The sequence below is a fragment of the Hyla sarda genome, chromosome 13, assembly GCF_029499605.1.
Source record: "Hyla sarda isolate aHylSar1 chromosome 13, aHylSar1.hap1, whole genome shotgun sequence".
Taxonomy (NCBI): Eukaryota; Metazoa; Chordata; class Amphibia; order Anura; family Hylidae; genus Hyla; species Hyla sarda.
In genome coordinates, this window is record NC_079201.1 from 46537280 (window position 1) to 46681458 (window position 144179).

Below are 144179 nucleotides of genomic sequence, written 5' to 3' on the forward strand. Positions count from 1 at the left end.
GTATTTTTACCTCATGGTTAATGGGGTAAATTTAAAACACAAAAAATACAAAATTTGTCATTATCATCATCCCCGAACCCCCCCCCCCCTTTAAAAAATATTCATTATGAAAGCTGTTGGGACATTAAGGCCCAGATTGGCTTGGTCACTAAGGGCTTAAAGGGGTTATCCAGGAATAGAAAACTGTTCTAATTTCTATCAAAAACCACTCACCGTCTGTCTCCAAGTTGTAATACCACACCCAATCTGGAGACAGACAGGAAGCTGTTTTTCAAAGAAATTAGCTCTATTTTTCAATTCCTGAATAACCCCATTAAATTGCAGCATTTTTTTGGGTATGGAAAAGTTTGGATTCAGAATGTATATCCCTTAGTCTTATCAGCAGCACAACAGATGGAGAATTTGGAGTAATTCATATATTTATTAGCAAACCAACATTATACAAAGGGAGGCTCAATTACATTCTAAATCTAAATCTTATGGCCCTTACAGTAGAAAATATTAAGAAGTAGCAAGTAAATCCCCTAGCGAGGGACCTTCTGCACATATTTCAAAATTGAAGGCCAAGGCAGTCCCTTTCTCACAAAGTCTTATCTTGAGGAATGAAAAATATTGCAGTGGCGGAAAGGTCACACCAGCCACACTGAAACAGGCAGTGCCCTGTAACTCCTATGGACAAGGTTCTAGACATACAGAGCTTTTACTGATCTGTGGTAGCAATGAGTTAATCTTTATTCAAGGTAAGGGTCCTAGAAACTCTATTGAGAAACATCTTCAGAAAAGTTGACAGGCTTATATAGGGTTAGCTTATGGACCAAAAAGGAGGACTGCATCTGTTGATGGTGCACCGCTTTATCATATCCCCTACTGTGCAGAAGTATTTGTGGATCCGGAAACACCTGCTAAATGTGAGCAATAATAGTGCTTATGGTAGGTAGGCAATTTTAAGTAAAGCATGATCTAGAAGCCAGTAGGAAAGAAAAAGAAATATATTAGTCAGTCTGCCTATCCACCTGTCCTATCACATGTAGAACAGAAAAACAAAAAACAAAAGAAGAGGTGGTGTTTTAGGAACCTTTTATAGTATTCAGGTGTCTTATCAGGTCACAGAGTGAAGAAATGTCCCCATATGTTGTGCTGTTGTGAGAGACATAAGGAAAATGCATGTTAAATGTTCAAGTGGCATCTACAAAAATTGTGATGACTAAAGGCAGCAGCTGCCATCTGGGGGGTATCCAGCCGGCATGTTCACAGACATTGTTTGTATGTTAAAATCTGTATGCATGATATAAAAATACAGAAAACTCTACAGAATTAGACCATGCCATCTGTTGTTTTTAACAAAAATGTAAAAATACAATCCAAAATCAAAGCTTGCCACACTGTAAAACACTTAAGTGACTATGTACAATAGTGAAATGTTTGTGCAGGTGCAAAGGAATATGTCGTAAAATAATACATATTGTTGGGTGGTAGAAAATGTATTAGCTATAAGCTGTAATGAAGTAACAGATTTTAACAGGTGTATCATCTGTAGAGCTTTAGATGAACCATAGATACTATGTTAGATAATAGAACATACACCTATTCCTAACATGTTGTCATTTTTTGAATGACTCCCTTTAGGCAGACAGATTTGACTAATAGGGTAAAGCAGGAGCGGTGAAAAAAAAATCTCTGCTTTCCCTGGTCATGTCAACAGAATTTGGCATTTACAAGGGATGCTGATAAATTAGGGGACTGCTAGATAAGCTATTCCCTTATAGGTTCGCTAAAGGTAAACCTTTGGTTGTTTCTGGGGCTCTGTTTATTGTGACACATCTAGAAGTAATATTAAAAAGTAGGTTTACTTGCAGTGTATAATTACTAACATCATAATGCGATAGACAAGTCATATAAACACCAACATGTTTACAAAGACTGTCTGAAAACATCTGTCTTGAAAGGTTCAAAAGAGGGGAAAAAAAAAGTAGAAAAGGAAGGTACAAATCCGGTGTCCTGAGTCTCCGAGTTCCATACCTGAAAAATAAAAGATTCTCTTGAGAAAAACATAATAGAAATAGTATGCTAGTAAAAACGAAATGGCCATAAAGGTGAAATAAAGCCAATGCTATAAATCCAAGTAGGACGGCACAGATGAAATAGGTTAGGACAGAATCCTAGGTAGATGACGACCACATTGTGCCCCTATTTTTAATGCACAAGAGCTTGATATGTTAAAAAAAAAGCCTTCGGAGAGCAAAAGGAAGAGATGTTTGGAGAAGCAGAGACTGCAAGTAGACTGGCTGTGACACCCAGCCAGGGACAGGCAGAGCTCATGTATCTGTGAGTGATATAGAGCTCTGTGGCTCTGTCCTTGATTCTGTCCTTTCTCTCATGCCTCTCTTCGTGGTCTTGATACCTGTCTCTTTTCTCCTCCCTGCTGACTCTTTCCTTGCTCTCTTACCTACCTCCCATATATACTCTCTTTCCTTTTCTCCCCATCACCGTATCCTACTCACTCCCTCTCTCATCCTTATTCTCCCTCCTCCCTCTCTTTCCTCACCCTGTCCCACCTCCTCCCTCTCCCATCCTCTCTCACTCTTTGCATTTTCCTTGTTGCTCTGATCCTTCTTTCTCCATATAGTTTATCAGTTGTCTTCCCTGTAGTTCTGTGTTTGTCTCCTTCCCATTCCCCTTCCCTGTGTGTAGATGTGTCTCCTGTGCTCCGTTATCCTTGCAGTTGGCTCTGCAAGCTCCGCTCTGTATAACATTCTTCTGGCATCATCCAGTGCGGCTCCTGGCTCAGGGCAGGTGAGGGATGAATATTACCTGGTTGGGACAGATGTTACTGATGAATGACCTATTGCTGTCTTCCATTGCTTTTTTACTTCTTCCATTCCTTATCTACCCACCTTTTTATTAACTTACTCATATCAAATTATTTTTTTCTTGCAACCTTTATTCTGTGGGACATGATTGGCAGCAGGTTGTTTAGAGGAAAGAGTTAAAGCAGCTGTGCATCTAAAGACTGGTGAAGATAAATCACTGAATTTGCCAATGTTTCTGTGCATCTGAGAAGCTGAAGGAGCCATATGCCATTTTTCTGTTGTGCCCACCGCATTATGCCATGCCCCCAAGCCAGTGCATGGCACGTTGCCACATTCCTGCAGAATCAACATCGTTTTTACCACATTCCAGTGAAGTCTCCTTGATTATTATGCCAAACTCCAAAGTAGATTTCAAGCACTGTGCTACCTGCAGAAAAGCTGACATTGTGCCATAGCGCTCTGAAGATGTGGGTAGATGCCGTTCTATAATGAACCTTTCATGGATCAGACATAATTAAGTTCATGCATTGTAAGTTCTTCTGTATTGAGAGAGTAGGCCAACTTCATGGTCATGATATTGCTAGGTCCTTTTGAAATGTTTCCTCTGCTACCATTTTATCCATCTTCTGATCTAGATAGAGATTGATCCAACATTTACAGCCAAGGTTGTGCCAGAAGACTTTAGTTCAGATGTAAATTCATGCAGACAAGCCCAGCTGAAATTAAAATTAGATGTGGTACAGCACCCAGGTAGATATTGAGCATTAAGATGTATGTAGCTATCTTTCAGGCTTCTCAACAAAAGTTCTTGCATACAGGGTGTCCAGATCAGGTTTGGCTCAATTCTGGCTGAACGTGAGTTTAAGATCTAGTTCTGGTTTTGTGGCATGATCTCAATATGACGTCTGCTGCTCAGACAGTAGTCACAGGATCAGCTGCCACATCCACCCATGAATAATTCAAGGCATGACTATAAATACATCATGGTTCTTTCTGTGTCCCATTGTCCTTCCTCATCCTAGCTCACATCACATCATGCACCCTCCCTCATTAGACTACATTCTTACAACCCATGTACCTATCTGGCCCACAGAACCTTCTTACTCTTCATGTTACTCCAAACAACTTCTATATAACTGGATTAAATTGGATTATTATTGTTGCTATTTTATAGAGTAAATTTTTCCTATTCTATACTTTTGCCTGTTCTATAAAGCTCCATCGCCCCTCTATACAGGGTTACTCTACTACACTATAAAAATTCTGAACCACATCCCATATGACTATCTTGTTACCTAGCATTCCATTTCAAGACCATTGTGTCCTCAGTATCAACACTATTAAGAACTATTCATTACAAATGTATCATAGAATGTATAAATGACCAAATATATTTCTTCTTATCTATAGGTTCCACCTTTGCCATGTCTGTTGCCCAGTCACTGGGATGGCTTTTTCTTGGTGCTCTTGGTTGTGGTGCTGTAGTAATGGAAACATTGCTTCCGCGAGCTGGAGGACCTGTGGTGAATGTTGCTCTGGTATTTGGTGGGTCATTTCCACAGATGGGTTTTGTAGGACCTCTCATCCCAGATGGATCTTTAACTCTACCTCTTGACATTCATACAGTTACTGTGCTTGTTAACGATAGTGGCCCAGGACCACTCTTGAGCCATTTGTGCCTGGCATTAAAAGAAGCACATTCAGTTGTGTTTCAGGACAATATTGGAACAGAAGCTGTGGCCCAAATTCTAGATTTCATCTCTTCCCAGACGCTTGTACCAATCATTAGCATTAGTGGAGGATCTGCTGTGGTACTGAGTCCAAAGGTAAGCTCAATGATTTACTGCTTTTTTAAACCTTATGAACCAGGTTAAAAAAAGCAAGAACTTTTGTGTAAATCCTGTCTTTATTCTTTCCAGAATACTTGTGCATATAGATTTACAATGTGTCATTCAGTGCAGCATATTGAGATATCCTTGTTTTTGTGTTTTATTATAAGATTGCAAATTAGATCTAAATTCAGAGAGGTATAATAGTGTACTAAAGAATAGTTCAATGACAGATTGACCTCTGCTATACCTGTATGCTATGACTAGATAGATCTACTATCAAGTTCTATAAATAACCAAGCTTATCCTCTGCTCTTTAGTTTATTTTATGCAACAGTTCTGTATGCACGGTTATTCTTTTTTTTTTTTTTATATTCAACTTACATTATAAAAGAGTGGGTCATAGTTTAGCATTTGTACATGTATATTAGGAGCATCATTTCATCCCATCTTTGACATTTGCAGCAAGCTGTGTTGCCCCGCGGATGTCATGTCATGATCACATCACATCCAGTTAATGGATGCATCACAATGCCATTGTTGGAAACTGAAGAGACTTAATTGATCATCTGGGCTGAAGCCATAACCTAGTCTTGGCTTTTAGAACTGGAACTAGTAGAAATGATAATATTTGTATGCTTGTGATGAAGTACCACATGACCTAATTTTCCTGGGTCTTAAACAATTGGAATATCTAAAAACACAAAGAAGATCACTGTATTATTTTTTACATCTATCTGATAAAAGTCACCTTGACAGAAAAAAATGTAAGCACTTTTCAGAAATAATGTGGTATGTGGTAAAAGGTACCTTCAATGATGACAGTTGGTTGTGTAAGCAACAACACCACCCACAATCAGAAACATCACTGAAGAAGAATATTTTACTTCACAAGCCCTATCTGGACCCATAATAATAAATGACTAATATCCCATTGTTATATTGTTTAGAATCTAATTAGATAAGAACATTTGCCCTACAAACAAATGTGCAAGGACATGCCTATTATACAGGTCATTGTGTTTATGATAAAGTCCTTGGAGAGAGGGGCCTTGTCCTGATACGTCTTTATTTCTGCTGTTATGGTTTGGGGCATAACAAGTAACCATGGTGCCCTATAGCATAACCTAATAATCTACCATGCCCACCTTGAGAATCAAGTTCAAAAAATAAAAAAGCTTCTGATTATTTTGGCCTGCCTAATGCTCAAGGCTAATGCACCAAGGGTTTTTACAGCATATGATAATACACAATAAGCATGATGCACAGTGATGGCATAATACAGGGGTAATGCTGACAGTGATGTCACGATAGGGGAACAGTACACACAGTGAATTGAGAACACATAGATAATACACACAGTGATGTCACTGTGCAAGAATGATGTTCACTGTGACATTATAGTACAGTAGAATTGCATACAGTGATGTTACTATAATGGGATAACCCGCTATGGATATCATAGCATAGAAATAAAATGGTGTGTGTGTTTGGGATCATTGTCATACTTAAAGACCCAGCCATGTTTCATCTTCAATGCCCTTGCTGATTCATTCTGGCCTCATTCATTCTTTCCTTTACATGGATCAGTCGTCCTGGTCCCTTAGCAGAAAAACAGCCCCAAGCATGATGTTTCCACCCCCCATGCTTCACAGTAGGTATGGTGTTCTTTGGATGCAACTCAGCATTCTTTCTCCTCCAAACATGACGAGTTGAGTTTTTACCAAAAAGTTCTACTTTGGTTTCATCTGACCATATGACATTCTCCCAATTCTCTTCTGGATCATCCAAATGCTCTCTGGCAAACTTCACATGGGCCCAGACATGTAGCAGGGGGACATGTCTGGCACTGCATGATTTTAGTCCCTGGCGGCATAGTGTGTTACTGATGGTAGCCTTTGTTACTTTGGTCCCAGTTCTCTGCAGGTCATTCACTAGGTCCCCCTGTGTGGTTCTGGGATTTTTGCTCACCGTTCTTGCGATCATTTTGACACCTTGGGGTGAAATCTTTCCTGGAGCCCCAGATCAAGGGGGATTATCAGTGGTTTAGTATGTCATCCATTTTCTAATAATTGCTCACACAGTTTATTTCTTCACACCAAGCTGCTTGCCTATTGCAGATTCAGTCTTCCCAGCCTGGTGCAAGCCTACAATTTTGTTTCTGGTGTCCTTCGACGGCTCTTTGGTTTTGGTCATAGTGGAGGTTGTTGACAGGTGTCTTTTATCCTGATAACAAGTTCAAACAGGTGCCATTAATACAGGTAACGAGTTGAGGACAGAGAAGACTCTTAAAGAAGAACTTACAGGTCTGTGAGAGCCAGAAATCTTGCTTGTTTGTAGGTGATCAAATACTTATTTTCCACCATAATTTGCAAATAAATTCTTAAAAAATCAGACAATGTGATTTTATGGATTCTTCTTCTCATTATGTCTCTCATAATTGAGGTATACCTATGATGAAAATTACAGGCCTCTCTCATCTTTTAAGCGGGAGAACTTGCACAATTGGTGGCTTACTAAATACTTTTTTGCCCCACTGTAGAAACATAGAATGTGTGAGCAAATAAGAACCATTTGGCCTATCTAGTCTGCCCAATATTCTGAATATTATCAATAACCCTTGCCCCTATCTTATATGAAGGATAGCCTTAGGCCTATCCCATGCATACTTGAACTTCTTCACTGTATTTGTAGTGACCACTTTTGCAGAAAGGCTATTCCATGCATCCACTACTCTCTCAGTAAAGTAATACTACCTCATATTACTTTTAACCTTTAACTCTCTAATTTAACCTGTTAAGGACGAAGGGTACGCCCTTGCGTCCTGGTACTTAAGGTACTTCAAAACAGTGAGTGTAGGCTACTATCAGTAGCCGGACACTCACTGCTAATGACAGGCCGCTGCTGGTCATTAATCCTTTAGATGTCATGATGAATGCCGATCACAGCGTCCAAAGTGAAAGTGAAAGATCATCAGTAACTCAGAGGGGCTTACAGAACCCCTGCAACGTGATTGCAGGGGTTCCGTGAGCTAAAATGGGAGAGCAGGGTTCCCTTACCTGTCTCCTGCCGCCCATCATGAACTAACTGATGGAGCCTGGCTTAGCCAGGCTAAATCAGTGGATAGTTGATCACACTGTATAATCCCCTTTGTGGACTTAAAAGTTTAAAAAAATAAAAAAAAAGTTTCTAAAATTATATACCCTCCCCTAATAAAAATGAATTAATTACTCTTATTTTCCCATTGTACAATTAAAAATAAAATAAAAAATCATATCTGATATCACTGCATGCATAAATGTCCAAACTATTAAAATATAATGTTTATAATCCTGCATGGTAAACGGCGTAAACGTAAAAATCATTAAGCACCAAAAATACAGATTTTTAATCATATCATATATCAGAAAAGAATTATAAAAAGCAATTAAAAAGTCCCATCAAAGCAAAAATGGTACTGATAAAAACAACAGATCACGGCGCAAAAAATTAGCCCACATACATCCCGGTATATGGAAAAATAAAAAAGTTATAGGAGTCAGAATAGGACAATTTTATGCATATGAATTTTGTTAAAAAATTTTTTTTTGTAAAATAATAGAAAAACTATATAAATTGGGTATCGTTTTAGATGCATTGACCTACAGAATAAAAATAATGTATAATTTTTACCAAACACCCCACAAGTGTCAAAATTGCATTATTCTTATAAATTTCCCCCCGTAAATATAATTTTTTTTGTTTTATGGTACTTCCTATGATTAAATAAAAAATGTCATTACAAAGTAAAATTGGTCGTGCAAAAAACAAGCCCTCATATAGGTCTGTAAGTGAAAAAAAAAACTAAATGTTGTATGATAATTTGTTTTCCCTTAGTCTCCTCAGCAGCACAATGTGGGGTGTCTCCTCCCCTGTGAGCTAATTATGACCATGTTTTTTTTAAATGAGAAATAAACAAAAAGACTACAGGCACCTCCCCCCTTGGCTATAAAATGCCCTTCACACATCAGTACAGTGAGTAAATTATAAAGTAAAAATAAAGGTAAGTATAAGGGAGGAAAGCTTGTGCTGCTGAGGAGACTAAGGGAAAACAAATTATCATACAAAATTTAGTCTTCACTGTCATCCCTTAGCAGCACAATAATCGGATTTAGCAAGTATAACCCCTAGGGAGGGCTTTCCTGCCTTGCAGAATTCAGAATGTTCTTAGCTAAAATAGTTTCACTAGACAAAAAGGTGTCCACTCTATAGTGTTTCAAGAAGGTTAATGGTGTACTCCAGGTTGCAGACTGGCAAATATATTCCAGAGGGACAGAATTACATTCTGCCCAATAGGCTGAAATAGACCTTGTGGAGTGTGCTCTAGTGAACTCTGGTGCAGTCAAACCTTTAGAAGTGTAACATAGGTTAATACACTCAAAGATCCATCTGGGAATGGATGGTTTTGATGCCTTGTAACACTTCTTTGACCCATGATGTAAAATAAGAAGGTTTTCAGATCTCCAAAAAGGTTTAGTTCTTTCTAAATAAATCCTTAAGCATTTTACCAGGTCTAGGGTAGCAAAGTCCTTCTGGGAAGATCCAGACTCAGGAGAAAACTGTGGAAGAGAAATCACTTGATTAATGTTCGCAAAAGAGGCAACTTTAGGCAGAAAGGATGCAATTAATCTCAGAAGGAAGGCAGGAAAATGGTATAACTTTCAACAGAAGCCAAAGCTTGAAGTTCACTAACCCTCTTGGCAGTAGTAACAACCAACAATAAAACCAGTTTAAGTGTGAGGAACCTAATTTCCACATCCTCTAAGGGTTCAAAGGGTTAAGCACAAAGTTGTTGCAGGACTAACACCAAATCCTATGGAGCAACAGGTTTCACAGATCTTGGACGAATTCTAGTAATGGCCTTAATGAATGATTTGACCACTGGCACCTGAGTGAGGCGTCTATGAAGAGATGCTGGTAAGGCTGCTAACTGTACCTTGATAGAGTTGGGGGAAAGGCACTTGTCAAATCCATCCTGTAAAAACTCCAGAATTGATGTACCATCACCAGAAGGATCTTCTTGACAGTGCACCACCTATGAAAAATTCTTCTAATTAAGTCCTGTTAGTCGCCTCACTCCTAGAGTGAGATAGCCTTTCAAGTATACGGTTTGAAAACCCTCTGGCTTTCAATAAGGACCTATCAACCTCCATGCAGTCAGGTTGAATGTTCTGAGGTTGTAGCAGAGCTGTGTGCCCTGAGACACAAGGTTCTGCTTGGGGTGGGCGGGAGTCTCCAATAAATTCCTCTGCTCATCTGAATGAGCTGGGAGAATCCAGGATCTCTTGGGCCAGAATGGAATGATCGCTATCACTGAGGCCTGTTCCTGTCCGATCTTCATCAATATCCTGGATATCATGGACGTTGGCGGAAAAATGTAAGCCAGGTTGAGTCTCCAAGGAATTGTCATGGCATATATCCAAGAAGGATTGTCTACCGGATAAAGCGAGCAGAATTTGTCTAATTTGCGATTGGCTCTTGTGGCCATCAGATCTATTTCTGGAAGAAACCAGAGATCCACAAGTTGAAAGAATACCTCCTGATTCAGAGTCCATTCCCCAGGTACTGTCAAATCTCTGCTCAAATGGTCTGCAATGACATTCTGAACCCTCTTTATGTGGACAGCAGATAACTTGAGTATCCTTGTCTCTGCCCAACGGAAGATCCTTGCCACTTCTTGAAGTAGCAGAACAGATCTTGTTCCTCTCTTTTTTTTACATAATAAACTGCTGACATGTTGTCTGTTCTCACCTTGACAGCTTCTCCCAGAACAAGAGAGGAGAAATGAAGAAGCACATAGTAGATCACTCTTAGCTCCTTGATATTGGAGGATAGAAGTAGTTCTTCTGGATTCCATTTCCCAGTCGCCTTCCTTCCAAGCAGATGGGCCCCCCAACTGGACTCTGAGGCATCTGTTGTCAAGACTAACCAGTGTGGTTCCAGAAGAGACATCCCATCCTGGGAAACAGCCCACCAACTCAGGGACCTGCGAACTAAGGGAGTAAGTTTGAGAAGAGAGTCTAGGGAGGAAATTTTTCTGTCCCAGGATTGCAGAATCTCTGCTTGTAGAGGTCTCATGTGCCAAAGTGCCCATGGGACAGCCTCTGCTGAGGAAGCTAGGAGACCTAAAAATCTCATAAGAGTCCTCAGAGATACCTTGCGAGGAAATCGGAGAAATTGATATCCCTTGGATATCCTATCCTTTCTGTCCTTGCTGGAGATAGATAAATTCTCATGTTGTGGGAATCTAGACAGAAGCCCAGAAAGATCCTTACTTTGTCTGGAGTTAAATGAGATTTTTCTAGATTTATCACCCATCCTAGCCTGCAAAGTAAATATAGAGTCAGGCTGGTATGAAGATGGAGTTCCTCCTCAGACTTGGCTAGTATAAGCCAGTCTTGAAGTAAGCTATTATTCTGATTTCCTGAATTCTGAGGACTACCATCATGGAAGAGATCACCTTTGTAAAGACAAACGGGGCGGTTGGGATCCCAAAAGGAAGGACACGAAACTGGAGATAGAGAAGAACTCCTTTGATGAAAACTGCAATCTGCAGGAATTTCCTTTGGATCTGGAGAATGGGTATATGGAAGTATGCGTCCTTGAGGTCCAAGGACACCATGTAGTCATCTCTCTGTAGAATTGACTTTACAGATTTTATTGTTTCCATCCGGAATTTTTTTTTTTATAATAAATCTGTTCAGATATCTGAGATCTATTATGAGTCTCCATTTCCCTCCCGGATAGGGCACAAGAAAAACAGGAGAATACACTCCTTTGCTGCCTTTCTTGGCTAGAGGAATGGGTTCTACAGCAGCATTTGCAATGAGATCTAGGATCGACTGCTCCAAAAAGTCCTGCTTTGGGGACTTGAGAATGGAAGATGTCAGAGGAAGAGCATAACCTCTTATTATGATATTTAGAACCCACATGTTCTTTATTAAACTTTGTCAGGCTGGAAAAAAAAATTGGAGACGGCCGCCTACCGGCATGCTGTCTGAGTCAGAATTCTGGCTTTTTGGTATTTTTGGCTCTGGAGGAACCTCTTCTAGTAGATCCAGACAACTTCACTTGTTGGCAGTTTGCATCATAAAGATAGTCTATCCCCAAGTTGATATACTTAAAGGATCTTAGAATCTCCTCTCTACTAACGCCTGAATCAATGTCATCCTGTACTTTATAAAGCCAGGCTTTCATAGATTTAATTACCTCAAAAGAGGCACATCCTACAGCACTTTGACTGGCGGCTGTATTAGAGGACCGTCTCAAGGCCACCTCATAGGCTCTTTTAAGCTTGAACCGTCATCAGATGGAATAATGGTTCTCTTGGAAAGTTTTGCAATCGCAAAGTCTACTTTAGGAGGGTTGATCCACTCTTTAGACTTAGACAGATCCAAAGGATAAAGCATCTTAAAATGCCTGCTCAAAACTGGAGCTTTTTCAGGGTTTACCCATCCAGACTTCATAAGCTCCAGGAGCGTATCATCTACAGAGAAAACTCTAGCTCCTCTGGAGGTGGAGGGAGCTTCCCCCTGACTTTCAGGTGAATTTTCTGTCTGCAAAGCCTTTATAAATTAAGAAAATTTTTCAACAGGAAAATAATTCTTTCCCTGGATCTCTTCCTCTTCTGAAGTGGATGATCTCTTCTCATCCACAACTCTAAACTCCTCGTCAGAATGAATTATAGTGGAAGTCTCGCCCGTCTAGGCCTCTTACTTGCAGGAGGGGGCCACAGCCAGAGAGTCCTTTAATTCTTTAATAGAAGACTTTATTATAGTTATGCCTACATAAAGGGCTTATCAAGGATTAGAAAAACAGAGCTGATTTATAATAAAATAAAAAAAAGAAGAAAAAAAACAGCACCAAGCCCATCTTGTGGTTGTGTATGGTATTGCAGCTGTTCCATTAAAGTGAATTAAGCCAACTTGTAATACCACACACAACCCAGGGACAGGTGTGGTGCTGTTTTTGAAAGAAAATCGCTCTGTTTTTCTATTCTTGGATAACCTCAGATAACCTCTTTAGCTATTCTTTAATATACATTTAGGATCACATATTATATACAAGCTGTAACCATTATTGTTCTTCAAAGAAAATCCTCACTTTCTTTATTTTACATGAAGCACACAGAAAAGCGTATGTATAATCAATGTCCTATTTGAGGATACTTTGATTCCCTTACACAAATGCGATTCTGCTTTCTACACTGGCCCTAGCTACCACCCAAAATATTCTCACCACTACCCATTGCCCAAATAATGAATTTATATATATAGATATACCTGGCCGCCACTGTTTATGATGCTAAATGTAATCTCAGTTTGTGTTGAATTAGTGTTTTTTTCTGCATATGACAGAGAGCAGCAGCTTTGAAGAAATCAAAGGAAACAAGTAGTTTCACAGTTGATGACGCATTTGCTTCTATCGGCATTCTTAATTTTCTCTCCACATCACAGTATATGGAAATAAGGGTTACTTGGTGACAAAACTTATATAATTGTTTCATAGACTTTCTCACCTGCTGTATTTCTTTGTATAACGTAAATGGTTCTATTTTATGAAATTGTACTTAAAGCAACTGGTGTTGTAGTCTGATAACTGTTATTACTATATTATTTGCATTGCTTGCCATCATGTAGAGATATAATATGAAAAAAATGAAATTGTCATCATCTTCCCAGGAACCGAGATCTTCCTTCCTGCAGATGGCAGCCTCAGTGGAACAGCAGCTCACTGTCATCTTCAAGGTGTTGGAGGAATACGACCTTGGTCCATTCTCTGTTATAACCAGTCATTATCCTGGTCACCGGTTATTCCTGAAGACAGTCAGAGCTTTGTGTGAAGCTATTCAACCAGGTTGGGGCCCTCAAGATGAATTGATACTAGAACCAGGAACTGGCCCAAGGGGAACCCAGAGAGTTCTCAGACAAATTTCAGCTCCTGTACTTTTACTATTTTGCTCCAGAGAGGAGGCTGAGGAACTGTTCCCAATTGCAGCTGAAGCTGGACTACTTGGACCAGACTATATTTGGATTGTACCAAGTTTCACAATTGGTTCTCCAGAACACCCTGCAGATTTCTTCCCTGTTGGACTTGTTAGTGTGGTGACTGATGGTTGGCGGAGGAGTGCACGGCAAAAGGTTCAGGATGGAATAGCAATTATTGCCGCAGCAGCAAGGAACTATTTGCAGAAACATGGTGATCTGCCCGATCCTGGAGGAACCTGTTCGACACCAGGACAAATACAAGGAAATGACACTTTGTATAGGTATATGTTATAAAAAAGTAATAGTTAACCAGATAAGTTGAAGTCACTACTGTAGGAGCACATCGTCAAAAAGGTGTAATTTTTCTTACTGTCAAAAACTGTGCTCCCACTGACTTCAATCTGAAGCTCCCATTGAAGTCAAGGGAGCTTCAGGGCTGACCTCTCCCCCCCCATCAATGGATGTAGCTCATGGGTATGTGAACATACCCGTATAACCTTATAAACTGTCACCAATAATTTGCTTATGTAGTTGCACACACAATGCACTAGGGCTCTACAAGCATTATCTTGGCATACCTTAATAAATAAATTAGGCTGTTTTATTTTTTCCAAAGAACAACTTCATAGTTCCTCCAGGAGTCAGGCCCACAGTTGGAGAGGCAGAGCCTGGGGTCCTCTCTGCTCTAGGGCAACATTGCCTCTCTCTACCTATGTCACATAGTTTATTGACACACAGGGCTTGACTCCCTCTGGCGGCCCTGCTGCGTGAACGCCGGCTGTCAATCAAATGCATGATGTATGCAGAATTAGGAGTTGTGGACCACAACAGAGGAGACCTCGGGCTCCACCTCTCCGACTGTTAGCCCGGCTTATGGAGTGATTATAAATGTGCTTTTAAGTATAAAACAGCCTACTTTATTTATAAAGGTATGCCTAGAATATGCTTGTGAAGCCACAGTGCACTGTGTGTGCAGCTTCACAAGCATATTCTTGGTTATTTTTTCAATTTTTTTCATGCCTCGTATTGTTCTTCTCCATTCAATTCTATGTTTATTCTTACTATTCTTATTTTCAAATTATTTCTATTTTGTCCCATGTCTTAGGCATATGCTGAATATAGTGTGGCAGGAGAGAGACCTATCCTTCAATACCAAGGGATTTCTACAAAATCCATCCATGCTGGTCATTATATTAACACCACAACGGATATGGGAAGAGGTAAGCCCTTTTCTATACTTTCTGGTTTGATTATGGTAGTGCTTCCAAGAATAGTGCACAGCCAAAGAAATATGTCCCCCCTTTCCAGGTTGGCAGGTGGGAACGTGGTATAATACGCATGAAGTACCCAGTCTGGCCACGATATGGGAGTGGTCAACAACTTGTGTCAGATACTCGTCACTTAACGGTGGCCACATTAGAGGAGAGACCATTTGTTATTGTTGAGAACACAGATCCAGTAACAGGAGACTGCGTACGGAACACAGTGCCTTGCCGCAAACAAAGCAACCTGACATTGAGGTAAAGGGATCAGTCAAGAGCTTCCCTATACAGGGAAAAATAGTGACCTAATTTATTTGATTTAATGGATGCTTTTCTGTTTGTAAGACTTCCCCACACTCACATAGTTTTTACCTACTATACCCCAGCAGTTCAGGTGAACCTTACTCCAAGCTGTGCTGTAAAGGCTTCTGTATTGACATCTTAAAGAAGTTGGCTCGTACAGTAAAGTTCTCATATGATCTTTACCTTGTGACAAATGGCAAGCATGGAAAAATTGTGCGCGGTGTATGGAATGGAATGATTGGAGAGGTGAGCAGGCTAGCCATTTTACTTATTAAGCTCTCTTTACTTAAAGTAATATGTAGTACACTAAAAATTCCCATACTTTCAATACCACTTTCCTTTCACTCTTTCTATTTTCTTTTCTCCATTGCCTCTCAGGTTTATTACCAGCGTGCTCACCTTGCTATTGGGTCTCTAACCATAAATGAAGAACGCTCGGAGATTGTGGATTTTTCAGTTCCCTTTGTAGAGACTGGAATCAGTGTCCTAGTATCACGTAGCAATGGAACTGTGTCCCCATCAGCTTTTCTAGGTACCACCATTCACTACAAAGCACCTTTCCAGATTCTCATTTAGAGATGTTTGTATTGGAAGCATTTTTGTAATACAGCGGTTGCTTAAAATTTGTAGGCGGATATTCTATTTTAGCTGTGGTTCAAACATATAATCCAATATTCATAATGATTGTACAATGGAGTTATGGAGAAGGGATTTTAAACTCTACAGCTATGACTGCCTTCTGCATTACTTATTTGCCCCTTTTACAATATATTGTTTGTCTTTTTGGTCTCTGTAATAATAGCCTTATATTGGATTTTTGTATACTTAGTTGTTGTTTTTTTTTTTTTTTTTTTTTTTTCTTTAATGAGGATATTGCTTGGTAAACCAGCCATAAATTCCAGTTAATTTTTACATCTGCTTTTCTCTCTAGAACCATACAGCCCTGCGGTCTGGATGATGATGTTCGTCATGTGTCTATCTGTTGTGGCAGTGACCGTATTCATCTTTGAGTATTTCAGCCCAATGGGATATGATCAAGATCTGAACAATGGAAAACGTGAGAGGAAAATTTTCAAAAGCAATCGTTGACTGTAGAGTTTTGTTAGATACAGCAAAAGCAGAATCTTTTGTCATGAATGACAACTGTAAGGCTCTGTTCATAAGGAACCGTTATATTGTATTACAGAAAAGTAGACATTTTCTTTTCTTCTTCTGTAAACTGTCTTGGCACTGCTTTTTATTTCCTAATTTGGTTTTCAAACTAAATGAGGCTCCAGAGAGATTATGTACCACATCATGGAACAAGACCTGATGTTAACTGAGTTAAAGGACTATTTATAGGGGAGTAAGAGGGGCAAGACTGTTATGAAGAATTGAAAGTGTCTTAAACAGCAAAATACATTACATGTGCACGTTCAGTAGAAATTGGGGGGAAGAATGACTAGTACACTTAGTTTTCAGGTTGATATTTTCTACTTGCAAAATATGGCCACATTCAGGCATATGCTTGTTATATATTTAGTATAAATAGCAGCGTAATTATTATGAATTAAACCTAGACTTATCTAAATTTTTAAGAGAAGACAAGAGAACTGCATTCCTCGCTGTCACTCAAGATCACCCTTCTGAAAATAAGAATGTCAGACATGCAGTTTCTCCAGCCTGGATATACAGTAACATTATAATAAACAGATAATTCATATTTTTTTCTTCTACTTCCACTTCCTTCTTTCCTCTTCCTCTTCTTCATTAGTTTGTTAGTTGAAGGCATTGAAGGGAAACATCACTGGTGTGAGTAATGATAGCTACAAAGATCAATTGTTCTGAAGTACAGCAAAGGGCAGGAACTGATTTATGAAACTGTTAAGAGATGGATGGAATGAAAAGGGACAAGAGATAACATTTTCACATGTTTTTCAGGTTTAGGAGGTCCAAGTTTCACCATTGGGAAATCCTTATGGCTCCTGTGGGCATTGGTGTTTAATAACTCAGTTCCCATACAGAATCCTCGTGGGACTACTAGTAAAATCATGGTGCTGGTCTGGGCATTCTTTGCTGTAATATTCTTGGCTAGTTACACAGCCAATCTTGCTGCATTTATGATTCAGGAACAATACATAGACACAGTGTCTGGCTTGAGTGACAGGAAGGTGAGTGGTATCGCAATCTACTTTTTTTTTGCATAGGTTTTTATTACTTTATGCTACTGTGTTTCCTAAAAGGGCTGTCAAGAGAAAGGGATTTTCTGCAAATCTAATCAGGCAGGGGGCTGTGATGTGATGTCACACGCCTGCTCAACTAATCAGGGGCATGTGATGTCTGGTCTCTGAACCCAGAAGTGCCAGAAAGTGCAAGCTCCATTATATCAGCGATTACCAGATTAAAAAATAACCTCTTCTCTGGACAACCCCTCTATCTGTATTTATTTTGTTATCTAAACAGGTGCACTATTTTATGCTGATTTAATGAATCCTATATGCATATAGTTAAAACATACCTAGAAATTTTTAGGCAAAATAAATGATGTCATTACTTGGTAGAACTGATCCTGCATAAAACAAGCATCACATGGTAAATAAAAGAGGCTGGGTTCACACACTACAGAATTTCCAAGCAGAAAATTTAGGTGCAGCAGAGTACCATTTCAATTGAATCTTTGAGAAATACATTGCCATCTAAGTGGATAGCAATGTCCATGGGGTTCTAGTGCTAGCTGATTCAGTCGGCTGTCCTCGGAATCTCCAGACGGAATATTTCCTACCAAGATTCTATAATATCAACATAGGCTTATGGCTATTAGAAGGCAAGCAGGAAAAGACTAAAATGAAAAGTGGGCCAGTCATTAAGGTTAGAGATAAGATATAATTCAGGTTCAATGATGACCTGAGGAAACAGGCTTCTATTTCAGGTGCACAGTCCAGGCTATCTTTTGCATGGGCCATGTCCCCACTTACATTTTCTCACTGCTAGAGATGAAATTCCCCTAACAACAGGCAGTAGACAGCAGTTTGCAGTGAAGTGACACACCTGGTGTTCAAGACTTTAGGCTTTTTTTTTCTTGGGTAGAAATCATTTTTGGTAAATTAGGTGATGTGCAACTATGTTAGAAATCCCCTAGACTACGAATGAAGGGACAGTGAGCATTGTAAGAGATTAATTTCTGGCTATCTAATCCACCATAAGGGGAAGTCTATTGCATAAGGATTCACAATAAGAACAATACAATACATTGTCATTAGGCTCCACTTGGATATACAATAAATGTTTGATTTATCTCTATAGCTGTGTGAAAAAAGCAGTTCTGTATTATTTTTTTTTACAAATAAGTAATTGCCAATATGGATGCTGGTAATGTTGATGTAGTATTTTGCCAAATAATGTGATACTAAAATACTGCATTACAGAAATAACTGTCAGTCTGTTCAGATAAATGGCATATGAAATTTAATGTTGATAAATGTAAAGTTATGCACCCAGGTCACAGTAATACAGTGGTAATACTATGTAATTGAATTCAATAAAGCAAAGCAAAAGATATATAGCTGTAAAAGCTCTTACTCTTTTTCCAACCCCTCCTTGATTGATGTACAGAGTGCTGTCAGTCAGAAAGGGGTTGTGAGGTGTGGGCAAGGAAGGAGGCATGCCACACAGTGGAACTTAAGCAGCTTGGCCCTGTATCCTTGACACTTCACTAAGAAATGTAATATTATATGTTTGTGAACCACTATCAGCTCCAAGAAAAGCTCAGTTTACCTTCATACCCTAACAGCTATCCAACAGTGTCTGGAACTTAAAGCTGCAAATACATTAGACATTTTAAGCTGCTATTTTCAAAAACCAACTTGGGGCCTTTTGGACTCTATTATAAGTCAATTATTATATATTATAAGTCAATTGGGTTCATCAGGCATTGGGAAAATTCAAATATAGCATGAGTAAAGGAAGAAGTTGGATTGATCAGCATCAAATTATAAAAAGGTTTACACCTCTTGATCCCTTCCCGCTATAGAACGTATTCATACGTCCCAGCACCCGACAAGTACGCATGCTGGGACGTATGCATACATCCTGCTGATCTCCTGCTCCGCCACGCGCAGCTCAGGAGATCAGTGGCGGGACTCAGCTTTCAATCTTGATCACGGAATCTATGGTGTAGACAGGGGGAGGGGGCACCTCCTGTTCACCAACGGCGGTGCCGTGATACGGTCTCAGGTCGCCGTTGGTTGCTATGGCGACAGGAGGCCAGCTAATTGCATCCTGTCTGCATGCTACGGAAGCCTGTGAGATCCAGCCGCAGGCTGGAATGCACATGCTGTAGTGTGTGCAGCTTATCAGGTCATACTGTGCTGCAGTAAAAATGTATTGCAGCATAGTATAACCTGTAAAAAGTGAAACATAATATAATAAAAGGTTCTGCAATAAAAGTATGAAGTGTAAAAAAAAAAAAAATAAATGCCCCTTTCCCAATAAAAGTCCTGTATGATCATAAAAAAAACAACACACAAATCATATACATACTAGGTACAAATAGCGGAATAAAAAAGATCAAAAGGTAGCATGTATCGCAAAAATTATGCCAATAAAAAGTACAGCTTGTCCCACCAAAATTAAGCCCTCATGCAATGGTGTCGGACGAAAAATAAAAGATACTGTGAAAGAACAGGCAAAAGTACTCACCGGCTGGTGTTGTACTCAAATACTTTTTTAAGCGTACTGTAGCACATTTTTCTGCCCTCATAAGTGCTCACCACATACCTACATCTAAATAGTGTACTATTTTGTACCTGTTAATCTGTCAAGGGCCTAGATACTGTGGAAGTTCAGGCAAAACTAATCACTGGCTGATGTTTTACTCCACTACTTCTTTAAGCGTACTGTAGTGCATTTTTGTGCCCACATAAGTGCATACCACATACCTACATCTAAGTAGCGTACTATTTTGTACCTGATAATCTGTCAAGGGCCTAGATACTGTGAAAGGACAACCAAAAGTACACACCTGCTGCTGTTCTAGACAAATACTGTTCTGTTTTAAGCGTAGTGAAGCGTATTGTACTCCCCTCATATACGCACTAAGTATGTCAGGCAGTGCCAGGACGTGCACAGAGGAGTGGCAGAGGCCTAAATTAATCACATAGAGGTCGCAGCAGACTAGGGGCGAGAGGCAGCAGGAGTCACAGCAAGAGGCCTGAGCTCTCGGTATTAGCTAGCGGTCGTGTCTCGACCAGCAACCCATCTGCCATCATCGATTGGTTAACAACACAGACATTCACTTCATCACAAGTGACATCTGATACCCCCAACAGTCAACAGTCGGTGGGTTCCTCAGACACAACCCTCAGTTGGCATGGCCCGGGAGCAGTCCCTGCCCTCTCATTTCCTCTGTAGTATGCTGTTCCCTCCCATAAAGAAGTACTTATGCTGTGGGTTCACCTCCACTATTCAGTGAGGACAATCTAATAGAGGATAGTCAGCAGCTACTGCCCAGCCAAGAAGTGGAGGAGACATCCGCCACTTCCTCCACTAGGCAGGCAAGTAGTGATGAGGAGAGTGACGTGGGAGGTGGTGTTGCCAGCGTTCAGGGTCCTGAAGCAGACACTGTTGAGGAACCTGAGGAGGACATCAGTGACGTACAGACACTTGATGATGAAGCTGATCGCAATTGGGAGACAGGTGCAGAAGGGGCTTCATCATCATCAGGAGAAAACGGTTGCAGGTTGCCCGTGAGGCAGCAGCTGAGCCAGCAAGGTGGTAGCATGGTTGGCAGTCAGCATGGTGGCAGAAGTGAAAATTCTGGAGCCAAACGTGCCCAGAGGAGACCATCTGCTTCGTGGCAGCCTACCTTCCGGGCGGTAGTGAAACAGGGATTCCTGTAGATGGCGGCAGTAGCAGTCAATTAGTGCGGACTGTTGGTGGGAAAATCAGCTACTCAGCAGTGTGACAGTTTTTTATCAAGCATCCGGAGGTTAACATAGCCACATGCAAGATGTGTCGGCAGAAGGTGAAGGGAGGCCAGGGTCTCAATGTTGGCACCACGGCCCTGTGTCAACATATGCTGCGCCACCATAAAGCAGCCTGGGAAAACTGTGGCCCCGATGTAGTGTTCCAGCCTGCTGCATCACCCTGTGGCACGACACTCCCTCTTTCAGCCAGCCAAGGCTCCACCACCTCAGCCAAAGGGAGCTGTGTGTCATACCCTCCTTCTGTCGCTCAAGATGCTCCTCCTACTTTCAGTTAGTCATTCCGCCAACAATCCATCGGCAAATCCATGTCCAAGAGACAACAGTATGCTCGCACTCATCCAACGGCACAGATGCTGAATGTGCTCCTGTCCAGGTTGCTGGTGCTGCAGTCCATCCCTTTTCAAGTGGTGTACTGTGCACCTTTCAGAGAACGGATGGCTTGTGCCAAGCCGAGGTGGAGAGTGCCAAGCCATCATTTCTTTGTAAAAAAAGGCAGTGCCAGCCCTGCACAATTTTGTGGAAGAGAAGGTGGGCCAGTCCTTGAGCCTGTCGTTGTGTACCAAAGTGCACGGCAGTGCCAACATCTGGAGCTGTAACTATGGTCAGGGACAATACATGGAAGAATATCGGTCCCGTGGTCCCGAGAAAAAAGAGAAGTGCTTCTGTGGGCGCTCACCTCCGTCACAGATGTAGTCCGTCACAGGTATGTGGAAGTTTCCGAGAACTTGGTAAAATAAAACCGCTTGGACACGGATGTATTTTGGAAAATAAAAAGAAGGTTTATTCCTTCAGCATGCAATACAGCAACGTGTTTCGAGGGGCAGGGACCCCCTCTTCATCAGGCAGAGATAGCCTGATGAAGAGGGGGTCCCTGCCCCTCGAAACACGTTGCTGTATTGCATGCTGAAGGAATAAACCTTCTTTTTATTTTCCAAAATACATCCGTGTCCAAGCGGTTTTATTTTACCAAGTTCTCGGAAACTTCCACATACCTGTGACGGACTACATCTGTGACGGAGGTGAGCGCCCACAGAAGCACTTCTCTTTTTTCTCGGGACCACGGGACCGATATTCTTCCATTCCAGTGACCGTCCTCCGCCGGTGAGAACGGGTCTAGTGCCGGCTGCACTCCTCCAATCTGTGTCCCCCAGAATAGTGGGAAACAAGCGTCTACTGGTGTTGTGCCCACGGTACAACACAGAAAGGTGAGCAAACCTAACATAACAACTGAAAACACGAATCTGGAAACGGCTGCTCCCCCCCTTCCTTGGAGCCGACATCCATTTTTTATTTAATTTAATTACTTTCTTTTACACTCAGATTATCTATATATATATATATATATATATATTTTTTTTTTTTTACTACGCTTAGATGCGCATTGTGTCTCCTCTGTCTTTTTCTATATATTTCAGGGACAATACATGTCCTTTATGGCATACTGGGTGGATGTGGTTCCTGCCCAGCCACAACACCAACTTGGACAGGTCGTGCCTCCTCCACACTCCCAGGGCATTGGTCCTGTGACAGGGTTCAACTCCACCTCCTCATCCTCCACCTCAGCGTCAGTGTCCTCAGCTTCCACTGCACAGACAAGTCTCAGTGCCCCTTACAGCATACCATGTGTGCAGGGCACAGCAGTGTCATGCTGTTCTTCACATGGTTTGCCTTGATGAACGGAGTAACACAGGGGAGGAAATGCTAAAAGTCATTCATAAAGAAATCGGAGTATGGCTTACTCAACGAAAACTGGAAGTGGGAACCATGATGACTGACAACGGGAAGAACATCTTGTCTGCGCTGCGACAAGAAAGGCTGAGCCATGCGCCATGTATGGCACACATGTTCAATCTGGTTGTCAAACGTTTCCTGAAGTGATCCTCGCCATTTGCAAGACATCCTAATTAACAATGGAAGGAAACTTTGCATGCACTTCAGCCACTCGTACACCGCAAAGCACACCCTCCTTGAACTGCGGCATCAAAACAGCTTCCCCCAAGATAGTCTTATTTGTGACCTTGCCACACATTGGAATTCCACCCTCCATATGTTGGACCGTGGACAAACTATACGAACACAGAAAAGCCATCACCGATTTCTTGATGATCCAAGCGGATAGGGGACTCCCATGTGTAACTTGGGTCCCTACATTTATCCACATTGACCCTCATTTGATAAATGGATGCCCAGACACTCAGTGTGTCCAGGTCAGCGTGTAGCTTATGCACGTCTTCCTCAGTCTGTACTGTGCTACAAAGCTTGGTGTAATCTGCAAAGATAGGAACAGAGCTGTTAATATGAACCAAAAATTAGATACGTTCAACAAAAGTGTCCCAGTACTGAACCTTGAGGCACACCAATAATAACTGGCAACCAATCAAAAGAGGAATCACTGACCACCTGTGTACAATCCTTAAGGGTGAGTTCCCACAGGGCGTATATGCAGCGTATTTGACGCTGTGCAAATTTTACGGCAGCAGCAGGAAATACGCTGCGTATCCCTTGCTCACTATACACACAGGGCTTTCCGGCGGCAACCCTATGTGTGTAGTGAGTTTTGGAGGCGGGGCCATGTGTCAGCGTTTTCAAACCAGTTTTCAATGCAGTTACAAACTAAAGTTTCAGTTTTACTTCTGTTAAAGGCTTCAGACTGTGCATCTTGCAGCCCTCCCCTCCTCCTATTCCCTGACTGCCAAGCTGCATATAGCAAGAGGCCAGGTGGGGGAGGGGTCCAGGAGAAAGCAAAGGGGCCCAGGTACATTGGGGGATATTTATCAAAGCCTGTGCAAAGGAAAAGTTGCCCATAGCAACCAATCAGATTGCTTCTTTCATTTAAAAATGGATGAGGCGATTTGATTGGTTGCTATGGGCAACTTTTCCTCTAGACAGGTTTTGATAAATCTCCCCCATCTTCCTGCCTGTGTGGTGGACCACAGGTGTATGGCGAGACCACGGGTTTAGCGGTGTGTGTGGTGGGGTCAGATGGTATTAACCCCGGCTGCAAGATGTTGTTAACCCTAGTGTCCATGACGCCAGTGTGGTTTTAGGGTTCTGGAACACCACACGCCTGGATTCTCTGCTATCCCAGTTGCTAGTAGTGAAATGAGAGTCCACAACCAGTTATGATCAAACGGAGGCTTTACTGAGTATAAGACAGATGGAATTATCTTCACAGCTAAGGTCAGATTTCCCAGAGAGGTGGCCGTGACCCACAAGGACCTCGCAGCTTGCTGGACCAATATACTTGTAATTAACTTGACTTTAGATTGGACTTGACTTGACTATATGCAGGACTTGACTAGTTTTAGTGACAGCAGACATAGACTTGAGACTTACTGAAATGACTGTAGCTTTTGGCATCTTCCAGATGCTGATCACTTGCACTGAGATCTCTGGTGGTTGCTGTCTCAGTAAGGACTGATCTCAAAAAGAGTGAATTGTGATGGCCGCCCCTTTATATAGTGGGGGGCTGGACTAAAGCCCATTGGTCAAGCTGCGGGTCATAGGTTAAGCTGGTGCTCTCTGGAAGAACATGTGACAACAAATCATGTGACTGCATAACATAACATAACATGTGACAGACTTACACAGGTCCTTGAGACCTCCCACAGCAACTCTGCTCTAACTATACATTAGGAGATTGTCTAGGCATTAAAGTGATATGCACAACATTATGGAACCAACAGGGGAGACCTTGCAGAGGAGCCCCCAGGTCACTGAGGGTCTCAACCTGACAGGGCCTAAGGGTAGTACAGGACCATGTCCTGTACTGGGACATCACACCTGTATGTGGAGATGTGTTGATCCCCAGAACTTCTAAGCAGGTAGGCTCTGCAGAGTCTAAGCAGGGCATGGGCGAGGGGAAGGGATAGGCCCCCTTGATTTTAGCTCAGCAAAAAAGAACAAGCCCTGCTGCTTTGCATGGAGCTTGTTCTTTTTACTGACATGCAGTGTGGAGTGCGGGAGGAGGGGGGTGGAAGAGACGGCAGCAGTGGCCCCCTTTACATAAGGCTTCTGATCCAGGCCCCTGACGGCAGTACTGCCTGTACTGCCCTGATAGCGGCCCTGGTTCAACGCTTGTCAAAAATTCTAAAGCTCTCTCTATACATATATATCCAGGCTTCTACTCACCTCTTCATAAAATCAAATAAGAATGCTGGCTATTATAATAGTATTATCCTCTGCATATTCCTGTATGTAGTCCCTTATGAGCCCCTTAAACAATTTTCCCGCAATTACACGATGTGCTACTAGCACTGGCTTACATCTGCTCCTACCTCTTCTTGTGTTGATCCCCAGTGACCACTTCCCCAATATCATTTTTAGATATCAGTATTTGACAACTGCTTCTAGTCTATGTCCTGAAGTGCAGCTCTTAATCAAGGGAAGTTTGCCTTATTTAAATCATATATCTATCCCCCCAAAATTAATTATATTGTGGTAGCTATTATTGAGGTTTTACAGACAGTTACATTCCCAAGCAGCTCTGCATTGTTATAAATGACAAGATCCAAAGAGCACCACATGGGTCAATCACATAGTTAACCATAAAATTTACCTGCTATAAATCCTTGACCCCAATCAATATCTGGTATCTGGACAGTTTAAATCTCCATTTATTACTACTGTACCCAGGGCCAGTGCAAGGATTTTTGTATACACAAGCGAAGGTGCATTTTGGTGCCCCCCACTCCCCCAATCACTGACGCATTGTGGCCTGTGAATGTAAGGGTATGTATAGAGAGAGCTTTTCAATTTTTGACAAGCGTTGAACCAGGGCCGCCATCAGGGCAGTACAGGCAGTACTGCCGTCAGGGGCCTGGATCAGAAGCCTTATGTATAGGGGGCCACTGCTGAGAGTTGTAGTTTGGCAACATCTGGAGGGCTACCGTTTGGGCACCACTGTAACAGTAGTCTCCAAACTGTGACCCTCCAGATGTTGCAAAACTACAACTCCCAGCATGCCCAGACAGCCTTTGGCTGTCTGGGCATGCTGGGAGTTGCAGTTTTGCCTTCCTAGTGGTTGCCACAGTAAAGATCGCTTTACTGCAATTTTCCTTCTCCCCCCACCGTCGCTTCCCTACCTGCGCCGTGATCTCCGCTGATGTCTCTGATGATCGGCGGTCCCCATGGCATCTTCTTTGCAGGTACCCGGCCTCCATCTTCTGCTGAATGATTCCAGTAGGCATCCCGGTCCGGTCCCCAACTGGCTAGCGGCAGGAACTGGAATTCCCACAGGCGTATGCATACGCCCTACGTCCTTAAGAGGTTAAGTAGATCCCTTACCATGGTGTCCTCCATTACAAAGGTGTCCTAAGTAGGTAAGTGCCACCTGTAAGTAGGTCCCTTTGTAGATACCTGTAGTATAAGCCCCCACTTAAAGTAATAGTAGCCCCCATTTAGGTAGTAGTTGCAGCAGCCCCTCAAGGTAGTAGAAGTAGTAGAAGCCCCCTTTAGGTAGTAGTAGTAGCAGCCCTTTTTAGGTAGGTAGTAGTAGCAGCAGTGCCTTTTAGGTTCACACATACACATATCTATCATGCATACACACATCATACAAACATCACACATACATAGATACATAATACAGATACAATCATATGGACACATACACATCATACATATATCTGTCTAGCATATACACATCTATCATACATACACACATCATGCATACACATCATACATACACCCGTCACCACTCCCACCCACATCATACATTTCATACATACACACATCATACATACACACAAATACACATCATACATATACACACATTATACTTGCACACACACCATACACATCATACATACACCCGTCGCCACCCCCACATCATACATTACATACATACAAACATACACACATCCTGCACACATCATACATACATAAATACACACATCATACATACACACAATATACATACACTCACACAATAATACATACACACATGATATATGTACGCACACATCCTACATACATACACACATCATACATACACTGTGCATGTATGATGTGTGTGTATGATACACACATCATACATACACAATATGGCTGCACGATGTGAAAAAAATTTGCGATTGCGACTATGTTGGTAAATATTGCCATTTCGATATGCGATTGCGATATAATAAACAAATGGAGAAATCCCCCACATTTCATGTCTAATACCATTATTTCATATAGACACCCTCCCCCCTTCTACAAATTTCCTGTTCATTGACTGGGAGGGAGCACTGGGAATATGCGACTTCCCTTAAGCTTCGTGAAGGGGGGTTACATAGTTACATAGTTAGTACGGTCGAAAAAAGACATATGTCCATCAAGTTCAACCAGGGAATTAAGGGGTAGGGGTGTGGCGCGATATTGGGGAAGGGATGGGATTTTATATTTCTTCATAAGCATTAATGTTATTTTTTCATTTTTTCAGGTTCATTTTTTCCTCCTCGCTTTCCAATAGCCATAACACTTTCAATTTTGATGAGGCTTGTTTTTTGCATAATCAATTGTAATTTGTAATGACATCATTCATTTTACCCAGATAAAATAAATAAATATATATATATATATATATAAAAGGAAATTTAGCAACTTTTGGGGACGGGGGTTTATTCTACGCAGTGCACTTTTCAGTGAAAATTACATGTTATCTTTATTCTGTAGATCTATACAATTACAACAATACCCAATTTATATAGGTTTTGTTTTAATCTACCACCTAAAATTACATCTTTTTGGGAAGAAAAAAATAAATAAATAAACAAGTATGCTGATATTGTCCTCTTCTGACCCCTATAACTTTATTATTTTTCAGTGTTGTGCAGGGCTTTTTTTTTTCTTGCGCCGTGATTTGTAGTTTTTTTATCTTTGTTTTTTATTTTTGTTTTGATGGGACTTTTTGATTACTTTTTATTAAATCTTTTTTTCTGGCATATGAAGTGACCAGTGGCGTCTCCAGCATTCATATTTAGGGGGGCACATGGGGGACCCAGTGATAAAAGTGTGTGTGGGGGGGGGGGGCAATTTATAAATGTGTGTGTGTGTATATATCAGTGTACATGAGTAACAGAGGGGTGTAGAGGAGTGTACATGGGTGACAGAGGGGTGTAGAGGAGTGTACATGGGTAACAGAGGGGTGTAGAGGAGTGTAAATGGGTAGCAGAGGGGTGTACATGGGTGGCAGAGGGGTGTAGAGGAGTGTACATGGGTAACAGAGGGGTGTAGAGGAGAGTACATGGGTGGCAGAGGGGTGTAGAGGAGTGTACATGGGTGGCAGAGGGGTGTAGAGGAGTGTACATGGGTGGCAGAGGGGTGTAGAGTGTACATCGGTGGCAAAGGGGTGTAGAGGGGTGTCCATGGGTAACAGAGGGGTGTAGAGGAGTGTACAGGGGTGGCAGAGGGGCAGAGGAGTGTACATGGGTGGCAGAGGGGGGTAGAGGAATGTACATGGGTGGCAGAGGGGTGTAGAGGAGTGTACATGGGTAACAGAGGGGTGTAGAGGAGTGTACATGGGTAACAGAGGGGTGTAGAGGAGTGTACATGGGTGGCAGAGGGGTAGAGGAGTGTAGATGGGTGGCAGAGGGGTGTAGAGGAGTGTACATGGGTAACAGAGGGGTGTAGAGGAATGTACATGGGTAACAGAGGGGTGTAGAGGAGTGTACATGGGTGACAGAGGGGTGTACATGGGTGTAGAAGAGTGTACAAGGGTGACAGGGGGCATAGGGGGAGACAGAGGGGTGTAGAGGAGTGTACATGGGTAACAGAGGGGTTTAGAGGAGTGTAAATGGGTAGCAGAGGGGTGTAGAGGGGTGTACATGGGGGCAGAGGGGTGCAGAGGAGTGTACATGGGTAACAGAGGGGTGTAGAGGAGTGTAAATGGGTAGCAGAGGGGTGTAGAGGAGTGTACATGGGTGGCAGAGGGGTGTAGAGGAGTGTACATGGGTAACAGAGGGGTGTAGAGGAGAGTACATGGGTGGCAGAGGGGTGTAGAGGAGTGTACATGGGTGGCAGAGGGGTGTAGAGGAGTATACATGGGTGGCAGAGGGGTGTAGAGGAGTGTACATGGGTGGCAAGGGGTAGAGGAGTGTAGATGGGTGGCAGGGGGTGTAGAGGAGTGTACATGGGTAACAGAGGGGTGTAGAGGAGTGTACATGGGTGACAGAGGGGTGTACATGGGTGTAGAAGAGTGTACATGGGTGACAGGGGGCTTAGGGGGTGGCAGAGGGGTGTAGAGGAGTGTGCATGGGTGGCAGAGGGGTGTAAAAGTACAAATTTTGGTGCATGTAGTTAGTATTTTTTTTTAAGTAGTAAAATAAAATAAAGCCTACATCAATTGGGTATCCTTGTGACTACAGATTAAAGATCAGGTGTCATTTTAACGGAAATTGCACTGTGTAGAAACGGAAGTCCCCAAAATTAAAAAATTGAAGGTTTCTTTCAATTTCACACAACAAATATATAATTTTTTGGTTTTGCGGTAGATTTACATTCGTTTACAGTCATTACAAAGTACAATTGGTGGCACAAAAAACAAGCCCTTATTGTTCTGTAGGTGCAAAGTGTTATGAAAGTGTTATGATTTTTAGAAGGTGTGGTGGAAAAAATTTTATTGCAAAAAACGAAAAACGGCCTGGTCCTTAAGGTGAAAATGGGCTTAGTCCTTAAGGGGTTAAAGTGTAAAAAAAAAAAAAAAAAAGTAAGACAATGTAAAAAAAAAAAAAAAAAAACCCTCCTCCCATAAAAATGTAAATCGTCCCTTTTTCCCATTTTACCCCCAGAAAGTGTAAAAATAAATAAATTAATAAACATATTTGGTATCATCGCGTGCGTAAATGTCCAAACTATCAAAATATAATGTTATTGATACCGTACGGTGAACAGCGTAAACGTAAAAAATTTAAAAAAGCCCACAATTGCTGCTTTTTTTTGTCACATAATACTCCTAAAAAAATAATTTATTAAAAGTTTCATATATGCAAATGTAGTATCAATAAAAATTACAGCTCCCTGCGCAAAAAATTAGCCCTCATACCACCGCCAGAAAAATGGAAAAGTTATAGGTTGTCAAAATAGAGGTATTTTAATCGCACTAATTTGGTTAAAAAGTTTGAGATTTTTTAAAGCTGTACAATAATAGAAGAGTATGTAATCATGGGTATCATTTTAATCGTATTTATCCACAGAATAAAGAAAACATGTCATTTTTACTGTAAATTGTACAGCTTGAAAACGAAACCTTCCAAAATTTGCTAAATTGCGCATTTCTTTTCAATTTCCCCAAACATATTGTATTTATTTTAGTTCGACATACATTTTGTGTTACAATGAGTGATGTCATTACAAAGGGTACCTGGTCGCGACAAAAACAAGCCCTCACACTCGCCTGTGGATGAAAATATAAAGGAGTTATGATTTTTAGAAGGTGAGGAGGAAAAAATGAAAATGCAAAAATAAAATAGTCTGTGTCCCTAAGGGGTTAAAAATGTGGAAAAAGGTGGGGGGTGATTTAGGGTAAGGTCACACGACACGGATCCGCAGCATATTTTACACTGCAGATGCGCCGGTGACCGGATCGTTAGTGTGCCTTCAGCTATTCCCCCTACTCGGTAGGGTCATACGACACGGATCCGCAGCGTATTTTATGCTGCGGATACACCTGTGACCCGACCATTAGTGTGCCTCCAGCTGTTCCCCTTGCTTGTAGTGGCAATCCGCTGCTCCAAGCAGTCACACTGGGTGAATCACTGTGCAAATCACCGCAGTGTGACATTTCAGCAGCTCCGCGATGTCTGAACAGACTGCAAACACGCATGGCAATTAGCAGGTCCCTGTGTGACTGCTTGGAGCTGCGGATTGCCCCTACGAGCAGGGGGGAACAGCCACTAACGGTTGGGTCACAGGCTGATCCTCAGCGTAAAATACGCTGCGGATCCGTGTCGTATGACCCTACCCTTAAACTTTTATTAGGGGAGGGGCTTATGCACATTTATTATCTTTTTTTCAAAAAAAAAATTATTTTACAACTTTTGAGGCAGTGTTTTCCAAACTGTGTATCTCCAGTTGTTGCAATACTGTGACTCCCAGCATGCCCAGACAGCAAAAGGCATGCTGGGAGTTGGTGTTTTGCAACAGCTGGAGACACATTGGGGAATATTACTTGCAATCCTGTGATTGCAGACACTGATAAGTGCTGTGCCATAGGAGCCTATAGCACAGCACTGATCAGTGTTATTGGCGCTCCCTTACCACAGGCTGCTGAGGCCTGCACTATTGGAGCGCCGATCGGACGAGCCAGAGACAGGTAGGGAACCTCTGCATGTCGTCTCAGCTGATCGGGACCCCGCTGGTTTTATCACGGGTGTCCCGATCAGCTCCACTGAGCTACCGGCATGTGCTTTAAACATTTTAGATGCCGCAATCAACTTTGATCGCGGCGTCTAAAGGGTTAATGCCGAACATCATGGGCTGCACGGACTCCAGAAAGTTAAACAGATTTGTGAATGACTTCTATTAAAAAATCTTAATCCTTCCAGTACTTATTAGCTGCTGAATACTACATAGGAAATTCTTTTCTTTTTGGAACACAGTGCTCTCTGCTGACATCATGACCCCAATGCTCTCTGCTGACATCTCTGTCAATTTTAGGAACTGTCCAGAGCAGCATATGTTTGCTATGGGGATTTTCTATGGGGTTTGCTATGGGGAGAGTGCTTTGGTCATGATGTCAGCGGAGAGCTCTGTGTTCCAAAAAGAAAATAATTTCCTCTGTGGTATTCAGCAGCTAATAAGTACTGTAGGGATTAAGATTTTAATAGAGGTAATTTACAAATCTGTTTAACTTTCTGGCACCAGTTGATTTAAAAGAAAAAAGTTTTACACCAGAGTACCCCTTTAATCCACATCCCTAGTTTAACCCCTTAAGTACCAAGACAATTAGGCCTGTATGCCCTTAAAGGCCAAGCCTGTTTTTTCAAACTGGAGATGTCTAACCTTGGCTGTATTCACATGTCGTTTTTGGAATACGGTTCCCGTATCAGGTTTTTTGTAAAAAAACCGTATGTCTCAAAACCGAACCGTATACAACCGTATATATACCTCTGTACGGTTTTAAACCATATACGTTTTGAAAATGGATGTTCGATTGCATACGGTTTAATACGTTTAATTAAAAAAAGGATACGGTTTTATGTTTGTCCTTAAATAAAGTCTCAGAAAGAAATATGTTTTAGCTGGACCAGGGACCATTCTGAACGCTCCTTGGTCGGCTAGCAGTGCCACGCAGCTGTTATGGGAATAATCACCTGCTCATGATGAATATATCCATCACTAGGTGTAAAAAAAAAAAACGGGAAAACAATGATGTTTATTTTGTTGGGGGGGGTCGTATTCCCTATTAATACTGCATTTCTGCAGTGGGTTAGAGGTGTCTGTTGTCATGTAAAAAAAGATGGGAGATGCACAGTGTTCAAACCCTTACAAGGGTTGGTGGGTGCCCGACCTCAGGCTTGACCAAGGCAAAAATTTACCAAATAGAAGAAATGGAAGACGGCATTCCGGTATTGGTGTCCAAATTCAAGAAAGGTGGTTTATTGATCCCAATACATACAAAATGATGCAACGTTTCGAACTAACAATAAGGTCTTTATCAAGCACCTTGATAAAGACCTTATTGTTAGGTCGAAACGTTGCATCATTTTGTATGTATTGGGATCAATAAACCACCTTTCTTGAATTTGGACACCAATACCGGAGTGCCGTCTTCCATTTTTTCTATTATATACTGCCACCATATACTGTAGCTGTCTCATTTGGTAATGAATGGAGTTGCTACAGTATACGTTGGCATCACTTTTTTTGACGTGATGCCGACGGATACATCTAACATACTGAAGAAACGCTGGGGCCTTTGTAAAAAAAATTAATAAGGGTAGGGTCACACAGAGCACATCAGCAGCGTATTTCACACTGCGGATGTCCAGCTGGCAGTCACATGAGTGAGCTCCCTGCTGCGGATGGGTAGCTCAGTGTGTCCGCTTGTGACTGCCGGCAGGAATTCTGCTGTGGTAAGTGGATACACAGTTACCAAACCGCGGCAGGGTGCTCACTATTGTGATTGCTGACGGGGCATCCACAGCATGTAATGCGCTACAGATGCACTCCGTGTGTAATTTATTTTTAGTTATTTTTTTACACTTTCATTTACACTTTATTTTTAACACTTTTAACACTTTTTTATACTTTTTTTTACACTTTATTAATCTTTTTTCACACTTTTTTTAATGCTTTGGAATACTTAGTATCCCAAAACATTGTGGTTATATGCTGTCTGCCAGTTTAACACTGGCAGGCAGCATATCAGGACTTGCCTCTGGCAAGTCTTGACAGGCACTTACTAGAGCAGACCTGGGGGTCTTTGTAAGACCCAAGGCTGCCCAGGTAACATGCTGCACCCCACGATCGATGTGGGGTGCTGCAGGAGAGAGACAGAGGGAGCTCCCTCCCTCTGTCAAACTCCTTAAAGCTCGCGGTCGCTTCCAACCGCAGCTGTAAGGGTTAAACTGCAGTGTGGCAGGCCCCCGCTTGCCAAAGATCGCACGCAGCACCCTGCGATCACGCTGGGGAGTACTGCAGGGGAGACAGAGGGAGCTCCCTCTGTCAAACACTTACAACTCGCGGTCACTTACAACTACGGATGTAAGGGTTAAAACTGCTCGGGCCAAAGTTTTACAGCTGAGTCCCTGCCGCAATCTCATGGGCACACTGGGCAGTACCCGCAAGATAAATGGACGTGTATACTCATCCAGGTGCAGGAACATGCATCCCGCCTGGACGTGTATACACGTCCGTGGTCGTTAAGGGGTTAAATACTCTGCCACCCCTTCTATTATTCTGTCCATTTGCACAACGGATTCCTTTCCATTCAGGCACATATTATCTGCAGAATACAGTTTGTATCTCAACAAAAAGTCAGCCCAGTGCTCTAAAAATCCACACCCTTCTGCCTTACATGAAAACTTAAGCTATGCATTTAACTTCCTTAGCTCTCATTGTCTGTCCTACATTGTGCATGGCACAGGCAATATTATGGAGAATATGACCTTGGAGGTCCTTCCCTTCAGTTTGACACCTAGTTCTTAACCTCTTAAGGACGTAGGGCATATGCATACGCCCTGCATCCCGAGTCCTTAAGGACGTGGGGCGTATGCATACGCCCGTGGGAATTCCGTTCCCCGCTGCCGGTTGGGGACCGGACCGGGATGACTGCTGATATCTATCAGCAGGCATCCCGTTCATATGCCAAGGGGGGTCCTGAGAACCCCCATGCCGGCGAATGCCGGAAATCAACGGTCAATTCAGACCGACGATTTTCAGCGGATCCGGGTCATACCGGTGTCCGGTGACCCGGAAAATCAAGGGGATCGGGGGTGTCCAAGACACCCCCAGTCCCCCTGAAGGAATAGGAGTTAGGTGGCAGGGGTGCCACCCCTCCTATCCCTGCTATTGGTCGTCAAGATGCGACGAGCAATAGCAGATCGGGGGCGGGGGGTTAAAGTTCGGTTCCCCCGTCCTGCCCACCGACGGTACTCCGGGCAGAGCGGGGAAACTGTTGCGTGACCGGTGGCGGCGACGGTGGAGGTCCCTTACCTAATCGGCGGCGGCGGGCAGCGATGACGTGCGGCTCCCTCGTGGCTCCCTGGTGAAGACTAAGGAAGCCGGTGAGTAGTTGCCTAGCAACATCTGGGGGGGGGGGGGGTAAACTTTGGAGACCACATACAGTGCTTTCTAAACTGTAGCCCCCCCCCCCCCCCCCCCCCCCCCCCCCCCCGATGTTGCAAAACTACAACTCCCAGCATGCCCAGTTTGGGCATGCTGGGATTTATAGTTTTGCAAGATTTAGAGGGCTGCAGTTTGGAGATGACTTTGCAGTGATCTATAAACTGTAGTCCTCCTGATCTTGCAAAACTACAACTCCCAGCATTCCCACACAGCAGTTTGCTGTCTGGGCATGCTGTGATTTGTAGTTTTGCAACATCTGGAGGGGCACAGTTTGGCAAACAGCTGTCTCGCCATGCTGGAAGTTGTAGTTGCTCACCTCGAACTGTAGCTTAACTATATCTCCCAGCATGCACTTCGGTGATCAGTACATGCTGGGAGTTGTAGTTTTGCTACAGCTGGAAGCACCCTGGTTGGAAAATACTGAGTGAGGTAACAGAACCTAACTGAAGGTTTTCCAACCAGTGTGCCTCTAGCTGTTGCCAAAGTACAACTCCCAGCATGCATGGTCTGTTAGTACATGCTGGGAGTTGTAGTTTTGCAACAGCTGGAGGTTTGCCCCCCCCCCCCCCCATGTGAACGTACAGGGTACATTCACACAGGTAGGTTTACACAGGTAAGTTTCCTGCTTCAAGTTTGGGCTGCGGCAAATTTTCTGCCGCAGCGCAAACTCCTAGCGGTAAACTCAAAGTAAACCTGCGCCAGTGTGAATGTACCCTAAAAACACTACACTACACTAACACATAATAAAGGGTAAAACACTACATATACACCCCCTTACACTGTCCCCCCCCCCAATAAAAATAAAAAACATTGTACGGCAGTGTTTCCAAAACTTAGCCTCCAGCTGTTGCAAAACAGCAACTCCCAGCATTTCCGGACAGCCACTGACTGTCCAGGCATGCTGGGAGTTTAGCAACAGCTGGAGGCACCCTGTTTGGGAATCACTGGCGTAGAATACCCCTATGTCCACCCCTATGCAATCCCTAATTTAGTCCTCAAATGCACATGGCGCTCTCTCACTTTGGAGCTCTGTCGTATTTCAAGGAAACAGTTTAGGGCAACATATGGGGTATCTCCGTACTCGGGAGAAATTGCACTACAAATTTTGCGGGGCTTTTTCTCCTTTTACCCCTTATGAAAAGGAAAAGTTGGGGTCTACATCAGCCAGTTAGTGTAAACTAACATGCTGGTGTTGGCCCATACTTTTTTTTTTTAAGAAGAGGTAAAAGGAAAAACATTTGTAAAGCAATTTCTCCTGAGTACGGAAATACCCCATATGTGGGTGTAAAATGCTTTGCGGACACATAACAAGGCTCAGGAGTGAGAGCGCACTATGTACATTTGAGGCCTAAATTGGTGATTTGCACAGGGGTGGCTGATTTTACAGCGGTTCTGACATAAATGCAAAAAAATAAATACCCACATGTGACCCCATTTTGGAAACGACACCCCTCACGGAATGTAATAAGGGGTGCAGTGAGCATTTACCCCCCACAGGTGTCTGACAGATTTTTGGAACAGTGGACTGTGAAAATGAAAAATGTAATTTTTCATTTGCACAGCCCACTGTTCCAACGATCTGTCAAATGCCAGTGGGGTGTAAATACTCACTGCACCCCTTATTAAATTCCGTGAGGGGTGTCGTTTCCAAAATGGGGTAACATGTGGGGGGTTCCACTGTTCTGGCACCACAAGGGGCTTTGTAAATGCACAAGGCCCCCGACTTCTATTCCAACCAAATTCTCTCTCCATAATCTCAATGTGACTCCTTCTCTTCTGAGCATTGTAGTTCACCAGCAGAGCACTTGACGTCCACACATAGGGTATTTCCATACTCAGAAGAGATGGGGTTACAAATTTTGGGGGGCATTTTCTCCTATTACCCCTTGTAGAAATAAAAATTTTTGGGGAAACCAGCATTTCAGTGAAAATTTTTTTTTTTTTAATTTACACGTCCAACTTTAACGAAAAGTCGTCAAACACCTGTGGGGTGTTAAGGCTCACTGTACCCCTTGTTACGTTCCCTGAGGGGGGTAGTTTCCAAAATAGTATGCCATGTGGGGGGGTTTCTTGCTGTTCTGGCACGATAAGGGGTTCCTAAATGTGACATGCCCCCCAAAAACCATTTCAGAAAAACTCTCCAAAATCCCATTGTCGCTCCTTCCCTTCTGAGCCCTCTACTGCGCCTGCCGAACACTTGACATACACATGAGGTATTTCCTCACTCAAATTTGTGTTACAAATTAAGGAAGATTTTTCTCCTTTTACCCCTTGTAAAAATTCAAAAACTGGGTTTACAAGAACATGCGAGTGTAAAAAATTAAGATTTTGAATTTTCTCCTTCACTTTGCTGCTATTCCTGTGAAACACCTAAAGGGTTAACACACTTACTGAATGTCATTTTGAATACTTTTAGGGGTGTAGTTTTTATAATGGGGTCATTTGTGGGGTATTTCTAATATGAAGGCCCCTCAAATCCACTTCAAAACTGAACTGGTCCCTGAAAAATTCTGATTCTGAAAATTTTGTGAAAAATTGGAAAATTGCTGCTGAACTTTGAAGCCTTTGATGTCTTCCAAAAGTAAAAACATGTCAACTTTATGATGCAAACATAAAGTAGACATATTGTATATGTGAATCAATATAACATTTATTTGGAATGTCCATTTTCCTTATAAGCAGAGAGTTTCAAAGTTAAAAAAAAATGCAACATTGTAAAATTTTTCATCAAATTTGGGAATTTTTCACCAAGAAATGATGCAAGTATCGACAAAATTTTACCACTACCATAAAGTAGAATATGTCACAAAAAAACTTTCTTGGAATCAGAATGAAAAGTAAAAGCATCCCAGAGTTATTAATGCTTGAAGTGACAGTGGTCAGATTTGCAAAAAAGGCTTGCGTCCTTAAGGTGAAAATGAGCTGCGTCCTTAAGGGGTTAAAGGGGTACTCCGGTGAAAAACTTTTTTTTTTTTTTTTTTAAATCAACTGGTGCCAGAAAGATAAGCAGATTTGGCCAGAGTAAAAGGAAATCCCCATAGCAAACATATGCTGTTCTGGACAGTTCCTAAAATGGACAGTAATGTCAGCAGAGAGCACTGTGCTCATGATGTCAGCAGACAGCTCTGTGTTCCAAAAAGAAAATAATTTCCGCTGTAGTATTCAGCAGCTAATAAGTACAGGAAGGATTAAGATATTTTAATAGAAGTCATTTACAAATCTGTTTAACTTTCTGGCACCAGTTGATTAAAAAAAATAGTTTTTCACCGGAGTACCCCTTTAAGTTATTCTTAAGAGACCTCTACCTACAACATATTCTCTTGTATGGTGCCACTTGTACCACAATAGCTGGATCATCCTCAGCTTCCCCAAGTAGTTTGTCCACCTGGTCCACTACATGATGAACCCTGGGAGACAGCAAACCATTCGGTTGAGGTGGTCTTGGTGACCAGGGACGCCATCAGGAAATTTGGGGCCCCATGAAGTCATAGGGGGAGATTTATCAAAACCTGTGCAAAGAAAAATTTGCCCAGTTGCCCATAGCAACCAATCCAATTGCTTCTTTAGTTTTGCAGAGGCCTTGTTAAAAATTAAAGAAGCGAGCGGATTGGTTGCTTTGGGCAACTTGGCAACTTTTCCTCTGCACAGTTTTTGATAAATCTCCCCCATAGTGTCAAAGGTCCCCCTCTTTAAGCGCTGACTTGTGCTCTAGTGGTGGGCCTGCCGGCTGGATTTATATATTCACAAGAGTTGGTCACGTGAGAGCTCAGTAGGCACGAGCGCTCAGCTGAAAATTTAAATCCAGCCATCACGCTCCGCCTTCTGAGTGCAAGTCAGCGCTGAAAGAGGGGGACCTTTGGAGGATCGGGGTTCCGGACTGCAGGTAGGTATAGCAGTACGAGACCCCCTCATCGATCTCCTGTTCACCCGCACTATAACCCAGTGTAGCAAGTTATAGTGCGGGTGAACGGTTGACCATTTTCCTTTTAACATTCCTCCCAAAACTAGTTGTACTGTTCTCCCAGCTGTTGCGGATACCAGTATTCATTATGGTTGCCAATTCTGATCCTGAGACCCTTGCCTCGTCACCCAACTTGACAAATTTGCTTTGTAGAAATGTCTTTACCTTTCTTTTCACTCTTTCGGGGCCCTCTTACTACACTGCTCAGAAAAATAAAGGGGACACTTAAACAACACAATGTAACTCCAAGTCAATCACACTTCTGTGAAATCACACTGTTCCCTCAGGAAGCAACACTGATTGACAATCAATTTCACATGCTTTTGTGCAAATGGAACAGCAACCGGTGGAAATTATAGGCAATTAGCAAGACACCTCTAATAAAGGAGTGGTTCTGCAGGTGGTGGCCAGAGACCACTTCTCAGTGCTTATGCTTGCTGGCTGATGTTTTGGTCACTTTTGAATGCTGGAGATGCTTTCACTCTAGTGGTAGCATGATACAGAGTCTACAACCCACACAAGTGGCTCAAGTAGTGCAGCTCATCCAGAATGGCACATCAATGCGAGCTGTTGCAAGAAGGTTTGCTGTGTCTGTCAGCATAGTGTCCAGAGCATGGAGGCGCTACCAGGAGACAGGTCAGTACAACAGGAGATGTGGAGGAGGCTGAAGGAGGACAACAACCCAGCACCAGGACTCCTCAGTCTGCCTTTGTGCACTGAGGAGCACTGCCAGAGCCCTCCAAAATGATCTCCAGCAGGCCACAAATGTGCATGTGTCCACATTCAGAAACAGACTCCATGAGGTGGGGTCCACAGGTGGAGGTTGTGCTTACAGCCCAACACCGTGCAGGATGTTTTGCATTTGCCAGAGAACACCAAGATTGGCAAATTCGCCACTGGCGCCCTGTGCTCTTTACAGATAAAAGCAGGTTCACACTGAGCACATGTGACAGAGCCTGGAGACGCCGTGGAGAACGTTCTGCTACCTGCAACATCCTCCAGCATGACTGGTTTGGCGGTGGGTCAGTAATTATGTTGGGTGGCTTTTCTTTTGGGGGCCGCACAGCCCTCCATGTGCTTGCCAGAGGTAGCCTAACTGCCATTAGGTACCGAAATGAGATCCTCAGACCCCTTGTGAGACCGTATGCTGGTGCGGATGGCCCTGGGTTCCTCCTAATGCAAGACAATGCTAGACCTCATGTGGCTGGAGTGTGTCAGCAGTGCCTGCAAGAGGAAGGCATTGATGCTATGGACTGGCCCACCCGTTACCCAGACCTGAATCCAATCGCTCCATCCAGCAATGCCACGGTGCACCACAGACTGTCCAGGAGTTGGCGGATGCTTTAGTCCAGGTCTGGAAGTACATCCCTCAGGAGACCACCTCATCAGGAGCATGCCCAGGCATTGTAGGAAGGTCACACGGGCATGTGGAGGCCACACACACTACTGAGCTTCATTTTGACTTGTTTTCAGGACATTATATCAAAGTTGGATCAGCCTGTGGTGTGGTTTTGCACTTTGATTTGGAGTGTGGCTCCAAAAAATGCCCTACAGTACATTTGGAAAATGTATTTTCATAAAACAACAGCCAGTGATTACTTTTTCCTACTGTATGTAGGCTTGTTACAGATTAACAGGTACAAAAAAGTGCACTACTTAGATATAGGTATGTGGTATGCACGTATGAGGGCCAAAAAATGGGCTACAGTAGACTTGGAAAATGTATTTTCAACAAACAACAGCCAGTGATTACTTTTGCCTGGCCTTTTACTGTATGTAGGCTTGTTACAGATTAACAGGTACAAAAAATTGCACTAATTAGATGTAGTTATGTGGTATGCACCTATGAGGGCAAAAAAATGCGCTACAGTACACTTGGAAAACCTATTTTCATAAAACAACAGCTAGTGATTACTTTTCCTTGGCCTTTCACTGAATGTAGGCTTGTTACAGATTAACAGGTACAAGAAAGTGCACTACTCAGATGTTGGTATGTGATAGGCATGTATGAGGGCAAAAAAATGCGTTACAGTACACTTGGAAAATGTATTTTCGTAAAACACCAGCCAGTGATGACTTTTCCCTGGACTTTCCCAGTATCTAGACTTGTTACAGATTTACAGATACAAAATAGTACACTGCTTTGATGTAGGTATGTGGTATGCACCTATGAGGGCAAAAAAATGCGCTACAGTACACTTGGAAAACGTATTTTCAACAAACAACAGCCAGTGATTACTTTTCCCAGGCCTTTCACTGTATGTAGGCTTGTTACAGATTAACAGGTACAAAAAAGTGCACTACTTAGATGTAGGTATGTGGTAGGCACATATGAGAGCAGAAAAATGCACTACAGTCCGCTGAAAAAACATATTTTTGTACAACAGCAACAACATTGCAGCACCACTAACAAAAATGTGTTTTAAACCCAAAATTGCACTCTGTCAAAGAGTATTAAGAACGGAGTGAACTGCTGGTTATTACACCATCTACAGACTAGTATAAGCAGAAGATGATTTCTTGTGGAAAAAATACACAGAATTGCACTCAAAAATCATTCATGCCTCCTCTGCTAAGGTTGATGAAGTTAAGGCAGCTTGTTGAAATGTATGAGGCAACGAAAAGCTATCTGCCCCTCTCTGCTAAAATGCTGAACAAAGTGACTGGGAGGTTAATGGCTGGTGTAAAAATCCTTTTCCGTGAGAACAAGCAAAGCACTGCACTGCTCTCTGTCTACAACGCTGACGTGACTAGCAGTTGGAAGTGGAATGCTGCGCTATGATCAATTCAGCGCGTCTGTGTAACACACAGAGACACGCAGTTCGTCCTGTCCCTCTGCAGTGTATGGCATGAAATGAGCAGCCACAAAATGGCTGCCAGTTATATAGGGCTGTGACATCACAGGGGTGACTGAATGCTGATAGGCTGCATCCTGCATGTGATTCAGGGTCATCCCTCCTACCTCCCTTCCCGCCTTGCCTTCCCGCCTTCCCAGCATCCTGTTACGCCGAGCGCTCCGAGTCCCTGCTCCTCCCCGGAGCGCTCGCGGCGTTCCTCTCTCTGCAGCGCCCCGGTCAGACCCGCTGACCGGGAGCGCTGCACTGACATTGCCAGCGAGGATGCGATTCGCATAGCGGGACGCGCCCGCTCGCGAATCGCATCCCAAGTCACTCACCTGTCCCGGTCCCCGGCTGTCACGTCCTGGCGCGCGCGCGCCAGCTCTCTAAGATTTAAAGAGCCAGTGCACCAGTGATTGGTGCCTGCCCCAATCAGCCTAATTAGCTTCCACCTGCTCCCTGTCCATATTACCTCACTTCCCCTGCACTCCCTTGCCGGATCTTGTTGCCTTGTGCCAGTGAAAGCGTTTAGTGTTGTCCAAAGCCTGTGTTCCAGATCTCCTGCTATCCTCATTGACTACGAACCTTGCCGCCTGCCCCGACCTTCTGCTACGTCTGACCTTGCCTCTGCCTAGTCCTTCTGTCCCACGCCTTCTCAGCAGTCAGCGAGGTTGAGCCGTTGCCGGTGGATACGACCTGGTTGCTACCGCCGCAGCAAGACCATCCCGCTTTGCGGCGGGCTCTGGTGAAAACCAGTAGCAACCCTAGAACCGGTCCACCGACACGGTCCACGCCAATCCCTCGCTGACACAGAGGATCCACCATTTTTGGTGTCCTGGAGCTGGGAATGCTTTAAAATGGAGTTTAATGAAGCAATTCACGCGATAGAATTGTGGCGGTATTCGCATTAGTTAAGAATCAAATATTTCATGAAATTCGTAATGAATTTGAGTTCGTCTGCTTCGATTCGCTCATCTCTAATCATAATTAATTAAGAACAGCAATGACTGTAGCACAGAGAATGATTCTAAGTAAATTTTCTGAAGGTTACAACAGTCACCAATCAGTAGGAAGCGTACGGGTATTTGCTTTGAATGACTTCAGCACATCTGCGTCCCCCACAGGACATCACTAGTCTCTCACACTGTTCTGGTGTTATTTTGGTCCACTATTCTTCCAGTTTCTTCCACAATTCTGTGACTATGGTGGGTTTCTTGGCCATAACTTTGTCACCAAGGATTTTCCAGAGGTTTTCTATTGGATTTAGATCAGGACTGCTTTACCCGTTTTGCTGTGTGACAGGGGGCATTGTCCTGCATGAAAATTGCTGGCTTATTGAGTGATGAACGCAAGGAAAGAACCATGTGCTGTTGAAGGTTCTCATCAGGGCTAAAGTCCTGCAGGAACATGTGGGAACTGAGTCCCTGTACTTTTTCACAGGATTACCATTCCCATAAGCCAGAGTCCTGCAGGACCAGCCCATCAGCGTGAGTCCCCACACTTTTTTTTAATCAGGACTTGACCCCTGGTTCAGATACACACTTGCATTTACTCTGCCATGTAGTTGTATGAGAGGTCCAACTCCTGCTGCAGAAAACATTCCCCAAACCATGACACTTCCTCCTCCACCATTCACTGACTTCTTTACACACTTTGGGTTCAGTCTTTCCCCAGTTTGTCGACAAACATAATGTTTCCCATCAGACCCAAATAAATTAAACTAAAATGAACTCTAGACCACTTCTCCTCCGTCCACACAACACGTTCCTCAGCATAGGAGAGTCTAGCCTTTTGATTTTTTCTGCCAATGAGAGGTTTGGTCACTGCAGAGTGGGCTTTCAGTCCAAATGCTCTTAACCTTCAGAGCGTGACTCGGGGGTTAATTTTCCCTGCCAGGAGCAGTAACCCTGAGTCACGCTCGGGGTAGCATTGCAGAGTTGCCGGGGTAATAAGGCTGCACGATATATCGCAAAAGCAATCAAATCGCGATTTTTGCTTTTTGCGATATAGCGATACGCCCCCCCGAGAAAACATGGAATTATCTGCTCGGGTCGGCTCCCGTGGCAGAGCAGGTAAAGACAAATCTAAATACTAAAAGTCAGTGTTTCCCAACCAGGGTGCCTCCAGTTGTTGCAAAACTACAACTCTCAGCATGGCCGAACAGCCAAAGGTTGTACGGGCATGCTGGGAGTAGTAGTTTCACAACAGCTGGAGGCACTCTGGTAGAAAAACACTGAGCTAAGTGTAAAAGGCCACCGGGAGGAAAATAAAAAAAAACTTCTGCTCACCTACTCCCGATCCCTGCACATGCCGTTCCCCTCCGTGCGGTCCGGGGTGTCCTCTCTTCATTATTTAACTTGTAGGACCTTTCCCTTTTCAGCCAATCACTGGCCGCAGTGGTGTCACGTGTCAAGCCAGTGATTGGCTGAAGGGGAAAGGACTTGTTCGGCAGCACATACACTGGGTTTGAAATCTGCCTGGCAAACCTAGTGTGTGTTGCTGCCGAACAAGAAAAGGGGGGATGAATGTGACTGGGGGGGGGGGCTGAATGTGACAAAGAGGAGGAAGAATGTGACAAAGGGGGGGAGGGGAATGTGATAAGGGGGGGGGGGAATGTGACATGGAGGGAGGAAGAATGTGACAAAGGGGGGAAGGGAATGTGATAAGGGGGGGGGATGTGATAAGAGGGGGAATGTGACATGGAGGGAGGAAGAATGTGACAAAGGGGGGAGGGGAATGTGATAAGGGGGGGATGTGACATGGAGGAAGAATGTGACAAAGGGGGGAATGTGACAGAGGGGGGAATGTGACAGAGGGGGGAATGTGACAAGGGGGTGATGTGACAGTGGGAGGGGAATGTGATAACGGGTGTATGTGATAAGGGGGGGGAATGTGACATGGAGGGAGTAAGAATGTGACAAAGGGGGGGAAGGGAATGTGATAAGGGGGGAATGTGACATGGAGGGAGGAAGAATGTGACAAAGGGGGGAGGGGAATGTGATAAGGGGGGAATGTGACATGGAGGGAGGAAGAATGTGACAAAGGGGGAGGGAAATGTGATAAGGGGGGATGTGACATGGAGGGAGGAAGAATGTGACAAAGGGGGGAGGGGAATGTGATAAGGGGGGAATGTGACATGGAGGGAGGAAGAATGTGACAAAGGGGGAGGGAAATGTGATAAGGGGGGATGTGACATGGAGGGAGGAAGAATGTGACAAAGGGGTGAATGTGACAGAGGGGGGAAGAATGTGACAGGAGGAATGTGATGAGGAAGGGAATGTGAAATGGAGGGAGGAAGAATGTGACAATGGGGGGATGTGACAGAATGTGACATGAAGGGGGGGGGGGGAATGTGACAAGGGGGAAGAATGTGACAAGGGGGGGAGAATGTGACATGGAGGGGGGGGGGGATATGACAAGGGGGGGATGTGAAATGGGCGGTGGGCATAAAATGGGTAGGTACAATACATAACGCCAAATTTCCATGCAAAAAATTGTACCACTTTTGGTACAAATTTCCTGACACAATCATACTGCCAGGGAGGTTAAATGTTGAGATACTGTATGACGAGACAGATCCTTACCCTGTTTAGTGGTGAACTGGTGAGCAATTCCAGGTGCAGTGTTAAAACGATTACCCATGGAAATTCTCCGCATTATCCTGTCCTCTCTTGCATTTGTTTTTTGACGGCGAATAGCCTTCTTGGGGGACTTGAATGAGTTTGTGATGTTGTAAAGATGCTAGAAATCACAGACTTGGAACGACCAATTTCTCTTGCTATGGCTGATAGGGTCACCCCTTTGGCCTTCATCTGGACAATCTGCTGCCAGAGGGTTTCAGTCACTTTGGAACGGCTCACCATTTTTGAACTCAGTGAAAACTGGAAATAAGCACCAGTTGCCAGATTAAAACCAATAACTTGCAGGTATCTGAAAGTGTTCTCTATTTTTGATCAGTGTTGTTTTTCAATTATCTCATTTACATTTTTATCCTGTGCTTTAGAATAAATAACATTCAAGAAATAAGCTTAAAATACTGCTATTTTACTCAGGTTAGGACATATTCACATGGAACTACAATATGACCTTGACATTTAGGAAATTGTGTGTTGTTCTCTAATTTTGATCTTCAGTGTATACCCCGTGTCATTTAGGGGTTAAACAGATACCATAGTAGCCTATGGGTAAAAGATGCCACTGTAAATAGTCAATACAAGGTCCATGTGAGGACCTACAGTGCACAGATAAATAGTGTTTACAGTTCCCGTTTGTTGTTACCTTACATTGCCCAGTTATCAGAGGTAATGTCAAATACCCTGGAAAATAACCATATGCTCACATTCAGTGACCCTGTATACAGTTATGATTTACATATGTATGCTCCTTTTGCTACAGATATACTAATGAATAAAGATAAGCATTGTTGTCATATATAAACTTAAAATGTGTTTTATCAGGTGCTTTTGAGATCAATAGGATACCAGTGGCAGACCAAAATGTACACATGGCAAATATAGATTAAAACACAACATAAATTGACATAGAAATTGAAAGGAAGCTTAAATGAAGGAGACAAAAAGGAAACATTAGCAGGATGGAAAGAAAAGGCAGGTTGCAACGTTCCTGGGACGGGTGAAAAATCCATAACTCCTCATTATGTTTGTGATTAAGCTCTCATTAACACATTTGTTAATTGTCAGGCCTGTACAGATTGCTATTATCCTGCCTGCTGCTGCTGCAGGATTGTGAACATTGATATAGCAGACTATATGCAGACTATGCATTGAAATGTAATGATGAAATTATAAATGCAACACAGGCCCAGTGTATAGTTACTAAGGAGGTGTTAACAAGTAAATATTCAATGTAAGACTGCAAGCAAGTTTAGCTTTCTGGATTCAACATGATAAAACATAGTAAGATGGAATTGTATCTTAGCGTGCTGCAAAGAAACATTAATTTTATCTCACAGCATACCAGCAATGCAGTGGGAGCACATGCTGGCAGTGGCCCTTTCGGTTGTCTAGATAATAGGGTCAGAAGTCCACGGTTGTTGTGGTCAAGTATGTGGCTGTGGTCTGTCCATTAGATCTCCAACACTTCTTGGGCTGGTACAATGAAGATGGTGTGGGTTTGCTCTTGGATAATAATGGTAATAGTCCACCATAGCACCCCCTGCACAAATACTAGTATAAACAAAATATAGAACAAACGTGATGCAAATACCACAAGTGAACACAGCGTGTATCAGAAACCACTGATGAAGCAAATACAATAGTATGCAGTATGCAAGTATGCACTGATAAATGTCAAAATGTCCATCTATATATTTATGCTACCAACTGAACACATAAATCCTAAAAAGAATACGGTAGACTCAATTAAATAATCACAAAAATTCCGGGCCTATTGGTACCGGCTGGAACATCTGGCCAATCACAGCTCTCTTTGGGAAATATGAATAGGTGTATATATACGTCAGTGCAGGGGACCATAGAAGAGCGTCCGGCTGCATCTATATATTATACAGGAGGATCGCAACAGACCCTGGCGATCTTTCAATTAGTACAGGTACTATTGCTCCCATCATGGAACAGTGTGTTCCATGCTGGGAGTAGTAGTATTACCTAAAAAAATAAAAATAAAAAGTGAAAAACACACACATACACTAAATTTTTATTATTGTCGGCTATATTTTTAGTGCCCTGCCCGCCCACATAAATTGATCCCTGTTTAAAAATGTATAGAATTTATATATTTCGTTAAATACTATTTTTTTCATCACTACTGTATCTTTTTTATTATTATTTTTTAATGGTACCCTACAAAATTTTAATAAAAAAAGGTATCTCCATCAGTTTTTTGGATCACTAAAGTCCAAAAAAGAATAAAAAACGCCTGAAAAAACGCCAAAGTTAAAACCCACATGGCATTTTTCTTGGCGTTTTTTCACTCCTATAGACTTTTTTGGGAGGAAAACGCCAAGATTTTCCCGAAAAAACGCCAAAGTCTCGACAAGAGGTTGTTTTTTTAAAAACTGCAAAGGAGCCCAAAAACACCAAAAGGATTTTTTTTTAAAACGCCAAACTGAAAGACGCCAAGTGGATTTGGCATTTTGCAGTTCCCTATTGACTTGCAGCTAAGATCTGGCCGCAGCATTTTTTCACAAGAAAAAAGGCCATGCGGCAGAATGGGCATTTTTATTGACTTTTTTGTAAAAAAATAAAAAAAACAAGTGGAAATAATGATTTTTTTTTTCTATCTTCAGTTCCAGAAACCTCAAGAACATTACCCACCTTTTCGATTTGGCACTGTCCCAAATGGTAGTACTGAGCGTAATATCCGCACCAACTATCCTGACATGCACAGTTACATGGTGAGATACAACCAGCGATCAGTGGAAGATGCACTTGCCAGCTTAAAGTCTGGGTAAGAACTATTTTAGAGATTATAATTTGTTTTGCTGTAGCAAAAATAATATTTTAGTACTTATATTTTACATAGGTACTTAGGTTAGAAAAAGTCATGTCCATCAAGTTCAGCCATGATGCTTTATATCCATATAACCCTAAGCCCTTCAAACCCTACATGACAGGGAGTATGATTTATATATCAGCTGTACAACTTTTGTGATACATGCCTCTATACTGTATATGTGTGGTTGTGGATAGTGTCATTTCTTCTCTCCCCTTTCTGTAATTGTTTGCATTATTGTGTGTAATGCCCAATATTGCCAGTTGTTATCTTGGTTCTTAATTTATTTATTTATTTACAGAAAGTTGGATGCATTTATTTATGATGCAGCAGTGCTGAATTACATGGCAGGCAAGGACGAAGGGTGTAAGCTTGTGACCATTGGGAGTGGGAAAGTCTTTGCAACAACAGGGTATGGTATCGCTCTGCAAAAGAACTCAAGGTGGAAGCGACCGATTGACCTGGCTTTGCTACAGTTTCTTGGAGATGGTAGGTGTCTAATACTATTATGTCAGTTTTAAGTGTCTCTTGCATAATACTGGCATATAAAGTTGAAGAACAAGTAGAAAGTAGAATGAAGTAGAAATTGAAAAATTACACTGATGAAATTTCTTTAATTTAAAGGGGTACTCCAGTGGAAATTTTTTTTTTCAAATCAATTGGTGCCAGAAGGTTAGACAGAATTGCTTCTATTTAAAAATCTTAACCCTTCCAGTACTTTTCAGCTGCTGTATGCTCCATAGGAATTTTTTTTCTTTCTGACCACAATGCACTCTGGTGACACCTCTTTCCATGTCAGGAACTGTCTAGAGCAGGAGGGGTTTGCTATATGGATTTTCTCCTGCTCTGTACAGTTCCAGACATAGACAGGGGTGTCAACAGAGAGTACTGTGGTCAGACTAAAAAGAACTATACAACTTCCTCTGTAGCATACAGCAGCTGATAAGTACTGGAAGGATTAAGATTTTTAATGGAAGAAATTTGTATATCTGTGTAACTTTCTGGCACCAGTTTAACTTATCTGGAAAGTAAATATCCCAATTAAAGTTATCAAGAATCCATATACTAAATGTAAAAGTGCCTTGAGAGCTTCTTTAAAAATGTTGACATCATAAATGACAAGTCAGATACAGTACAGTTTCTAATTTAAAGGGAAAATTTTAGGCAGAACTGATTGGGGGAGATGACGCTTGTAAATGTTGTGTGTGTGTGGGGGCGGGGGGGGGGGGGGGGTGAATGTGACTGAGCCCGGAGGAGTGGGAGTTCACAACGCATTCAGCAGAAGCAACGGCACTCTCCAGTCTCACCTTACTAGGAAAGTAGCTGAAGGGGTAATGTGGGCCATGCTACTGCAACAACCACTGAATTATTGTATCCTGTATACTGGTGCAAACATTTTGTATACCGTTAAACGGTAAAACTTTTCCACATTTTAGGGAGAAAAGCTCCTTCCTGACTCCAAATCTGGCAATAAAAGCAATTCCCTGGATCAACACCCCTTTTGAAAACTCTAGTAACTATAACCTGTATTATTACACTTTAGAAATGTATCTAAGCCCCTTTTGATCTATTTTCATAAGTATACCATGAAACAGTCCTCTGCCAGTGATTCCATAGTCTCACTGCTCTTACAGTAAAGAATGTTAAGAGTAGTGAGACTATTTGTAAATAAAGTATCGGATACCCCCTAGTTTTATGTTTTCAACCTCTGTGTTGACTTATGAGATAGGTATATAAGTAAGTAGCTCAATACTTTCTGGGGAAACAGCCTATAATGAGGAGCTAAATGCAGGTGAAATGTCTGTGTATCCTCCAGACTAAAATTCTATGACAAGACAAAAAAGATGTCTCCAGACTACTCAAAAGATATTTTGTCTGCTAAATCGTTTTCATGGATAAAAAGTCAAATCTTATAACTAGAGATGAGCAAATCGAATCAGATGAATCCGAATTCGTTACGAATTTCCTGAAAAATTCTATTCGTAATGAATCTGAATATCGTCACGATTCGATAAAACGAATCTCTCCATTAAACGCCATTTAGTGCGGTCCAGGCTCCAGGGGATCTAAAATGGCCACTACACATGTGAGGACATGGGCCAGGAACTCTGGGAAGGCAGGTAGGCGGGATCACCCTGTATCACATGCGGCATACAGCCTATCAGCAGCCAGCCAGCCCTGTGATAGTCCTAACTCTCATAGTGCAGCCTGGACACTGACGAGCACAGTGTAGTTCCCTGCCTGTCAATTAGACAGATGGGAGCAAGCACTGTGCACGCTGCATGGCGCACCTCAGCTACATTAAACACTGCCTGCAGTGAGCAAGCTTTGAAAGAGGAAATACTGGGCTAAAATGAAAAAGAAAAACTGCGGGGGGCAGGTAATGAAGAGGGCAACATACCAGCAGCATAATATAAATCAATGGAGATGGTGGCAGGTACTCTTTAACCCCTTAAGGACTCAGCCCATTTTGGCCTTAAGGACTCAGACAATTTAATTTTTACGTTTTCATATTTTCCTCCTCGCCTTCTAAAAATCATAACTCTTTTATATTTTCATCCACAGACTAGTATGAGGGCTTGTTATTTGCGCGACCAGTTGTCCTTTGTAATGACATCACTCATTATATCATAAAATGTATGACGCAACCAAAAAACACTATTTTTGTGGGGAAATTAAAACGAAAAACGCAATTTTGCTAATTTTGGAAGGTTTCGTTTTCACGCCGTACAATTTATGGTAAAAATGACATGTGTTCTGTATTCTGAGGGTCAATACAATTAAAATGATACCCATTATTACATACTTTTATATTATTGTTGCGCTTAAAAAAAATCACAAACTTTTTAACCAAATTAGTACGTTTATAACCCCTTTATTTTGATGACCTCTAACTTTTTTATTTTTCCGTATAAGCGGCGGTATGGGGGCTCATTTTTTGCGCCATGATCTGTACTTTTTTTATACCATATTTGCATATAAAAAACGTAATACATTTTTTATAATTTTTTTGAATAAAATGTATTAAAAAAGTAGCAATTTTGGAATTTTTTTTTTCGTTCACGCCGTTCACCGTACGGGATCATTAACATTTTATTTTAATAGTTCAGACATTTACGCACGCGGCGATACCAAATATATCTATAAAATTTATTTTTTACGCTTTTTGGGGGTAAAATAGGAAAAACGGATGTTTTACTTTTTTATTGGGGGAGGGGATTTTTCACTTTTTTTTTACTTTTACATTTTTTTTACATTTTTTTTTTATAGAATTTGCAACAATCTGTAAATGGTATGTAAGTTTTGAAATATAATATAAAAGGAAGCAATAGCATGAAACTCATCCTGCAATGAGGTCGGCATGTGAACGGCATGACAAGTCAGCATAATTCAGATGATTATCAAATTCATACCAGTAAGGTCGAGCAAAAAAAAGTCTTAGTAATAATAACAATAAGAAACTAAGCAAACCAAACAGAGGGTAAATATGTTGTACCTAACGTCACATGGGCGTAGACTCATTCAAGAACAACACTCAGTAAGTAGGATATGATGTATACTTAGGGCAAATCAGGTGTTTCAACTCCCATCAGAAATTATTTGATACCATAGTCCCAGGTTAGCATATAGTGACATTTGGCTTCAAATTCTAAGGGGTGCTGTCTTTTGCCATGAGTCCCATATAAGATAATGTTGATGTGACTGACCCTTCCCAATTGCCCAAATCTCCTCTAGTGTATGGACATGGTAGATAAGGTAGATTAGTTCTGTGATGTCTGGAGCTTGAGGCCTCTTCCAATAGTGAGTGATGACCAGTTAAGCTAGGACTACTATTTTACAGACTAGTTTGCGCTCTGAGGGTGGTAACAGCTGAAGGTCAATCAGTAATGCTAAGTGAGGTGCTAGAGTAAAAGGTATGCCTATGACTGTTTGGATTAGGTTCTCTACTGTCAACATCTGGAGAGAAGAGGACAACCACAAAATATGTGTGCCAGGGTGCCTTTTTGCAAACATCCCCTCCAACACAAATCCGAACACGAAAAGTACATAGCCTGTAATCTCATGGGGGTGTAATACCATTGTACAGGGTGGGCCATTTATATGGATACACCTTAATAAAATGGGAATGGTTGGTGATATTAACTTCCTGTTTGTGGCACATTAGTATATGTGAGGGGGGAAACTTTTCAAGATGGATGGTGACCATGGTGGCCATTTTGAAGTCGGCCATTTTGAATCATACTTTTGTTTTTCAATAGGAAGAGGGTCATGTGACACATCAAACTTATTGGGAATTTCACAAGAAAAACAATGATGTGCTTGGTTTTAACATAACTTTATTCTTTCATTAGTTATTTACAAGTTTCTGACCACTTATAAAATGTATTCAATGTGCTGCCCATTGTGTTGGATTGTCAATGCAACCCTCTTCTCCCACTCTTCACACACTGATAGCAACACCGCAGGAGAAATGATAACACAGGCTTCCAGTATCCATAGTTTCAGGTGCTGCACATCTCGTATCTTCACAGCATAGGCAATTGCCTTTAGATGACCCCAAAGAAAAATCTAAAGGGGTCAGATCGGGAGACGTTGGGGGCCATTCAACTGGCCCACAATTACCAATCCACTTTCCAGGAAACTGTTCATCTAGGAATGCTCGGACCTGACACCCATAATGTGGTGGTGCACCATCTTGCTGGAAAAATTCAGGGAACATGCCAGCTTCAGTGCATAAAGAGGGAAACACATCATCCTGTAGCAATTTTGCATATCCAGTGGCCTTGATGAAGAATGGCCCCGCTATCTTTTTACCCCATATACCACACCTTACCATCAATTTTTGTGTTCCAACAGTCTTGACGGGATCTATCCAATGTGGGTTAGTGTCAGACCAATAGTGGTGGTTTTGTTTGTTAACTTCACCATTCACATAAAAGTTTGCCTCATCATTAAACAAAATCTTCTGCGTAAACTGAGGGTCCTGTTCCAGTTTTTGTTTTGTCCATTCTGCAGCACCTGAAACTACGGATACTGGAAGGCTGTGCTAGCATTTCTCCTGCAGTGTTGCTATCAGTGTGTGAAGAGTGGGAGAAGAGGGTTGCATTGACAATCCAACACAATGGGCAGCACATTGAACACATTTTATAAGTGGTCAGAAACTTGTAAATAACTCATGAAAGAATAAAGTTATGTTAAAACCAAGCACATCAAACTTATTGGGAATTTCACAAGAAACAATGATGTGTCACATGACCCTCTTCCTATTGAAAAAACTAAATTTGGATTCAAAACGGCCGACTTCAAAATGGCCACCATGGTCACCACCCATCTTCAAAAGTTTCCTCCCTCACATATACTAATGTGCCACAAACAGGAAGTTAATATCACCAACCATTCCCATTGTATTAAGGTGTATCCATATAAATGGCCCACCCTGTAGTTGAGAATTCACAATGGCCTCCACTTGAGCTATAGATTTTAGGGAGGAATGAGTGTATCTGAATGCCTTAGACCATTGGTCCAACGTGAATGTGCTGTTCAAGTCTAATTCCCAAGCTTTCACATATCTGGTGGGTTAAAGATCCATATAGCCAGCTAGTTCCCCATAAATAGGCTTACATTCTTTACGGTGACAGGAGAAGTAACGGAATAAGGCCGGACAGGAGAGGGAATTAGTAGGAAAGTTAGAAGAGAAGAAGTGTTTAATTCTAATATAAGTAAATAACTGTCTTGAAAGTAAGTGGTGGGTAGAGGCGAGATCCGAAAAAGGAGGAAGGGTACCATCACTGTATAATTTTGTGATAAGGGAGAGGCCACATTCCTCCCATCTGAATACGTCCAGATTAGGGATCCCAAGTGTAATCAAACAAAAAGGGGCTTCCAGTTTACACAGCTCAGATTGAAACATACAGAGGCCATGACTATAAGCCCAACTAGAAAGTCCTACTACAGTGAAAGGTGATACCCCCCCCAAAGGCAAACCCAGGTTCCAAACATGCAGAAACAGCAGACTACGAGGGTCTGTCAATAAAATTAGGTGACATTCAATCTGGGCCCATGGAATGTTCTTTTTCCTATCCCAGAGTGGACGCAACAAGAATATTAGTGTGTCCGTCTGATACCAACGTATATCGGGAATTCCCAGTCCACCAATACTTTTGTGTTTCGTGACTACAGAATATGCTACTCTAAGTCTGTCACCTGCCCACACATAAGCTAAGAGTAAAGGGTCTGAGTACTCTTTTAATCTCTTCAACATCTTCCAATTACATCTCAAAAATCTCTTTATTCTCTCCAACTGTAACGCCATATGGTCTCCCGACCATGCTGCCACCTCCAGACTCTGTCATTGTGCTGCCCTATGGTCTCGTCATGCTAGTGGCACCTCTAGGCTCTGTCATTGTGCCGCCCTGTGGCCTACATAGGTTGCTGCCACCTCTAGGTTGTGTCATTCTGCCCCTATATGTTCTCCTCATGCTGATGCCACCTCCATGCTGTGTCATTCTGCCACCATATGTTCTCCTCATGCTGATGCCACCTCCAGGCTGTGTCATTCAGCCAGTATATGGTCTCCTCATGCTGATGCCACCTCCATGCTGTGTGATTCTGCCACTATATGGTCTCCTCATGCTGATGCCACCACCAGGCTGTGTCATTCTGCCACTATATTGTTTCCTAATGCTGCCTCCACCTCTTATCTGTGTCATTCTGCCACCATATGTTCTCCTCATGCTGATGCAATCGCCATGCTGTGTTATTCAGCCACTATATGGTCTCCTCATGCTGATGCCACCTCCAGGCTCTGTCATTTTAGTCTATATGGTCTCCTCATTCTGCTGTCACCTCCAGGCTATGTTATTATGCCACCGTATGGTCTCCTCATGCTGATGCCACCTCCAGGCTGTGTCATTCTGCTACCATATGGTCTCATGATGCTGCTGCCACCTCCAGGCTCTGTCATTGTGCCGCCATGTGATCTCCTGGTTATATTTCTTTGGTTGTCATACAATATTTGTTCAAAGTAAACGCTTCGGGCACCTGGGACACACAATCATGAGCATCGGGGGAGGGGGGATACTGAGAGGCAGGGGATAGAATTTGCATAATAATTTGGGACAGGGTGTAGAGGGACTTAAAGTCAGAAAAAAATGTGGCTATTTAGGGCCAAAGCACTCATGAATGGGTTCATATTTATTTATAGCAGTCAAGGCTTTGTTTTTTTAAGTTAAGCTCCATATTCCCTGCATGAATACAAAATTACATAGTTACAAGTTAAAACTTTACTGTGTGGATCCATTAAGAAGAAGTATAAAGTCTTTCCTTTATATTTCCCATTGCTTTGAATACAGAGGAGAACAGCTGGAGAGCTGACCTCTCTGGACCAGGAGGAAAAATAAGATTTTTAGGCTCTAAAGGCGCACTCCCGGAGACTTCAGATGGGTTAATCAATGTCGTCTTTATTAAGTCAAGGATGGCAGTTTACAGAAAAGACAACGCGTTTCAAAGGTTACACCTTCTTCTTCAGGTCCAGTTACATGTATTACATAATGCACACTATATATACATAGAATGAAATAAAATAAACAGCAGGAGAGAGGGTCACAGGGTCAGTGGTGATGTCACATGGCCCTGCGTCTCCTCTCCCAGTGCAGTTCAGCTGGTGGCTGGGCACCGATGTTGAGCAGCAGGGTGCATGGCTGCAGGTGCACCCTGCTGCTCAACATCGGTGCCCAGCCATAGAAAGTACATAGGCTCTAACCAGCCTATTCATTTCAATGGGGAAAAAAATCATTGGTGTTAAGAATACTATACAGTGAACCACCAGCTGAACGGCACAGAGTAGCCGCGGGGACATGTGACGTCACCACTTACTCCGTGACCCTCTCTCCCACCGTTTTTTAAATTTAATTCAGTGTATATATAGTGTGCATTATGTAATACATGTAACGACCTGAAGAAGAAGGTGTAACCTTTGAAATGCTTTGTCCTTTCTGTAAACTGCCATCCTTGACTTAATAAAGACTTCATTGATTAACCCATCTGAAGTCTTCGTGAGTGCGCCTTTAGAGCCTAAAAAAATATATTTTTACTCCTGATCCAGAGAGGTCAGCCCTGCCAGGCTCCTCTCTCTCCAGCTGTTCTCCTCTGCATTCGCACCGCTGCCACAGCAGGACCGACGGCCAGCTGCCTCCCGACATTGGAATTTTTTCCACAAGCGCTAAACAGTGTTGTGCCTGCCCGCACAACACACCAAGCTGAACTAATTTCACTTACATCTTCACCAGCCTCCCATATCATCTGGGATTAACTGCACTATTAGTGCCACTTCTGTTCTTTTTTTTTCCCTTTCTCTATTTTTACCCTTCTGGCTTTGGCTCAAAAACTGCAGTAGTAGTTGTCAAAAAATGTATCTGCCAAGTACAAATCCAGCCTTAGGCTTTATTCACATGGCAGAATTTCTGCAAGCAAATTCTGCATCAAAATAAAGTCCAATAGACTTTAATGGGATTCTGCACTCCCATTAACACTTTAAAATTTCTGCACGCAGAATCCGCATGGATTCAGCACAGAATCTGCACCGATTCCACATGGAATCCGTACAGGCCAGAAACCACCCAAATGAATGCGGACTCGGAATTGGTGCGGATATGTGAAAATTCTGCCATGTGAATATAGATTCAAGGAAACGGACAGCAAAGGTCATCAAAATGGGACATATTATACCAATATCTGACTGACTATCTTCACCATGTGTGCACCACCTTGTTTTTCGTTATCTTCCACAGCCATGTGAATATAGCCTTAGTCAGGGCCGAATTGGGACCAAAAATAGGCTTGGGCATTTTAGACTAAGCAGCCCATTTTTTACGTGGGGTCCGACTGCTAGGCCCTCCACCGATCATCTTGCTTCAAATGGCTCTCCAGCTGTTGCAAAGCTACAACTCTCATCATGTTTGGAGAGCCTCAGGCATTATGGGAGTTTTAGTTTTGTAACAGCTGGAGAGCCACAGTTTGGGGTACATTTCCACCCATCATCCCTAAAGAACTTACAAGTAACAACAGCAGTGATAGGACAGTCAAGACAGACTATACAATGGAATATAGTGACTCACACATTACAGTCTTCATCTTGTCCAGGCACCAGGACTTCTTCCAGAGCTACATCTTCCCTCTGCAGAGATTGATGCCCCAAAATCATTAAATCCTGCCACACACTGTGCCCTGAAAACAATACTGCCACCCCTGTATTGTCCTTTTTCAGACCCCTTTGTTGTCATACCCTCTTTCCCCCAGACCCCTAAGTCCTCCTTCAGACCCCTATGCCCCTTCAGATCCCTCTACATCCTCCAGACCTCTATGTCCTCCTCCAGACCCCTATGTTCTCCTCCAGACCCCTATGTACTCCTCCAGACCCCTCTGTCCTCCTCCTCCAGGCACCCTTGTCCTCTTCCAGACCCCTTCCAGACCCCTTCTACATCCACTAGACCCCTATAGCCTCCTCCAGACTCCTATGTCCTCCTCCAGACCCCTATGTCCTCCTCCTCTAAACCCCTATGCCCCCCAGATCCCTCTGTCCTCCTCCAGACCCATTTGTCCTTCCCCAGTGCCCAGTGTCCTCCTCCTCCAGACCCCTTTGTCCTCCTCCTCCAGGCCCCCTTTGTCCTCCTAGACCCCTCTGCCACCTCCCCCAGAGCCCTCAGGATCTCTTTATCCCCACCAGACTGCTTTGCCGTCCTCCACCAGACTCCTCTGTCATCTTCCCCCAAACTCCTCTCTCTTCAAGACCCCTCTGTCATCTTCCTTTACTTCAGACCCACAGGATCCCTATTCCCCCCTCCCCTGACCCCTCTGTCATCCTTCAGACCCCTCAGGATCCCTCTTTCCCCCGACCCCTCTGTCATCCTCCAGATCTCTCAGGATCTTCCACTCCACAGACCACTCTGTCATCCTTTTTTTACTTCAGACCCCTTAGGGTTCCTATTCCCCCCTCCCCAGACCCCTCTGTCATCCTTCAGTCCTCTCAAGATCCTTCCCCTCCCCCTTCCCCCTCCTTTCCTCCTCCAGAACTCTCAGGATTCCTAACCCAAAACCCCCACCCCCAACTCCTCTGTCATCCTCCTCCAAACCCCTCATGGATCCCTCCTTATCCTTTTACAAACCCCTCATGGATCCCTAGCCTTTTCCAGACCCCTATGCCCCCACTAGATCCATCCCCCTAAATTACCAGAGGTTTCAGAAGCGTGAATATGATGATGTGTCTACACGGCATTGCTCTTAAAGCGGCAAACGCCGGCTGCAGCTTTAAAACTGGCGACTGTCAGCCGAAGCTGGAGGCACACCAGAGTTTTTAAGGCTGGTGGACAGGATGGGCCCACGGATGGTCCAGCCCACCAGGCAAATGCCTGGTATGCCCGATGGCTAGTCTGGCCCTAGCCTAAGTGTAGCCACTATTAGTGCACTGTTTTCAGTACTATTCCAGCTTTTTTATCCTGAGCTGCAGATTGAAATGTGCACAAAAAATTCAAGTGCATATAAATATGATTTTGAAACCCTATTCACTAGCACTGATGGAGAATAGTCTCCAGATTTTATGCAGTGGATTCAATACCAAAAACTATGTAACTATGTGAGCATTCCCTACCGATGCTAATATGTATAAGGGTGCATGGCCCATACATGCACATGCACATTGACCAAAGGGAATGTGTTGCCTAGAGGTTTTTTCCTTATCAGAGCTAGATACTTTATAATATATTTCTATTGTCTTACTGTAAATTTTTATTTTCATTTTCATTTTTTATGGAAGCCACCATCTTGTTTGAGCAGTTTAGATATGCTTTACTGCAGAACCCATGGACATAGACAACAATGGACATAGACAACAATGAATTTCATATGCTACCTTTTTGTATAGATGTCATTCTACAGGGAGGAGGATGCTGATCTCTGCTGTGAATGGTGGTGGATCCAGTGTTATCTATCTACTGTTGTAACCTTTCACTTTAATCTTGAGAAGAACAGGAAGCCAGATGTTTCAGGGAATCAGGGAATCAATAGGGAATCAATAGTACTCCTCAATTGCTTGAGAAGTTGGAGCAACTAGCCACTAATAGCTCCTTGGAGTTTATTAAGTAACTCCTTGAGGATGAATATAAAACTCTGGAAACCTCCACTGAGCAATTGAAGAGTCTGATTACGTCAGTACAATCTTTTAAATCAGACCCAGACTATCATAAACAAGAATCTCTATTACAATCAATAGTTGAGAGATATCAGGTACACATAAAGGAGCGTAAACATAAACAATTTCTTAAAGATCTAACTGAATTTAAGGAGAAAAAAGCATATAATTTTGTTCAAACACCAAGACCTGCTGTGTCAAGTTCTGACGTTTCATCTTCCAATTACGAAACATCTGACACAGAAAGGGGGAACGTAAGATATCAAAATTCGTACAGAGGCAGGGGTAGACGGAGGAATTGACAGAATAGATACAAAAAATGGCAAAACCCTCCGAACTATCGAAGAACCGGGGGTCTACCTAGGAGTGGGATAGTACATTATCCCCCAATGGGACCCTCGCAGCAGGGCTCATCTGGGGAAGGAGTCTTAAATCTGGGCCATTACTCTGCACCATCCGTATCATCTGCCTCTGGACCGTCCTCCTTATCTCTTTCTTCTCCTTTTTTAGGGAAGGGCCCTCAACCGCAAAGGATCCAACCACTCCCACAATATCAGTTGCGGGAACGAACAAAGGGCCGCCCCAATTACTGAACACTGATGAACTACAGATCATTAATTTATCCTCTAGGTCCTTCAGTGGAGCTGAACTGGAGGTCCTAAAGAAGGGCTTGTCCTTTGTCCCTGTGACGAGATACAAGCCCTTCGAATGGATTAAAGATATCCATTTATTTTGCCGTAAACTTAAATGGCATAAATTCTTCCGTCTATGATAGACGGCAATGCATGGAAATGGGGATTAATGAGGAAGATCTTATTGGGGTACGTACACTGGAGGGTCTCCTGATGGAGGCTGAGAGGGTTCCGGGTCAGGGGCCCTTCACTGATTTAAAACCACCGAGCATAGCAATGCCCCCCACTTCTGATACGAATAGCATAGATATCTTTATGCAATTGGTAATTAATGATCTGGAAGCACTACCTGAAAAAAGTTCAGGAAGGTACAATCTAACAAAAGAAGAGCTATCTGCCCTTATGTTAATGGAGAAGGATGAAGGGATCATAATTAAATCCTCCGATAAAGGAGGCAACTTGGTCATTATGGACCCTGATCCCTATAGAAAAATGTGTTTTGACCTTTTACTCTGTCCAGAGAATTATGAAATATTGACTCGTGATCCATCTGAGGAGTATCTTTTGGAGTTGAGAGGTTTGTTGTCTGATGCTAAGGATCATGGCTTGATTACCCTCACTGAATTTAAATTTCTATATCCTGAAACTCCAACTATTGCAACATCCTTTTGCAACTATTGCAACAGTCTCCTGAAGGTTCATAAAGGGACCAACCCTTTGAAAGGGAGACCTATTGTGTCAGGGGTTAACTCCCTTTGTCAGGGGATCAGTTTATATGTAGACAAGATTCTACGTTGGTTTGTAACATCCTTGCCATCATATGTGAAGGATACGATGGATTTCTTAAAAAGAATTGAGAGTGTCCCAGTAGAGGAAAATTTCTACTTGGCAAGTATAGGCGTAGAATCTTTGTACAGTTTGATTCCCCATGAGAAAGGCTTACTGGCCACGGAATTCTTTCTTCAGTCAAGAGGTAACCAATTCAGTCCTCACAACACTTTCGTAATTTCTTTGCTGCGGTATATACTTACTCATAATTTCTTTTTATACGACCGGCATTTCTTCCACCAACTCAGGGGCATCGCGATGGGGAGCCCTTGTGTCCCTACGTATGCGAATCTGCTCCTGGGTTGGTGGGAGGATGCGGTCGTATTCCTCTCAGAAGAAACAAGCTGGTCATCACATATCCATTTATGGATACGTTACATCGATGACATTTTTATACTCTGGGGTGGTGGTATTGGAGAATTTGAAACGATACTAAACGATAATCAAATCAGTCTTTTCTTCACTTATGAGCTAAACCAGCATGAACTGTCTTTTCTGGATGTTAAAGTCTTTAAGAACCAGGAGGGTGACCTCTCGACTACCTTATATCGGAAATCAACAGCGACAAACTCCCTCCTCCATTGGTCTAGTTGCCACCCTACTTCACTAAAGAAAGGTATACCTAAAGGACAGTACCTGTGATTACGCAGGAACTGTTCCTCTGAGTCAGACTATGAAGCTAAATCATTACAGCTTCATCAGCGGTTCCTGGACAGGGTTTATCCGATTGATACCCTTAATTCGGCCTATTCTTTTGCTAGAGGGTCTAACCGGGAATCCCTTCTCTCCCCTAAAGATGAAAAAATCTCTGATGGACTGACTAGGATTATTGGGACATATGATGATAGATCAACATCAGTTTACAATATTTTGTCTAAGCATTGGAGGGTCTTACAAGCAGATCCCCTTCTGGATCGGGTAATCTCACATAGACCCCTTATTTCCTATAGGAAAGGTTGGTGTTTAAAAGACCGTTTAGTACATAGTCACTCTACCTGTCCTAAACCGTCAGGCACGTGGTTGCCCCAGAAACATAGGGGTACATACCCATGTGGTTTGTGCATAGCATGTCCACACGTTCCAAAACGTAATGGAGTTGCCAGTTCCAGCACGGGGAAAGTGTACTATTCCTGGGAATTTTCTAATGGTAAATCTAGGGGTCTAGTGTATTTATGCCAGTGTCATTGTCCCAAAGACTATGTCGGTAAAACGATAAGGGAGCTAAGGAGAAGGGTGGGTGAGAACCTGGGGGTTATTCGCCATAACAGAAACACCTCGATTGCGAATCATGTACATGTACCTCATGAGGAGAGGCTTCCAGTTTAAAGTTTTTTTGTTCTGGAAGTGGTACACCCCTCCCCCCGGAGAGGTAATTTTGATAAAGTACTCTTGCAAAAGGAGCTACAATGGATATATAGAATCAGATCACAAACACCCTATGGCTTAAATGAAGCCCTGGCTTTTCGTTGTTTCATTTTCGTCTTACGCTCATAAGGATAATATTAAACTATCAATGTTGTGTTACCCGGTCTAATTTGAGAGGTCCAAACCTGATATAATCAGCACACATGGCTGTGCATCTGTCTGTGTCATATCGTAGTGCCCCCCCCCTTTTTTTCCTCTGGTTGGCCACGGGATTATTCCCCTTTTTTATTTAATCTAACTGACCCAGTTTTATCCTCCATTAAGTTAAATTCTTACTATTACATTATACTTGGATTCACTCAATGGCCAAATGTTTATTTTGTATACAGTAGATATCAATTGCCCGAATATACTTAAGGTTTGTCTATAACTTACCGTATATACTCGAGTATAGGCCGAGTTTTTCAGCACGATTTTTCGTGCTGAAAACACCCCCCTCGGCTTATACTCGAGTGAACTCCCCCACCCGCAGTGGTCTTCAACCTGCGGACCTCCAGAGGTTTCAAAACTACAACTCCCAGCAAGCCCGGGCAGCCATCGGCTGTCCGGGCTTGCTGGGAGTTGTAGTTTTGAAACCTCCGGAGGTCCGCAGGTTGAAGACCACTGCGGCCTTCAACATCATCCAGCCCCCTCTCACCCCCTTTAGTTCTGAGTACTCACCTCCGCTCGGCGCTGGTCCGGTGCTGCAGGACTGTCCGGTGAGGAGGTGGTCCGGTGAGGAGGTGGTCCGGGCTGCTATCTTCACCGGGGAGGCCTCTTCTAAGCGCTTCGGGCCCGGCCTCAGAATAGTCACGTTGCCTTGACAACGACGCAGATACGTCGTTGTCAAGGCAACGGCTCTATTCCGGGCCGGAAGCGCGGAGAAGAGGCGCCCCCGGTGAAGATAGCAGCCCGGACCACCTCCTCACCGGACCACCTCCTTACCGGACAGCCCTGCAGGACCGGACCAGCGCCGAGCGGAGGTGAGTACTCAGAACTAAAGGGGGTGAGAGGGGGCTGGATGATGTTGAAGGCCGCAGTGGTCTTCAACCTGCGGACCTCCGGAGGTTTCAAAACTACAACTCCCAGCAAGCCCGGACAGCCGATGGCTGCCCGGGCTTGCTGGGAGTTGTAGTTTTGAAACCTCTGGAGGTCCGCATGTTGAAGGCCGCAGTGGTCTTCAACCTGCGGACCTCCGGAGGTTTCAAAACTACAACTCCCAGCAAGCCCGGACAGCCGATGGCTGCCCGGGCTTGCTGGGAGTTGTAGTTTTGAAACCTCTGGAGGTCCGCAGGTTGAAGACCACTGAGGGCGAATGATGAGAAGAGGATGATGAAGGGGGGGGGGTGTGGGGATGATGAAGGGGGGGGGGGGATGATGAAGGGGGGGGGTGTGGGATGATTACAAGGGGATGATGAAGGGGGGATGTGTGGGATGATAAGGGGATGTGTGGGATGATGACAAGGGGATGATGAAGGGGGGATGTGTGGGATGATGACAAGGGGATGATGAAGGGGGGATGTGTGGGATAAGGGGATGTGTGGGATGATGACAAGGGGATGATGAAGGGGGGATGTGTGGGATGATGACAAGGGGATGATGAAGGGGGGATGTGTGGGATAAGGGGATGTGTGGGATGATGACAAGGGGATGATGAAGGGGGGATGTGTGGGATAAGGGGATGTGTGGGATGATGACAAGGGGATGATGAAGGGGGGATGTGTGGGATAAGGGGATGTGTGGGATGATGACAAGGGGATGATGAAGGGGGGATGTGTGGGATGATGACAAGGGGATGATGAAGGGGGGATGTGTGGGATGATAAGGGGATGTGTGGGATGATGACAAGGGGATGATGAAGGGGGGATGTGTGGGATGATGACAAGGGGATGATGAGGATGTTAATGACGGGTCTGGATGATGACAGGGGGGGATGAGGTATTTCCCACCCTAGGCTTATACTCGAGTCAATAACTTTTCCTGGGATTTTGGGTTGAAATTAGGGGTCTCGGCTTATACTCGGGTCGGCTTATACTCGAGTATATACGGTATATCTGATGTGAGACAGATTAGTTTCACCGGCTGGCACGCACCTGGGAAACGCATAAATAATGATTACACATGGTTGCATTATATGCATTATGCTATGTGTATCATGCATGCGCTATGTGTACCATCTGTGTGTGTGTCTCGATAATTGGAGAGACCTATTCTGACAGTGATAACTTGGAGGCGCATGCGCTGACTTTTGTCCGGAGCATGCGCAAACTGTGAGATGTTCGGTGTTCGCGCATTATGTCGCCGGCATTTATTCCATACGTGACGCAGGCGCAGTGTCGCACCGGCTCTTTGCACGCTGTCAGATGCGTGTTTGAGGTGCCGGGTGCATGCGCACTGCAATGCCAACACTTGGCACACTTTACGCATGCGCATTGTCGCAGTGACGCAGGGGATGACGTGGTCTATGTGTGTCTGTAGGTGTCGTCATCCACTCGAGACACACGGATGCGCACAGCATTAGAACAGCAAGGTGCACATCACTGGAAGTTTTATAGTGATTCCTCACCGGCGTTTTTAACAAGGTGAGTGCATAGTACAGGTGCATGTAAGATTGATGGGGATGACAACCAATCGGTATCTACATTTGGGCATGGAGGTGGAGTCTGCCTAGTCTCAGTGGCGGTTAAAAGGGCGCGTTTGACATCTTGGACTGCCGCCACTCGAGATGGGATCTCCACACATGGGGGGCGCCGAGGGTGTGAGCCGTAATATCTAACATCTCATCACTCTCCTGAGGACCTTTGATGGGGGAAACGCGTTGAGAGAAAATAAGTCACATCTTTGTACATCTATCCCGTATAAGTAAACACTTTATGTATCTATTTAATTTTGTGCAGTGTCAAGCAGATGATGGGAGCAGTGTTGGATATTGGAACATCTATGCTGAATGATACTCTGCATATTGATTTGTCTTGTCTATAGCCTATATGTGCTTGCACTGTCATCTTTTGTTTGCTATCTCTACTGACTGCACTAACCTTTACAGTGCTATCTGTGGCTATCGAGTGTTGTGCTATGTGTGGCTAATTATGGTGCTATATTAACTAGAGATGAGCGAATTTACAGTAAATTCGATTTGTCACGAACTTCTCGGCTCGGCAGTTGATGACTTATCCTGCATAAATTAGTTCAGCTTTCAGGTGCTCCCGTTGGCTGGAAAAGGTGGATACAGTCCTAGGAGACTCTTTCCTAGGAATGCATCCACCTTTTCCAGCCCACCGGAGCACCTGAAAGCTGAACTACTTTATGCAGGATAAGCCATCAACTGCCGAGCCGAGAAGTTCGTGACGAATCGAATTTACTGTAAATTCGCTTATCTCTAATATTAACGATGACTTACTGCTGAGTTTCCTCCCCATTTTCTAGGAATTCACAAATTTGTTGTTTGTAATTACTACCTTACATTATTAAATATACATCTAATTTCCTACATAACATCTTTCCTATGGGGGATACTGGCAGCTTATCATTAGTACTTATTGGGCCATATAACATCCAGGTCACTAACAACAGTATTAGGGCACTGGTTTATCTTTGTTTACTATCTTATTTGGGCTGCTATCACTTTCTTGTCCCTAGGGACTAATAGGTTCCTGGTCCCCGCCCCTCCAGTTGTCCCCTCATTTCCCTACCTGTGGCATCTGGGGTTAGGGTTTGATAGATACATATTGTGTATACGACATCGTATGTTTGAAGTATTTTATCTTTGTATCTGGGTGTATTAGTACCCTTTGAAAAGGATATGTTTTCTGACAGTGGGCTGTATTATTCAGCACTATATTACCTACAAGCTTAGCGGCTAATCAATCTCAACTATGCAACCTACAAAAAATTAGCCCAGAAGAGTATTTTGATCCAACATCACTTTATTAATCACAATAAACAACCAGGTAAAAAAAAAACATTAAAAATACCCCCCCTTAAAATACCCCCCACACATACACAATTAGCAGGATACCACGGGGACCTAATAATATATTTATCCATTGTGTATTACAATCTATACAGCATGCTATTATATTATATATGTATCAAGTACTGTACCTGACTGCGACATGCTGAATACATCCCCGGGAGCTCCTGCCACCTCGACACGTGTTTCGGGCAAATACCTTTCTCAAGAGGCTTCATGTATTATTCAGCAAACTGTTTTTGGTGGATAGTTGCGATCTGTGTTATTTGCTGTATCAGATGCACTTAAAGATATAATTCTACTTATCCGCCTGTACTTTGTGGAATCCTTATGTTGTGCGGATTATAATTGTTTGTTTGTCCCCCTTGGTTTTATGGGCATATAATTAAAAGTTATATTTTATTAGTCTATTCCTTCTGTGATAGAGATTTTGGTCGACAGACTTGATATCTTTTTTCTGTGATACAGAATCAATAGGGAAACACAAAACATCAAACCCACTTTTTGTTTTTTCCGTTAAACCCAGCTAGAAATGCCCTGTTTTTTATTTAAGCTAAGAGAGTGAATTGGAAAATGGCCACCCCTTTATATAGTGGGGGGGCTGGACTAAAGCCTATTGGTCAAGCTGTGGGTCATAGGTTAAAGCTGGTGCTCTCTGGGAGTACATGTGACAACAGATCATGTGACTTAACATAACATTTGACCAACTTACATACAGGTCCTTTAGACCTCCCACAGGTCCTTGAGACTATCTAGACATAGGTTCCTGTCTATGCATTAAAGGAACATACACCCCATTTATTAAACCAACAAGAAAAAAAAGGGGAGACCCTGCAGGGGAGCCCCCATGTCACTGAGGGACTTAACCTGACAGGGCCTAAAGGTAATACAGGACCGTATACCTGTACTGGGACATCACAACACCTTCCTCTTAAACACAACAATTTTGTCATCCCTTCAGAGCACTTCTATCTGCCTACTATCTGAATGCAGGTGTTGGAATTTGGGATCAATTGATGGCAGCCAGACAGGCTTGTAAACTCGTAAGAAAACAGTTTCTTTACTGTAGTAGATCTTTGTACCAGCAGAATACATGTCTGCCGGATCCATGTTTTTGCACTGGAATTAATGCTTTTACATTTTTGTACAAAACAAATGCAATATTTTACTCTGGATTTCAAAGTGCTGGACCTTCCTTTTTCATTTATACAGTCTTTTCAGGGCACAGTAGCAGTTCACAGTGCATAGTTTTCATAAAAATGCAGCTGGGACCCTGGTAACTAGTCCTCAGGGCGAGTCCTGCTCACCACCCAGTTGGATTGAGTGATGTATCTGTCCCTAGCAGTGCAAAAGGATTTATAAACTGATTTGAAATAAATTTAGACAAAAATTGCATGTTCCAATGCTGCTCATATTACACAGGTATTGAGCACTATAAACATTGTTGCTATTAGAGAACACAGTGACTTACATTTATCAATCTGTCTGAGACAAAAATGTGTCTGATTTTTGTCTTACAGATAGCAACCAATCACAGCTCATTTTTGGAAGCAAACGCTGCAGAACCTCAATTTCTTAGGGTGAGCCTAAGTCTGACATTTTTTCCTATTTAGTAAAAGTCTGGGCTGTGAACAGTAAACTATCCTGGAATATCAATTTGTATGCATATGAAGTTTCCAGGATTAATAAAAAGAGGGTGCAATAAAAAAGAATTACACTATTTTTGCGGTATATGAATTTGAATTCCTTTTACATCATGCATATACTCTAGATCTGAAAGCTCTGGCTATTAATCACAGGGCCAGACCAGTATTCATTCTATAGTAGACAGAACATTTAACTTTATTTCATTAAAGATTAACCCCTTAAGGACGCTGTCTGTTTTGGCCTTGAGGATACTTTTCATTTTTGCATTTTAATTTTTTCCTCCTCACCCTTTAAAAGCCATAATGCTTTTTTTTCCATCCACAGAGCCATGTGAGGGCTTGTTTTTTGCAGGATCCATTGTACTTTGTTATTAAACCTTTCATTTTATTATACAATGTACAGCAAAAACAAAAAAAATTATATTACTTGTGGGGGAAATAAAAAAACTGCAATTTTGCAACTTTTAGGAAGGTTTAATTTTTATGCAGTGCACTTTACGCAAAAACTGACACAGTATTTTTTTGGGGGGTAAATTCAATTAAAACAATGCCCTTGTTTCATAGTTTTGCTATTTAAGAAAGTCCGATTTTTTGTTAAAATTGGCTTGTTCTTAGGCTCCTTTCACACTATCGTTTTTGCCCGGTTAGTGACGTCCGTTAGGAAGATAGTGGGAGAAAAATTTGTGCATGACAAGTCTTTTTGGTTTTTTTCTGGCAGTCAGAAGTGGATCCATAAGGGAGGAGAAGTATAAGTCCTTCCTTTATATATCCTGTTCCTTTTGAATACGCTTCTGGCTTTGGCTCAAAAACTGCAGTAACTTAGCCTTACTCCTATAACTTTTTATTTTTCCGCGTACAGGGCTTTCGATTCATATTTTTCTGATATATGGCGTGTCCAAAAATCAATTGTGGTGTTTAGTACCATGCAGGATCATAAACAGTGTGTTTAAAAATTTTTAATATTTCCGTATGTTGCAGTACCAAATATGTTTTGTTTTATTGTTTGTTTTTTTTAAACAATTTTTTTTTGACACTGTGTTTCATAAATTGGCGAGTAATATTAAAGCAGTGTTTGTTCATTCTAATTCTAAGACTTTGCACAGTGCAGCCAATATACTGGATGCCACATTTGCAAGTCAATAAATAAATGACATAAGAGGAGGCACAATTATGTCTTCCTTGAATTGTAAAAATTTCACTAGTGGACCGAGATGTGATAGAACTACTACCCGACAATGGGACCCAATTACAGCATATACATCTCGAGACACCCCATCTAAAAGTGCCTGGTGTAAAATGTACTGATGTGGCAACATGTTTATTTATAGAAATCATTTTAAGCTTACTAGGAGCTAGATAATTTCGGAGGGTTTTGGCTCTGCGGAAAGTTAAGATGGGACGCACTGGAAGGACTTGTTTCAGAAATGGTCAGCAAGAAGAATTGCCCAATGTTCAGTAAGAATCCTGCAAATTTTTGTAGGGGCATTATTATAAGTAATAATGAAGTTATATTTCCGTCTATCATCAGTTGTGGAATTTTTCTTTAGTGTTTTTTTTTCTTTTTTTGAGTTTTAAGGATTATATCATGACATAAGGCTTAGATCAAATTGATCATAAAAAGTTAACAAAAAAGTTATTTTATTAATAAAATGGGTGCAATGCAAAATTACAAAGTGTTTCTAGCCCGTACCGGGCTCTTCTTCAGGCAGTTGTACAATAATGCATACACGTGTACATTTATGAAGATCCAGTGGTTTACTTCCGGTTTCAGTGCGGCAGAGGCCGAACCACAACCGAAAGGAATCGATTGTGACATAGTAATAAAAAAGCTAGTAGATTACATAATTGCAATTATAAAAAAAAAGGATATGTATATAAATAAATAACTAAATACAATAAAATGTGCATAAAAACGAAAGAAAGAATGAATACCATAAACAGGTTCATTGAGAAGAGAGTCGGCGCAGGCGCAGACTGCAGTACTAGGAACGGCTGGAATTCTGTTGTTACTGACAGCTGTAAAGGGCTATGCAGGCACAGTACCATGGAAAAGTAGATGTCCAAAGTGATAATGCGCAGGCGCAGTAGAGAGAACAACAGAAGGATGTAAGGTCCAAGAGCTGTGATGATGCACAGGGGGAGGAACAACGGAAGGATAAGGGAATAAGGACAAAATGTGAGTACTGATTAAATAATGATTTCTTTAACCTCATTAACGCCATGAGGGGAAAGCGTGCACAGTTTAAACATCCAAAACATTTCCAGTCTTTTCAATTGTTCAAACCGGTTATTTGCTGATGAAGGTACGAAATCAATAGGGGTGGTGATGATTAAAAAAGGATTATATCATGTTGTTTTAAATCATAAGCCTTCTTAAAAGCTGTCGTAAGTATTTTTTCATTTTTAGTTTTTTCCGAGGATTCTTCAAGACAGATTTTTGAAAAAGGGATATCCCAAAAAAATCCTTACGACAGCTTTAAAGAAGGCTAATGATTTAAAACAACATGATATAATCGTTAAAACCACTAAAGAAAAATTCCACAACTGATGATAAACGAAAATATAACTTCATTACAACTTATAATAATGCCCCTACAAAAATTTGCAGGATTCTTACTAAATATTGGGCAATTCTTCTTGCTGCCCCCTTTCTGAAACAAGTCCTTCCAGTGTGCCCCGTCTTAACTTTCCGCAGAGCTAAAACCCTCTGAAATTATTTAGCTCCTAGTAAGCTCAAAATTATTTCTATATATGAACCTGTTGCCACATCAGTACATTTTACACCAGGCACTTTTAGGTGTGGTGTCTCGAGATGTCTATGCTGTAATTGGGTCCCATTTTCGGGTAGTAGTTCTATCACATCTCGGTCCACTAGTGAAATTTTTACAATTCAAGGAAGACATAATTGTGCCTCCTCTTATGTCATTTATTTATTGACTTGCAAATGTGGCATCCAGTATATTGGCTGCACTGTGCAAAGTCTTAGAATTAGAATGAACAAACACTGCTTTAATTTTACTCGCCAATTTATGAAACACAGTGTATCCCGTCATATATTGCTTTATCCCAACTTTGTGACATTGAAGAGTTAACTGTGTGTGTGATCGAATCTATTCCGCAAACCAATTCTAATCGATATCCGCAACTTATTAACAGAGAATCCTATTAGATTTTCCGTTTCAATACGATGTGGCCTGAGGGTTTGAATGAATGTTTGAAAAAACTGATCCGTAGTTTTTAATCACCTTTTTTTATAAGCCAACTGATTTTTAAATTTGCAGTACATATTTATTCCTTTTTCTTATACATCTTTACACTTTTCCATTTGTAATCTATATTGCACTGATTGATGTTGATGTTAATATAACTTTTCCATGTTTTATTGCCCGTCTTTACTATTGTCCGATATGTCACTTCCTTTTCCCTTGACGTCACTGTTTTTTTTAGATACATTTCCTGGATTTCTCTTATTTTATTATGCCTGATGAAAGGGTCATTAATACCCTGAAACGCGCTGTATAATTTCAATAAATATTTGAAACTTACAATTGTTCTGGTTCCTGCATGAAGTCTCCAACAGCAGGATATCAAGCTTCCAGTCTCCTCCTTTGTGTTTTCCCGCACCTGCTAAGAGGGACATTCATATTGCTACAGAATTAAAGTTCATTGGTATATACAGAAGACTTTCCATAAAAAACTTTGTTGCCTTCCTTGACCTGTCCCTGCTGGCCAGTGGTACATTGTGCATTTGCACTGCAACAGCGTAGAGGGGAGAGTGTGGTGGCAGAAGTCCAGAAGGATAACTTGAATAATGAAGGAAGAAGTCCATGATTGTCATCATTGGTTCAGAATAGGATTCACAGTTGGCATGTTGGCTTGGGCTGGCTCAGTGGGGTAACATGAAACAGTAAATTTGTCTTTACTTTGTGGCAATTAGTTGAACACTTCCAATTTCAATGGAATGGATCAATGGATAATTGTGAAACCAGGGAAGCTAGATAGTTATGGTGTATATGGACAAGCCCCAGACCCCTTAGGCGCAGTTTACACTAGTTTTTTCTATGGCAGTTTTTGGAAAAAGTCAGAAGTGGATGCATAAGGGAGGAGAAGTATAAGTCCTTCCTTTATAAGTCCTATTCATTTTGAATATACTTCTGACTTTGGCTCAAAAACTGCAGTGGCAGTATTCCAAAAACTGCCAGAAAAAAAGAAAGTGAAAACTTAGCCTTAGAGTGAGTTGCTATGTAAAAATGGAGCAAGCTATTCAAGGTTTCCTCCTGGCCCAGAAAAAACAGGATACTGTAGTGCCTGAGCCCGTGAGAAGAATCTACTTGGCACAGTTATAGATAGGGTTTGGAACAGGTATAGAAATTTGGGTAAAATAAACATCTTGAAGGTAGCTATTCTACCCACACAGGAGATCTCAAACTTGGAGAGGCATTGCAATTACCTCTCAGTATTTTCTAGAAGGGATTTATAATTTAATGTGTATAGTATAGAGACTGAGTTTGACAGGGTAGTTCCCAAATATTTTATGCCTTGAGATTGCCAATTGAAAGGGTACATACTTTGTAAATCAGCCAGCAAGGATGGGGACAAGTACATTGCGAGGGCCTGTGTCTTAGAGGAGTTCAGATGGTAGTAAGATAAGTTACCAAACTGATTTTTGTGCTCCATAACTGCTGCCAAAGATGTCTGGGGGTTAGTCAGTGACAAAAATACAACATCCACTTACAGAGAAATTATGTGATACCTTTCCCCAATCTCCACCCCAGTGATCCGATTGTCTACCCTTAGTGCTTGAGCCAAAGGCTCCATGGAAAGGATAAAGATAAGGGGGACAGCCCTGACGCATTCCATTAGACAACATAAAGTCCTCAGAGAGGGCTCCTTTAACAAAGGTACTAGCAGACGGGTTGCTTTATAGTGCCTGTATAGCTTTTAGAATCTGACCCCGAAATCCCATAATCAAAGAGCCAAGAAAGCGTACAACCAGCAAAGCTTGACGAACGCCTTTTAAACATCCAATGCAAAAGCCAAGGTAGGGACTTAGCGGGCCTTCATATGATGGAACACTCCCAAAATGTGCCTAGTATTAAAATATGATTGCCTATTGTTACGCCGAGCGCTCCGGGTCCCCGTTCCTCCCCGGAGCGCTCGCCTCATCCTCGCTACTACAGCGCCCCGGTCAGATCCACTGACCGGGTGCGCTGCGGTACCGCCTCCAGCCGGGATGCGATTCGCGATGCGGGTGGCGCCCGCTCGCGATGCACACCCCGGCTCCCGTACCTGACTCGCTCTCCTTCGGTCCTGTCCCGGCACGCGCGGCCCCACTCCCTAGGGCGCGCGCGCGCGCCGGGTCTCTGCGATTTAAAGGGCCACTGCGCCGCTGATTGGCGCAGTGGTTCCAATTAGTGTCTTCACCTGTGCACTCCCTATGTATACCTCACTTCCCCTGCACTCCCTCGCCGGATCTTGTTGCCCTTGTGCCTAGTGAAAGCGTTCCCTTGTGTGTTCCTAGCCTGTGTTCCAGACCTCCTGCCGTTGCCCCTGACTACGATCCTTGCTGCCTGCCCCGACCTTCTGCTACGTCCGACCTCGCTTCTGTCTACTCCCTTGTACCGCGCCTATCTTCAGCAGTCAGAGAGGTTGAGCCGTTGCTAGTGGATACGACCTGGTCACTACCGCCGCAGCAAGACCATCCCGCTTTTCGGCGGGCTCTGGTGAATACCAGTAGTGACTTAGAACCGGTCCACTAGCACGGTCCACGCCTATCCCTCTCTGGCACAGAGGATCCACCTCCTGCCAGCCGGCATCGTGACAGTAGATCCGGCCATGGATTCCGCTGAGGTGCCGCTGTCAAGTCTTGCCGACATTTCCACGGTGATTGCCCAGCAGTCCCTAATGATCACCCAACGAAATCACCAGCTGGCATACTTGACCACCGTGACACAGCAACTGCAGTCACAGATACAGCAGCTGCTGCCGCAGATACAGCAACTGCAGTCACAGACACAGCAGCTGCAACTGCAACAACCATCTCCTCCGCCGGCTCCTGCAACTCCTCCGCAGCGTCCGTCCGCTCCTAACCCCTGCTTGTCCCTGCCGGTCAAATTTGATGGGGACTCTAGACTCTGCCGTGGTCTCCTTTCTGGAAAGGCCTTGTCTTGGGCCACACCGCTCTGGGACCGCAATGATCCTGCCACAGCCACAGTCCAGTCCTTCTTCGCTGAGGTCCGTGGTGTCTTCGAGGAGCCTGCCCGAGCTTCTTCTGCCGAGACTGCCCTGCTGAACCTGGCCCAGGGTGTTTCTTCCGTTGGCGAGTACGCCATTCAGTTCCGTGCTCTTGCTTCCGAGTTGTCCTGGAATAGTGAGGCCCTCTGCGCGACCTTTAAAAAAGGCCTATCCAGCAACATTAAAGATGTTCTGGCCGCACGAGAAACTCCTGCTAACCTACATGAACTCATTCATCTTGCCACTCGCATTGACATGCGTTTTTCCGGATGGCGTCTGGAGCTCCGCCTGGATATGGACTTTGTTCGCACGAGGCGTTTTTTCTCCCCGGCTCCTCTCTCCTCTGGTCCTCTGCAATCCGTTCCTGTGCCTCCCGCCGTGGAGGCTATGCAAGTTGACCGGTCTCGCTTGACACCTCAAGAGAGGACACGACGCCGCATGGAGAATCTTTGCCTGTACTATGCCGGTACCGAACACTTCCTGAAGGATTGTCCTATCCGTCCTCCCCGCCTGGAAAGACGTACGCTGACTCCGCACAAAGGTGACACAGTTCTTGATGTCAACTCTGCTTCTCCACGCCTTACTGTGCCTGTGCGGATATCTGCCTCTACCTTCTCCTTCTCTACTATGGCCTTCTTGGATTCCGGATCTGCAGGAAATTTTTTTTTGGCCTCTCTTATCAACAGGTTCAACGTCCCTGTGACCAGTCTCGCCAGACCCCTCTACATCAATTGTGTTAACAATGAAAGATTGGACTGTGCCGTGCGTTACCGCACGGAACCCCTCCTAATGTGCATCGGACCTCATCACGAAAAAATTGAGTTTTTGGTCCTCAGGTTCTTTGGCCCCAAGAAGAAGGGGAGACCCAAGGGGGGGGTACTGTTACGCCGAGCGCTCCGGGTCCCCGTTCCTCCCCGGAGCGCTCGCCTCATCCTCGCTACTACAGCGCCCCGGTCAGATCCACTGACCGGGTGCGCTGCGGTACCGCCTCCAGCCGGGATGCGATTCGCGATGCGGGTGGCGCCCGCTCGCGATGCACACCCCGGCTCCCGTACCTGACTCGCTCTCCTTCGGTCCTGTCCCGGCGCGCGCGGCCCCGCTCCCTAGGGCGCGCGCGCGCCGGGTCTCTGCGATTTAAAGGGCCACTGCGCCGCTGATTGGCGCAGTGGTTCCAATTAGTGTCTTCACCTGTGCACTCCCTATGTATACCTCACTTCCCCTGCACTCCCTCGCCGGATCTTGTTGCCCTTGTGCCTAGTGAAAGCGTTCCCTTGTGTGTTCCTAGCCTGTGTTCCAGACCTCCTGCCGTTGCCCCTGACTACGATCCTTGCTGCCTGCCCCGACCTTCTGCTACGTACGACCTCGCTTCTGTCTACTCCCTTGTACCGCGCCTATCTTCAGCAGTCAGAGAGGTTGAGCCGTTGCTAGTGGATACGACCTGGTCACTACCGCCGCAGCAAGACCATCCCGCTTTTCGGCGGGCTCTGGTGAATACCAGTAGTGACTTAGAACCGGTCCACTAGCACGGTCCACGCCTATCCCTCTCTGGCACAGAGGATCCACCTCCTGCCAGCCGGCATCGTGACACCTATTAGGTACAAAGCCAATTTGATCAGCATGTATGATAGTGGGGAGGATTGTTGCAATGCAAGTAGCCAATAATTTAGCAAATATTTCTGTGTCTTGATTCAATAGTAAAATAGGGTGGAATTCTGGGGTCTGTCAGATGTTTTCCCCAGTTTAGGAAGGGTTTTAATCAATGCTTGGGTGTTTTCCTTTTGGAGACGACCTTTATCCATTGCTAATTAGCAAAAGTCCCAGAGATATGGGGAGAGGATTTGTCTGAATTGCACATAATAATAGTTAGCAAAAAAATCACGGCCTGGCACTATTATTTGTGGGAAGGAACCTTATGACTTCCTCGACTTCTTTAACATCAATAAGAGTGTTTAATTTAACCAAGTGGGAATCTTGTAAGGTTGGCAACTCCAATGTGGCTAGATAGGATTGAATGATCTCTTCAATAGTGGCAGGGGTGGGTACAGAGTCCTGTAAATTGTAAAGGCTAGAATAATAGGCCTGAAAGCCGTTGGCACTTAGTGTGGCCTGCCTTAAGACGAGAGGCCAACAATCTTCCCACCCTGTCATTTTGTGAATAATAAGTGGCCTTTATTTTCCAAAAAGATTTCTCATAAGCCTCCAACAACAGGCTACATAAAGATTGCATGAGCTCTTTAAGTACCTGGGCATGGAAGGGGGATGGCTGGACTTGTTACTGAGTTCCACCTGGTGGATACGGGACAATGGGAGATTTATCAAAACCAAAAAAGTTGCCAAGTTGCCCATAACAACCAATCAAATTGCTGCTTTCATTTTGCAGAGGCCTTGTTAAAAATGAAAGAAGTGAGCTGATCGGTTGCTATGGGCAACTGGGCAACTTTTAAAAACCCATATGAGGGCTTATTTTTTGCGCCCCAATTCTACTTTGTAATGACATCAGTCATTTTACCTGAAAATCTAAGGCAAAACAGGAAAAACAAATTATTGTGCGACAAAATTGAAGAAAAAAACTCAATTTTGTACATTTTGGGGGCTTTCGTTTTTACGCCGTACATTTTTCAGTAAAAATGACACTTTATGTTTATTATGTATGTCCATATGAATAAAATTATACCCTACTTATATAGGTTTGATTTTGTCGTACTTTTGGAAGAAATCATAACTACATACATGAAAATTTATCCATTTAAAATTGTTCTCTTCTAACCCCTATAACTTAAAATTTTTCCGCGTACAGGGTGGTATGAGGGTTAATATTTTGCACCGTGATCTGAAGTTTTAATTGGTACCATTTTTGTTTTGATCAGACTTTTTGATCTCTTTTATTCCTTGTTTTATGGTATGAAAAGTGACAAAAAATACGCAATTTTGGACTTCGGATTTTTTTTTCGTGTACGCCATTGACCGTGCAGTTTAATTTACAATATATTTTAATAGTTTGGACATTTATGCATGCGGCAATACCATATATGTTTATTTTATTATGTTTATATATTTTTTATATGAAATTTGGGAAAGGGGGGGTGATTTAAACTTTTAATAAGGAAGGGGTTAATGTGTGTGTGTTTTAAAAAAAAAAAATTTTTTTTTTACACTTTTATTCCCCTTAGAGGCCTTTTAGAAGGAATCATTTTATTCCTCATACAGATCAATGGGATTACATACAATCCCATTGATCTGTGTGCTCTGCGCTGCCAGGCTTTATCATTCTGAGCACCGGAGCTGCGGCAGCAGGAGATATAAGCCCTCAGGCTACCTCAGTAGTGGATCGCCCCCCCGCGATCGCGCTCCCCAACAGGGACAGGATAAAGACACCTTTAGATGCCGCTGTCAACTTTGACAGTGTTAACAGCCGGCTGCAGTGATCGCCGCATGTCGGCTATTAACGCTGGCCCCCAGCTACGGGAATCACAAGGTACAGGTGATAATCACATGTGCAGACTCCTTAACCAGGCTTTCCTCCCTAGCACAAAAGAATCCAGAGTGGCTACTTATCTTTTGTAGTTGTGTCGGTTAAAACTACTATATGGCTTAGTTTCCACTTGGATCTTTTTTTTGCAAAAATTCTCCAAAAAACTGCCTCATATTAGCTGCAAGTCAATAGGGAATCACAAAATGCCATATCCATTTGTTGTTTTTTTGTTAGGCGTTTTTCAGTCCTCTTCGTCATTCTTTTTTTTATGCATTTTTGGGGCTCAGTAAGTCTAACATTTCAGAAAAAGGGATGGACAGATTTTATTGATTTTATTGGGTACTTCGAAATAAAAGATGCAGGAGTGATCCGGTGGCCATACAGGGATAAGTAGGATACAAGTTTGTGATGTCATAAAACAAAATAATTTTCTATTTTGATGGTGAGAATGATTTTCGGGAGCAGGCAAGGACCTAAAAGACGCAGACGATATTAACAATGGAAGCCTGATATATCATATGATAATGTATGATTTGAAATAATAGATTCAAAAAGAATGAATGAATGATGTGTTTGATTTATATTCTTTATGTCTGTTCATTGCTCTGGAATGAAAATTAGGTTTAGTGGATAAGTATGTCAATTGCTCTAACCACAATTTAATTGCATTAGAATGTTGAGGATTTGGGGTTTCACCCCAAGATTTGAATCCAATTAACTTGTGGTTAGAGCAAACAGACCTAGATATTATCCACTTGACCAAATTTTCAGTTTAGAGTATTTAGCTCTAGAATTTTAAAATGAAAATTAAATTAACGAAAGGGAAAAATACACATCAGACATATTCTAGCTTATAAAAATAACAAAGGACCTGTAAATAAATGTTTATACAAATAATATAAATAATAACATATATAACAATAAATATATACATATAAAAACAATAAAAACGTAGAACAACAAACACACAGAATTAGACATAAAGAACGAATTAATTCGTTCATTCATTCATTCAAGTTTTAATCTATTACTTCAAATAATACATTTTCTCACCAAGCTTCCATTATTAATCTCATTTGCAGCTCTTTTTTATGTCCCTGCCCGCTACCCAAAAAATTTTCACCTTCAAAATAAAAAATAGTTTTTGTAAAAATAGAGACAGAAAGACTCATTGCCAAGGAGAGTAAAACTAACCCCAAAATGTTTTTTAACTATATAAATAGCAAAATGGTCAAAAATGAAATGGTAGGCCCTTTAAAAAAAAAATTAAGAAGAAATTATAAATGGGGATCAGGAAAAAGCAGATATATTAAACAAATTCTTCTCCATTGTGTTCACCAAGGAAAATGCCAGGTGAAATACAGCGAGATAAGGTAAACTCCCCTTTACAGGTCACCTGTCTAACCCAGGAAGAAGTACAGTGCCGCCTACAAAAAATCAAAATAGACAAATCGCCAGGTCCAGATGGCATTCACCCCCGTGTTCTAAAGGAATTAAGTAGTGTAATAGACAGACCCCTATTTTTAATATTCATGGGCTCTATAGTAACAGGGACTGTCCCCCAGGACTGGCGCAAGGCAAATGTGGTGCCAATATTTAAAAAGGGGATAAAAGGTGACCCTGGAAAATATAGGCATGTTAGTTTAAAGGGGTATTCAAGGCAAAACCTTTTAGTTTGGAGGCTTGGGCTGGGAAGTGGCAGATGAGGTTCAACACTGATAAATGTAAGGTAATGCACATGGGGAGGAAAAATCCGGGCTTGGATTATGTATTAAATGGGAGCACACTTGGGGCGACTGACATGGAAAAGGACTTGGGAGTTTTAGTTAACAGTAAATTTATCTGTAGTGACCAGTGTCGGGCAGCTGCTGCCAAGGCCAATAAAATCATGGGGTGCATCAATAGAGGCATAGATGCCCACGACAAGGAAATAATTCTACCGCTGTAGAAATCACTAGTCCACACATAGAATACTGTGTCCAGTACTGGGCACCAGTGTGCAAGAAAGATATAGTGGAGCTGGAGAGGGTTCAAAGACAGGCAACCAGGGTAATACGGAGAATGGGAGGACTACAGTACCCAGAAAGATTATCAGAATTAGGGTTATTTAGTTTAGAAAAAAGAAGGCTTAGGGGAGACCTAATAACTATGTATAAATATATCAGGGGACAGTACAGAGATCTCTCCCATGATCTATATATTCCCAGGACTGTATCTATAACAAGGGGGCATCCTCTACATTTAGAAGAAAGAAGGATTCTACACCAGCACAGACAGGAGTTCTTTACTGTAAGAGCAGTGAGACAGTGGAATTCTCTCCCGGAGGAGGTGGTCATGGTGAACTCTGTAAAAGAATTTAAAAGGGGTATGGATGCATTTTTGGAGAGTAATAACATTACAGGTTATGTATACTAGATTTATAGGGACAGAAGGTTGATCCAGGGATTTATTCTGACTGCCATATTTGGAGTCAGGAAGGAATTTTTACCTCTAGTATGAGGGTTTTTTGCCTTCCTCTGGATTAACTCAGTAGGGACTCATTAGGGATATAGGTTGAACTTGATGGACTCGGGTCTTTTTTCAACCTTATGAACTATGTTATGAACTATGCATCACAAATTATGTGGTAAAACATCACAAATGAATACCATACTAATCCCTGCATGACCACTGCATCATTCCTGCATCTTTTTATTTTGTGGTACCCAACGAAATTGCTAAAAGCTTAGGGAAAAACTGCTAAAGGAACTATAAAGGCTGTAAAAACTCCTGAAAACCCACAATAACACAGGGAAATTTAGTGGCATTTTTTCTGGCATTACTTTCTGGCGCTTTTACTGGCAATAAAATGCAGGGGGGAAAAACTAATGGAAAATCAGCCTTCTTTAATCATTGATACTAATCTTCTACCACCATCCCTCCCATTCAATATATCATTCTTAAAATCCTCTCTAGGTTTAATAAAAAGCATAAACATTTATATACAGTAAACAACACCCCATTTAATTTAGCTTATGGCTTTGCTGAGGCTTTGCTGAGGTTACTGCAATTTTCCAAAGGTTTTCTGTCTTTCTACACTTCTCCCTAGTCAGTATAATCCAGTGCAATTCCCAGTGGGATGAAGAAACCTAGGCACTGCAATTCCCAGCTGCAGGGTGCAGATCAGGGCTCAAGTCCTGCAGGAACTGATGGGAACGGAGTTCCTGCACTTTTTCCACAGCAGGAACGCAGTTTCCTTTAGCAGGAGTCCTGCAGGACCAGCCCTTAAAGGGGTACTCCGCCCCTAGACATCTTATTTCCTATCCAAAGGATAGGAGATAAGATGTCTGATCGCAGGGGTCCCGCCGCTGGGGACCCCCGCGATCTCGGCTGTGGCACCCCAGATATACGGGGCATGGAGTGAACTTCGCTCTGTGACGAATGGCTGGTGAAGGGGGGCAGAGGCTCGTGACATCACGGCCATGCCCCCTCAATGCAAGTCTATGGGAGGGGGCATGATGGCCGTCATGCCCCCTCCCATAGACTTGCATTGAGGGGCTGGGGCCATGACATCATGAGCCTCCGGCGATGCACCCAACGCGCTAAACAAATACCTGGTGCAGCAGGGAGAATGCGGGGGTCCCCAGTGGTGGGACCCCTGCGATCAGACATCTTATCCCCTGTCCTTTGGATAGGGGATAAGATGTCTAGGGGCGGAGTACCCCTTTAAGTGGAAATCTTGGGTGAGTTCCCACACTTTTTTTTTCCCAGGACTTGACCCCTGGTGTAGATCCTCAAAGTTAGGCAGCACTTTCACTGCCGGGGTGTTTGACTAGGCCTGAGACTTCTGGCCTACTCCAGGGTTGGGAAGTCCTTAGCTACATCTCTTCTCACAGGCTTCACCATGTCTACCTCTTCAGACAAATGCTCTACTTTCCTCCTCAATACACACTGCTGTGCACTCAACTACACACTATCTTCCTTTCTCCTGATGACAGCCATGTATAATCCTAATTATTTCACAATAGAAGGGGCCTAGTGGGACATTACATCATTGTATAGTTATCATACTTATTGCCGTGTGTCCATTGTTGCCTTAAAGGAGGGTTGTATCCGTGTATTAAAGTTACCCCATGGTATGGAATGGGTGAACACCCCTTTTCTTACCTCCTATTTAGCACCACCTTTACTCCCAGGGGTCCCCAGTGGAAGTTACCAGGTGATGTCACAGAGCATGTGATCACTGAGGCCAAGTGGAAGGGTGAATATGTTTTTTTGATTTTTTGCACCTACTCCCTACCACACAGCAGTTTTTGCACAAGGCCAAAACACCACTTTAATGTGCTGTCCTCTGCAGAGCCATATGCCGGTGGTTGTATGGTAGCACGCATAGTTAAAGAGGTATTCCAGGAAAAAACTTTTTTATATATATCAACTGGCCCCAGAAAGTTAAGCAGATTTGAAAATTAAGGAAAAAATGAAGGTACCAGAAGCCTCTAGACTAATCCCATAAATGGTACATGATGATTATATTAAAATGTGAAATAGAATGGAACTGTGCTTCACTTTAATAATGAAAAAATAGAAATTTAATGTAAAATTATTATGCAGGATAAATAACATTAATAAAAAAAAACTCCTTCCACAGGGCCCTTTTGGGGAGGTGGTATAAAATAATACAAAAGCAAATAATAATCTCAAACAACCGCTATAAAGTTGGATCTTCCGCTAATCCGATATTTAGTAAATTGGCATAGTTCAATTTTTCGCTCCGTATCCGTATATAATGTATAGTTCAAATTATGATTAAGGACACCTCATATATTTACCAGCTCCTGTAGATGGAAACAGTTCATTGTACACAGCCGTAAGAGACAGATGGGAACTGCTGTAGAGGCTGTATACAGCGCTGGCATGCGCTGCAGCGACGGACCCGGTTGCCGCAGGCCTAGGAGAAGTCGCTTATCACGGAGATAGATGGACTGCTCCGGAGATGAAAAACAGCCTTGGAGGTAGATGGATCTGCTCCAGAGGTGTGTCACGATGCCGGCTGGCAGGTAGTGGATCCTCTGTGCCAGAGAGGGATTGGCGTGGACCGTGCTAGTGGATCGGTTCTAAGTCACTACTGGTTTTCACCAGAGCCCGCCGCAAAGCGGGATGGTCTTGCTGCGGCGGTAGTGACCAGGTCGTATCCACTAGCAACGGCTCACCTCTCTGGCTGCTGAAGATAGGCGCGGTACAAGGGAGTAGACAGAAGCAAGGTCGGACGTAGCAGAAGGTCGGGGCAGGCAGCAAGGATCGTAGTCAGGGGCAACGGCAGGAGGTCTGGAACACAGGCTAGGAACACACAAGGAAACGCTTTCACTGGCACGATGGCAACAAGATCCGGCAAGGGAGTGCAGGGGAAGTGAGGTGATATAGGGAAGTGCACAGGTGAACACACTAATTGGAATCACTGCGCCAATCAGCGGCGCAGTGGCCCTTTAAATCGCAAAGACCCGGCGCGCGCGCGCCCTAGGGAGCGGGGCCACGCGCGCCGGGACAGGACCGAGGGAGAGCGAGTCAGGTACGGGAGCCGGGGTGCGCATCGCGAGCGGGCGCTACCCGCATCGCGAATCGCATCCCGGCTGGAAGCGGAATCGCAGCGCCCCGGGTCAGTGGAACTGACCGGAGCGCTGCAGTGGGGAGAGTGTAGCGAGCGCTCCGGGGAGGAGCGGGGACCCGGAGCGCTCGGCGTAACAGTACCCCCCCCCTTGGGTCTCCCCCTCTTCTTAGAGCCTGAGAACCTGAGGAGCAGACTTTTGTCTAGGATGTTGTCCTCAGGTTCCCAGGATCTCTCTTCTGGACCACAACCCTCCCAATCCACTAAAAAAAAGGTTTTCCCTCTGACCTTTTTTGAAGCTAGGATCTCTTTGACAGAGAAGATGTCCGAGGAGCCGGAAACAGGAGTGGGAGGAACAGATTTGGGAGAGAAACGGTTGATGATGAGTGGTTTAAGAAGAGAAACGTGAAAGGCATTAGGGATACGAAGAGAAGGAGGAAGAAGAAGTTTGTAAGAGACAGGATTAATCTGAGACAAAATTTTGAAAGGACCAAGATAGCGTGGTCCCAACTTGTAGCTAGGGACACGGAAGCGGACATATTTAGCGGAGAGCCATACCTTGTCTCCAGGGGAAAAAATGGGAGGAGCTCTTCTTTTCTTATCCGCGAACTTCTTCATGCGTGATGAAGCCTGTAAGAGAGAATTTTGGGTCTCTCTCCATATGATGGAAAGGTCACGAGAAATTTCATCCACAGCGGGCAGACCAGAGGGCAAGGGGGTAGGGAGGGGGGGGAAGAGGGTGACGGCCGTACACCACGAAAAATGGGGATTTGGAGGAAGATTCAGAGACTCTGAAGTTATACGAGAATTCGGCCCATGGAAGGAGATCTGCCCAGTCATCCTGGCGGGAGGAAACAAAATGTCGTAAATAATCACCCAAGACCTGGTTAATTCTTTCTACTTGTCCATTGGATTGGGGATGATATGCAGAAGAAAAATTTAATTTAATCTTGAGTTGTTTACAGAGAGCCCTCCAGAATTTAGACACGAATTGGACGCCTCTATCCGAGACGATCTGCGTAGGCAACCCGTGAAGACGAAAAATGTGTACAAAAAATTGTTTAGCCAACTGAGGCGCTGAAGGAAGACCAGGAAGAGGGATGAAATGTGCCATTTTGGAGAATCGATCAACGACCACCCAAACAACAGTGTTGCCACGGGAAGGGGGTAAATCAGTAATAAAATCCATACCAATCAGAGACCAAGGCTGTTCGGGGACAGGCAGGGGATGAAGAAAACCAGCGGGCTTCTGGCGAGGAGTCTTATCCCGGGCACAGATAGTGCAGGCTCGCACAAAGTCCACAACATCCGTCTCCAGAGTCGGCCACCAATAGAAGCGGGAGATGAGTTGCACAGATTTCTTGATACCCGCATGACCTGCGAGATGGGAAGAGTGGCCCCATTTGAGGATTCCGAGGCGTTGGCGTGGAGAAACAAAGGTCTTTCCTGGAGGAGTTTGCCTGATGGAGGCTGGAGAAGTGGAGATCAGGCAGTCAGGAGGAATGATGTGTTGCGGAGAGAGTTCAACTTCTGAGGCATCCGAGGAACGAGAGAGAGCATCGGCCCTAATGTTCTTATCGGCAGGCCGAAAGTGAATTTCAAAATTAAATCGGGCAAAGAACAGAGACCACCGGGCCTGGCGAGGATTCAGCCGTTGGGCAGACTGGAGGTAGGAGAGGTTCTTGTGATCGGTGTAAATAATAACTGGAAATCTTGATCCCTCCAGCAGATGCCTCCATTCCTCAAGTGCTAATTTGATGGCTAGAAGCTCTCGATCCCCGATGGAGTAGTTCCTCTCCGCGGGAGAGAAGGTCCTAGAAAAAAAACCACAAGTGACAGCATGCCCGGAAGAATTTTTTTGTAGAAGAACAGCTCCAGCTCCCACTGAGGAGGCATCAACCTCCAATAGGAAGGGTTTGGAAGGGTCAGGTCTGGAGAGCACGGGAGCCGAAGAAAAGGCAGACTTGAGTCGTTTAAAGGCGTCTTCCGCTTGAGGAGGCCAAGACTTGGGATCGGCATTTTTTTTGGTTAAAGCCACGATAGGGGCCACAACGGTAGAAAAATGTGGAATAAATTGCCTGTAATAATTGGCGAACCCCAAAAAGCGTTGGATAGCACGGAGTCCGGAGGGGCGTGGCCAATCTAAGACGGCAGAGAGTTTGTCTGGATCCATTTGTAGTCCCTGGCCAGAGACCAAGTATCCTAGAAAAGGAAGAGATTGGCATTCAAACAGACATTTCTCAATTTTGGCATAGAGTTGATTGTCACGAAGTCTCTGAAGAACCATACGGACATGCTGGCGGTGTTCTTCTAGATTGGCAGAAAAAATCAGGATATCGTCCAGATATACAACCACACAGGAGTATAAAAGATCACGAAAAATTTCATTAACAAAGTCTTGGAAGACGGCAGGGGCGTTGCACAGGCCAAAGGGCATGACCAGATACTCAAAGTGTCCATCTCTGGTGTTAAATGCCGTTTTCCATTCATCCCCCTCTCTGATGCGGATGAGATTATAAGCACCTCTTAAGTCCAGTTTAGTAAAGATGTGGGCACCTTGGAGGCGATCAAAGAGTTCAGAGATGAGGGGTAGGGGGTAGCGGTTCTTAACCGTGATTTTATTAAGACCGCGGTAGTCAATGCAAGGACGTAGGGAGCCATCTTTTTTGGACACAAAGAAAAATCCGGCTCCGGCAGGAGAGGAGGATTTACGGATAAAGCCCTTTTTCAAATTTTCCTGGACGTATTCAGACATGGCAAGAGTCTCTGGGGCGGACAGAGGATAAATTCTGCCCCGGGGTGGAGTAGTGCCCGGGAGGAGGTCGATAGGACAATCATAAGGCCTGTGAGGAGGTAGAGTCTCAGCTTGTTTTTTGCAAAAAACATCTGCAAAGTCCATATAGGCCTTAGGGAGACCGGTTACTGGGGGAACCACAGAGTCACGGCAAGGGTTACTGGGAACCGGTTTTAGACAGTCCTTGGAACAAGAGGGCCCCCAACTCTTGATCTCCCCAGTGGACCAATCCAGGGTTGGGGAATGAAGTTGAAGCCAGGGAAGTCCAAGGAGAATTTCCGAAGTGCAATTGGGGAGGACCAAAAGTTCAATCCTCTCGTGATGAGATCCGATGCTCATTAGAAGGGGCTCCGTGCGGAAACGTATGGTACAATCCAATCTTTCATTGTTTACACAATTGATGTAAAGGGGTCTGGCGAGACTGGTCACTGGGATGTTGAACCTATTGACGAGAGAGGCCAAAATAAAATTTCCTGCAGATCCAGAGTCCAAGAAGGCCACAGTAGAGAAGGAGAAGGCAGAGGCAGACATCCGCACAGGCACAGTAAGACGTGGAGAAGCAGAGTAGACATCAAGGACTGTCTCACCTTTGTGCGGAGTCAGCGTACGTCTTTCCAGGCGGGGAGGACGGATAGGACAATCCCTCAGGAAGTGTTCGGTACTAGCACAGTACAGGCAGAGGTTCTCCATGCGGCGTCGTGTCCTCTCTTGAGGTGTCAGGCGAGACCGGTCGACCTGCATAGCCTCCACGGCGGGAGGCACAGGAACGGATTGCAGGGTACCAGAGGAGAGAGGAGCCGAGGAGAAGAAACGCCTCGTGCGAACAGAGTCCATATCTTGGCGGAGCTCCTGACGCCTTTCGGAAAAACGCATGTCAATGCGAGTGGCTAGGTGAATGAGTTCATGTAGATTAGCAGGAATTTCTCGTGCGGCCAGAACATCTTTAATGTTGCTGGATAGGCCTTTTTTAAAGGTCACGCAGAGGGCCTCATTATTCCAGGATAATTCTGAAGCAAGAGTACGGAATTGTACGGCATACTCGCCAACGGAAGAATTACCCTGGACCAGGTTCAGCAGGGCAGTCTCAGCAGAAGAGGCTCGGGCAGGTTCCTCAAAGACACTTCGGATTTCCGAGAAGAAGGAGTGTACAGAGGCAGTGACGAGGTCATTGCGGTCCCAGAGCGGTGTGGCCCAAGACAGGGCTTTTCCAGACAGAAGGCTGACTACGAAAGCCACCTTAGACCTTTCAGTGGGAAACTGGTCCGACATCATCTCCAGATGCAGGGAACATTGGGAAAGAAAGCCACGGCAAAACTTAGAGTCCCCATCAAATTTATCCGGCAAGGATAGGCGTAGACCAGGAGCGGCCACTCGCTGCGGAGGAGGTGCAGGAGCTGGCGGAGGAGATGATTGCTGAAGCTGTGGAAGTAACTGCTGTAGCATAACGGTCAGTTGAGACAGCTGTTGGCCTTGTTGCGCTATCTGTTGTGACTGCTGGGCGACCACCGTGGTGAGGTCAGCGACAACTGGCAGAGGAACTTCAGCGGGATCCATGGCCGGATCTACTGTCACGATGCCGGCTGGCAGGTAGTGGATCCTCTGTGCCAGAGAGGGATTGGCGTGGACCGTGCTAGTGGATCGGTTCTAAGTCACTACTGGTTTTCACCAGAGCCCGCCGCAAAGCGGGATGGTCTTGCTGCGGCGGTAGTGACCAGGTCGTATCCACTAGCAACGGCTCACCTCTCTGGCTGCTGAAGATAGGCGCGGTACAAGGGAGTAGACAGAAGCAAGGTCGGACGTAGCAGAAGGTCGGGGCAGGCAGCAAGGATCGTAGTCAGGGGCAACGGCAGGAGGTCTGGAACACAGGCTAGGAACACACAAGGAAACGCTTTCACTGGCACGATGGCAACAAGATCCGGCAAGGGAGTGCAGGGGAAGTGAGGTGATATAGGGAAGTGCACAGGTGAACACACTAATTGGAATCACTGCGCCAATCAGCGGCGCAGTGGCCCTTTAAATCGCAAAGACCCGGCGCGCGCGCGCCCTAGGGAGCGGGGCCGCGCGCGCCGGGACAGGACCGAGGGAGAGCGAGTCAGGTACGGGAGCCGGGGTGCGCATCGCGAGCGGGCGCTACCCGCATCGCGAATCGCATCCCGGCTGGAAGCGGAATCGCAGCGCCCCGGGTCAGTGGAACTGACCGGAGCGCTGCAGTGGGGAGAGTGTAGCGATCGCTCCGGGGAGGAGCGGGGACCCGGAGCGCTCGGCGTAACAAGGTGAATGTAGCCTCGTGGAAGGTCTTTCAGCGTCTGACGTCAGCCAGGTGAGTAGAATACGGCAAGGTGGAATACTGGATTTGCTGAGTAAATTGGTGGAATACTGGATTTGCAGAGGGAATTTGCTGAGTTTGCGGAGCTTTAAAGGAGTAGTGGCCAGGATATGAGAATGCGGTTAATGGATTGCGGTAATCATGCTGCAATTCTTCCTCTCCTCTAGACGCATTTCAGGGTACTTTATTAATGACCCTTTCCTCAGTAGAGATATCTTAATAGTGAAGCTAAGAGTCCTTTCAGTCCTTTCAGTCTGTCACAAATAGCGAAATGGAACAAAAGCTAGATAAGGAATGTTTTAACACTGGACTAGAACATTGTACACATTTAGAAACAATATATGCACATCAAAATGTAATATATTAACGTAGAAATTTGTAACAGTAGAAACAAAATATTTGAATATTTAAAGTGGAACAGGATAGATATATGGACGGTGATAATATAGTATATACATAGCAGAAAACATGAAAGGAATAAAGTAAAAATGAAATAAAAATAAATAAAATAAAAATAAGAATAAAAATAAAAATAAAATAAAAATGAAAAATAAAATAAAAATAAACATAAATAATAATAATAATAATACAAATAAAAATAAATATAAATAAATATGACTAAAAAATTATAAAATAAAATAAAGATAAATATAAACATGATAATAAAATGAAAATAATAATAATAAAAATAAATATAAGATAAAAAATAAAATATAAAAATATAGAAATATAGAAATAAAAATAATAAAAAATAATATAAAAAATGAAAATGTAAATAAAAATAAATACAAATAAAAATAAAGATAAAGATGCAAGCAGTATGTAAATCGACTTTATCGGCTAGTAAGTGGCTTGGTACGTAGAATACTCTAGGGTGCTTCAAGCTGTCCCAAGGGGGTCTCAAGTCACATAAGAAAAAGGCACCCATGGGAGAGTGAGACACACCCTAAAGAAAACCAAAGAGTAAAAAATTTGAATTTAGACCATGTGGCTCTAGAGAATTAAATTCACAAATTTTCTGGCTTTAATTCTCTAGAGCCACATGGTCTAAATTCAAATTTTGAACTCTTTGGTTTTCTTTAGGCTGTGTCTCGCTCTCCCATGGGTGCCCTTTTCTTATGTGACTTGAGACCCCTTTGGGACAGCTTGACGCACCCTAGAGCATTCTACGTGCCAAGCCACTTATTAGCCGATAAAGTCGATGCATCTTTATCTTTATTTTTATTTGTATTTATTTTTATTTACATTTTCATTATTTATATTATTTTTATTTCTATATTTCTATATTTTTATATTTTATTTTTTATCTTATATTTATTTGTATTATTATTATTATTTTCATTTTATTATCATGTTTATATTTATTTTTACTTTATTTTATTATTTTTATTCATATTTATTTATATTTATTTTTATTTGTATTATTATTATTATTTATGTTTGTTTTTATTTTATTTTTATTCATTTTTATTTTATTTTTATTCTTATTTTATTTATATTTATTTTTAATTTTACTATCAGTTTTATTTCTATTTCATTTTTACTTTATTCCTTTCATGTTTTCTGCTATGTATATACTATATTACCACCGTCCATATATCTATCCTGTTCCACTTTAAATATTCAAATATTTTGTTTCTACTGTTACAAAATTCTACGTTAATATATTACATTTTGATGTGCATATATTGTTTGTAAATGTGTACAATGTTCTAGTCCTGTGTTAAAACATTCCTTATCTAGCTTTTGTTCCATTTCACTATTTGTGACAGACTGAAAGAGAAATGCACCTGTTATAATCAGACAGGCACCATATATAAAGGTCTCTTAGCTTCACTATTAAGATATCTCTACTGAGGAAAGGGTCATTAATAAAGTACCCTAAAACGTGTCTAGAGGAGAGGAAGAATTGCTGCATGATTACCGCAATCCATTAACCGCATCCTCATATCCTGGGCACTACTCCTTTAAAGCTCCGCAAATTCACTCTGCAAATCCAGTATTCCACCAATTCACTCTGCAAATCCAGTATTCCACCAATTCACTCTGCAAATCCAGTATTCCACCAATTCACTCTGCAAATCCAGTATTCCACCTTGCCGTATTCTACTCACCTGGCTGAAGTCAGACGCCGAGAGACCTTCCACGAGGCTACATTCACCTCTGGAGCAGATCCATCTACCTCCAAGGCTGTTTTTCATCTCCGGAGCAGTCCATCTATCTCTGTGATAAGCAACTTCTCCTAGGCCTGTGGTAAACGGCCCATCGCTGCAGCGCATGCCAGCGCTGTATACAGCCTCTACAGCAGTTACCATCTGTTTCTCGGACGTCCAGCCATACGGCTGTGTACACTGAACTGTTTCCATCTGCAGGAGCTGGTAAATATATGAGGTGTCCTTGATCATAATTTGAACTATACATTATATACGGATACGGAGTGAAAAATTGAACTATGCCGGTTTACTAAATATCGGATTAGCGGAAGATCCAACTTTATAGCGGCTGTTTGAGATTATTATTTGCTTTGTATTATTTATACCACCTCCCCACAAGGGCCCTGTGGAAGGAGTTTTTTTTATTAATGTTATTTATCTTGCATAATAATTTTACATTAAATTTCTATTTTTTCATTATTAAAGTGAAGCACAGTTCCATTCTATTTCTTATTATGATATAATCATCATGTACCATTTATGGGATTAGTCTAGAGGCTTCTGGTACCTTCATTTTTTCCTTAAATCTTTATTTATCATTTGTACTTTTTTTGGTGTAAGTACACTCCATATAGCCTCGACTAGTATTTTTGTGAGCTGCACATTATTTTATTCTTTTTAGATTTGTAAATTACTTCTATTAAAAAATTTTAATCCTTCCAATAATTATCAGCTGCTGAAGTTGACATGTTCTTTTCTTTCTGGCAACAGTGCTCTATGCTGACATCTCTGCTTGATTCGGGAACTGCACAGAGTAGAAGAGGTTTGCTATGGGGATTTGCTTCTACTTTGGGCAGTTCCCGAGACACGTGTCATTAGAGAGCACTTAGACAGAAAAGAACAACTCAATGTTTTCTGTCTTTCTACACTTCTCTCTAGTCAGTGTCATCCAGTGCAATTCAGTTAAAAAGTACTGAAAGGATTAAGATTTTTTAATAGTAATTTACAAATCTAAATGTGCACGAGGAAAGAATGGAGAATGGCACTCACCCAGCTCTATCTAATATGCCTGTCTCTATCTAATATAGCAAGTCAAAATCCTAGAATAGCGTATAGAAGGGTTAATAATTTAGGAGATACTCTTGCACGCAGTATATTTACCTCCTCGCACAGTAAAGAAATTAATGATAATAAAAATTGGTTAGCCCTAAAAGGCAACCATAAATGTGGAGCCTGTAAATGGTGCCCTTCCCTGTTATGTGACAAATCTGTTAATATTGGAGGTATTTGCATATATTGTAAAGATTTCATTTGTTGTAAAACTAATTATGTGGTGTACGGCTTGCTGTGTGGTTGCGGACGATTTTATATCGAAGCACCACACGTCCAATGCATACTAGATTCCGAGAGCATCTCTATTCAATAGGGACAAAAAAAAGGTTCACCCCGTGTTATTGAACATATTTGGGAAGCACAGTTTTCGGGATCGAGAGAGTGCAGTTTTTCGGTATCGAGAGAGTGTACAGCCGAGATGGTATAGATAGACGGAATGCCCTTCTCCAAATTGAAGCATGCTGGATTATGCGTACGGATGCTCAAGGAAAACTAGGTTTGAATGATAAACTAGATTTAAGTATATTTATTTAGATACTTATTTGCTTTGCATATAGTTTTTCCAGCTAAATTTTGGTTTTAAAATTGTATTAACCCACTAGTTCACTGTATATGTTTTGGTGACGTTACAAGCTTGTAGTTCCCGCCCCCTGATGAGGTCATTCAGGTATTTTACCCTGGCCTAGTCAGTGGGCGGTCTGACGAAGTACGGAAGTACAACACAGCTGTTACCTGCAGGCTGAGGCCCTCGGCGTTCCTGTCTGTTCACCTGTCCGACACCGCCACCGTGTTTGTATAATAAAGAATATTTGAAGCTTCCATCTGGGTGAGTGCCATCCTCCATTCTTTCCTCGTGCACATTTGGATTTGTCTATCAGTCTTTGGATTGAGCACCGCAAGATTTGGTTTTGCTTCGCATTTCCACCTGTAGCTCTCTTACAAATTACCATATATACAGCAGTGCCGGATCGTGTTTCTACTATTTGCTCATTTACAAATCTGTTTGACTTTCTGGAGCCAGTTTTTCCTGGATAACCCCTTTAATGTCAAAATGGCAATAAGGGGTCTGGAAGCAATCACTCCAATACATTGCAGGGAATGATATAGGGGTGTGGTATCAATAAAGATAAAGAGTAATAAAGGTAATACACCTATTTGTATACAATCACACAATAATAAAATACCTATGCCCTATCAATTAGTTGCCAGTTTCTTATCAGAGGTTAAAATCATTCCTGATTCCAAATCAAAATACCTGAATCAATGACCAATGTCAATAATAGAATAGAAAATAATAGACGATTAACAGCACAAATTGTCCATCTAGTCTGCTCTTTTTATTATTAGCTTTTTACTAAACACAGAAAATAACATTACTACTATATTTTACTACAACAACTACCGTCTTGCTGTAATTGTAAACATGTTTATAAGATTTTAATACAGCTCAACAGGTCATAGTCAATTGCTAGTTAGTCATACATGAAATATTGGGTGGGTGCCAAATCCCTTTTTTTCCTAGTAATTAAGTAATTGTCTAATTTTCTTCAAGGTGACACTCAGAGACTGGAAACAGTGTGGTTATCAGGCATTTGTCAAAACGAGAAGAATGAGGCAGTAAGCAGTAAACTGGACATTGACAACATGGCTGGAGTCTTCTACATGCTGCTGGTGGCTATGGGGTTAAGTCTTCTAGTCTTCTCCTGGGAACACCTTGTGTACTGGAGAATGAGACACTGTGTACCCAGTTCTTGTGTGGAACAGAGTCTGCTGGGGATTAGTCGGGTAAGTGAATTAGAAGGATGTGAATTTAATTTTGGATACTTGGAATGATACTAAACAGAATTAACTATAAGAAAAACAGAGTTATTATCAAGGAGATTTGGCAAAGAAAGTCTTTGTTGTTGTGTCTTATTTAGTTATTTTGGTGGGGGGTTAACTCAATGATTAACTCAAAGGTTTTGCAAATGGGGTTCAATGAGTTCATTGCATCAATACTGTGAATTCTTGGAAAGTATGTAGAGTAAAAATCCCCTGACAGCCGGGGTGTGTCTGCTTCAGTAAGGATGGAATGCGGAGTGCAGGGCTGGCAGACAGGTACTGGTTGTGGGGGATTAGGGGGACAAACAGGACAATCTTTCACAAAGACCGAAATTATTGCACATTGTGTTTTCTGCCTGCCACTCCAGTTCGCCACATCGCGGTTCGGGTGGGCAGATTACTGGGTGGGGCTGGAGATGACCCATCGGTCAGCGGCCAGGGTATTCAGGGATTTAGGCAACAAGCTCAAGGCAAAGACCTCCAAAGTAGCATTTTCTGAAATATCACCTATACCACGTAGCACATGCAGTGGGAGATTAGGGAGATAAACAAGTGGTTCAGAAACTGGAGTAGAAAGGAGGGATTTGAATTTATGGAGAACTGGGCCGGCTTGGGGGCTGCACCTCAATGGGGAGGGTGTAGCGATGCTCTTGGAAAAGATGGCCAGAAGGGTTGATGAGTGTTTAAACAAGGTACTGGGGGATAGATAAGGAGTAAGTAGAGGACAAGACAGTGTAGATGGAGAACTGGGACTTATTAATGTTCCTGGGGTGGAGCAGAGGGAAGGGTTAGAATAGTTAATAAGAAGAAGCTTAACTCCTTAATGACGCAGGACGTATATTTACGTCCTGCGCCGGCTCCCGTGATATAATGGGTCAGTCTCGGTGGCCATCAACGGCTGGTACCTGCGGCTAGTATCAGCCATCACAGATCACGGTGATGCCTGGTATTAACCCTTCAGATGCAGCAATCAAAGTTGACCGCCGCTTCTGAAGTGAAACCGAAAGTATCCCGGAAGCTCACTCGGGCTGTTCGGGCTGTGAAATCGTGGCATACCAAACAGCTTGCAGGACACCAGGAGGATCCCTACATGCCTCCTGCATGTCCGATAACCAAATGACTGCTCCGTGCCTGAGATCCAGGCAGGAGCAATCGAGCGGCGATAACACTGATCAATGCCATGCTATTGCATGGCAGTGAACAGTTTAAGAGATCAGAGTGTGCAATGTTATAGCCCACCGTGTGCAGAAATGTCCAAAGTATAAAAATATATATCATTAATTAAACCGCACGGTCAACGGTGTACACGTAAACAAAAATCCAAATTCCAAAACAGCGTATTTTGTGTCACTTTTTATATCATAAACATTTTTATAAAAAGTGATTGACAAATGGAGTTGATGAAGTCCAAGGAAAAATATAACAGTGAGAATACTGGAGACTGGTTGGACAATAGCTAAGACTGGGCGGTTAACTTACAGGGACCATTCAATAAGAATGGTATAATTCGGAAAGAGAAAGGAGTCAACTTTTATTTAGACTCCGGTTTAAAGGCCACACTGCAGGAAGATATATGTGAGGGAGATGATAATGTTGAGTCATTTTGGGTACAAATATACGGAGAGAAAAATAATGAACTACTGAGAGGGGTTTTGTTAAATCCACCAAACATAATGAAAGCGGCAGAAGATCAATTTTTGAGGCAAATAAATAATGCAGCAAAATCACAATGATGGGATTATTATGGGGAAACTGTAAATCCCATAGAAGAAGCAGATTTCTGACTACAGCTAAAGTAATCACCTTACCAAAATAGTTCAGGACACGACCAGAGGGGGCGCCCTGCTGGACTTAACATTAACTTACAGACCTAAAAGAGTAACGAAGGTGCAGGTTGGGGGACACCTAGGAAATAGGGACCACAACGTAATACTTTATACCTTATCCTTCAATGCGGGAGGTCAGGAAAAAAGAAAAAGGGATCCAGACCAAGTGCTACAGCCAGGTTCACACAAGAATTTCCAGGCCACCAAAATTGCACAGGACTGATCAAAAATGTATAATGATAATATTAATAATATATGTGTTGAATTAATACATCTACATGCATGTATTGATATCCATATATAAAAATCAATTAACCACAAAAAAGTGAATCTATAAAATGTATGTCACATGAACCAAACTTGTGTCTTATCTGGAATATGTAAACAAAAGTGTGTCTTAGAAAGTTTCTGAGATAACAGCAAATGTGTCTCAAATGGTCAAAAAGCGCAACTGCATCTGAAAGTAATCCACAGAGGGAACAGTTGGATGCTCTGGAGTATACTCAAAAATAGTACTGGTACTGAGGGCAGCGGCAGCTGCCCGAAATGATGGGTAACGTATGGAGCATCACTTGACACTGCTGGCAGCCGCCGCTCCCCTCATTGAGTGAGGAGCAGAGGTGCATTATTCCACCCGAAAAACATCTTATCCCCTATCCAAAGGGACTAAGATGTCTGATCATGGGGGTCCCAAAACACGGAAGCTTGAAGCTGCCGTGTTTATGAGGTCATGCCAAGCCTTCTCCATTCATGTCTATGGGAGGGGGAGTGATAGCTATCCTATAATTTGAATTTCCGCACCAGATGTTTCCGCCACAGAAATTCTGCTATGTGCTGAAATCAATCGGACTCTGCTGCTGCGGAATCTCTAAATTCTGTCGTGTGAACATAGCCTCAGATGTATATTGCTGCCTAAAAAATGTAAGACTAATCACCAGGTCTGGATGACATTCACTCCCGTGTTCTACTGGAGTTAAGTATTGTAATAGACCCCTATTTCAAATATTCAAGGGTCTGTTTCACAGGAATGGCGCATAGTAAATGTAGTGCCAGTTTTCAAAAAAGGGCAAATAAAGTGACCCTGGGAACTATAGGCATATTAGTTTAACCTTCATTGTATATAAATAATTGGAGGGTTTTCTAAGAGATGCTATATTGGAGTATCTCAATTAAAATAAATGTATGACTCCATATCAGCATGGCTTTATGAGGGATTGGTCCTCTCAAACAGGGATTGGTCCTGTCAAACTAACCTGATCAGCTTTTATGAGGAGGTGAGCTCCAGACTGGACCAGGGGGAATCGCTGGATGTTATAAACCTTGATTTTTCCAAAGCTTTTGGTACAGTGCCACATAAAAGGTTGATACATAAAATTAGAATGCTTTGGCTGGGGGAGAATGTGTTAAAGTGGGTGAATAACTGGCTCAGTGATAAGAAACAGAGGGCGGGTTCCACATGGGTCAGTTTTGGGTCCTATTCTTTTTAATATATTTATTAATGGTCTTATTGAGAGATTGTATAGTAAAGTATCAATCTTTGAAGATGATACTAAACTCTGTAAAGCGGTTAACACAATCATGGGGTGCATAAAAAGTGACATAGATGCCCACAACAAGGAAATAATTCTACCAATGAACAAATCACTAGTCAGACCACACATAGAATACTGTGTTCAGTACGGGACACCAGTGTACAAGAAAGATATAGTGGAGCTGGAGACAGCAAAGATGGCAACCAGAGTAATACGGGGAATGGGAGGGCTACAGAAAGATTATCAGAATTAGGTTGCTTAGTTTAGAAAAAAAGAAGATTCAGGGGGGATTGATAACTATGTATAAAGATATCAGGGGGCAGTACAGAGATCTCTTGCATAATCTATTTATACTCAGGACTGTATCTATAACAAGGGGGCATGCTCTACGTCTAGAGGAAAGAAGGATTCCACACCAGCACAGACGGGGGTTCTTGTTAGAGCAGTGAGACTGTGGAATTCTCTACCAGAGGATGTGGTCATGGTGAGCTCAATAAAAAAATGTTCAAAAGGGGCCTGGATGCATTTCTGGAGAGTAAGAACAGATTATGAGTACTATATTTATGTGGACAGTACGTTGATCCCTATTTTTTGCCTGGATTAACCCCTTAAGGACTCAGCGTTTTTGCATTTTCATTTTTTCCTCATCACCTTCTAAAAATCATAACGCTTTCATAACGCTTTGTACCTAAAAATCCATATGATGGCTTATTTTTTGCGCCACCAATTCTACTTTTCATTTTGTAAATTTTGGGGGCTTCCGTTTCTATGCAGTGCATTTTTCGGTACAAATAACACCTTATCTTTATTCTGTAGGTCCATGCGGTTAAAATGATACCATACTTATATAGGTTGGATATTGTCGTACAGGTACGCCCTATGTCCTTAAGAGGTTAACACAGTAGGGCATATAGTGTAAACTTTATGTCTTTTTTCAAGCTTATGAACTATGTAGGAGAAACATTTTACATTTATAGAAGTGGCTAAGTTACTACACATTAATGTTTTTTAAATCTATTATATGAAATAATCCCAAATCAAAATTAATATTATTATCTGCCTGTAGAAGGTATGAGTTGTAAAACTAATAATTTTTTATCTGTGCTCAGTGGAGTAGAACATTTGATTTGCATAGACACAGCATGAGACACGTAACTACTCAACAGGACTTTCTGTGCAGATGTAGATTTGAGACCTCAGCTTATTACAAAATATGTTTTCCAGCTAAACGACATAATTTATTGTTTATCAAATTCACTTTATCACTTCTGTTCTTAAATCTTTAGGGGATATACAGTTGTTTTCGTGGTGTTCAGAGTCCATCCCGTAGTCCTGCTTGCCCTGACCCAGATGTGACGGGGACCCCTGTACCAGCCAATGTTTTAAGGGTTCTACAAACAGCAAGAGATCTGGTTTCTTCTTCTGGAGTTGGGGGTTCCCTGGAGACTGCATCTCATGCTCTACGCACATGGAGACAGCGAAGTGCAAGTCTTCAAGCTGCTTTCTCTGTCCAGGGATCACAGCAGCCAACCCAAAATATTTCCTCTCAGTGTGGAGTCATAGCCAAACCAGTGGCAACCGCAAGCCATGCCCCAAGTGGACCACTTCTTTCTCCTGCATTAAGAACTTCTCATGGAGCTTGTTTTGCACCAGATGAGATAGATCCCTCCTCCACAACAACACACACATTCCAATGTCAAGAAAATGCCCCACAGGTGACCCTCATCTCACAAAATGGAAGCATTCAGAACACAAAACTAGGAATTGCCAGCGGACCTTGTGATATTTCCCATCTGACAATAAGCAAAAGACTGGAGCCAATGCACAGACCTCCCTCCACTTCAACAATAGTCTCTCCACATTGCCGAGCTTGGTGTCCATCTCCTGTTCCAAGGCGAGTATCAAGAAAGCCTTATCTGTTGTGTGATTCCCTCGAAAGAGAAAACCTGAGTCTACACGAAAAATGTGGTGGGCCATTATACTGTTCTCTTCCTCATACCTCCCATGTATGCCCTTTCTGCAGCAACAGCAATAGCTATCCCATGAGGAATAGAGGCATTAAATGGTGTAATCCTGCTTCCTATAAGTCTTCCCAACATAAAGCATGTTTGCAGGAGACAGTCTCCGCACATGCCATACCATCCACCTTAACCAACAGAGACACACACACTGTTTTTAGCAAGGCTACTCTAGGAAGGACTGTGTGTTACTCCCACACGGGAAATAATAGGAATCCTTCCTCTTCATCTTTAGGAACATTTCCAGGTGGCAGAGCAAGAACCCACCATCCCACTGAAGCATGGAGGAGAATTAGCTGGGAGTCAGAAGTGTGACATTTATGGAATACCTGTGTGTATTATGACAATAAGAACTGTGCCAGATTTAAAGGATCATATTTGACTGCTGACGCTCAAGTGCAGGACAAATGTATAGAGGTCTGTGAAAATCTTTATACCTAACCATAAAAAGGCTTTAGCGGTATCGTCAATGGAATGGATTAGGTATGAATTAGAACTATGAATAATATTGCCACTTTGCATTAAAGGGTATGCCTACATTTAAAACACAATTTTTCTGTTTATATATAGCCATAATCCATTGAAAAAGTTAAGTAAAGTTTTACTTATTTTGTATTGACCCTCAGTTATATATATCTGAATCAGTACAGGATAAATAATGCAATGTATTTATGAAATTACTCAACTGGTTCTATATAAAGACATAAAAATGTGGTTCAGAGGTGTCCACTAGAGGCTTTATCAGAAGTAACAGCAATAGAAAATTACAACTATACTCAATGTCCAGAAATGTTATGCAATAGAAATAGGTTCACCTTCTTATCTGCCACAATTGCTATTATTGTGATTTTGCCAAGGACATCTGTCTCTTTATTTAGCAGTTACCTTAAAGTGCCAATCTATTAAATGGTTTTAGTATTATAGTGCAAAAGAAAAAAAAATATGCATATAAATATATGTGCAAGGTCAAATGTAATTCTCCTTAAAAGAATTTACCATATTTTTTGAGATATTAATATATTTTATTAACAAAGAACAGTCCTAGATATAAACTTGTGAACAATTGTACACTAGAATTCTATGTTCACCTTTGCAACCATTTGTTTTATTGCTTCGGTGCATCCAAAATTATAAGTTAACCAACCTATTAATATTATTGATTAAAAATATGTTAGTGTCTACAGTCTTATGCAGTCCTATGTACAATGCATTCAAAAAAATGTAAGACCCTTTCACTTATTTCACTTTTTGTTATGTTTAGGCATTGTCCTCAAATACAAAATGTTTTTAACAACAGCTGAGATAAAAAGTCATTAAAAACGAAATACAAAAAGTTTGCATGGACATAAGTATTCAGACCCTTTGCTATGACACTTGAAGTTTCTACACCTTCTATACGCCTTTACACCTTGATCGGAGTCACCTGTGGCAAATTCAATTGATTGGACATGATTTCAAATACACAGCCCTGTCTATAAAAAGTTTTAATGTATATACGAGCAATAAAAAGAAAAAGTAATAAGGTAAAAGAACTGCCTGCAGAGCTCAGAGATCTAGAGATCTACATACATTTTTCTATTCCACAAAAAGTTGTAGCTCAATGGCTTCCATAATTCTTGACAACCAGGACTCTTTCTAGCCTTTCTTCTCAAATAAATAATCATGGTGATAAGAGAGGTGACTAAGAACTCAATGGCCACTCTGGATGAGCTCCAAAGATCCTGTGTGCACATAAGATAAATATTCAGAAGGTTTCCATCACTGTGGCATTCCATAAATTTGGGCTTTGTGATTGAGTGGGCAGAAAGAAGTATCTTCTTAGAAAAGAAAAAGAAATCTGAAAAAAAAATCTAAATGACTGAGACTGTGAGAAGCAAGGTTCTCTCACCTGATGAAGCCAAAATTGAACTTTCTGGCCTCAATTCTGAGAATCACATCTGGAGGAAATCAATTACTGCTCATCACCTGCCCAACACCATCCCTTACAATAAGGCATGCTTTGCAAGTGTTTTTTAGCAGATGGGACAGGGAGACTGGTCAGAATTGTGGGAAAGATGAGTAAAGAAAAGTACAGAGATATTTTTAATGCCCACTCCATGCCCACTCCAGGTCCATGAAGCATGCTTACGACCTGAACACTCTTCATACCTACAGACATTGCCGAACAGGCAGATGTCCTGCATTAAACCTTTTGACACCATGATCATGGTGTCTATTTGATTGTGGTGTCTAAAATAGCTAACAATGCTAAATGGCAGGGTCATGATCAGATGAGAGCACAGATGAAGGTCTCTTACATGGCTTCCATCTGTGCGATTGTTGCTCCAACAATGCAGGCAACCTTGGCAGCCAATACTAATAAAGTGTCGATAACCCTAATCAATGCTCTGCTATGACACTGCATCGTTCAGTATTTGCAATCGAAAGACTGCTTGTGATAGCCCCTTATGGGGACTAAAAAAAATTGTGAGTAAAATGTAAAAAAAAAAATTTATAAATCTAAACAAGCCCCTTTCCTAACCATAGTTTGAATCACTCGCCTTTTCCCAAAATTTAAATAAAATCATGTAAACAAAAATAAACATAGACATATGTGGAAATTAACTATTAAAATATAATGTTAGTGAAACCACATGGTCAATGGCTTGCTGATTTCTGGTCATCTAATATGCCTAAAAGAAAAAATAAAGAGCGATCAAATAGTTTCATCAAGACAAAAATGGTACTGATGAAAACAAAACACCACAGTGCAAAAAAATAACCCCTCAAACATCTCTGTATACAGAAAAATAAAAGCTTTAAAGTTACCAGATAAGGAAATGTTTTTAGCATATTCAATAGTATTCATTTTGAATCTTTTGAAAAGTAGTAAAATTGAGCAAAACCTCCAAGAAATTGTTGTAATCATATTGAGCTACATAATTGCCCTGCACAAATATTTTTTTTTGTTTCTCTGTAAAAATTGTCATAAAATAGGTGATGTCAAAGGTGCCAAAGGTGCTTCAACTTAGTACTGAGTAAAGGGTCTGAATACTTATAACATTGCGAAATGTTAGCGTTTCCTTTTCAATAAATTTGATAACATTTCTAAAATGTTCACATTCTCATTATGAGTGCAGATTGGTAGGAGAAAATTTGAATTCTGTTAATTTTAGCACAAGGCAACAACATAACAAAATGTGAAAATAGTTAGAATGTGTCAAGACTTTCCGAATGCACTGTATCTCCATGGTTACCGACAAGAAATTTTATTTAGGTCAATCCTGCATACATTGGGGGAGATTTATCAAAACCTGTGCAGAGGAAATGTGTTAACCAGTTGCCCATAGCAACCAATTAGAGTACTTCTTTAATTTTTAAAAAGGCCTCTGAAAATGAATGCTAATTGGTTGCTATGGGCAACTGGTCATTTTTTCCTCTGCACAAGTTTTGATAAATCTCCACTATTTCTCCTTACTCTGTACTACATTTACTGCTTATTTATAGAATGTATGTTGTAAAGAAGTAAGGTTCAAGTAAGATATTCAAAAGATATTCAAAAAACGACTGTATTTTCTACTCCAGAGATATTAAACTTTTTTTTTTCTCCGCACATTTTCAAAGGGCTTTGGAAATGTGAAAATATGTGAGAGTTCATTTTTGTGCCACTTTTGTTTTTTGTGCCAAAAATTGCCAAATTTTGTGCCACAAATGTTTTTTTGTTGCCGCCATATTGGATTTTTTATGCGCTTTTGGCACCAAATTTTACATACCCAAAAATTCTGGGGGAAACATCTCGTGTAATATTCCATGATTACTAGTGCCCAGACAAGCGATAACTGTATAAATAAAACATTTCTAGGGCTTAAATGTGAGTTCAGGTGCAGTGACCATGGAAAAAAAAAAAAAGATATATATATATATATATATATATATATATTTTTTTTTTTTTAAATAACATTTTCCAATAATAATTATTTATTTTTCAATATTTGACTAAATAACGCCTTTTTCCCAAAAAACTAAAGAAAAAACAAAACAAAAACAAAACAACCATTTCTGTGATTTCTACACTAGCAAAAAGCTGTTGTGAAATTTTTGATGTAAAATGGACTCTCACCCCTTTGAAAATATCATGTAAACATGAAATTTACATAGCCGCATCCACTTGTGCAAAACTGATGTGACTAGTGTAAACCTTGGGAAATTCTCATGTAAAACACTTTGAATATCTGATGTGAACTTTTTCGCGGCAACGTTTTTGATGCGAAGAGTTTTGAATATGACCCCCCCCATGTGTGTGCTTTGTTTGTAGTCTTGTTGTAGTTTTGGCAGTAGAGCAACTATGAAGATATACAGCACTGCATAATAGCTGTATACACAAAATAACAGAAGATTTTTAATCAATAATGTTTTTACAAAGTTGCCTCATTGAGTTGTTTTAGAGTTTAGAATTGCAACAAGCAAAAAAGAAGAGTCGATAGATTTTTTTTTTCTTCTTGTAGGGACATAAATTAATTAAAAGGGTTGTCTAACCACTTTTTTTTAAATTACAAAATAAGTCATACTCACCTTTCTGATTCCCCACCTCACTTGTTACAACATTTCCGAGTCCCGCCAGTCTCTCTAAACACAGACACAACCGTATCACCTAACAATAACCCTGGCCACCATCTACCACCGGTGGTTGACTGCAGGGACCAGGGAGTAAAGAGAGACTGGTGGAACTTAGGAAGCAACAGAACAAGTGCAGCTGGTATAGGTTAGGTGAGTATGAAGACTTTTATTATTTGCCACCATTCTGAGGTATGTAAAAAAAACAAACTTAAAAGGCTGAACAGCCTCTTTAATCTAACCATTTACAGTGCCTTTTATGTTCCAGGCTTACTGGGAGATTTCCCATCTTACATCTTCTACAAAAACCTACTTTTTTCTTTTAATGCCAAAGATAAAAACCCCACTGTGTAGTCAAGTCAAGTACTGAGGTACAGGTACAGCTGAGGCACATTCACTTGTATATAGATACTTATTTTTATACCTACATTTAATTTTGAAGTTTTATTAAAGTTAATTATAACTATTAATGCAATGTTTCCATATTTGGCATTGTAGATCTAAAGTATCACAAGCAATAAAAAGGAGGTCATCATTACAAGAGTTCAAGGTTTGTCCAAGGTTATGTGTACTATAGAGACAAACCATGTTGCCTTAGGCCCAATGCACCCTAATAATTGCTCTTTGAGGCCTATCTATACTCCCCAATTTTTCATCTGTGACTTATTGTTGTGATATTTGGTCAATGATAACAAAGGAGAAGATACAAGATAAAACTATTGCTTATTATTGATCGATTGTAATTCTATAACAATAATTATCGGTGGCACGCTTAAGGGGCCCTTGGTGTTCAGTGGTGTACACTGTGTTTGTCAAGTGGTAACTGAGCATCCCTAAAAATTTTTTAAAGGGGTTATCCACCATAAGGTGATTTTAGTAGTAAGTACCTTCCAGAACTGGGTATTTCCTGTTGAATTTTGTTCTGTATACTACACATTCCATAGTTCCATAGTTTGTAAGTAAGAGGTCGCTTTCCCCCCTCCACACATCAGCCTCCCCACCCATTGAAACAAATCTGTGATCCCTTCAATGCAATACACCAGTGTTTTCTAATCAGGGTGCCTAAATCAACTCTCTACCACCCAGCAGTCACTTCACCCATTGAAGCAGGACAGACTCCCTCTGATCACCTGACTAGTGATGTCAGGTCTCGACGCACTGCAACCTGGGAGATCACGAGACATGAGTAATTTTGTATGCTGTTAAAATAAATATTGGGGGCGATAATCACTTGTGATTGGCTGAAGGGGAAAGGGCTTGTTCTGCAGCAAATACACTAGGTTTGAAATCTGCCCGGCAAATCTAGTGTATTTGCTGCAGGACAAGGTGACAAGGGGGGGGAAGAATGTGACAAAGGGGGGAATGTGACAGAGGGGGGGATGTGGCAGGGGGGGAATGTGGCAGGGGGGGAATGTGACAAGGGGGGGAATGTGACAAGGGGGGGAATGTGACAGGGGGGGAATGTGACAGGGGGGGAATGTGACAGGGGGGGAATGTGACAAGGGGGGAATGTGACAGGGGGGGAATGTGACAAGGGGGGAATGTGACAAGGGGGGGAATGTGACTGGGGGGGAATGTGACAGGGGGGAATGTGACAGGGGGGAATGTGACAGGGGGGAATGTGACTGGGGGGGAATGTGACAAGGGGGGAATGTGACAAGGGGGGAATGTGACAAGGGGGGGAATGTGACTGGGGGGGGAATGTGACTGGGGGGGAATGTGACTGGGGGGGGGAATGTGACTGGGGGGGGAATGTGACTGGGGGGGGAATGTGACAGTGGGGGATGTGACAGGGGGGGAGGGGAATGTGACATGAAGTGGGGATGCGACAAGGGGGAGGGATGTGACAGGGGGAGGGGAATGTAACATGAAGGGGGAGGGATGTGACAGGGGGAGGGGAATGTAACATGAAGGGGGAGAATGTGACAAGGGGGGGAATGTGACAAGGGGGGAAGAATGTGACAAGGAGGGGAATGTGACAAGGGGGGAATGTGACAAGGAGGGGGGAGAATGTGACAAGGAGGGGGGAGAATGTGACAAGGAGGGGGGAGAATGTGACAAGGAGGGGGGAGAATGTGACGGGGGATGTGACAAGGGAGAGGGGAATGTGACGGGGGAGATGTGAAATGGGCGGAGGGAGATGTGAAATTCAGTTAAAAAAAATTGTACCGCTTTTGGTACACATTTCCAGACAGAATCATACTGCCAGGGAGGTTAAGCATATAATCTGAACAACAAACGCATCCATAAAGAGACCAGGTAGGCCTAACTGACTAGTCATGAAGCAGTTAATCAAAAAACATATTAGTTAAATAGTAATTTATATAACCCTTAAAGGTGTATTCCAGGTAAAAACTTTTTTTTATATATATCAACTGGCTCCGGAAAGTTAAACAGATTTGTTTAGCTTCTGAAGTTTTCTGTCTAACTGCTCAATGACGATGTCACGTCCCAGGAGCTGTGCATGATGGGAGAATATCCCCATAGGAACTGCACAGCTCCCAGGACGTGAGTCATCAGAGAGCAGTTAGACAGAAAACAACAACTCACCTTCAGAAGCTAATAACTATTGGAAGGATTAAGATTTTTTTATAGAAGTAATTTACAAATCTGTTTAACTTTCCGGAGCCAGTTGATATATAAAAAAAAGTTTTGGCCTGGAATACCCCTTTAATATAACATTTTACTTGTTTCAATGAGAGTTATTAGTGATGTTTTGTTTGTTCACCTCTGTAAAGCCAAACTTATCACAAGTAATACTTGTCATTACCCAGCAGTTCCCAGCTCTTCTATGGCTTATTCAATATTGCAGATAAGCAATGCAAGCACATGATTATACACCCACCATAATTATATGGCCACTTATTGGCCAAATAGGGATTAATGCAAGCGTCATGATTATTAGCGTGCGTGAATATTACGGTCATACAAACAAATGCGTCAACACACCAACATGAAAGAGATACACAACCATAAATTCTTTTCATGGAGTATCTATCATTGCCTAATCCAGGTATAGTCTCTGAGGTGTTAGTTTCCTAATGTTTAATCTTCATATGCAGATGTGTTATAATATCAAGGGCATAGTAAGGTTAGGGGCTGGGGGAACCAACACATTACATACACATCACATTAATTTCAAGGGGCACAATGTTTTATTTTCCCTCTGGGGACAATACAAGAGAACTAAACACCTGCTGCCAGGCTCCCCTGTAGATCAAGGCTGATTGATGTGATCAGCTTACATTTGTGTGGCCATTCAATCAAAATGGGGGTTAAAAAGGCAAACAAGTCCAAATTTCCTAATGCTTTAATAATATGAAGGTATTGTACTATTTCAACAGTAGACTCATCCTTAAAAGGAACATGGCCCTTACTCAGGACCAGGCAGGGCACATTGACAACTAAGACACTGAACTGCACATACCGGCATGCATACTTAATGTGTATTCCAGCATAATATAATAAAATAAATAAATATTAATAATGTGCAGCTGGAGCTGACAAATAAAGCCATACTTACCTACCTCCCATCCTCCACTGGTCCCCTGCAGCTCCTGTTTGGCTCTGTCCGGTCCATTATTTTTTGTCTTCCTCCTGCTTCTGAGCCAATCACTCAGAGCAATCAAAGGACACTGCTGCACTTCTATATTTGAAATTTGTATGTCTTAGGGTGATAGTTTTATTTAAATATCATGTTATGATACTGATATAAAACTTTAATGACAGCCTAACAAAACTCCATGGTCATTAACTAGGATCCAGTCATTAACTTCCAATCTTAGACCTAGCAGCATGCCAAAGTTGATGAAAATGGAAAAAAGCTGTACGGGGGGAGTAGATATTTAATACGCATATCCTCAAAGGACAGGAAAGTCTGCTCACTTATAAAGAGGTGGGTTATAAATGTAACACCAAATATACCACAGAAAGACAGGTAGTCACTAGAAATCTGATAAATGTAGATTTAATCAAAAGGGGAGCCCTGGTGAGGCCGAGGACATAGGTTAGATTTGATGTGCCACAGACCATACCCTTATCACCATCTTGAGGGGAGTAAGTACTTCCACTCAGAGTTAAAACCTATATAACAAATGAACAATCCTTCATATAAGCCAAACAATACTTCTGCTAATGCAGTTGTCCCCTAGGTAAAATCTAGATTTATCCAGCAGAGACTAAAAAGTAGTAATAAATGCTAGGCTCTGCTATTTGAAGGGAGTTAGGCCGGCTTTACACTATCGAAATCCAGCCAGACCTGAATCCGGGTAGTACCATCCAGTACTGACTGAATCAGTCGGCGATAGGACCGCGCAGACATTGGTGTCCCCATAGACGGCAATGTCTGTGGAATGGAAAGTCCGCCTTGGAAACAACTCTGCAGTGTGCACTATGCAGCGGAATCCCATTGCCATGAATAGGGCTCTGCTGCAACAGCATTTCCGAGCAGAATTTCGAAACAAAATTCCGTAGTGTAAACCCAGCCTTAAGTGTTAGAGATCGCTTTGCCAAAAAAAAAAGGTCACAGCAGACCCTCTAGAAAAAAAAAATGTTAGGAATAACCACCAGGGATACATGAAATAAACATAAAAATTTTGGGAGGAATATCATTTTAAAGATATTTATCCTTCCCAGTAGCAATAATGGAGACTACATCCAGGACTGTAATTGGGTTTCTGTTGTGGCCAACAGGGGCCTAAGAATGAGAGCTATATAACTACCCACATTGACAGTAACATCTTTACTAAGATAGTTGATTTGTTTGACAGTAAAAAAACTAAAATAAGGAGAACTAAACAGTAACAGTAAAGGGGGATGTATGGGGGATTTGGCCCTGTTGACTCTTACACCAGAAAAGGTCACAATTCCCAAAGGTCTCAGTTAATGTAGTCTTTATGCATGAAGACATTTTCAATCAACAGGCCCCTAGGTATAAAAAGTAATTGAATTCTGTATTGTAGGGCCAAAGGCTCTATCCCAATGGTGAAGAAAAGAGGGAACAATGGACAGCTCTGTCATATACCTCTTTCCAGCAAAAAAGGCTCCTAGACTTCAAGATTAATTCGTACACAGGCTTTAAGGGAATCAGAGACCAAGGCATGACACCAGAGGCTAAAGTTCTGTTTTGCTGACAGCTCCTATAGAAAAATTATAACGTTTAATACATGTCTGAAGACAACACAAAACCATGGGTAGCATCATCTCTGGAAACAGTAATATTTAGGTTGAGGCATTGGGTATTAACAATGGCAATTTGACCAACATAGATGTTTGACAGGATTAAGTTCTTAAGCCTAGTTAAAGCCTAGGGTCACACATAGCACATTTGATGCTGTGGATGCGCCGCTGGCAGTCACAGAGCGATGGCAGAGCGAGTTCCCTGCTCCCTGTACCCCTGACACACAGAGCAACCCGCCCGCAGCAGGGAGATCACTCTGTAGTCGCTCTGTGACGGCCAGCAGCACATCCGCAGCGTCAAATACTCTGTATGTGTGTGTCTGTCTGTTTGTGACACCTACACCTACCCTAATGTTAAAAGATAACACTTTAATGACAAAAAATTTAAAGAGAAATCGGCCTATACAAATCAGGCAGCAGGGGGTCCTTCCAGACTTATTGAAAACTACAGGGTGATTCAGAAAGAATAGTACAAAAGCAAAGTTCCTGCTGTGTTAATCCAGAGAATACCAAAAACCCCAATGAGGCTGGACCCATTGCCCCATACCATGGGGGAAAAACCCATTCTCAACTCTTAACAAACTAACTAAATAAACTAACTAAATAATTCTGATAATCTTCCTGGGTACTCTAATTCTTGAACTCTCTCCTGTTCCACTATAAGTTTCTTGTATACTAGGGCACAGTACTGTACACTGTATTCTATGTGTGGTCTGACTAGTGATTTGTACAGCGGTAGAATTATTTCCTTGTCGTGGGCATCTATGTCCCTATTGATGCACCCCATGATTTTATTTGCCTTGGCAGCAGTTGCCTGACACTGGTCTACAGGTAAATTTACATAAAATGTAAGTCCTTTTCTACATCAGTCTTCCGAAGTGTTTCCCAATGTAATACATATTCCCATCCTGGGATATACTTCCCAATATGCATAACCTTACATTTATCAGTGTTGAACCTCATCTGCACTTTCTAGCCCAAACCTCCAACCTATTCAGTTCCATTTGTAACACTTCACCTCCATTGTGTCACCTGCTTTACACAATTTAGTATTGACATTTTACTATATAATCCTTCTAAAAGGTCATTAATAAATATATTAAAAAGGATAAGACCCATGTGGTACCCCCACCATTAATAACCACCCTATGTTTTCTATCACTCAGCCAGTTACTTACCCACTTACACACATTCTCCCCCAGCCCAAGCATTCTCGTTTTATGTACCAATCTTTTATGTGGCACTGTATCAAATGCTTTGAAAAAATCAAATTATACTACATTCAGCGATTTGCCACAATTCAGTGTTGAGCACACCTTCTCATAAGAGCTGAAGGTTAGAACTGATCCCTCATAAATATGGAGTTTTATATATTAGTTTTCATTAACATACAATATTGCATCTCTTGGTAAACCCTCAAATTATTTACATAAAACGGAGTCACCATATTGACACCACATTTCGTATGCGTCAGTCCTGGAGAGCATACCCTGTCACTATAGAGTCCTTGAAGATTAGAATTATGTGTCTGTTTATTACATTATTTTACTCCCTTAGACTGTGGGGGTGAATGCCATCTGGACCTGGTGATTTGTCTATTTAGATTTTTTTTAGGCAGCACTATACTTCTTCCTGGGTTAGATAGGTGACATATTTTACCCTGCTGTATTCTCCCTGGCTTTTCATTTCCCTGGCATTTTGGGAATACAGTGGAGAAGAATGTGTTTAATATATTTATTTTTTCATTCCCAACGTCTGAAATTGCTCGGTACTTTTTAATAGGTCAACGCTTTCCTTTATTCATTTTTTCATTTTTTTACATTTTTACTTTTTATATAGTCAAAGAGCTGCTTTTGGGTGGGGTCACACATATATGCAGCGTATTTCATGCCATGCAAAATACATTGCGCAGCAGGAATATGCTGCATATTCTCCTATGAAACACAGAAAAATAAATATGGAGTCACTTCAAAATAATATTTAAAAGGTATATGTTTATTTAATCAAAAATATATAAAAACCACAATAAATGAAAGGAGGAATACCTCCATGACAAGAAAAGACAACATACCCAGGACCTGCGTATATAATAATAATAAAAAATGGCAGTATCAAGATATGATGGTACTTGGATCAATAAGGTAATACAAGAAACAGTAAAGGAGCATATACATAAGGACTAGTATACACTGCAGCCATAGTTGTATTGAGAGTATTGGATGTCTCTTTCACTGTCTCTGATCTCACAGTAAATAACAGTATAATAACATCAGACCATACTGACCAAACAAAGTGCAAGTGCAAAAAATAGACTACTGGAACCAGGATAGCATCACCCCAACACGCGTTTCAGCATGTCTAGCCTTCATCCGGGAAAAGAACATTCCCTTGTTAATTAGATAATTTGGATGGTATGCTTGTACATTCATAAGTTCAGCTGTAGGGGGTATTTCATATTACACGAGCCGTAATTACAATACAAATTAAAGCCATCGGATGATCTAACAACAATGACTAACATGCCTGTTGATGGTTTTCAGGTAGTAAAAAATATCATTATGTTAAAAAAAATCACTATGTCACAATGATGACAGATATAACATTTTCTGACTACTTAGCCCACTAAAAGATTAGGCTTACTGTCTGAATATATACCTTTTTGCCTATGACATAATACATTCTATGCAAACCAACATATATCATACAGTACTAAAAGCACATAAAATTGAGATCCACAAATGGAGCTCCAGGCAGCCAATTTAATCAAATAGCATTTTGATTAATAAATGGTTGGTATGAGATTTAAAAAAAAAACATAGCTTCTTCATTTTAAAACATCGGGCTGAGCTGCTGTACAGGACAGAGCCCATGGATAGGATGGCACTGTTTCTGGAAGGAGCAGCCAAGTACTGTATGTTTAAATATAGTGAATATTTAGATAACACATATTCTAGTATTATATATATAAGTTTTATATGTTTTCTACTGCAGGACACAGAAGACATAAGAGTTGAATTATTAGACTGTTCCTGTGTTATATGCCCCATTAGGAGTCTATATGTCACATATCCTCATATTTGGCAGAAGAATAATGTAAAACACGCTTTATTCTTTTCATTAAAACAATGTGGTGAAACCCAACCCCATTATAAGTCAAAAGGGATTATTGGTCATGGTTTCCATTTATGATAGAAGCCATGGTGCAGATGAGATTGCTACAGTAAGGCAACACGTAACCAAGCTCTGTGCTCATTAGTGGAACAAATAAACAGCAACTGCACAAGACAAGCAAATTGAGCAAAAATGCTTAATAAATGATTTCCCTCTTATGTATGTTCAAGGTAGATGTATCCTTTTTGTATACAATATCAGACAGTTTGTAACAATTTCAGATTGTGTTTCCGGTCTTTGTGCTAATAACCCGGGCAGTAGATGTTATTCCCACAGTGCCTGGATGTCTTTAGTGCACTGGGTCCTCTGTGCAGCGATTCCAGACGTAGGCAGCTTGATCCAGTGAGGTCCGAATGGAGGCGGTGGCAGTCGCTTACGGCTGATGGCGCTGGCAGGCGCCGATTGTCACAAGGTGCCAAGAGACTGCTGGCGCTGGCATGCGCTGGAGATGGTATAGTCCTCACCGCTAGCTGGATGGCGCCAGGGACCGTGTGCTGGATACGAGGAGCTTGCCTCGTGTTGCCGGCGTGTGACGTCAGCTGTTGTTGGAGCCGGGATCACTGCACCAGAGTGGATTTGCAATTGCTGGACCGGGCAAACAGCGGATTAGATGGGCTGATAGTTGTGCAGTTCATAGGAGGTAACCGGCCTTGATGGATGGACACAGTTCATAAATATGATATGCCAGTTGTTGTAATATGCCAGTTATCATGCATAAACAACTAGATGGGTTTCAGGGTTGTATAGTATAACCCTTTCCTCAGTAGTCATAGTGGTTGCCATAAATCATTAACTTTTTATAGGAGCACAGATCCCACCCATTAACACGTTGATGGATAACAGTAAAGACCATGAATGGAATCAACAGATAGGTTCACTAGGGAGCAATATTGAATGGAGAATGGTGAATGTAAAAAGTAATGTGTGAATACTGTTGAAAAGTGTGGAGAGGCGTTTTTGCTGAAAAACATTTTATTTTGGAAATATAATGCAATATTGGAGGTTTTAGTTATTTTATCATTATAGATTAAATATGGTTAATACATATAGTAATTGATTATAAAGAATAATAAAAATGTAAAATGTGTATACTAATCAAAATGAAAAATAGAAATAAAAATAGATATGAGAATAGAAATGAAAATAAATATAATAAAAGTAAAGATAAATGGATAATAGAGAAAGTTACAAATAAAAATACAAATGAAAATAAAAATGAAATAAGAAATAAACATAGAGATGAGATAATGGAAATAAAATAATTATAAAAATAAATAAGAAACAGAAAAATAAATATAGATAGGATAAAAATCAGAATAAGGATAAAAAATAAATTGAAAATAAAAGGATGAATAACAATAAATATAAATAAATAAAAATAAAAATGAAAATAAAGCTGAAAATGAAAAAAATAATGAATGAAAATAAGAATAAAAATAAAGATAAAAATGCAAATAAAATGTTTTATTTTATTTTTATTTGCATTTTTATCTTTATTTTTATTCTTATTTTGATTCATTATTATTTTCATTTTCAGCTTTATTTTCATTTTTATTTATTTATTTATTTATTTATATTTATTGTTATTCATCCTTTTATTTTCAATTTATTTTTTATCCTTATTCTGATTTTTATCCTATCTATATTTATTTTTCTGTTTCTTATTAATTTTTATAATTATTTTATTTCCATTATCTCATATCTATGTTTATTTCTTATTTCATTTTTATTTTCATTTGTATTTTTATATGTAACTCTCTATTATCCATTTATCTTTACTTTTATTATATTTATTTTCATTTCTATTCCCATATCTATTTTTATTTCTATTTTTCATTTTGATTAGTATACACATTTTAAATTTTTATTATTCTTTATAATCAATTACTATATGTATTAACCATATTTAATCTATAATGATAAAATAACTAAAATCTCCAATATTGCATTATATTTCCAAAAAAAGCAGCTTTTCTTCAAAAACGCCTCTCCACACTTTTCAACAGTATTCACACATTACTTTTTACATTCACCATTCAATATTGCTCTCTAGTGAACCTATCCGTTGATTCCATTCATGGTCTTTACTATTATCCATCAACGTGTTAATGGGTGGGATCTGTGCTCCTATAAAAAGTTAATGATTTATGGCAACCACTATGACTACTGAGGAAAGGGTTATACTATACAACCCTGAAACGCGTCTAGTCGTTTATGCATGATAACTGGCATGTTACAACAACTGGCATATCATATTTGTGAACTATGTCCATCCATCAAGGCCGGTTACCTCCTATGAACTGCACAACTATCAACGCATCTAATCCGCTGTTACCCGGTCCAGCAATTGCAAATCCACTCTGGTGCAGTGATCCCGGCTCCAACAACAGCTGACGTCACACGCCGGCAACACGAGGCGAGCTCCTCGCATCCAGCGCATGGTCCCTGGCGCCATCCAGCTAGCGGTGAGGACTATACCATCTCCAACGCCAGCAGTCTCTTGGCACCTTGTGACCATCGGCGCCTGCCAGCGCCATCAGCCGTAAGCGACTGCCACCGCCTCCATTCGGACCTCACTGTATCAAGCTGCCTACGTCTGGAATCGCTGCACAGAGGACCCAGTGCACTAAAGACATCCAGGCACTGTGGGAATAACATCTACTGCCCGGGTTACTACCACAAAGATCGGTAACACAATCTGAAATTGTTACAAACTGTCTGATATTGTATACAAAAAGGACACATCTACCTTGAACATACATAAGAGGGAAATCATTTATTAAGCATTTTTGATCAATTTGCTTGTCTTGTGCAGTTGCTGTTTATTTGTTCCACTAACGGGCACATATTGGCTACACATTAGAAGCTAATTTATGCCAGTGATACCGTTACAATAATTCCATGCATAATTTTTACCGTTAGGTTGCTTTTATTATGTATGTTCTTCTCACAAGGGCCCTGTGAGAAGTATCTAATTTTAACTCACATTATATTATTTTTAATAATCTGTTGATCATTATTATTGAAGCACGATCCATGATCATTTATTTTTATATACTCACCTAGAAGGTCCGGGCTACATTTTGTCTTTTGTTTTTCCTTTTTAGCAATTAAGGTATAGTTGCTTGCCCAGTTTGACCTCGGTGTGTATCAATTGTGAGCTGCACGCACATATATATTTTCTCTTTTTTAATCTAAAATGTTATCAACAATCCACAACACGCATTGACTATTTTGTATTGTACCATTTTTAGCATTCATTTTTTACATTAGTGTGATATATCCATAGTTATAGGTTTTATATAATATTATGTCTGATTAAGGGCTTCCAGGACTCAATTTTCCATAGAAATAACACGAACATTTGTCAGAATGTTGCAGCTTCTACCTTGTTGTGTAAGATTCCAACATGATTAAATATACATGAAATCAATGATACAGACTCCTTGTACTGTAGTGAGCAGCTTCTACTCTGAAGGAAAAGGCTGATGACCTTGACTCGTGTTCACAGATTGTGGGATCCCATTTCTGGTCTTACATGTACTTGAATAAAGTGATCATTCCTTATTGTTGACTCTGAGTTGTGATTCTTCTTATGGTTCTCAAAAATGTGCTATTTCACTTCTGAATCTGCTGCATGTTTTTTCCATCATTCACATTATATGTAATTATTATGAAGAAAGATAGTGGGGCAAATTTGCTAATGCAAATGTGCTAGAATTTTGGAGCAACATGCACCAAAAAACAGGACTGGACTATGTGGACAACAGTAGTATGCAAATAAAACAAATTTGCACTCATCCTGTAGAATCCATACAAGAAAACCTAAAAACTTCATGAAGAAATGCAACACAAAATAAAGTGCTGCGTTTTCTTAGGTGTTTTTATGCCACAAAAAAGCCAACAAAACGTGTGAGAAGGAGGCCAAACAATTGAAAAGTTAGTAAAAATCTTAGTTTATTTACCTGTCTTCAACAAAAACTGTTTATATAATGTGGATAATACAATTATATGTAGTATTTATCGGTGTATAACATGCACTGGCGTATAACACGCACCCCCATTTTAACAGGGAAATTTAAGTAAAAAAAATTAAATGTAAAATAAATGACTTGGACTAAATGCCACCTCATCCCCCCAACTTCGTTTTCTTCCGCACCTCAGTTTGGTTCCGTCCCCTCCAGTGCCACATCATTCCTTCCCTTTTATCAGTCCCTGTGCCACATTTACCCCTCTCATTGCCACCCCCCATGTCTCAATATATCCTCCTGTCATAGACCTCCACTAGCCATACAGACATAAACCATTTAGTGCCTCCCCCATCATCATTTCCCCCGTCTCATCATGTCCCCATCATTCCCCCTCATCATCCCCGCACCCTGTCTCATCATGTCCCCCATCATTCTCCCTCATCATGTCCCCCATCATTCCCCCCTCAGCATTCCCCCACCCTGTCTCATCATCCCCCCTGTCTGATCCCCCCATCATTCCCCCCTCATCATTTCCCCATCTCATCATCCCCCATCATTCCCCCCTCATCATTTACCCCTGTCTCATCATCCCCCCATCATGTTCCTCCTATCCAGTTGTTTTCAACCTGCAGACCTCCAGACGTTTCAAAACTACAACTCCCAGCATGCCCGGACAGCCAACTGCTGTCCAGGCATGCTGGGAGTTGTAGTTTTATATCACCAAAAAACAAAGAGACAAACGATACTGACAATATTGCATAAAGGTATAACAATCTTTATTAGACAGAATAAGACAAACAATTAAAATGATTAAAAAGGCAGAAGACGACCATGGGCAGGAGACAAACAGTGGCGGTGAATCTGGTATGGGTAATGTAGGTATTCAATAAGGAACATATACAATATAAAACTGAAAAGACTGCAGATTCCTAGTGTAATACAATGTAAGTATAGCATACATAAGTATAAGATAGGAGGCAGCAATACAGTAGTATAAACAGAATGGAAACAAAAAATGGAAAAGAGGAACACCTGAGAAAACTACCTGTCATAAACCCACAAGCCAGGAACACCAAGCACCTACACCCCAACGCACGTTTCGCGTATGGGCTTCGTCAGGGGGCGAAGCCCATATGCGAAACGTGCGTTGGGGTGTAGGTGCTTGGTGTTCCTGGCTTGTGGGTTTATGACAGGTAGTTTTCTCAGGTGTTCCTCTTTTCCATTTTTGGTTTCCATTCTGTTTATACTACTGTATTGCTGCCTCTTATCTTATACTTATGTAGGCTAGATGCTATACTTACATTGTACTACACTAGGAATCTGCAGTCTTTTCAGTTTTATATTGTATATGTTCCTTATTGAATACCTACATTACCCATACCAGATTCACCGGCACTGTTTGTCTCCTGCCCATGGTCATCTTTTGCCTTTTTAATCATTTTAATTGTTTGTCTTATTCTGTCTAATAAAGATTGTTATACCTTTATACAATATTGTCAGTATCGTGGGTCTCTTTGTTTTTTGGTTATATATTGGTACCCCCGGGACCTACATACGGCGCTTAAATGTTTGCCGTGTATTTGTTTGGCTAACTGAGTTGTAGTTTTGCAACATCTGGAGGTCCGCAGGTTGAAGACCACACTTCCCCTTTCCTTACTTGTCAGTGAAGCAGATGAGTTACGTCCTCTCCCGGCTTCTCTGTGCGGCATCACGGATGTCTCTTTTCAGCGGCGACTACAGGAAATGAAAAGTGACGTGACCCTCCGCCTGACCTGACCTGCCAAAGCGCAGACAGGTAAGGAAAATAAAACTATAAAAAAGCAGGAAAAGGGGGAATGATGAGGGAGGGGGGAGGTTCTCACGCACTATACACAGAACCTGGTGGATAGTGCGGGAGACGCTGATTAAAAGGTAGGGCAGATCCGGACAAGGTAGGGCTCATTTTAATCAGCATCTCCCGCACTATCCACCAGTACCTGTGGATAGTGCGGGAGAAAACAAGTGACAGTGCGAGGAGGAGACGCCGCTGGTCACTGATTTAAAGTGGCTTAACAATACTTAACAAGCAGACGCTGCTGCGGCCGCTTTAAATCAGTGACCAGAAGATCGTCGTGTAACACGCAGGCAGACTTTTTGCCTTAAATTTAAGTTTTAAAAGTGCGTGTTATACGCCGATAAATGTGGTATATTTGTAAAATACATTGGTTACAAAATGTGTATATTTATGGGTGAAAAAATGCTGTCTCTGCAGCTATTGCCTGTGTATCTCTATGAGGAGTCCAAATACAGGAAGTGAGGGCAGGACAAGCAGGGCTCTGTGCAGGCTCCTGGCTTGTCAATCATCCTGATGTGTGAGCTGGGGGCATGTCACAGAACCTCAGGGCACAGAGCCCGCTTGTCCTCAGTGTACAGAGCCCTGCTTGTCCACCCTCACTTCCTGTATTTGGACTCCTCATAGACACACACAGGCAATAGCTGCAGGGACAAAATATACATATATTTTAACCAATGTATACCGTATATACTTGAGTATTAGCCGTTCCGAATATAAGCCGAGGCCCCTTATTTCACCCCAAAAACCTAGGAAAAGTTATTGACTCGACTATAAGCCATGCGTGGGAAATATATCATCCCTCCCCCCCATGTCATCATCCCCCCCAGGTCATCATCCAGGCCCCTAAATGTACAAATAGACATACAACTGGGAATTGCACTTAATAAGTTCTTCTATCTCGATTTTTCATTCATGTACAAAAAACTTATAGCGAGAATAACAGAACATAATCACCCGGTGCTCAATAAGCTGCTCAGAGAGATATCCACTCGGTGTCTTCAGAACTTAACATCCAAGACTTGCTGCTTGTTGGACAGCATGTTCCTGGCTGTGTGGATGCTAATTCTGAGGGGGTGTGGAAGTGCTCGCCGTCATGCGAGCTGCTGGGACGTTTCAGGAGTCTCCTCCCTAATTTGGTGCACACCTGTGGTCTGTCTATTTTGTGAAGTTGATACGGATCATCCAGACCCCTGTCATCAAATTATGGAATGCAAACAAAAAAAAATTGGTAATCAGTTTGAAGTATTGAAGTAGGTGTTGTATGTATCAGTTTTGCAGAGAAGGTATCAGTCCTTAACCACTTAAGGACCTAGGGCGTATGAATACGCCTTGACGTACTGGTACTTAAGGACCCAGGGCGTATCCATACGCCCGTGGGAATTTTGGTCCCCGCCACGCGCCAGACGGGGACCGGACCGGGGTGACTGCTGATATCAATCAGTAGGCACCTCTCACTAATGCCCAGGGGGGGTCATCAGACCTAGTGTTGAGCGGCATAGGCTATATTCGAATTCGCGAATATGTGGACAAATATTCGTCATATATTCGCTAAATTTGCATATTCGTAATATTCACGTTTATTTTCGCATATGCGAAAATTAGCATAAGCAAAAATTAGCATTTGCGAAAAGTCGCATATGCGAAATAATTCGTACGCCAGTCTCACACAGTAGTATTAGAGCCTACATTAAGGATGATCACTGTGATGTGTACTGTGAAAAAAAACACGAATATTCGTAATTGCAAATATTCGCGAGCAACACTAATAAGAACCCCCCCGTTGGAGATCGGCGCATATCGCAAGTGAATTCACACTTGCGATTTGCGCCGATTCCGGGTCATACGGGACTATGGTGACCCGGAATATAAGGGGGATTGCGGTTGTCTAAGACACCCACGATCCCCCTGTAGGCATAGGAGTGAGGTGGCAGGGGTGCCACCCCTCCTATCCCTGCTATTGGTCTGCTATTGATCGTCAGAGGCTATGACCAATAGCAGACCGGGGGGCGGGGGGGTTAACTTTCGTTTTCCCCGTCCTGCCCACCCACAATAGGCGGGGCAGAACGGGGAACCGAAGGGGACCGGGCGCCGACGTCCACTTACCGATCCGGAGGCTGCAGCGACGGTAATCGGCGGGCGGCGTGACGTGCGTCAGAAGAGTACGGCTCCCTGGATCCTACGGAAGCCGGTAAGTTGATCTGGTGGGCTACAGTCTGAGACTGTGGTCTCTAAACTGTAGCCCTCCAGTTTGGACATGCTGGAATATGTAGTTTTGCAACAGCTGGAGGGCTGCAGTTTGAGACCACTATACAGTGGTCTCTAAACTATATCCCTCCAGATCTTGCAAAACTACAACTCCTAGCATGCCCACATAGCTGTTTTTTGTCTGGGTATGCTGGGAGTTGTAGTTTTGCAACATCTGGAGGTCCACAGTTTGGAGATCACTGTGCACTGGTCTAAAAACTGTAGCCCTCCAGATGTTGCAAAACTGCAAATCCCAGCATGCCCAGACAGCAAAGAGCTGTCTCGGCATGCTGGGAGTTGTAGTTGGGTACCTCCAGCTGTTGCATAACTACATCTCCCAGCATGCCCTTGGGTGATTAGTACATGCTGGGAGTTGTAGTTTTGCAACAGCTGGAGGCACACTGGTTGGAAAATACTGAGTTAGGTAACAGAACCTAACTAAATGTTTTCCAACCAGTGATCCTCCAGCTGTTGCAAAAGTACAACTCCCAGCACATGCATGGTCTGTCAGTACATGCTGGGAGTTGTAGTTTTGAAATAGCTGGAGGTTTGCCCCCCCCCCCCATGTGAATGTACACACGGACAGGCTTACAGTAAATTTCCTGCTTCAAGTTTGGGCTGCAGCTAATTTTTCGCCGCAGCGCAAACTCCTAGCGGGAAACTCACCGTAACCCGACAGTGTGAAAGTACCTTAAAAACACTACACTACACTAACACAAAATAAAGGGTATAACACTTCATATACACCCCCTTACACTGTCCCCCCCCAATAAAAATTAAAAACCTCTTGTACGGCAGTGTTTCCAAAACGGAGCCTCCAGCTGTTGCAAAACAACTCCCAGCATTTCCGGACAGCCACTGACTGTCCAGGCATGCTGGGAGTTTAGCAACAGCTGGAGGCACCCTGTTTGGGAATCACTGGTGTAGAATACCCCTATGTCCACCCATATGCAATCCCTAACTTAGTCCTCAAATGTGCATGGAAACAGTTTAGGGCCACATATGGGGTATTTTCGTACTCGGGAAAAATTGCACTACAAATTTTGGGGGTCTTTTTTTTCCTTTTACCGCTTGTGAAAAGGAAAAGTTGGGGGCTACACCAGCCTGTTAGTGTAAAAAAATAAAAATGTTTACACTAACATGCTGGTGTTGCCCCATACTTTTTATTTTCACAAGCGGTAAAAGGAAAAAAAGACCCTCAAAATTTGACCCTCAAAAAAGACCCTAAAAATTCGCACAAAAAGGCTCAGGAAGGAGAGCGCACCATGTACATTTGAATCCTAAATTGGTGATTTGCACAGGGGTGGCTGATTTTACAGCGGTTCTGACAAACGCAAAAAAAAAAAATACCCACATGTGACCCCATTTAGGAAACTACACCCCTCACAGACCGTGACAAGGGGTATAGTGAGCCTTAACACCACACAGGTGTTTGACGAATTTTCATTAAATTTGGATGGGAAGATGAAAAAAAATATTTTTTTCACTAAAATGCTGGTGCTACCCTAAATTTTTCATTTTCACAAGGGAAAATAGGAAAAAAGCCTACCCAAATTTGTAACCCCATCTCTTCTGAGTAAGAACATACCCCATATGTGAATTTAAAGTGCTCTGCGGGCGAACTACAATGCTCAGAAGAGAAGGAGTGCCATTGGGATTTTGAAGAGAAAATTGGTCCGGAATTGAAGGCCACATGTGTTTACAAAGCCCCCATAGTGCCAGAACAATGGACCCCTGACACATGTGACCCCATTTTGGAAACTACACCCCTCATGTAATGTAATAAGGTGTACAGTGAGAATTTACGCTCCACAGGGGTCTGACAGATTTTTGGAACAGTGGTCCGTAAAAATTAAAAATTTAATTTTTCATTTGCACAGCCCACTGTTCCAAAGATCTGTCAAACGCCAGTGGGGTGTAAATACTCACTGCACCCGTTATTAAATTCTGTGAGGGGTGTAGTTTCCAAAATGGGGTTACATGTGGGGGGTCCACTGTTCTGGCACCACGGGGGGCTTTGTAAACGCACATGGCCCCTGACTACCATTCCAAACAAATTCTCTTTCCAAAAGCTCAATGGTGCTCCTCCTCTTCTGAGCATTGTAGTTCGCCAGCAGAGCATTTTACGTCCTAACATGGGGTATTTATTTCCATACTCAGAAGAAATGGGGTTACAAATTTTGTGGGTCATTTTCTCCTATTACCCCTTGTAAAAATGTAAAATTTAGGGGAAAAACTGCATTTTAGTAAAAATATTTTTTTTTTCATTTACACATCCAACTTAACGAAAAGTCGTCAAACACCTGTGGGGTATTAAGGCTCAGCGGACCCCTTGTTACGTTCCTTGAGGGGTACAGTTTGCAAAATAGTATGCCATGTGGGTATTGTTTGCTGTTCTGGCACCACAGGGGCTTCCTAAATGCGATATGCCCCCAAAAAAACATTTCAGCAAAAGTTGCTTTCAAAAAGCCAAATGTGACTCCTCCTCTTCTGAGCATTGTAGTTCGCCCGAAAAGCATTTTACGTCCTAACATGGGGTATTTCAGAGATGGGGTTACAAATTTGGGGGGGAATTTTCTCCCATTACCCTTTGTAAAAATGGTAAATTTGGGGGGAAAACTGCACTTTAGTGTGAATTTTTTTTTCCATTTACTCATCCAATTTTAACGAAAAGTTGTCAAACACCTGTGGGGTGATAAGGCTAACTGGACCCCTTGTTACGTGCCTTGAGGGGTGTAGTTTCCAAAATGGTATGCCATGTGGGGTTTTCTGCTGTTCTGGCACCATAGGAGCTTTCTAAAGGTGACATGCCCCCAAAAACCATTTCAGAAAAATTCACTCTCCAAAATCCCATTGTCGCTCCTTCCCTTCTGAGCCCTCTACTGCGCCCGCCGAACACTTGACAGTATGAGGTATTTCCTTACTCAAAAGAAATTGGGTTACAAATTTTGTGGGCTTTTTCTCCTATTACCACTTGTAAAAAATTCAAAAACTGGGTCTACAAGAACATGCGAGTGCAAAAAATGAAGATTTTGAATTTTCTTCTTCACTTTGCTACTATTCCTGTGAAATACCTAAAGGGTTAACACACTTACTGAATGCCATTTTGAATACTTTGAGGGGTGCAGTTTTTATAATTGGGTCATTTGTGGGGTATTTTTTAATATGAAGGCCCTTCAAATCCACTTCAAAACTGAACTGGTCCCTGAAAACCCCTTTAGGTTACCGGACAGTGCTGCAGCTGGAGGGGTAAGAAAATCTAGCAGGCTCTGCAGCAATGTTGGAAGCTGCAAGGTCTTCAGTGGAGATGGGAAGATTGTAAGTCAGACAGGTTGACAGAAAGGCCCAGTGGCACAACAGGGTTGTTCAGAATCAACATCTACCTATGGTATCAGGATTGTGGCCAACTTCAGTTAATATGAAATCCTAGGTAAGAAACTCAAAAACTTACATGAAAATCTGAGTTTTGTAAGACTTAAAGCAGACATGGCCTCCAGAAAAATTAGAGAAGAGTACTCAGCAAGGATTAAGTCTCCAAAATAAGAGATAGTGGAAGTTGTGGTACAGAAGCTGGCCAACCTTGAAAGAAAAGCTTCTCAATAAGGACCATTTAGCTAAAATGAGATCCCCAGAAAAGAATGGGATAGATGAGGGTATAGCAGATGGTGAGAGCAATAATGAAGACAAGGTGGAAGAGATGGAAGGAGAGGAGCCTAATAAGACAGAGAAAGATGGGGTCCCTGTGGTAGCAAGTTCAGAACCTGTGCATCACGATAATTTCAGCTTAAGTGAAGGCCTGACAGGGGTGGGGGGAGGGGGGAGTTAAAGAAGAAGAAAAAAGGAAGAAAACATCAGAGCAAATAAACATTGTATATGTTTGTATAAGTTGTGCACCCTGGGACATCTCCAAAGGTGGTTCAGTATAAAACTCTGATAGTCTACCAGTCCCCATTTTTGTGTGTGGATCGGGGTCAGTGGATTGGGGAGACAACAACAAAGATGTGGGAGAACACCAACCTCGCTTGTCATAGTAGTGGGTCAGCAACAATAAGAAAATAACCAGTGGGCCGGACATGGTTGCAGTCAAGGAGATTGGTTTCAAACTGGAGAGCTCTGACATTGCAGGGCAATCCCATATGGAAGAGGGGGGTTGGGGTACTGGGAGAAGGTGTGGACCGTTAGCGGCTGAACAATAATAAAACAAAAATTGAGGTTGGATCCCTTGGTGGGATCAGTGCTACGGGACACTCCTCTGCAGGCAAAGGAGGGGAGTGTTTGGGTGCAGTGTTTAGGCTGTAAAGCTCTGATAAAACAAGAATTGGGTGGCTCCATGGGTCTAGCACAGTGAGTCATTCTTCTGCAGGCAAAGGAAGGAGTGTTTGTGCACCTAGCACCAGGGCCGGCTCTGCCTATAGGCCAAATAGGCAGCTGCTTAGGGCACCCTCTTGAGGGGCACGCTGCTCTGCCCACTGCAAGAAACTTAGCCAGCTAGCATCTGAACCACCCGCTCACAGCCAGCACCACTCCCACCGAACCGACATCCTGACAGCACGCACCCATTCCCCCCATACCATAATAATTAGCATTCTTCAGTCTGCAAGAGGAGTGCAGCACCACTGCATGCAGCATTCCTCTCTGAGGTCCGTCCAGCATCTTGGCAGTGCTTGCGTCTCATAACATGCATCTTTCCGCCATCCCCCCTCCCCAGTGTGTCACACAGTGTCGGTTTGTTACTGTGTGTCACCCAAATAGTAGGGTGATTCTATGAGGAGGAGTTTTGTTACAGTGTGTCACCCTAAGAATAAGGAGATTACATGGTGGGGGGGGTTGTGACAGTGGGGCATCAATGGATGGGGTCAATGGGACGGCAATATTAGCTTTTGCCTAGGGTGGCAAAAATCTTTACACCAGCCCTGCCTAGCACCAACAGGATTGTCAGCAAGAAAATTGCTGTTACCTGCATCTCAGCAGGTATCAAACCAGAGCTGCAAGTACATTGACATGGCCAGAATTTGTGTAAAAGGGAAAGCTATAGTCAAATTGAACATGCTCAAGAAGGCCAGGGATGCTAGAATAAAACCCAGTATCGCTGTACTAAGACCAGCCAGACTGTAGCTAAACAAGGGAAGTCTCATGTTAAACAAGGGGAGTCTCATGTTATTCCCTTACTCTGTATATTCCTGCCAATGCACTCCTTCAAAGTGCTTATTACATAAACCAGATATGTAATCTAAATTAACATAACAATTGGAGAAAAGATAAATGGTACCCAAGACCAATTAGATGAAATGTCCCTTGGTGAATAAATGTAAATCCAAATATAGGTAGGAAGTCACCAATTAGGCTTGTGATATAGTAAAACTTAACTTTTACTTCAATAGGGTAAAATAGAACAAAAATTATAATGCACAACAAAGAGTGCTGGGATGGGGAGAAGAGTACGGGTGAGTACCTACACACTAAGAAACCTAACTAAATAGGAGGGAAAATTCCTATCACTAAGTGTGGAACGGAGATAGGGAATAACACAATACAACTTAATTATATGCATATAAACAAAGATGTGGCAAACCTCTCTTGCCAACACGTTTCGCCCATTGGTTGTAAGGGCTCATCAGGGAGTAAGAGTAGACATCAATATGGTACATAGAATGATAATATTAGAACATATATATATATATATATATATATATATATATATATATAGTACAAAAAAAGAAAGTTGCAACAGCACTCTAGGTAAAAAAAAAGAGGCTCTTAGCGCACTTTTTGATCAAAATGTGTCCCCCCATCCACCACACGGAGGTGGCCTCATATCGGATGGGACCCTAACATGATAACTCACCTCTGCTGTGCATATAGCCTCTGACTGTGTGACATGTTGGATCAGCCATTGACTAAACCACCTCCAGTGTGAGAGGGGTGGGGTGCACGGCTAAAGAGGGTGCCCCACCCCCCACTTACAAAGTAAAAACAAAAGGAAAAATAGCCAGCACAACAACCTAATACACAGGTGCCCGCTGCTGTGGCAAATACAAAATGTACAAAAAAGAAAGTTGCAATAGCAATCTAGGTCAAAAAAAGGAGGCTCTTAGCACACTTTTTGATCAAAATGTGTCCCCCCATCCACCACGCGGAGGTGGCCTCATATCGGATGGGACCCTAACATGATAACTCATCTCTGCTCTGCTGTGTGAAAGGGGTGACAACAGCTGGAGGCACAAAGTGGGTCGGGTCACCGGCGGATCCACAGATGTTTCTGGCACGGAAATTCCATTTTCTGTGTCCGCACAGAATGCATGGCTGTCTATGAGACGCTGCATTCCTGTGCAGTAAGAGTACTGGCATATTATGTCGATGTCCTGCAGTTTGCAGAATATCTGCATGGAGATTCTCCATGTGGACATTCTATCTGTGAACTTAGCCTTATAGTATACGTGGGCGCTATTACTGATAGGTAGCATTGAGATCACTGTTTATCTGTGTGTGGTGACTATTAATGTATAAAGAACAAGGTTACAATATAAGGTTAGGGCTAGATGGCAAAAATGGGTCGCACAGTCAAGGATCGCCATGTTGTTCTCCTTGAATCGTGCTGAATCTCAGCTAATGTAAGTAAATGTGGTCACACAGAAATCCAGCACAAATCAGTTCTTGCTCTTTAGGTGGTTTATTAAACCCATAAAACAGCATCATAAAATGTATGGCTTTCTGCGATCCTGTGGTTTTCTGTGACCATACATTTTATGATGCTGTTTTGCGCTGGATTTCTTGTCCTTACAAGTTGCTGTTGCTCCACAGGTGTCTGTGCACTTCGTTCTTGCAAAGGGGGGAGCTGAGCTGATCTGCACTAAATGGTGTCACATTGTGACCCCCAAATTACCACAGCCACAAATTCATCCTGGATGGAATTATTCAGTTTCACATGTTGTAGTCACAGCTATTTGTGGTTTTCAGCTCAATCTCATTTACTCACATTAGCTGAGCAGCACAATTCAGGGTGCGCAACATAGTGATCTTTGATCACGCAATCTGGGGGCCCCATTTTTCATTTTTGCCCAGGGCCTCACTTAGTCTAAAACCGGCCCTTCCCTGCACAGTCCCTTACCTCCCCTCCCCAATAAAAATGAAAACGTCTGGTATGGCAGTGTTTCCAAAACGGAGCCTCCAGCTGTTGCAAAACAACAACTCCCAGTATTGCCAGACAGCCATTGACTGTCCAGGCATGCTGGGAGTTTTGCAACAGCTGGAGGCACCCTGTTTGGGAATCACTGGCGTAGAATACCCCTATATCCACCCTTATGCAAATCCCTAATTTAGGCCTCAAATGCGCATGGTGCTCTCTCACTTTGGAGCCCTGTCGTATTTCAAGACAACAGTTTAGGGTCACATATGGGGTATTTCCGTACTTGGGAGAAATTGCCTAACAAATTTTGGAGGGTTTTTTCTCCTTTCACCCGTTATGAAAAGGTAAAGTTGGGGTCTACGCTAGCACGTTATTGTAAAAATTGCCACATACTTTTCATTTTCACAAGAGGTAAAAGGGAAAAAAAAATTGTAACACAATTTCTCCTGAGTATAGAAATACCCCATATATGGATGTAAAATGCTCTGCGGGCACACAACAAAGCTCACGAGTGAGAGATCACCAGGTACATTTTAGGTGATTTGCACAGGGGTGGCTGATCGTTACAGCGGTTCTGACATAAACACAAAAAAACACCCACATGTGACCACATTTTGGAAACTACACTCCTCTCGGAACGTAACAAGGGTTATAGTGAGCCTTAACACCACACAGGTGTTTGAAGAATTTTCGTTAAAGTTGGACGTGAAAATGAAAACTTTGTTTTTTTTATGGTGTTATCCCAAATTTTTCATTTTCACAAGGGGTAATTGGAAAAAAGCCCCCCAAAATTTGTAACACCATTTCTTCTGAGTATATAAATAACCCATATGTGGACGTAAAGTGCTCTGCGGGCGAACTACAATATTCAGAAGAGAAGGAACGCTATTGGGCTTTTGGAGAGAAAATGTGTCTGGAATTGTAGGCCATGTGCGTTTACAAAGCCCCCATGGTGCCAAAACAGTGGAACCCCCCACATGTGACCCCATTTTGGAAACTACACCCCTCACAGAATGTAATAAGGGGTGCATTGACCATTTACACCCCACTGGTATCTGACAGATTTTTGTAACAGTGGTCCATGAAAATGAAAAATTAAATTTTTCATTTGCACAGCCCACTGTTCCAAAAGTCTGCCAAATGTCAGTGGGGTGTAAATGCTCACTGCATCCATTGTTACATTCTGTGAGGGGTGTAGTTTCCAAAATGGGGTCACATGTGGGGGGGTTCCACTGTTTTGGCACCATGGGGGCTTTATAAATGCACAAGGCCCCCGACTTGAATTCCAGCCAAATTCTCTCTGTAAAAGCCCAATGGTGCTCCTTCTCTTCTGAGCATTGTAGTTCGCCCACAGAGCACTTTACATCCACACATGGGATATTTCCATACTCAGAAGAAATGGGGTTACAAATTATGGTTGGCATTTTCTCCAATTACCTCTTGTAAAAATGGTAAATTTGGGGAAAAACTGCATTTTAGTAAAAAAAAAAAGTTTTATTTACACATCAGACTTTAACGAAAAGTCGTCAAACACCTGTGGGGTGTAAAGGCTCACTGTACCCCTTGTTAGGTTCCTTGAGAGGTGTAGTTTCCAAAATAGTATGCCATGTGGTGGGTTTTGTGCTGTTCTGGCACCATAGGGGCTTCCTAACTGCGGCATGCACCCCAAAAACCATTTCAGCAAAATTTGCTTTCCAAAAGCCAAATGTGACTCCTTCTCTTCTGAGCATTGTAGTGCGCCTGCAGTGCACTTGAGGTCCACACATTGGGTATTATTACAAGGGGGCATTTTCTACTATTACCCCTTGTAAATATGGTAACATTTAAGGGGAAACCAGCATTTTAGTGTAAAAAAAAATGTATTTACACATCCGACTTTAACCTGTGGGGTGTTAAGGCTCATTATACCCCTTGTTACATTCCTTGAGGGTAGTAGTTTCCAAAATGTATGCCATGTGGGTATTTTTTAATTTTTTTTTTTTTTTTTTGCTGTTCTGGCACCATAGGGGCTTCCTAAATGTGACATTCCCCCCAAAAACCATTTAAAAAAACTCACTCTCCAAAATCCCTTTGTCGTTCCTTCCCTTCTGAGCCCTCTACTGTGCCCACCGAACCCTTTACATACACATATGAGGTATTTCCTTACTCGAGAGAAATTTCTCTCCTTTTGCCCCTTGTAAAGATTCAAAAACTGGGTCTACAAGAACATGTGAGTGGAAAAAATGAAGATTTTGAATTTTCTCCTTCACTTTGCTGCTATTTCTGTGAAACACTTAAAGGGTGAACACACTTGCTAAAAGTCATTTTGTATACTTTGGAGGGGTGCAGTTTTTATAATGGGGTCATTTATGGGGTATTTCTAATATTAAGGCCCTTCAAATCCACTTCAAAATTCTGCAGCAATTTTTCCAAAATTTTTCTAAATCGGACCAGTTCAGTTATGAAGCCCTCTGATGTCTTCCAAAAGTAAAAACATGTCAACTTTATGATGCAAATGTAATGTAGACATATTGTATATATGAATCAATATACAATTTATTTGGTAAGCAGAGAGCTTCAAAGTTAGAAAAATGCTAAATTTTCAAATTTAGTGATTGTTATGGTTCGTGGCTTGGGGCTGAATTGGATTTGGCTCCAACAGTGTTACGACCAGTTAAAATCTGCAGACCATGCATCTGAGATACAAAATGGCCATGCGGGCTAGTGAATACAATATATTCACACAGACCGCAGATATTTAACTAGCTGTATCCCTGGAGACCAAACGCATTCATAAACACCCCCCAGACCAACCTATTTAGGAATTTTGGAAGAGTTATAACCTAGTAGCCAATGCACAAATCAACACTACACACCCAAATACTGGCAGAAATAAAGAGGTTTAATACACAATTGAAAAACTAAACACACTCTAACTAAAAGAGAGAAAAGAGAAAAAATTGCTAGAAACTTAAATCCGCAGTGTAAGTACGCATGTCACGATGCCGGCTGGCAGGAGGTGGATCCTCTGTGCCAGAGAGGGATTGGCGTGGACCGTGCTAGTGGACCGGTTCTAAGTCACTACTGGTATTCACCAGAGCCCGCCGCAAAGCAGGATGGTCTTGCTGCGGCGGTAGTGACCAGGTCGTATCCACTAGCAACGGCTCAACCTCTCTGACTGCTGAAGATAGGCGCGGTACAAGGGAGTAGACAGAAGCAAGGTCTGACGTAGCAGAAGGTCGGGGCAGGCAGCAAGGATCGTAGTCAGGGGCAACGGCAGGAGGTCTGGAACACAGGCTAGGAACACACAAGGGAACGCTTTCACTGGCACAATGGCAACAAGATCCGGCGAGGGAGTGCAGGGGAAGTGAGGTATACATAGGGAGTGCACAGGTGAACACACTGATTAGAACCACTGCGCCAATCAGCGGCGCAGTGGCCCTTTAAATCGCAGAGACCCGGCGCGCGCGCGCCCTAGGGAGCGGGGCCGCGCGCGCCGGGACAGGACCGACGGAGAGCGAGTCAGGTACGGGAGCCGGGGTGCGCATCGCGAGCGGGCGCCACCTGCATCGCGAATCGCATCCCGGCTGGAGGCGGAATCGCAGCGCACCCGGTCAGTGGATCTGACCGAGGCGCTGCGGGAGCGAGAGTGTAGCGAGCGCTCCGGGGAGGAGCGGGGACCCGGAGCGCTCGGCGTAACAGTACCCCCCCCTTGGGTCTCCCCCTCTTCTTGGAGCCTGAGAACCTGAGGACCAGATTTTTATCTAGGATATTGTCCTCAGGTTCCCAGGATCTCTCTTCAGGACCACAGCCCTCCCAGTCAACCAAAAAGAAGGTTTTTCCTCTGACCTTTTTGGAGGCCAGTATCTCCTTTACAGGAAAGATGTCTGAAGAACCGGAGACAGGAGTGGGAGAGATAAGTTTAGGAGAGAAACGGTTGATGATGAGTGGTTTAAGAAGAGAAACGTGAAAGGCATTAGGAATACGAAGAGAAGGAGGGAGAAGAAGTTTATAAGAGACAGGATTAATCTGGCACAAAATTTTGAAAGGACCAAGATAGCGTGGTCCCAATTTGTAGCTGGGAACACGGAAGCGGACATATTTAGCGGAGAGCCATACCTTGTCTCCGGGAGAAAAAATGGGGGGAGCTCTTCTTTTCTTATCAGCAAACTTCTTCATGCGTGATGAAGCCTGTAAGAGAGAATTTTGGGTCTCTTTCCATATGGTGGAAAGATCACGAGTTATTTCATCCACAGCGGGTACACCAGAGGGTAAGGGAGTAGGGAGGGGGGGGAAGAGGGTGACGGCCGTACACCACGAAAAATGGGGATTTGGAAGAAGATTCAGAAACTCTGAAGTTATACGAGAATTCGGCCCATGGTAGAAGATCTGCCCAGTCATCCTGGCGGGAGGAAACAAAATGCCGTAAATAATCACCCAGGACCTGGTTAATTCTTTCTACTTGCCCATTGGATTGAGGATGATAAGCAGAAGAAAAGTTTAATTTAATCTTGAGTTGTTTACGGAGAGCCCTCCAGAATTTAGACACGAATTGGACGCCTCTATCCGAGACGATCTGCGTGGGCAACCCGTGAAGACGAAAAATGTGTACAAAAAATTGTTTTGCCAACTGAGGCGCAGAAGGAAGACCAGGAAGAGGGATGAAATGTGCCATCTTGGAGAATCGATCAACGACCACCCAAACAACAGTGTTGCCACGGGATGAGGGTAAGTCTGTAATAAAGTCCATACCAATCAGAGACCAAGGCTGTTCGGGAACAGGCAGAGGATGAAGAAGACCAGCGGGCTTCTGGCGAGGAGTCTTATCCCGGGCACAGACAGTGCAGGCTCGCACAAAATCCACAACATCCGTCTCCAGAGTCGGCCACCAATAGAAACGAGAGATGAGTTGCACGGATTTCTTGATGCCCGCATGACCTGCGAGATGGGAGGAGTGACCCCATTTGAGGATTCCGAGGCGTTGGCGTGGAGAGACGAAGGTCTTCCCTGGAGGAGTTTGCCTGATGGAGGCTGGAGAAGTGGAGATCAGGCAGTCAGGAGGAATGATGTGTTGCGGAGAGAGCTCTACTTCCGAGGCATCCGAGGAACGAGAGAGAGCATCGGCCCTAATGTTCTTATCGGCAGGCCGAAAGTGAATTTCAAAATTAAATCGGGCAAAGAACAGAGACCACCTGGCCTGGCGAGGATTCAGCCGTTGGGCAGACTGGAGATAGGAGAGGTTCTTGTGATCGGTGTAAATAATAACTGGAAATCTTGATCCCTCCAGCAGATGCCTCCATTCCTCAAGTGCTAATTTAATGGCTAGTAGCTCTCGATCCCCGATGGAGTAGTTCCTCTCCGCCGGAGAGAAGGTCTTAGAAAAAAACCCACAAGTAACAGCATGCCCGGAAGAATTTTTTTGTAGAAGGACCGCTCCAGCTCCTACTGAGGAGGCATCAACCTCCAATAGGAAGGGTTTAGATGGGTCAGGTCTGGAGAGCACGGGAGCTGAAGAAAAGGCAGACTTGAGCTGTTTAAAGGCGTCTTCCGCTTGAGGAGGCCATGACTTAGGATTGGCATTCTTTTTGGTTAAAGCCACGATAGGAGCCACAATGGTGGAAAAATGTGGAATAAATTGTCTGTAATAATTGGCGAACCCCAAAAAACGTTGGATAGCACGGAGTCCGGAGGGGCGTGGCCAATCTAAGACGGCAGAGAGTTTGTCTGGATCCATTTGTAGTCCCTGGCCAGAGACCAAGTATCCTAGGAAAGGAAGAGATTGACATTCAAACAGACATTTCTCCATTTTGGCATAAAGTTGATTGTCACGAAGTCTCTGAAGAACCATGCGGACATGCTGGCGGTGTTCTTCTAGGTTGGCAGAAAAAATCAGGATATCGTCCAGATACACAACAACACAGGAATATAAGAGATCACGAAAAATTTCATTAACAAAGTCTTGGAAGACGGCAGGGGCGTTGCACAGGCCAAAGGGCATGACCAGATACTCAAAGTGTCCATCTCTAGTGTTAAATGCCGTTTTCCATTCATCCCCCTCTCTGATGCGGATGAGATTATAAGCACCTCTTAAGTCCAGTTTGGTAAAGATGTGGGCACCTTGGAGGCGATCAAAGAGTTCAGAGATGAGAGGTAGAGGGTAGCGGTTCTTTACCGTGATTTTATTAAGACCGCGGTAGTCAATGCAAGGACGTAGGGAGCCATCTTTTTTGGACACAAAGAAAAATCCGGCTCCGGCAGGAGAGGAGGATTTGCGGATAAAGCCCTTTTTTAAATTTTCCTGGATGTACTCAGACATAGCAAGAGTCTCTGGGGCAGAGAGAGGATAAATTCTGCCCCGGGGTGGAGTAGTGCCCGGGAGGAGGTCAATAGGACAGTCATAAGGCCTGTGAGGAGGTAGAGTCTCAGCTTGTTTTTTGCAAAAAACATCCGCAAAGTCCATATAGGCCTTAGGGAGACCGGTTACAGGGGGAACCACAGGGTCACGGCAAGGAGTACTGGTAACCGGTTTAAGGCAGTCCTTGAAACAAGAGGGACCCCAACTCTTGATCTCCCCTGTGGACCAATCCAGGGTTGGGGAATGGTGTTGAAGCCAGGGTAGTCCAAGGAGAATTTCGGAAGTGCAATTGGAGAGGACCAAAAACTCAATTTTTTCGTGGTGAGGTCCGATGCACATTAGGAGGGGTTCCGTGCGGTAACGCACGGCACAGTCCAATCTTTCATTGTTAACGCAATTGATGTAGAGAGGTCTGGCGAGACTGGTCACTGGGATGTTGAACCTGTTAATGAGAGAGGCCAAAATAAAGTTTCCTGCAGATCCGGAGTCCAAGAAGGCCTTAGTGGAGAAGGAGAAGGTAGAGGCAGATATCCGCACAGGCACAGTAAGACGTGGAGAAGCAGAGTTGACATCAAGGACTGTTTCACCTTTGTGCGGAGTCAGCGTACGTCTTTCCAGGCGGGGAGGACGGATAGGACAATCCTTCAGGAAGTGTTCGGTACCGGCACAGTACAGGCAGAGATTCTCCATGCGGCGTCGTGTCCTCTCTTGAGGTGTCAGGCGAGACCGGTCAACTTGCATAGCCTCCACGGCGGGAGGCACAGGAACGGATTGCAGAGGACCAGAGGAGAGAGGAGCCGGGGAGAAAAAACGCCTCGTGCGAACAAAGTCCATATCCTGGCGGAGCTCCTGACGCCTTTCGGAAAAACGCATGTCAATGCGAGTGGCTAGATGAATGAGTTCATGTAGGTTAGCAGGAATTTCTCGTGCGGCCAGAACATCTTTAATGTTGCTGGATAGGCCTTTTTTAAAGGTCGCGCAGAGGGCCTCATTATTCCAGGAAAGTTCTGAAGCAAGAGTACGGAATTGCACGGCGTACTCGCCAACGGAAGAATTACCCTGGACCAGGTTCAGCAGGGCAGTCTCAGCAGAAGAGGCTCGGGCAGGTTCCTCAAAGACACTTCGAATTTCCGAGAAGAAGGAGTGTACAGAGGCAGTGACGGGGTCATTGCGGTCCCAGAGCGGTGTGGCCCATGACAGAGCTTTTCCAGACAGAAGGCTGACTACGAAAGCCACCTTAGACCTTTCAGTAGGAAACTGGTCCGACATCATCTCCAAGTGCAGGGAACATTGTGAAAGAAAGCCACGGCAAAACTTAGAGTCCCCATCAAATTTATCCGGCAAGGATAGTCGTAGGCCTGAGGCGGCCACTCGCTGCGGAGGAGGTGCAGGAGCTGGCGGAGGAGATGATTGCTGAAGCTGTGGTAGTAGCTGCTGTAGCATCACGGTCAGTTGAGACAGCTGGTGGCCTTGTTGCGCTATCTGTTGTGACTGCTGGGCGACCACCGTGGTGAGGTCGGCGACAACTGGCAGAGGAACTTCAGCGGGATCCATGGCCGGATCTACTGTCACGATGCCGGCTGGCAGGAGGTGGATCCTCTGTGCCAGAGACGGATTGGCGTGGACCGTGCTAGTGGACCGGTTCTAAGTCACTACTGGTATTCACCAGAGCCCGCCGCAAAGCGGGATGGTCTTGCTGCGGCGGTAGTGACCAGGTCGTATCCACTAGCAACGGCTCAACCTCTCTGACTGCTGAAGATAGGCGCGGTACAAGGGAGTAGACAGAAGCAAGGTCGGACGTAGCAGAAGGTCGGGGCAGGCAGCAAGGATCGTAGTCAGGGGCAACGGCAGGAGGTCTGGAACACAGGCTAGGAACACACAAGGGAACGCTTTCACTGGCACAATGGCAACAAGATCCGGTGAGGGAGTGCAGGGGAAGTGAGGTATACATAGGGAGTGCACAGGTGAACACACTGATTAGAACCACTGCGCCAATCAGCGGCGCAGTGGCCCTTTAAATCGCAGAGACCCGGCGCGCGCGCGCCCTAGGGAGCGGGGCCGCGCGCGCCGGGACAGTACCGACGGAGAGCGAATCAGATACGGGAGCCGGGGTGCGCATCGCGAGCGGGCGCCACCTGCATCGCGAATCGCATCCCGGCTGGAGGCGGAATCGCAGCGCACCCGGTCAGTGGATCTGACCGGGGCGCTGCGGGAGCGAGAGTGTAGCGAGCGCTCCGGGGAGGAGCGGGGATCCGGAGCGCTCGGCGTAACAACGCATATACAACAAATATAGTAGAAAACACTATCTGTTGGCTATTTGAGTGGATTTTCCTTAAAAGATACAACTATATATATATATATATATATATATATATATATATATATATATATATATATATATATATATATATATATATTACACAAAAGAATATAACTGAGAATACTTCGCTTCGGGGAACCTTTACAGCAAGTATGATGAACAAAAGCCAGGCACGGGGCAAGGTTACAGTCCTTTGTTTCAGGATTCAGGCCCAAACAGGAAATTAATGGAAAGTGTTCTCCGCCCCTAGCCAGCCCATAGTGGTCTGTCTAATGTTACAAGAGCCCACCTCTTGGCCCCTTTTAACATGACTAGTAGACCCCAGGTAAGAGACTCCATTTTGCCATTGTTCAAACTCCATGCGGCTTTCTGGCTTTAGGAACACAAAATATAGCAAATCAAATGTATGTCATTTTCATGTCCATTACAGTGATGCAAGTATTGGCAAAAATTTTCCACTATGTTAAAGTAGAATATGTCACGAAAAAAACTCTCTCGGAATCAAATCCATAAGTAAAAGCATCCCAGAGTTATTAATACTTAAAGTGGTCAGATGTGCAAAAAACGCTCTGGTCCTTAAGGTGAAAATGGGCTTGGTCCTTAAGGGGTTAAAGGGGACATCCCCTTGTGGACCTTGGGTAGTCCATAGAAAGTTGCCATGCAGGGATGGGAAGGTAACAAGAAAGAGAACTCTTTGTCATCAATAAGGTTTGATAGTTTAGCTTGCGTGAGAATATCGCATTGGATTTGAACCCAGAATGTGATATGTGGCAGAGTCATCAAGTATCTGAAGGCACGTTTTTGCACAGTCATCATGGTTGAGTAATATAAGGTTACCTCCTTTGTCTGAAGGCTTGATAACAATACTGTTGTCACGTTTTGTGAAGTCAAGTGATTGAAACTCTGAATTTGACAGATTTTATTGTGGAATGCGGAAGTCGGAGAACAGGTGTTCGATTTCCTGGCAGACTACATCGACAAACATGTCAATGCAGTCACGCTCACCCATTGGTGAGTATTTTGTACTTTTAGGTTTACTATACAATGAGTACTATGTATGAAATTGTGTGTGCAACCCTTCTCCTTTGACTCAGTGATATATCTTGACAAAACACAGATTTTGACAATCAGACTGGCTGACACCTACTAATGCTGCATTAACATCACTAATACACTGCTCAAAAAAATAAAGGGAACACTAAGATAACACATCCTAGATCTGAATGAATGAACTAATCATATGAAATACTTTCGTCTTTACTTAGTTGAAGGTGTTGACAACAAAATCACACAAAAATTATCAATGAAAATCAAATTTATCAACCCATGGAGGTCTACATATGGAGTAACACTCAAAATCAAAGTAGAAAACCACACTACAGGCTGATCCAACTTTGATATAATGTCCGTAAAACAAGTCCAAATTAGGCTCAGTAGTGTGTGTGTTGCCTCCACGTGCCCGTATGACCTCCCTACAAGCCTGGGCATACTCCTGATGAGGTGGTCAGTCTGGACAGTCTGTGGTGGATGGAGCGAGACATGATGTCCCAGATGTGCTCAATCGGATTCAGGTCTGGGAAATGGGCGGGACAGTCCATAGCATCAATGTCTCCCTCTTGCAGGAACTGCTGACAAACTCCAGCCACATTAGGTCTGGCATTGTCTTGCATTAGGAGAAACCCAGGGCCCACCGCACCAGCATATGGTCTCAAAAGGGGTCTAAGAATCTTATTTTGGTACCTAATGGCAGTCAGGCTACCTCTGGCAAGCACATGGAGGGCTGTGTGGCCCCCAAAGAAATGCCACCCCACACCATTACTGACCCACCGCCATACCGGTCATGCTGGAGGATGTTGCAGGCAGCAGAAGGTTATCCACAGGGTCTCTAGACTCTGTCACGTCTGTCACGTGTGCTCAGCGTGAACCTGCTTTCATCTGTGAAAAGCACAGGGCACCAGTGGCGAATTTGTCAATCTTGGTGTTCTCAGTCAAATGCCAAATGTCCTGCATGCTGTTGGGCTGTAAGCACAACCCCCACCTGTGGATGTCGGGCCCTCATACCACCCTCATGGAGTCTATTTCTGACCGTTTAAGTGGACACATGCACATTTGTGGCCTGCTGGAGGTCATTTTGCAGGGCTCTGGCAGTGCTCCTCCTTGCACAAAGGCGGAGGTAGCGGTCCTGCTGCTGGGTTGTTGGCCTCCTCCATGTCTCCTGATGTACTGGCCTCTCCGATTTTAAAATCAATTGGACAAAATGTTCTAAAATGCTATTACAGTCGGGTATAACCCTCAAAACTCAGGGGGTCCGAATTTTGACTCAAAATGATAGATTCTTTGGGGATTAAGGTTTCCCCTCAGATACATTTATTTTTACAACTCAATCTAAGACCACTAGTGAAGAGAATTAATAAGAAAGTTTATCTATGGGTGAGAATGCCTTTTTCATTGGCAGATAGAGCAGTCCTGATTAAAATGGTAATTTTGCCACAGATCCTGTATGTCTTAGTAGCCTCACCATTATGGATACCTGGTAAATGGTTTAGAGGTTTGGAAGCCCTGATGGGGAGATTGCTATGGGGGAGAGGCCGTGTGCAGATGAAGAATAGTAAATTAGTACATCCAGAAGGGGAAGGAGGTTGGGGTCTCCCAGATTTTGGGATATATTTTTTGGCAAATAAACTACAAAGTTTTAAAAGAGGTTGGTCAAAATTGTTTTGGGATTATAAAAATTCTTTTGATAGTCTGGTAGAAATGGTGGGGGCAGGTTTACAAGTTTCACAGATATCCTTAGTTAGAATGATTAATAAAGTTTGGCATGAGCATAGAACTAGGTGTAAGATTGTAGCTAGTTTTAATTTTATGGTGTTATGGAATAATTTGAATTTAGTAAATTTTTTTGAAGGGGAGGAGTAAGGAATTTTGGTTGAAACAAAGGATTAAATATGTTAATTGAATCTGTGATAAAGCCGTTCTTAAAAAATTTGACTAATTAAAAATGGAATTCGGTCTGAGGGATTCTCATAGATTGTGGTATATACAATTATATGAGGCATATAGGTACACTGTGAATAAATAATTTTTCACGATTAATTGACATATTTTGGTGGATTTTTTGTCAGTGGAGGATGATAGTAGGAAAAGATGACCAAGATTTATAAAGGGTTAATAGGTGTTTTACCAGTAGGTCTTCAAGAGGATTAAAATAAGAAATGGGAAAAAGCTTTAGGCACTATTTCAGAGAACTTGTGGCACCACGTTTTATTGAGTGTTAAAAATGTACTTCAAATAAATATTGTTAAATAAGAATAATTTATCACTTACACTATTCACCTTATCAACTGAAGATAATGGGTTGTAGGGGAAACACGGTTAGTTCAGGGTGTGTAAAGGAAAATGCCAATTTTTTTCACTTAATTTGGGACTGCTCCAACATTAGGAATTTTTGCAAGAAAGCTTTGAATAGTATTGAATTAAAATTAGACGTTACAAGGGATTGGTCAGGACTTATGTGTATTTTGGGGGATATGGGGGTGAAGGTGAATTCAATGATTTGTTATTTAGTATTTTGATGATGGCTAAAGTGGTAATATTGAGCTTTTTATTTGACAAGAAAACCTTGGATATGGCTGGGAGCCACATGGGATGGCATCAAGGGCCTCATGTGGCCTGCAGGCCGAAGGTTGTGCATTTCTGTGATCATAGTTCATATCTTTCCACAACACACAAACAAATTTTATTGTTGAGTCTTGTACTGTCAATGTATCATTTTCTGCAACAAATCCTAAGCCGAATGTTACTCCAGAAGGTAATAATGAAGGTTCCTTTTAATGTCCAGCTAAGCAGAATAAAAGTGCAGAAAAAGGCTGGATTCTGAAAGAAAACTGGGCATGTAAGGCAATATAAGCCAAATAAATAATGAAATACAGGAAAATGGAGTTATTATAGTGTAGAGCGGCATGGTAATATTACAGCTTATGAGGTGACAAACAAACAAACAGAAAGATGAAGAATGACTCAAGTCACAAAATCAATGATCTATAAAAGAAAGCTAATAAAAAATGGTATTTCATATTCAGTAGAAATTATTTATACTGGATTTGGTTTAATATATCAATATACAAAGGATTTTACAATGAGATTCTATTCAAAGAAGCAACTAACACAACCATGCTTGTGGGGCCCATAACAAGGCATAAGACTATAATATTGTATACATGGTCATATAATACATATGCTAGTGTAAATGGGCTAAAGTATTGGGGCACCTACACATTACCCCTCCTGGAGCTCTAGGACATCTCATTCTTAATTCACATGCATTATTATGGAGTTGGTCCCCCCTAACAGCTTCAACGGTCCCCCCCTAACAGCTTCAACTTTTCTTTTACCCCTTAAGGATGCAGGGTTTTTCCATTTTTGCATTTTAGTTTTTTCCTCATCACCTTCTAAAAATCATATTGCTTTCAATTTTGCACATAAAATTCCATATGATGGCTTATTTTTTGCGCCACCAATTCTACTTTGCAGTGACATTAGTCATTTTACCCAAACATCCACGGCGAAACGAACCAAAAATTCATTGTGCGACAAAATAGAAGAAAAAATGTAATTTTGTAAATTTTGGGGGGTTCCGTTTCTACGCAGTGCATTTTTCGGTAAAAATAACACCTTATCTTTATTCTGTAGGTCCATACGGTTAAAATGATACCCTACTTATATAGGTTGGATATTGTCATACTTCGTAAAAAAATTCATAACTACATGCAGGAAAATGTATATTTTAAAAATTCTCATCTTCTAACCCCTATAACTTTTTTATTTTTCCGCGTACGGGCCGTATAAGGACTCATTTTTTGCGCCGTGTTCTGAAATTTTTATCGGTTCCATTTTTTTACTGATCAGACTTTGTGATTGCTTTTTATTCATTTTTTCATGATATAAAAAATTAGCAAAAGTGGACGTTGGAATTTTTTTGCGCGTACGCCAATGACCGTCCGATTTAATTAATGATATATTTTTATAGTTCAGACATTTCCACACGCGGCGATACCACATATGTTTTATTTACACAGTTTTTTTTATGGGAAAAGGGGGGTGAACTTTTTATAAGGGAAGGGGTTAAATGACCTTTGTTAACTTTTTTTTTCTCACTTTTTTTTGCAGGGCTATAGCTCCCATAGGGGCTATAACACTGCACACACTGATTTTTTTATGCAGATCCCTGCAGAGCCATAGCATGGTGATCAAGAACACGCATGCGTTCGAAACGCATCCATGTGAGTTGCCTGCCAACATGGTGATGGTGTTTGAAGTGTGCTCCCAATTTTAAAGCCAAGAATAAAGATTCAACATTTTAAAGGTACTGCTGGACCACCTCTTTCTTCCAGAGCCATAGCTTTGCATGGATCAGAGAGATAGGGGCTCGATTGCTCAAGCCTGTAGCTCCGGCTTGGAGCAATCAAACCCCAATCGGACACCACGGAGATAGGTAAGGGGACCTCCGCTCGCGTCCTAGCTGATCGGGACATTGTGATTTTATTGCGATGTCCCGATCAGCCCAACTGAGCTGCCGGGAAGCGTTTACTTTCACTTTCAGACGCGGTGGTCAACTTTGATCGCCGCATCTGAAGTTTTAATAGCAAGCGGCACAATGATCGGTGCCGCACTGTTAGCCCAGGGTCCCGGCTATGAATAGCAGCCGGGACCGACCTGGTGTGATGCGGTGTGACCCCGTTTTAAACATCGGGACCGGGCGTAGGGCGTACAGGTATGCCCTACATCATTAAGAGGTTAAGGGGTTATCCACCATAAGGTGATTTTAGTACGTATCTGGCAGGCAGTAATGGACATTAGGAAGGATCTGCACTTCTCTTGGGGCTAAATGGCCATTTTGTGATATTACCATAACACTGTGGCTAGCTTTTTGTGAACTGGTATTTCCTTTTTGAGTTTTCTTATTTTGCCTACAAATCCCATAATTCCATTTTCCTCCCTCTCACACATCAGCCACCCCACCCATTGAAACATAAATGAGCTGCATCCATTCAAAAGACCTGTGGTTTTCAATCAGGGTGCCTACAGCTGTTGCATTAGTTGCAGATTGATCTCTCTCCCACCAAGTGATCGCTCCACCCACTGAAGCAGACAGGCTCCCTGTCATCAGCTGACTAGTGAGTCAGATTGCAACCTGGGAAAAATCTGAGACAACAGTCATTTAGTATGCTGTTAAAAATAAATATTGGAGTGAAAATCACAGAAGAATTGTGAGAAAACCGTCACACACAGGAACATACACTATATTATGAACTACACTAACTTTACAGCCCCTGTAGCATGGTAAAATAAAAAAATTCCTGGAATACCCCTTTAAGATTTTGGAGGTGCCTGCGGAATTTCTTAACTCTGGTAGATGCTTGTCATTGTGCTTATTGATGTAAAAAAAATGCATGCAGTTGCTTGGCCATGGGAATCCATGCCATGAAGCTTTTGGAGGAGCGCAGTTATTGAGTCAGGAGAATGTTGGTTACTTTCATGCCTCTTAGCACTTGGTAGTCCTGCTCTGTAACTTTGTAACTATGTGGTCTCCACTTTGTGATGGTGATGATTGGTGATGATTAGCCCTTATAGATTGTATGGAGGCATAAACAACCTTTATTTCCAATATGTTGGATAAGTCAAGCCTTCAAAAATGCAAGTATTACTCTAAAGATGATATTCACAAGATCCAGGGCAGAGTTGAGTCCCATGTGCACTTGCCCCAGCGTACGTTTTGCTAAAGAGCACTTCGTCAGGGGGTGTCCGCGGGGGTGAGTGCACATGGGACTCAACTCTGCATTTTGCCTATAATTCCATCTTGTTTGTGATATTTGTATATTTCTTTCCCTTTTCTATGCATATTCTGGTATGTACTGTTTTTACAATGCTGCTGCTTGTTATATATTGTCTATCCAGAAAAATGCTGTGATTTCATCTCCATTGTGCTTTTTACCATGAGAAGCCAGTGTTTAGTTGTACCTATGTGCATTTTCCAGTAAGATGCATAGTGCCTCTATCTTATGGATACTTTTTATTCTGTTTTGATATGTTGTAATAAAGATTTATTGTTGTTAAAAAAAATAAAAAATAAAAATCGAAAATTGAAAAATCAAGGTTTTTAGTAGAGTACCACCATTACCTCTAACAAGCACATGCTTACTATTACTAGAGCAGCTGACCACGGACAGACATTCTTAAAGGGGTATTCCAGGCAAAAACTTTTTTTTATATATCAACTGGCTCCGGAAAGTTAAACAGATTTGTAAATTACTTCTATTAAAAATCTTAATCCTTCCAATAGTTATTAGCTTCGGAAGTTTTCTGTCTAACTGCTCAATGATGATGTCACGTCCTGGGAGCTGTGCATGATGGGAAAATATCCCCATAGGAGGTGCACAGCTCCTGGGATGGGAGTCATCAGAAAGCAGTTAGACAGAAAACAGCAACTCAACTTCAGAAGCTAATAACTATTGGAAGGATTAAGATTTTTTAATAGAAGTAATTTACAAATCTGTTTAACTTTCCGGAGCCAGTTGATATATAAAAAAAAGTTTTGGCCTGGAATACCCCTTTAAGTCCACAATAAATGTGTGAAAAGTACATCTAGCACTCTTGATTCAAATAAAAGTCTTATTTATTTTTCAGATACATAAAATAGTCAACAAAGCAACATGTAAAAAAGAATAAAAAAAGGACCTAAAACAGGACTTGCATGGAAAATTCACATTTTTGGCCCGTATGGCCCTACTGTCATAACATGAATTGCAGCAAAGGTGGAAAGACTTTTAAACACCAAAAACTCCTCCCCAGAAAACACATGACATTGTAGATAATTAAAAGGAATCAGTCAACAGTATCACCCCCACTAACCTATTGGTATAGGCTTGTAGTGTGGGCCACACTGCACTGATGACAATGGTATTTACCATTTTCTGATGCGTGCCTATTATTCCCAGCTTTCTTATTGAACAAATTAAGTGGCTTGGTGCACATAAGGTGCTCCCAAGCCCCAAGTGCACCGTCACCGTCATGCCACATCTGGCCTTGATCTTTAGAGTAATGCACATACAAACTTGTTGCAGATGTCGTCCTTAGTAGGATTTGACCGTGCTGCCGAAAAATGCTTGGTTGGCTGACATCTCTTCCAAACTGTGTATAGTCACACTCAGAACAGCCAAATGTGCATGTCTTCTCAATAGGGAGAGGGGACTAAGCTGCTTTGAAGCACATCTCCAAGGTGAACTAAAGGATTTGGCATTGAAATTTAGCATGCCAGATCCCATCATCTGTTGCAGGAGATTTGGGGGACTTGCTGAATTTCAGATGACAACTGCAATTGCCAAGCTTGTGATTGGACAGAAGTATTTGTCTGCTTTGTTTAAAGCTAAATACAATTAGCCTGATGCTTAGTAGAGATGAGCAAGTTCCAAAGCTCTGTATTACACTGTTGGGAATGTATTCCACTAGTTTGAAAGTGTTTTTAAGGCTCAGTTATGGCGACATGCAGTAACCCATGGTAACTAACAGTTTCTTTAATGAACTCGCAAATTTTTTATGCTTATAAATACTACCGTATATACTCGAGTATAAGCTGACCCAA

The 144179-nt window shown here is 42.6% G+C and overlaps 1 protein-coding gene across 5 annotated transcripts; it reads left to right on the forward strand.

Moving 5' to 3' along the window:
* Window positions 1-501: 501 nt before the first annotated feature.
* On the forward strand, window positions 502-102243 carry GRIN2C (glutamate ionotropic receptor NMDA type subunit 2C). Of its 5 annotated transcripts, XM_056549614.1 has the most exons (14): window positions 502-3339; window positions 4221-4636; window positions 13360-13946; window positions 14771-14885; window positions 14974-15185; window positions 15314-15476; window positions 15609-15762; window positions 16162-16287; window positions 17151-17380; window positions 48027-48187; window positions 48534-48721; window positions 93126-93358; window positions 98039-98646; window positions 99006-102243. In XM_056549614.1, exons 1-14 carry the CDS (start codon window positions 3333-3335, stop codon window positions 99046-99048), a joined length of 3243 nt encoding a protein of 1080 aa, XP_056405589.1. In that variant the 5' UTR covers window positions 502-3332; the 3' UTR covers window positions 99049-102243. The 5 variants fall into 5 exon arrangements, with proteins under 5 accessions (XP_056405589.1, XP_056405585.1, XP_056405586.1 ...); XM_056549610.1 differs by having other exon boundaries at window positions 98039-102243; XM_056549611.1 differs by having other exon boundaries at window positions 15317-15476; window positions 98039-102243.
* The last annotated feature ends 41936 nt before the right edge of the window (window positions 102244-144179 follow it).

Bases quoted from the DNA above. Each gene is read 5' to 3' on its own strand.
- GRIN2C (XM_056549610.1), top strand. The intron at 16,288-17,150 runs GTGAGAGGAAAA...CATGTTTTTCAG, and splicing joins AGATCTGAACAATGGAAAAC to GTTTAGGAGGTCCAAGTTTC. The intron at 93,359-98,038 runs GTAAGTGAATTA...TTAAATCTTTAG, and splicing joins GTCTGCTGGGGATTAGTCGG to GGGATATACAGTTGTTTTCG.